Consider the following 144179-nt stretch of genomic DNA (forward strand, 5'->3'; position numbering starts at 1 on the left):
TATCACCCTCTACTTACTACAAGAATTGTTAAAAATTACTGATGATGCATGACTAGTAATAGTACAAAGAAGAGTTTTACTCAAGAAGTTTTATTAGAAATGCACTTACACTGAGAGAGAATTCACAATGGTCCAATAAGTGCACAAAACTACCTAAGATTTTTAACACTGACAAAAATGTCGTGTCAGGCTACATCACTTTAAAAGACACTTTACAGCATTCTTGTAGCATTAGAAATAGGCAAAAAAAAAAAAAAAAAGAAAGAAAAGGAAAGAAAAGAAAAAAGAAAAGAACAGAAAAGAAAAGAAGAAAAAAGTAAAGAAACAAAAAAGAATCCCAGCAAATTTGGTCCAATAATACTGACTTTTCTTACATAAGGTTTTTTGTTTTGTTTTTGGTACAGGTAATTCTTTCAAATTAAGATGACTTACCTTTCTGATAACAATTTCCTATCAAAATAAAGGATCAAATATATTACTATACTTTCAAATAATATCTTTAGTGGTCTTTCACCTTACTTCAATGTAATACAGGAAAACCAATATGTGTAGGAAAGCTAGAAGCCAAGCTATAACATTTATGGAAGTCTCATTTAATATATCTTTTACAGTTCAGACAGGTGCAATCCATTTAAATATTGAAAGCAGGTAAAAAGACATCTGACTCCTATTGTCACTGTATTTTTGATATATTACTTTCATAAATGTAGCTAAGCAGTAATTTCTTACATCATCACATGAACAGCTCCAATTTAGCATAACCATCATTGAATTAAAGAGAGATCATTCTGTAAAAAACTATGGATAACTATATCACTAAATTAACAATCGTTATATACCATAACTCTTTAACAGGTAGCCGTGGTATTGAATTCCTTCAAAAGGCAAGTGGCCATGCATTGTTAGCACCACGGTCTGCATGCTCACAATACAAACAGGAATTATCACCCATGGAACTTGGAACAAGAGAATATTCTTTAAAAACATCAATAATAATACAATGTTAACAAAGATAAGAAGCACTTTTTTTCCTTTTTTTAGTTTTTTTTAACTTTTTTTCTCTTTTTTTTTTCCTTTTTTCTTTACCCACTACAAATTTAGAAATTGCACCCTTGATTGTTTAAAACGTTAGTAGGACCTTCATTCAACTGGATCAGGGTCCATCTAGCAAGTTTTCCAAATATAAAGCAAAGTCATCAGAATGTTTTCTTACTGTATTGTACATCAGGTACAATGGTCCCTTTGAAGTATACCTGTAGTTAAAGTAGTTACTGAACTCAAAACTAAAAAGTATAAAAAGCTACCTTTTTTTTTCAAAAACATATAATAAACAATGCAAAAGGTGTTATGCATAACACATACAAAGTGATTAAAAAAATCAAACACATATTTGCATTTGACAATAGTTTAATATCCTTGATCTAGCAGAACTAATTAGCTTAAGAGAATTCAGGAAAGGCTATTTAGGAGCTTTGTGGTAGAGAATGGTCACACAAAGTAAGAACTAATTAAGAAACCAAGTGCTAGACAACCAAGAATTGTACATGGGTGATATGTAAGTCACCCAAACAATCTTTTGTGAGAAGCACTTTCAATTGTTTTTAAAATGGTTGGATGGCCTTTAGTTAAACAGCAAAGCATTCTCATGGTAAAAAGTAAGACAAGATTTCTTTTATGTGTAAGCGTTAAGCCGCTCTTTAGAGCGAGTAGAATGAATATCATGAAGCTCTTGTTCCTCCTTTGATTTAATATCCTCATATTTTTGCATTCTGCAAGCGTCTTTCACATAGGCCCAGTTGGCAGACAAGACCATGAGATAATGAACCTATAAGAGAAGTCACAGAAAGTTAGGAACCAAGAGAACTAATCATAGTAGAGCAACTTCAAACTTGAAAACTATATGATAGAGATTGATGATAGCTCTTTTATCAAAAGGAGCTAGGCGTGGTTAAGTCAAGAAGTAGAACAGCAACCTGACACAAAGTTCAAGTTTGAACTGAACTGAAAAAAACAGCAAAACATCCCTGCTTTACTATTTCAACTACTCCACACATCCTCATGGAAAAATTAGTTTCAAATAGAAGAATATAATTTGAACCTTGAACAGATTGTAGACATGAGAATCCTAGAAGTGGGGAGCCTCTGAGCAGTGTACTCGTGTCTTCCTGGCCTTTTAAAACACGTGTACCAGAAAACCTTTCAACTGAAGAATACATGATGAAAACGGGACCACACAGGCACATTTCTTATCCTCACAAAAGTTATGATAACAACCCAGTAAAAGCCAAATTTAAACCTAATGCATTGCAGTTTCACTTGGCATTTTTCTTCTACTAAAAAAAAAAAAAAGAAAAACTATTCTGAAGGTACATTGGCCACAGTCTTACCTTCATTCAACTCCCATTCTTTGCCCATCTCTTCCTTAAAATTTTACAAACCCAAACTTCTGGAACTCTTGGAGTTCACACTCACTATAGGTAGGATGACTTGCCTGGAAATAACTACTTTAGTTTATATAATGTCAAATAAACATCCATGTTATATAATGACATATATGTTTAATAGTCCCACCACCTTCGTTTTTTGTTTAACACAAAGTTCCTAGATAACATTGTCACACTAAGGAGGTCATCTCTAACTATCTGTCTAATTGAATTTCACACTTCCGTGACCTGAATAGCCTGAAGCCAGTGGGGCTCCGTCAAGGCTTATTCAATTTGAAGCAGGGCAGCTTCTATAGTCTGCCTCAGGATGTTTTAATTACAGACATATACAAGACAGCACATGGTTTTTGCATATTGAAACATTCTGTCCTGGTTTTGGTTGGGATAGAGTTCATTTTCTTCCTAATAGATGGTGCAGTGCTGTGATTTGGCATTCATCTGTTTCAGTTGTTCCTAAGTGGTGTTTACCCTGATCAAGGACTTTTCAATCCCCCATACTCTGCCAGTGAGGAGGTGCATAAGAAGCCTGGAGGAAGCACAGCCAGGACACCTTACCCAAACTAGCCACGGGGGTATTCCATATCACAGAACATCATGCTTGGTATACAAAGTGGTGGGAGTTAGCCAAAAGTGTCTGATTACTGCCTGGGACAGGCTGAGCATTGGTCAGGAATTGTGCTGTATACCACTTATATTTGTTTTTCTTTTTTTTTTTTTAGTTTTAGATCTCTCTGTTATCTCCTTTTTCATTAATATTATCAGTAGTAGTATACTTTACTCTGTTAAACTGTTTTATTTCAACCCATTGTTTTTAATTTTTTCCAATTCTCCTCCTCATCCTATCAGGGTGGTTGCCAGCTGCACATTGCTGCTTATATTTCTTTATATGGTGAAAGTATGCTTCAACCTTTCAGAACTGTAGAATTGCATCTAGTCTAGGGAGGGTTTGGGTTTACTTTGTCTTTCCTTTCCTTTTGGGACCTGTCGTTATACCAGGAGGGCAGAAGACTAAATAACTTTTTCTTCCCGTTATATGCATCCAATATTCTGCAGAAAAGCACAGTCATACTGGGAGACAGGGACCAGACCACTTATACATTCCTCTTGTTTCAGGAGAATTGATTGCACCTCCATCTTGCAGGACAAAACCTCTGGGGAAGTTGAAGAGCACTTCTTACACGGTAACTTTTGAGAGGGGAAACTGTCTCATAATTCAGTTTTGCTGTAGTGGTTTTAGGAAAACATCACAGGCAGAATGCTTGCCAGCTTTAGAATCAACCCTTTGGGATGGTAGAATTTACATTTAAACAACTTCATGTCTTCTGTTTCTATCTGACACAACATCAACAACAGTAAAATATATATTACATCAACAATAATTTCTGTATTTGTTTATTACCTATACAGACATGAGAAAGAATAGCAATGTTTAGAATCATACATAGTCCAAATGAATTATAATTCAAAATTCAATTTTTTTTCTGTGCATTTGGATGGTGCAGAAATTACTAGCACTTAGTCCTCAATTTACATTTCTGTTGAAACAGTCAGTGCTGTCATGCTTCCTCTATGCAGTCACAGAATCCAATAAAAAGCATACTTGTGTGTGGGTAACCCTTCAAAAATAGGTGTGAGCCATCAAAGTGAATTCCTAGTGGATTAGTGCCGGGTGTAACACATCTATGGCATCTTTGATATGGTACTGTGACCTATAAAGGGTTTTTTTAAACCTCGTTGAAAGTATCATGTATTTAAGCTGTGTGGCTCAATGTGCCTATGTAATTGGCTTCCACTGAAGATGTGCTTCTTTTTACTAAAAATCTTTCAATGGCTATTCCTATTCAAAACTCTTCTTTGAAATGCAGAATTGTCATCTGAACAAATTAGCATTTGCTAACTACTACTGAATATACTTTAAAACAATAATGCACTGGAGAACTAATGGTTTCTTGGATGTAGTTTCCTGACACTAATATACCTATATATTATTATTTGGTTACCATTTTTCAAACTGGAAGCATAAAAATCTAATTTTGGAAAATCAAATAAATTATTAATATAAGTTATATTCTACTATTATTATTTGTGGTCTTGAAACAAAAATTACATTGAAAATACATTTCTTCCCTTTGGCTATCTCTGCTAAGTGATGCCCTCTTGGCAGGGTGTCACATAATACCAAAAAAAATGGCACAGAAGAATAAAAACAAATCACTAATGCAACAGGAATGCTAGGTTAATTGAATGTTCTCTGATTGTCTTTTTTTATGAATGCAATTCTAAGGAGAATGAAATATTTATGAACTTAGGATTCAATCAAAAATTACCAGTAGCAGTTATAATGGTAATAAACATCACTAACGCTTTTCTTATGGAATGTGTAAATATTGAGTACCAGCCATTTTTCATTTCTCATTTCAGTGTGTATTATGCAAACCTACACTGGAACAGAATCCCTATTCTAACATTATTGTTATGTTTAAGCACATACAAGACACAAAAGCCAAAGAACAAGGAACTAGCTCATGCACTTTTTTCTCAGTGGAACATTTCCTTTGTCAAAATGGGATCAAATTCAAAATAATCTTCATTATTTAAAAAAAAACAAAAATTTGTCCTGGCAGAAAAACTGATGTATTCACATACATACACAGAACTGACAAAAAGAAGCTGCTCCTAAAATAGCAGCATGGCAAACCTGTGAATACCCAGAAAGTCATAAATCATAAAAGTATATTACTACGGTCATGAAACAGACATGGGAGTTCACACACTTGCCTGAAGAGAGCAAGTGAACAGTAAAAATTCTAAGCATGTACTTAAAGGTGAAGTTTTATTCAAAAAAAGCAATCACGATGTTCTACTTTAAAAGGAATCCACCAACATATTTTAAATGGAGATGAGAGTACTGAATTACAGACTTATACTTTAGTAACAGCATTGAATGATAGTATGAAAATTGAATAACTGATACTAAGTAACAACCAGAATGAATTAGCAATTCAGATGATGAAGGAAGTACAGAATGCTGGGTAGCTTACCATAGCAATGACTGCTGCTCCAGCTCCAGCAAGAGCCACAATGAACAAGTGGAATGTCATGTTTAGCTGCAAAAAGGGACAAAGAAAGTGACTTTCATGGTGGCACACTAAACAGAAACTGAACAAAAAGTAAGAATAACATAGAGCAAATAATCACCTTCCTGGTGATACCATTCTACCAAGTAATGATTACTGATACTTTTTCTAAAAGACTGAGATCCCTACATGACATTATGCTTGTACTTGTTTTGTCACAATACTCATAGCAGGGATAAAGCATAATTCTATTTTAAAATATTATATTTAAACCATAAAATATTAAGCAAACTTATTATTTGAAAATAAACAGCCCTGCACTTTTTTTTTTTCCAATTACAATAATACCTTACGAGATCTATAAATGTTTGTGGTGGTTTCAATAGTGGCAGAGACAGCCTAAAGAAACCCTATTTTCCTTAGGTGTAGCTTTCCATCCTCATATACTGATTTACTTCCCTTCCAAATTTCTCAATAAAGTTTAACCAAAGTCATATAATATAAAACAGGTTTCTTAAACAATCCAAGTTAACTACCTTCCTTTCCCCACTCCAAACAAAATGACTACATTTGTTTTAATTTCAGTGTTCTGGTTTGCCAGCACACTGAGTGTTGACCGCATAGCAAGGGTTGCATTTTCTTAGATGGTTTTGTTACAAAGGCAGATCGTGTACCTTCATTCTAAGAAGATTTATTCAAACACAGTAAGACCCAGTGAAGCATTTATCAAAGCATTCTCTGACTTCAGAGGGATCAAGATTTTAGCCTCTCTTTTTATGTGAATAGATGTAATTTTGTTTATCCTTCATTCCTGATCATTTAAAAATGCAGAAACCTCAGCCAGACTGAAATAGGTGGCCTTTGCCTAAGGGAAAAACCGCAAGGAAAAATGTACTAGGTGTTATTATCCTAACACACTGCAAGATTTGGTCAAATCCATTTGAAATCTTTACTTTCCTGTCACAACAGTAATCATAAGATCTTCAAACAGTGATTCATTGTATAGACCTATTCATTGTGCAGCAGATGCATTAGCTTTCAAAAACATCTCAGTAGAAATATACATGACAATGGGATTCATAAAAAAGAAATAAAAAAATACAAGCATATTTTAGAAAACAAAAAGCTGTAGAAATTGTACTGTCTAAATCTGATATGTGATAAAAGACTAGGGAAAGTACTTGCTGACTGTATTTTCCACTGGGATTTTATTGCATCACCATAGCTATTAGAATTAGAACATTAAGAGCAAGAAAACACACATCAGTTATTTTCTACTATAACATATATTATGATTTGCCAAAAATATCACATTATTCACCTCATTAGAGTCACACATCTTGACGAAACTTTCTGAAGAGGTGCAAACCTTCTTTTCCTCTCCAATAGTTACAATACCTGGAAGCAGAATAAATATTCACAATATTTAATATTCTTATCATATAGAATCTTACTTCATATGAGCTAAGATATACAAATTCTTGACTGCCTTGTAGAACTTTAACAAAAGTCAGTTTTTTGTTGATCGGGGCTGAAAAACCTCCCCTATTACGAAAGGCTGAGAGAGTTGGGGTTGTTCAGCATGGAGAAGACTTAGGGGAGACCTTATATTGGAAGGTGAGGCCTTCCAATACTTAAAAGGGCCTACAAGAAATCTGGAGAGGGACTTTTTACAAGGGCATGTAGTGACAGGAAAGGGGGAATGACTTTAAACTGGAAGAGAGGAGATTTAAATTAGATATAAGGAAGAAATTCTCTACTGTGAAGTGGTGAGACACTGAAACATGTTGCCCAGAAAAGCTGTGGCTGCCTCATCTCTGGCAGTGTTAAAAGCCAGGTTGGATAGAGCCTTGGGCAACCTTGTCTAGTGGAAGGTCTCCCTGCCCATGGTAGGGTAGGATGGAACTAAATGATTTTTAAGGCCCCTTCCAACCCAAACCACACTGTGATCTATGATACTAGTTAATTTCAGCCATTAAAAAACTAACACAGAATGTATTTAGTGAAAGCCCTATTAGGAAACATGCAGATAATAATTTTTCAGCCATTTCTGAAAGCATCTTCATCCCTGGTTTTGATCAACACACTAATCAAAACAACAGAAATTTATTTGCAACTACTACATATACTCACCATGTTGTTCACAAACATTCTCTATACTCATGTGAAGAAAGGAGCTGCATATTGTTTTCAAATGTGTAGATCTGCTACAAAGCTTCATTCAGTAGTTACAAAAAAGCATTACCCAAATACACTTTATTGTAATAACAGTTTATCAACAAAAATAACTAGAATCTGATACATTGTTTCCTTTAGATAATGTCTAGATGGTAAATAAAAGACTAGCTTGAAGAGAACTGTTATAACTTGGTTATCATGAAAAATGGTACTGTTCTTTCTATCAGTAATCAGTGTTTTTTACACTGAATTTACAGGAACCAGGTTTGTTCACAGAATATACATTTTGTATGTTAATGTTACACACACATTTTAAATAGAATTAATGATAAAAAGTAGCCATGAGCATTAGCAAAATAAAAAGTCATAGAAAGAATTAATACTCTTGAGATCTTTATGGATAATTACTTTCTCAACTCACTTCTCAAGCTGGGGGGGAATCAATAAATTAAAAAAGTTTTTTTTCCCCATGTGAAAACACTAATGTGAAATATTTCATTGAAATATCACCACCAACACAAGAATTCTCAGACTTTTTAGAGTTCCAAATCCCCTTTCGTCCAGATTTATCATCCCATCAGAACACAGGTATGTGCATATCCCAACTTTATTTTAACCTTCACAGTTTAGGCTTTAGCCCTACTCTTTCTTCACCAGCCTCTTCGAGTGTTACTGTTTATATTATCACTCCTCATCAACATTTTTGCAAGCAATCAATCTTGTCCTGTCCCAGTTCACTTCTGCAGATAGAAATGATCGCCTAGGATCCACATCTGCAAATCAGTGTCCTACCACAAGATTAAAGAGTCATTCTTCAGATAAATGACTAATTAAGCATTTCAGACAAGTTCCAGCAATTTCAAAAGAAGAGACTAAACAGAAACCTCAAGCCAAATTTTCAGTACTCTGGGAAGATCAACAATGCTGATTAAATTTTGTCAGGCCCAGAAATGCAGTGCATTTTTAATATACTGCCTTGACTAGTGTGCAAAAGGAGAGAAAGAGATGCTTAACAATGGTTTCAGAAACACTGAAGCAGTTCATTTGAGATACAATATGATGTTTTCTTTTATGAAATCTTGGTTTATATTTAGTGCTGTTCATTCACATACCATACTGGCGAAGATCCAAGCAGAGATTAGCTCCATCCACTATGGTGGCATTTCGGCAAATGGTCCACAGATTGAAGTACATGTAAACAGGCAGAGATGTAAAAGCTGTAACTCCAAGCCAGGCCAACATAAAGATGTATGTCAGCATAATAAACTGCAGAAAAAGAGGAAAAAAAACAAAACTGGCGGTATGTCAGAATTTAACTGATACTCCATTGCAAAAAAGGGAACAGAAACGTGACACACGCATTTCTGACTGTATTTGTCTGTATCTGCCCTTATTTAAATGATGGTTTTGGTCTGATGATCAATTAACAATCTGGTCAAAATGACTTATGGAGCACTAAGATGATGTTTCTGAAGAAACAGCAGTTATGCTTCCAGAAGTACAAGCTTATTCTGCATTCTTGTCACTCTTGGGCCTACAATTGATGCAAAGCACCACATCTGAAGTACAGACAGCTGCATGCTTTGTGAAGCTTGTCTCTCCCTCTCTCTCATCACCAGTACTCCATAGTTAAGACAAGAGGCCACATGGTTGGATTTTTTCCACTATCAATCATGATGCAAAATATTAGAATGAAATACCATATCTTTTGCTTGCTTTTGCTTTTAAAATTTGACTTTTAATAAAACCAATACATTATCCATGGCAGTGTCAGAATCTCATTGGCAAATCCATTCTGTATTGAACCAATGAGACAACATATTTGTCATTTTATTACCACATTTGAACATGTTTGGGGTCTACATAAAGGAAATTCATCATTCAGAACAAATTAGGGTGCTTACTTCTGTTAAGAAGTGTATTAAATTATGTGCTCTGCAACATGTGTTCTCCAAAGGCTACACATTTTCTTTTTTTAGCAAAGATTATAGCAATCTGCTTGCAGGAGGCATTGAACTCGCCTTCAGGGCCAGTAGTTACATTAACACACCCAGCTTCTGTACATAGCTAAGCATGCTACATTACTACTCTCTGTTAACCTGAGACAACTAGTAGACACATTCACCAATAACGATTACCTTTTGATTTTATGCTGTGGAAAAGATATGAAGATGCTATATAATTAAATGTGGAAGTAAATCAGCCCCAAGATTTGATGGCTTCAGAAATGCTGACAAATATAAACACATTCCTGAATCAAAAAACTTTCAGCACACTAGTACTTCTTTAGTTGCTTACTATAGAAAAACACTGACTCTGAGAATAAGAACTGGTTTTGTAAACTGAGTAAGAGGGTCCATAATCTGCTTAAAATTAAAACTTAACAACTACGTAAGGGGAAAATAGACGATATCTTCTAATTCTTTTTTAATGTAAGTTCTCTCACATCAGGTGATAAAGGCAAAAGCTTATTTATAAACACAGGTTTTATCTGTGGAAATCAAACAAGGCCAGACTCAAAAAGGTTGTAAATAGTAGTAAGAATTGTTAGAGGGGTGGCTTGTCCATGTGGACCTGATCAGGAAAGCAATTCAAAACAACAAACAGATTGAATTTTAGGTATGGCAGTTTTATTACTTTGAAGTTATGGGATGGACATTCTCAAGCAACATTAAAGAAGCCTTAATTTCATTTAATTTAACTCACTTCCAAAGATTATTAAATAAAAGCCATTTAAATTCTGAGGAAGTGTATTTACATAGGGATCTAATGTAGTTTAATTAATCCAGTTTAAAATTCAATTCAGATTAATTTTCCTGATTGTCCCTAGATAGATGAGTCTTTTGCCAGTAGTTTGAAAAGCTAGAGTATTTACAGCACTAAAAATAATTAGCAGAAGGGTGCAGGAATGTTAAAGTAGAACTAATAGAAGTATTCCATATACTTGGTATCTTCTTTCTATCCTTTATTTAGGACTCAACACTTTAGCTTTACCTGCCAGTTGGTAAGTAAGGAGCCATTTTAACTTTAGCATCAAAACAGTTTAAAGATTTTTAAAATGTGTTCATAAAGATAATGGAGGTTTTCCTTTCCAACTTTTCCCAAAACCATACTTACTAGAAAATCAATTGATAAAGTGAAAGCAAAGTCTATAAAAAAAAGTATATGATAAATCTACTACTTGAATGTTACAGAAGAGTTTTCTGCCTGTCAGTTGCTTTATATAATGGAAATACTATTCTAAATACTGAAGAGAAAATCATCAATGCAAGTAAATAGTGTTCTGTACACACTTGTATTTATTTATTTTTCATTACTGCTCCTTTATTTTTTTCTCTCCATACTACTGTGGTAAGGCTAATGAGACAACATCTGGTTCAACCCCAGGCACTCATTTACAAATAATTACTTGGAAAATTACTTAGAAACGTAGATTCACTTCAGGTCTATGAATTCCCAACTAAAATGCTATGTCTGATCTTAATTTATTATCAAGCTAAATAGTTGTACTCAATTTTTCTAAAGTGGGAGGGAGACATAAGAAAGAAGGCTTTCCCTTCTCAGAATTGCCTTTAAATTCTCAGTTTACTATATTCTAGAAATAATTTAAAAGTAAAATCAGCCTTCTATTCTATGACTTAGGTAAAACTAGGTAAATCTGAGACCTTATTTTTGAACCTTCTAGAATTTCTAAACTACGTAATAGTTCATAAATTTAGTACATCTTTCAAAGTAGTACATGTATAATAATTTAATGGACAACTAAATATTTGATATTAGTTACATTACTGAGATATGGTAACTATTTTTAAGATTAGGTTCCGCACAGATTCAGAAATCTTCCTTCTCTGTGATTACTACAGAACGGAGAAAAAATGTCAGCCTTATTATGAGCATTTCTATCCCCTCTTAATATCATTTTATTTCCTGAGCTGCAATATGGATGAAATTCTTTGTAGTCATGCTTGCTTAAGAAGCTTGCTTAAATATCTGCGCTGAGATAATACAAAGCATTGGTGTAGCAAAGAGGGAAAAAACAGAGCTTATTATCCCCTAAAAAAACAAAATCTGCCTTGGGCATAGAATAAGAGCAGCAGAAATCTGTCAGATGATAGCTGCTGGGAGTCACATGAACTGCTTTCTTAGAGAGAATTCCATTCTTGTTTGTGGAAGAGATTCTCTTTTAAAAACATGAGCCTGTTTAGTTGTGTGTCTTAGAAGAGTGAATCAAATGCTGATTTAATTTTAAAAAGCATATTTTAGAAAACGAAGAACTTCATTTTTCCTCTGTCAGTCATTTTTAACTGAATAGCCAATGGCCAATAATATGCCCAAATTCATGTCATAACACCAAAACAAATAGAGGGAAAAATTTAGAGAAATTTCTTCTGTTTCACGTAAGCATAACTAAAATTTCACATTAAATCACTTGGTAGTTATGAGTTATCCTTGGAAGCTGCTATAACTGATGTCAGTGAAGCAAAACACAAAAATGTGATCTGGGTAATACTACAATTTGTGCTTCAGGGGGAGTAAGAAACAAAAGGTTAACCTTGTACAAGAAGTTAGCAGTTTCTAGAAATTGAAGGTGCTAGTTTGTAATTTCATTATAATGAGTGAAACTCTGAATTTTATTTTTTCCTTAAACTACAGGTGAAAAATTAGAGGTTTTTTTTAGGTAATTTTCTCTGTTATTAGAATCTTCCCTCTTCACTCTTGAGACTTTACAAAAAATTCTTAAGGAGCCTGTTCACTCCAGGTACTAAATTCAGAACTGTTCTCCTAAGAGTCAAAGGGATCTTTCCCCTTTGAAGCAGCATTCATGATATGCGAAAAGCCAAAGATTTATGAAATAGCAGTACAGCATCTTAAAGAGGTATCACAGAGGTTCTTTAGTGTGCTATGTACTGCATTGGTAGTGAAAATTGTTTTCTCTGGTCTGTAAGAAGCCAAACACATAAACGCAAAACAAACTATAAATGATAGTAAAATTCATCTACCAAATCATGAAGATAAAAGTTCACTAATCTATACTCAGTTCACACTGGGAAAGAAAAGCTAAAGTAAATAATTATTTGAACAAAACAATTCTGTAACCTTTTTAGAGGTTAATGTTTCATACCAAACACCATGGCTGGTAAAACCCTCTTGTCGGATTTAATAAGATTTTTGTTGGCAGTAATGGCTTTCCTGAATCACAGATTATCAAAGCCAGCAAATCATCAACCCTTCTGGAAAGATTTTTTTCTTATAAAATCTGTTGCACAATCAATTTCAGGAAGTAGAAATTTCAGAGCACGATCTGAAATGGTATGTATACAGCACGACAGCTTTCCTGGTGGTCATAGCTGGTTGAAATCTTGTTTCCACTGAAAACATTACCTAAATCTTATCTGTTTTAATAAGATCTAGATTTCAGTTACCACTTTCTTTTAAAAATTTATGGTTGCTTGTCCCTTGAAAAGTACGTTCATTGAATTTCAAATACTGTTCTTGTTTTAGTTTGTTATACATATTTTAAGACCTGAAGAAATATTAGATGATTGCTTCAGTGACCCAAGGGACAGTCTGTGACATATCTAAAAGGTACTATTACTACAGAGAGATGAATTGAAATGGAAACACAGTAAACTCCAGTCACTTTATTGCATAAGAACACTACTGCTTATTATAAAAAATAAAATACAAAAAACATAACAACATAGCAACAAATTCAGAAGTGCCTGAATAAAATTTAACTTCAGAAACCTCATGTCACTATGTAATTTTCTCTTCGTTCTAACCCACTCAGCTCATGTATGTTCACTTCCTCTCAATTTAGTCATATACTTTTTCTGAACTCTCTGACATGAGCTTTCAACACAGAGAGCTGTAAGATGCACATCTTAGAATCATAAAATACTTAGGGTTGGAAAGGACCTTAAGACCATCTAGTTTCAACCCCCCTGCCATGGGCAGCGACACCTCACACTAAACCATCTCAACCAAGGCTCTGTCCAACCTGGCCTTGAACACTGCCAGGGATGGAGTATTCACAACCTCCCTGAGCAACCCATTCCAGTGCCTCACCACCCTCACAGGAAAGAATTTCCTCCTTATATCCAATCTAAACTTCCCCTGTTTAAGTTTTAACCCATTATCCCTTGTCCTGTCACTACATTCCCTAATGAAGAGGCCCTCCCCAGGATCCTTATAACCCCCCCTTCAGAAACTGGAAGGCTGCTATGCGGTCTCCACGCAGCCTTCTTTTCTCCAGGCAGAACAGCCCCAACTTCCTCAACCTGTCTTCATACAGGAGGTGCTCCAGTCCCCTGATCATCCTCATGGCCCTCCTCTGGATTTGTTCCAACAGTTCCATGTCCTCATGTTGAGGACACCAGAACTGCACACAATACTCCAGGTGAGGTCTCACAAGAGCAGAGTAGAGGGGCAGGATCACCTCCTTCAACCTGTTGGTCACGCTCCTTTTGATACAGCCCAGGATACGGTTGGCTTTCTGTGCTGCGAGCACACACTGAGTCCAGCTCATGTCCATTTTCTCATAGACCAACACCCCCAAGTCCTTCTCCGCAGGGCTGCTCTGAATCTCTTCTCTGCCCAACCTGTAGCTGTGCCTGGGATTACTCTGACCAAGGTGTAGGACCTTGCACTTGGCATGGTTAAACTTCATGATGTTGGCATCAGCCCACCTCACAAGTGTGTCAAGGTCTCTCTGGATGGCATTGCTTCCCTCCAGAGTATCAACCAAACCACACAGCTTGGTATCATCGGCAACAAGACCGATGAACAAGACCAATCACAGCACAGATCCCTGAAGGGACACTATTCGTTACTGGTCTCCAGCTGGACATTGAGCCATTGACCACAACTCTTTTGCGTGTGGCCATCCAGCCCGTTCATTATCCACTGAGTGGTCCATCCATCAAGTTGTTCTCTCCAATTTAGAGACAAGGATGTCGTGTGGGACAGTTGCGAACACTTTGCACAAGTACCTTGCTGTGTCTATATCCATTTAGAATTTTTATCCTATGACACCCACACAAAAATTCATTTACTTTCAGCTTTATGATCTAAGAAGTTCTTTCCAAGCCTTCACAGGCTTAGAAATTGTCTTTAACAGCTTTTTCCAGAAATCAAAACAGTACCTACAGAGATCATGCACCTCCATCCTGCCAAAAGCCTATTATGCTTTGGTGTGTAACCCTGTCTGTGCAGGACATCACCTGAAGATAAGCCCAGGGTGACTCTGGCTGTTTCTAACTGGAACAATGGGAGGCATCTGACCTCTGCAGTGCATTGTGTCGTCCTGATTCTGGTACAGGTTCTACATTGCACATCAGAACAAGGCCCTCTGTGCCATTTGATGGCAACTCAGAAGCATGAACAGGAATATCTTTTCAATTTCTTCCTGAACTACCATCTCTCTAACACCACATTCATTTTCATTCATCTATAAATTTAATTTCAATACTAATAAAAACTTACTTAGCTTTAGCACTTTGCCCAGCCTTAAATTCATAAACTATTTTTGGCTTGCAGGCATTTTGTTTCAGTTTTGTCCATTTTTCTTATGAGAAATTCCTCTTAGTTAATACTACTGTTCCCTTACTCTATGCACATTCTACATAAATATATTTACATACTCTTTTTTAAATTAGGTATTACAGTTGCCAAGTATTTTCTCAAATGCTGAACTTCATCTTAATTTGTACTGCTAGAGTGCACATTTCTTCCTGCAGTTTATAAGTCAGAATTTGAAGTACTACATGTGTTCCTACCTCAGATTTATTGTTTACTTGTATTCAATTTTCTATAATGCAGGGTTCTGCCTACTACCTTACATCTACAGTACCAAATCAGTACCTCTTTTGATCAATAGACTTTTATCAAAGGTTAGTGTAAATATTAGATGTTTTGTTCTTGTTGACAATCTGTATTTTTACCTTATAGGTGTTTAGTTCTTTTTAATTTTGGGAGGTTCAGAATACATTCAAACAGAATTTTGCAATTTTTGCACTTTTAAATAAGAATCTCTACATAAATGCTTCAACTTCTTCCCAAAGTTTTTTACAACAGCATCTTAAATGTATTGTTCTCCATGTGGAAATACAAGAGAGAGTAAGGGAAAATCTTGATTAGTTCCTTTGGAAAGGACTTTAACATTGCCAAAGCTAAAACAGCATTTGCTGCTTAAATAAGAGTGTCAGGTTGTCTAGAACTAGCAATACTGCTTTTATTTATTTAAATCTAAATAAATCACAAATTAAAAAATTATACAGATGCCTTTAAACTTACTGATATATCAGTGCTTATAAAGATACAGATCATTCTTTGCCACCCTAGACAACATCTCTTGGCATTCATTCACCCTCTTCTTACACACAGTATGAAATCTAAATATGTTTAAGGACTGTTAAGTATCTCATAACCAAACAGCCTCCTCTAACATTCCCATTTCTGCACTCGCTAGTATCTCCTAAATTCATCCCTCATTTCTCAAAAGAAGTAAAAGATGAAGCAAAAGTATTTCAGCTTATATAATTTTACACGTAATGCTGCTGGAATACAGATACTAATGGTGTGATCTTACCACTAAATGTGCTATAAATCAAAGAAAATACACACAAAATCTTTTCTGCTTGGTCTAAATTATCATTCTCATCACTAACAATCACTTGTTGGACACGTATTATTTCCAGTACAAAACATGTTCCTTCTATCTCTCTCTCTCTGACATGTTATATTCCCAGGCACAGATCCAAGAGTCTTGTTGAAACATGGATACATTTCATGCTATGCTATTACTGTCATGTGGTTGATTCTTCTTGGCTTACATTCAAATCAACTGCTTCAACACCAAAAGAAAAAAAAAAAAAAAGTCAATGTTGGTCCAAATTTATTTTCACAGTGGGACAGACTTTAAGCATTCATTTTATGGATGTGTTCTGTTTAAGGTCTGCATGATGTCTATTGCTTTGCAACTATTAAGATGCTTATATAAAGCCGGTTTACTTTCTGATTTACTCTGAATTTATTTACTGGTAGCAATGGGGGAGGAGATTTCCACAGCTGCATCAGTAATACAAAAAGAAGATACTTTAACAAACTGATTAATTTTTTGAAACCTTGCTTAGTAAATAAATCCACTAAGAGAGCATATAAAGAAGAAATCCTCATGATGCAAGAGATTTATCTTTTCTGTACTTCCTTATAAAACAATTATACTAATTTTAATTGTTGTTTTTTTTTTTAATTTATGAATCTTCTTTAGTATATTGATGGTTTTGTAGCATTGTGCTGCTTAAAGTTGTTTGCATTACTTATTTTATATGTACTTCAGGCAAGATAATAATTTTTTCATTCCAACAGGCTTCTGATGTCCTGCAGAGAACATTGGATCTTATCTGCTATTTAACAGTGTTGAATTTCCGATTTAATTTTGCAGTCTTCCAGATAGGAATTACTTTTTCTCAAAATGTATATGCTTATATTTTCACATTCTCAAAGTTTTCCTCCTCCTCTTGTTTTTCTTTTTGGTGGTGTTTCTAACACTTTGGGCACTCTTCAAGAAAACTATTGCTTTTGTGTTTAAATGTAGTTACAGATAAATAAACCAGTTTTAAAACTACTTTAGAAAAATAATAATAGTGGAGTAGGGATCTTATTAAATTCTGCTTCTTCATGGGTCCTTCAGGCTGTGTTCATACCACATAACCAATTCAAAGGCATTGAATAAGAAAAAAAAATCTGTTCCATCATGACCCACTCCCTACCAATACAGGCAGGTACCTGTAGAAAATTTTCCAGGTATTTTCTTCCAGGTTGCTGATAAACCTATTTATCAGTCTCTGATACATACTCTAATGGTTTTCAGTGATGCCAAGTTTCTTTACACAGAATAAGATAACATGCAGCTGGGAAAAGACCGCACTATACAGATTGTTTACCTTTTTCACACTGCCAAGACTGCAATTTTTGTTCAGGAAGTTTGCATGGTCTATACTTGGGAACAAGACAGTGAAGCTTAAACTAGAAAGTAAAAATTACACTCTTGCAACTTCTTTAAACAGATGTGTGACAAAGTGAATGCTTGGCTGTCAAAAATAGGAACATGTATTCTTTCCTGATTTGTTCTTAGTGGGGCTTCAGGAGCCTCTGAGAGAATCAAGGGGTACAGATCTTAATTTCCCATTCGCTGTTTTACCAAGAAATGAAAGTTAATAACATGACTTTTAATCAGCCAGGGGATTCTGAAAATGTGACCCTAAACCTTAAAGCTCTTTAGCTGAAAGAAATATTGATAAAAATACTCTGGTTTGCTAAGACTAACCAGGTAATGCAAATGCTAATCATCATATGTAATAAAGGCATACAAGCAACAAGGGGATAAATTTACAAGTTCTCCTCCTTCTTCCTTGGCAAGCAATACCAAAAAAAAAAACCCACTTAGAATGGTTACTATGAATTTATAAGACATCAATAGGAAGATGCAGTTGATCTGAAGGAAAAAAGCTGCATATGGTTTCTGTGGATTTTGGAGATAATAACTTTGAGTGGGAGAATTGAAAAACAAGCAGGCTAGAAACCATTGGGAGTATATAAGGAACGCATCTTTGACCATAAATTTGTGATGACACAGCTGACATTCACAAGTTTGAATAACTACAAAAAGGGTAAGATATCTAGAAGCAGTGAAAAAGAACGAGACAACCAGGGTAGAACAAAGTTCAGGAAAAACTGATCATCTGATGAAGTGTTTCAGTTAAAACTGAGAAGGAGTATCTAAACCAAAGGGAAATAAAGCTATCATTTTGAATAATTTATGATGGTTCATAACAGAAAAGTAAAGCCCATGGAGAAAGCGTAACAGCTCCCAGAGTCGAGCACACCTTGGGAATGTATAACAGGACTTTCTCAGAAAACTGTTCAACTAAAGAAACTACTTATTGACTGAGCTTACATGGCAAAGAAAAATTCTGTCCTCGATGTGAAAGACACACTTACAGCACAATCTGAAGCAAAAAATGTTTTGTCCGGTTTGTCAAGAACAAAATTTCTGTCAGTGGGCAGCCAGACCAAGAGAAGCTACTGGCAAGGCATATCACAATGTCTGGCACACTCTATTAAGGGAAGCAAAGATCCCTGTAGTCAACAAAAAGGCTGTGTATAAAACACAAACTAAGTTATGTGAGAAAAGGAATGATTAGATGAAAGAGTTACTTCATAAGTGTGATATCCCTGAGTGAGAAAAATCTCAGTATAAAATAAAAATAACGTAACAAAGCAACCTGGCCGATTACAGGAATAAGACAGACTGAAAATACAGTCAGCATCTAAAAATATATATATAAAAAAATCTCTGAGCTCAGCGCAGAAGACTTCTTAAAGTATAACAAGTAGAGAAATCAAGAAAAACTAATAACTTGCATTATTCTTTAAGAAACTGTATGTATATTAATAGTGTATTTGGGGGTATTGGCATAAAGATGAGATTCTTTTAACCACTCATCTGAGTTCTGAAGTATTGCTGGTGCTTATCATTCCTACTTCAAGAACAAGAACAGATTACAAGGAATCTAGCCCTCTAAAGAAATTCCAACACTAGTCTAGTATCCAGAGATCTGATGAATCTCAGAAACCTATAAAATTGTTAATAAGTTTTATTTTATTTACTAATTCCAGCAGTGTTTATATAGCAAATGTTATTCACCTAAACTCCAGTTAAAGGGGGAAAGCATCCTACCAAACTTAGGTAGTTGTCTGAAATGCTTAATGAAAAAGATCAACTTGAAAGACTTGAGGGTTATTTTTTTGCAGAAAATAGGACAGTCTTAGAAAAATTCATCTCATCTGAGAAGTCTCTCTAACCCTCTTATCTCTCCTTTAACTACTGAAGGAGCGTAGGCCCTTCTTTTGGCAACCTTAGCAACATTACTAGTTAGGTGAGATACATCTGTGTCACAACACATTCCCTCTGAAACTAACTTCTCCATTAGCTTCTGGGTTATTGTGGCAATAATACACAATTCTGGTTTTTAACTATGCAGTGTGAAAGGTCAGACCACCATATGAATCTCAACTGCCCCGTTTCCCATGTCAGTGCCTGAAACTACTTATGGCATTTGTCGCTTACCATGTATGGGGACAAAAGTTTTGTTAGACTTTCCATATTTCAGATTGTATTAAAGGATTCTAGACTCATAAGTACATCTGATGTCTCAGAGAGAAGGTACTTCTCATATATGAAGAAGCAGTGGTATGAAGCATTCTGCATTCTTCAGATAAAGCAGTATTCAATCAGAAGGAAGGCCTCTCTGTCTGTCAGCTCAGCATTTTGCCACCAGGATATGCAGATACAGTATCTGATTTTCAGAAATGAGAGCTTCATTTCTAGCATTCAGAACTGATGCATCTGTTCTGGGTGGGAAAGACAGCTGAGCCTGCACTGAACTCTGCTCCTTCTGTTACTCAGAGAATCAAATGTCAACATGATGAAGTTTCGCTGCTTCTAGAATAACTGGTCTGGTAACGGCAAAATGAAATGACAATTTCACATCACTTACACAGGTTTTTTTCAAAACATTTGTGAAGCTTCTATAACTTTTCTTGAAAGATAAATTCTGGAAACGTTTTGGAAAGTTCAGGTTTTATTTTAAGCACTCAAGCAGCATGGGTCAAATAGTATATAGTATTGAGATAGCCAAAATAATTTTCAAAGGCAGAAAAATCCCTTACACTCATTGAAATAAAATGTTCCTAAATACTAAATATAATGAAGATATATCAGTCAGTGCAACTTCAAATATAAAACAGACTTCTCTAGAGCCTTAACAAGTTTCTTTTAAAAGGTGATATACAAAGAAATAGAAATACAATTGCCAGGATGAAATCTTTATCCACTGTTTTCTGATCAGATAAAAAGATCTGCTTCCCCATTTCTTAGCATAGAATGAAGAAAAAAGCCTAATCTGTGTTGCTTTCTTCACTTTTTAATTGACTGTAAGCAGGCATTCTAAAATAACGTGTAAATGAGTCTTTCCATGATCACGCTAGCTTAATATAAATGGGAAGGGTATTAAATCACAAATATACAGTGACACAGTTGGCTTCAGGCCCGTCTCCCATTCTTCACTAATCATTCTGCAGCACAATTATATATAGCTGTTTATTTAATTCTCTAAAAGCATGCTCAGACATAGAAAAATGAAGACTAAACCACAGCTTTCCCATCTCAAATGTGACTGGCATTGTTACACTACTTTTATTTTACTTGTCATAGTAAATGAATTCTGAAAACGCTGCCAATGAGGCTCTTCACTGTCACATTTACAGGCCCTCTCTCAGATCTGAGACGACACACTCCACAGCAGCACTGGCATGACTTGGATGCTAACACTCTGAATACTCTTATTAATCAACTATATAATCCCTGGAAATGTTAGGTTGAGCTATTTGTTTTTCCATTACTTCAGGCAAAAATAAAATCCTTTTGCTATGCAGAACTTGAAAGTGAGATATTCACAGTGAAGGAGAGTCAGAAAGGGCACATGAAAAGTTTTGTAGATGTTGGCTTTCAGTTTTCTTAAAAGCCTGCTGTTCAAAAACTATTTTGGTAAAGAAGAAAAAGGATGTTACCCTTCAGATTTCCTGTGAGAAATATAGCTTTTCCATACAAAGATAAAACAAGCTTTACCTCCTTGGAATTTGTTTATTTTTGTCCTCCATTTTCCTAGTAGATTTGGTCACAAGCATAAGAAACATGGTCATTAATATTTTGCATAATAGATTGCAAAATATTGAGAAGTGATTGGTGACAATGGTAAAGCAAAAGGACATAATTTTCAGACTTTAAAATGTTAATTTATTATTTAGAAATACATCAACAAATTTGATGGGAAATCATAGAATCGTAGTCACAACTGGATTTTTAAAAAGGTGGTTTTGATGTGGAGCCATTTTATCATTTTAATTCTTCAAAACAACAAGTATTCTGTGTGCACATTCCTGTGAGCATTAGGGTATTGACAAACTCTTTAGTCTTTGGCAGTTTATATTTTTATATTTATAAAATTACTATCTCAATATTTTATCCAAGGAAGCTTTCTTGCAACATGCAGTATCTGCCAATCCTCTTCAATAACATTAGCTTATTCTGGCAACTGTACGTAATAAAATTTATTACAGCAAATTTGCACAGCAATACACCAGTCTATGCTTGACACACAAGAGTACTGATTAGGTTCGATTTACATCTCCAGTCATCGTTTTGTTGTTTTTAGAACTTATCTCTTCATATCATTGAATGATTTAAGGAACTGAATAAATTACAAGCATATCACTGCCAGAATGAAGTATTTTCTAATTCCAAGTGTTTTTTAAAATGTAATCTGTTATTTGCCCCTTTAGAATTTTAAATACGAGATAATCAAAATAGACCTAGTAAAAAACAGTATCAAGTTTTAATTGACAAAAATGCTGTACATAGTTTTACTCCCTAACCTCTAGAGCACAGAAGCAAAAGCCAGAATAATAACCTAAAATAGCTCCAGCATTTGCATAGCAATCTTACTGATAGCATCATCAGAGTAAGACAAGCAATCAAACTGCAGATTTTATTTTTTTTCTTTTCCAGGGAAAATAAAGAACTTCCAACCACTGCAGGAATAATAACAACAGCGTATTTAATGCAAAATAATTGATGTCTTATTTTAATTGCAGTCATAAACAGCATACAGCTTTAGCCTTAACTACCTAATATATATCAACCCAAGGTTTCTGAAAGTAAAACAAAAACATTACAAATTACTGATGAGGCAAGTAAAATTCTGAAGGAACCAATTTAATGAATCATTAATGATAACAGTGATATTAACTATAGAATAGATGTTTAACTGCTAATTCCTTTAGACATGCGCTACAGAATTAGAGCTTATCCTGTGAGGGAAAAAAACCTGTGAGAGCATCATTGTTCTGCTGCAATACTGAGGACAGTCATTTTGGGAGCTGTGAAGAAAAAATAATGCTCTGAAAAATTTGCTACTCTGCACAGAATATGAGCTAGCTTAGTAGGCTCTCACTGAATATAAATTAGAGACTTCTTTCCAGGAGATAAAAGCAGTGTTGGTATAAGCAATGATTGCTCTTTATTTAAAATGGTCCCAGTCTTTGTATATTTATTTAAAGGTTTTTCTTATTCAGTGTTAAAATCATACCATAACATTGGGCAGGTAAAAAAATAAAAAAAAAAAAGATGAAATAGCAGCTTTACTGTGGAGCATGTTACATCTATGTAGGCATGCCATACATGCCCTATTTTCCAATTTCCAATGTCTAGATTACCTGTGTTCACCTTAACTTAAAACGTCAGGATATCCAAAATAATAGTTTTGATAGTCTTTAATGTGGCTATAAGATATTCTCTATTGCCTATATTAGATCTTAGTGTGTGTTCCAATTTAATAAGCTTTGAGATTTGAACCCTAACCCTCTTCTGGCTATTATTTTATATATCAGTTGTAAATACAGTACAACATTAAGTGTACCTTAACACCCAGATATACTTGTCAATATTTAATCATTTATCTTTCATCAGAAAATATGATTTAAATATGATTTATTGACACTGATGGTGTCTGTAGATTTATCCAACTCCAACAGTTACCAAGTGTCCAGGCCTCTTACCTTAGATGCAGAAGAGTCAAATACCAGCAACGTTGGTTGGTTACCTGATATTGAACGGAGCTCTTAAAATAATCCTAGTTCAAACAGCAATTTCAGTATGACAAACCTCCATTAAAGTCCCAAAACAAACCAGAATTTTTTGAATCTAGGTTTTCCAGGGTCATAAGTGAATGGTCTCTCCAAACCAGTGATAAAATAGGAGCAAATAATGGACTGTTTCCCATTTAAAATCAAAACAAAACCTGATGACAGGTCTCAACTTGTCCCAAATCAGAACAGGCAAGATTTCTTAAAAAAACAGTGAAAATATAAGTAAGAGAAATATTTCTTGGCTAGTAGACCTGAAGGTATAACATGCTTTTAGTCCTGTCCCAAATGGCTTATGTCTCCAAGAGAACGAGGTTTCCCATGTCCTCTACCTGGACTTGGGTAAAGTGTTTGACCCAGTCCCACACGACATCCTTGTCTCTAAATTGGAGAGATCAATTTGATGGATAGACCACTCGGTGGATAATGAACTGGCTGGATGGCCGCACGCAAAAGAGTTGTGGTCAATGGCTCAATGTCCAGCTGGAGACCAGTAACGAGTGGTGTCCCTCAGGGATCTGTGTTGGGACCGGTCTTGTTTAACATCTTTGTCGCTGACATGGACAGTGGGATTGACTGCGCCCTCAGCAAGTTGGCCAATAACACCAAGCTGTGTGGTTCGGTTGATACGCTGGAGGGAAGGAATGCCATCCAGAGGGACCTTGACACGCTTGTGAGGTTGGTTGATGCCAACCTCAAGAAGTTTAACTATGCCAAGTGCAAGGTCCTACACCCGGGTCAGAGCAATCCCAGGCACAGCTACAGGTTGGGCAGAGAAGAGATTCAGAGCAGCCCTGCGGAGAAGGACTTGGGGGTGTTGGTCAATGAGAAAATGAACATGAGCCGGCTTCAGTGTGCGCTTGCAGCTCAGAAAGCCAACTGTATCCTGGGCTGCATCAAAAGGACCGTGACCAGCAGGTTGAAGGAAGTGATCCTGCCCCTCTACTCTGCTGTTGTGAGACCTCACCTGGGGTATTGTGTACAGTTCTGGTGTCCTCAACATAAGAAGGACATGGAACTGTTGGAACAAGTCCAGAGAAGGGCCATGAGGATGATCAGGGGACTGGAGCACCTCCCATATGAAGATAGGCTGAGAAAGTTGGGGCTGTTCAGCCTGGAGAAGAGAAGGCTGCATGGAGACCTCATAGCAGCCTTCCAGTATCTGAAGGGGGCTATAGGGATGCTGGGGCGGGACTCTTCATTAGGGACTGTACTGACAGGACAAGGGGTAACGGGTTAAAACTTAAACAGGGGAAGTTTAGATTGGATATAAGGAGGAAATTCTTTCCTGTGAGGGTGGTGAGGCACTGGAATGGGTTGCCCAGGGAGGTTGTGAATACTCCATCCCTGGCAGTGTTCAAGGCCAGGTTGGACAGAGCCTTGAGCATCATGGTTTAGTGTGAGGTGTCCCTGCCCATGGCATGGGGGTTGAAACTAGATGGTCTTAAGGTCCTTTCCAACCCTAACTATTCTATGATTCTATGATTCGACTAGTGGAATTAACTGTTCCTAAGTAGCAAGAGTTACTTAATGACTAACCAATATAGAGAACATTTCTAACACTCTATTTTCCTTTGTTTTGATTTTTTTCCTAAACAAGAAAAATTAAAGAAATGAAAAAATAAACAACCAAAAAATAAACGTCACAAGGCACGCAAAACAGTGAAATTATCATAAGTACAAAAGTTTTCATAGCCACTTACCCAGGCACTGACACATCTGCCGCAAGTGGTGATTTTGAAATCCCCATAGAGATCCTTGATGGCACCAGTTGTAAAGAATCCCTCCACCATCAGCAAAATGCCATATACAAAGAATGCAGCTGCTACACCGTATATCACATACTTGAAGATGTCAATCCTGTATAGAAACAGCAAAAATTATTGAGCTGCATAAATATTTAAAGATGACTGAAATTTCAGGGTGAGATAATAGGACCAACTGAGCCTCAAAGTTTCTATGCTGGAGACATCTGAAGTGCTGATGTGCTATAATGATTTCTGAAGCTGAGGACAAGAGTGAACTCTGGAATAAAATAGCATTGATACAGGAAACAATGGGTCATTTAATTTAATGATATGTAAAAATGGATCTGTGTAGGTAAGACAGCATAATTTTTCAGAATAAGTAAAATTCAGTTAATTTTTATTTTATTTGCTCTCTAAAGTTGCAAAGAAAAAAAAAAGGGAAACAATCATCTGATACATCTCCTGAGTAACACGATGTAGGCAGCACTGCATCCAGCACATCATTTCCTGTTATAGAAAAGATATTTTGTCACAAACTTCAATAAACCTTTCTACATACACAAGTAGTTATCAAGCTGCAATGCCAGTCTTCTCCTCATCATTATTTTTCCACTTATATTCCAATGAAAAAAAGTGTCTGACGCAGGATAATAGTCATCAAGAGATATCCCTAACTTTAAACCAGAAACATGTTATTCCAAAAGTCATAAGGTCAGATCATGTGGCATTATTTTATAATCAAACTTCAAAAGCATCATTTCACAGACCCAAAGCTCAAGAAATAGAAGGATGACTTACAGTGCAACATGTGGAGCCCTACAAGGTTCCACTTATTACATAGAAGATTAACTGGGATATGTGGCTGTCCTGTGTGGCTACGTGGCCTATGTCGACTGTCCAGAAGCCCAATAGTGGCGTAAGGAGTGTCTGCCCCCCAGATGTTATCTCATAACCAGGGTTTATGAAAAGACATTTGAAAGAACCTCTCTGCTCTAAATGTTTTGTCTAAACATAGAAACATTCCTAGTGAACATTGCCTGGGGTCAGCAGGTTTCAATGTTTCTTTCTTGGATTTCCCTTAAAAACTAGCCACAATAAACTTCGAGTTTATCAATATGGCACTGCAGAAGTCATGCAGCTCCTTAGAAAATGGTAAATAATTTGCAGGTCTAAGATGTTAGTAAGTTCCAGTCACACTGTTCAGGTCAAGACAGCGACAGCTCCTAACAACGTAGGACAAAAACATAAGCCAGAGACCCATTAGTATCTACAAGAAGAATTTTGACATGCACCAAACAACTACCCAAACTGGATATTATTCAAGAAAAAAAAATTGTTATGAAAAGAAATATCTAATGATAATATTTATTTAGCATTACCTTTTTCATCACCACCCAAAAGGCAGCTCTCAATACATTTTATATATACAATCCAGTAACAAAGCTCAAAACCCCACTAAAATATCTTTGAGTTTGGATGGTTTTCAAGCATTTCAGATTAGAATTTACAGCTGATATTTCAGATGTATGACAGTGTCTACATCTTAACTGAATGTATTTTAAGATTCCTTTAGTCTCTTAAAAACACAGTTAAACTTATGACCTGATTGGGAGTGGAAGAATCATTATAAAGTAATGCTTTGGGCACCTATTGTATCATTATTTTTTTCACAAGGGTGTAACTGAATAGTTCTGGGAATGAGACAGGATATAATTTTTCACAGCATTCCATTGACAAAGTCCTCTCAGCTTTTCCCTACATCACTTTTTATTTCATATTCAAGTGAAAATGAGGGTAAGTTGGTATCTGTGTAGAATAGATGCGTGAATATTCAAAGTGATGAAGCAAATTTAACACTGTAGCAATACTAGATGATGCAAAGATGATATTTATTTTAATGCATAAGACTGCTGATTACATTTTAAAAATCCTATTTCTCTAATTTTATAGTAATTCAGCCAGTGTAACACTGTTTTAATAGGAAAATGGTGGTCTGAGCCTATCTTGTAGTTACTGAAGAAAAAATAAATTTACAATAAACAGTCAGCAACTTTGTGACTATTCCATAAGATCTCTTCCAATTCCTACATTATATATCTTATAAAATTGTGACCTTCACCAGCACTGAAGGGTGGGGGTTCTGCCAGCAGCAGCTTCTCACAGACCTCTGTGTGCTCAGTGCTGTAGAAATTGCAAGCTATCATTGCCCTAAAGAGATTAAGACTTTGGGAAAATCCAGAGACTATTTCAGCCCTTGCAACAGCCCTTTAAACCATCTGTCCTGAGCCTCCCACTGAGCTGCTTGTATCAAAAAGTGTACTGAAAGATGTCTGCTTTTTCTTCCGCCTTATGTGTAACCAAAGGCATACCTTTTCCTTAAACCTTCCTTTCAAAAAGAAAAATATATATAGCTACACACTCGTCAAATATAGAAATCATTTTCTTCTTCACACACACTCTACAGAGAAAAGTGGTAAAATCTCTGCTGATCAGACTACATGAGATGAAATAGTCAGACTTACTCCAAGGAGAAATAATATTGTATAATGCAAAGAGTAAAAATAAAAATTGTGAAACATCATTCAACTGCCTCTTTACAAGTCAGATAGAATTTTATTGAAATATAACTACTTTTAGTGTGTGCTAAACAACATTACTACTACAATAACAGTACTACAACAGTAATATTTTTATATATGTATATAGTTTTGAAGATAGCGGTGGTATAAAATTATTCTGCAGCATCTCATAAATTTCACATAACCTTTGACTTTCCAATAAAATTATAACAAATTATAGGTCTTGTAAATTGGAAATTGCCTTTCTTTAAAATAAGGTTTGATTCCTCCTGGATGAACCCAGGGCAATTAATTGCCATCTGTGTTTCAGCAAATTCTCAAATGCTGCAGACAATGTATGAGAACATGAGACTGAAGGGAAAGACAGAAGGGATGATGAACATGAGCCAATAGATGAGATGGGTAAGGACAAAGAAAAAGGACAAGCAAGGCTTACACATGTGTAGGCTGGAATGGAAGGAAAAGGGTGGGCAAGAAGCAAAGGAAAAAGAGACAAAATTATAAAGATAAATTTTGTACTGTTGACAGGATTGGAAAGAGATCTAGTAGATGAAGATTAAAGTTACACTAAATGAGAAGAACAAAAAGAAATCTTGAATGCTTATTCAGTAAATGTAGTACTCCTATTAATATTATATGATACATACAATGATATAATTAAAGCCATGGAACATTTCTATTAAAAGGCAATCAATGAAGGTTGTGAAGATCTCAACAAATTTGCGTTGATCATGCAATTTTCACATAAATTGCTGAGTAGCATAAGCTGAATGATTATCTAATTCCCAATTTAATTGGGAAAATCACATCTTGAAATTAGTAAAACACTTTTTTCTTTTTTTTTTAATAGAATAATCTCAAACATAATTTCCATACTGTCTTAATCTTGTAGATGCTCCCCGGGTTCCAGATTTACTTTTTCTCACTACACTGTGTTCAGAAATGTTAGAAAAATAAACATCACTGTTTTCAATTTGCGACTTAAATCAAGCTGATCTTTCAATTTTTAGTCTTTTTCTGCTGCTGCGTCTTTAATTATTCCATATTAAGCAGACTTCCTAATTCATTCATCAGAATCTGGATTCTATCCAACAAGATGAATATTAAAATAGCCCTAAAGAAAACACTTCTACTGGCAGAAGTTACTGATGGAAGCTGTCAATGCTAGCATCTCAATGAACAGGTTGTAGTTGAGCACTGAGTAGACCATTCCAGCAGAGACAGCTTAGAGGTGAATAAAAACATTCTCAGTGAGTCAGGTCGATGTTGCAGACTTCCTACTGTGTATTTTATTAGGTTAAATGGTTTAGTGTGAGGTGTCCCTTCCCATGGCAGGGGGGTGGAACTAGATGATCTTAAGGTCCTTTCCAACCCTAACTATTCTATGGTTCTATGATTCTATGATTTTCACTGTGCTTTGGCAAATGCAAGGATTAAAAAGTAAAATAAATCAGAAAGCAATAAGATTAATTGCGGAATGATCAGGTCGATATGTAGCAGGCTTTTGTCAAAAATGTGTTATAACAAATTAAGTTATTTTGCTGTTATTGAGACTCCTTCAACCATCTGAGATCATAATTATTACAGCCTGTTTTGAAATTATTTCAATATTCATAATTAGTTCCTGTTAACTGCATCTAGAAGTAATAATGTTTTAGTCTTGTGGAAAAAATAACTTCACTGGAATAAATCTTTACTGTTCCAGCATAATAAATGGATCTACTACCCCAACATAGAAGCCAAGAAGAACTGTTAACATTGGCCCATTATATTCTACTGTGTCCTAAAAGGACATGCAAACTGTAAGAACCTTGAAGCATTACACTAATCAATCTAATCATGGTACACTTTCTACCCTGAAGTTTGAAGGTTGGTACTCAGATAATATACAATGACATATTTTTTGATCAAAACTACTTGATATTTCTCTGGAGCAACCTACATACTAGCTAGGGATATTTTTAATTTGGTTAACATAAGAATGCATTGCAGACCTTTGTTGGCAGTTAACAGCAAGAAAACACACCACATTAGTTTGCCTTGTGACAGGTGATTCCCATGCTGTCCAGAAAACCTTTTTATACAATTAGAGTATGCGTAGGCTTCAGCCTGAACAAGTAATATAATCCTAATTTTACAGAGACTTTGTTTGGCCTAGCCAGAGTAATACTTATTACTGCGGAACTAGTTTTCCAGCATTTATAATCCTGCCTCACATTTATTTTCCTAAATTTATAACTTCTCCAATATAGACATAGACATTCAGAAACTACAGTTGCTGAATAGCAGATAATTGCCAGTAAGTGTACCTACACTCTCTGGACGCAAGTAGATTTAGGCAATTATATATATTTTCAAACAAAAAAAAAAAACACAAAACCCAAACAAAAAATCACACATAAAATAAGGAAAATAAAATACTAATCTATCAAAGTGCTAAAAAAAGTTTGTGATATTATCATAGTACAATTCCTAATTAAGAATTGCCTTTTTTTACAGCTGGCATAGACAATTTAGAAACATGACAATTTCACATAATTACTACCATTGGGGTAGATCAGTTTTTTCCAGTTTGGGAGGTTTGTTTTTGTTGGGTTTTATTATTTCTTTAAATAATGCTGTTCACATCTAGAGTGCACAATAATCTCTGTTACTCTGTAAAACAGCAGTGCTGGCCTTCATGCTGATCCTCTTGCCCCCTGAAGGACTGATCCTGAGAGGCTGCTAAGAGGCTGAGATAGCAGCCTGCTCCCTCAAGCTATCTCAACCTTGTAGAAGCAGTTCTGCAAGTATGTCTTTTGAGGAGAGACAGGATATAAGGGGACGTTTGCAAATAAGAAGGTTTGTTTAGGATACGCAGAACCCATGCCCCATGGAAGCATTTAGCAACAAACCACATAGGAACAATTTCTTGGTGTAAGTTCATGACACATCCACTTAAACAGCTTGAGCAAAGATGGTAGTTGGTACCATGAAGCATAGAGGAATTGTTAACAAAGGGAGGAGACAGGCAAGGACAAACCTTAGAAGGCAAACACACAGCCAGCAAGGAGAAAGAAGGATTTATTAATAATTGCCTGCTACTTGCAAAGTAAGTCCAAAAAAACTCTAGGTAACAACATAAAGGAGGTAAAACAAACTGAAATATCCTCACTATGGAGAAAGGGGAAATGAAACCAATAACAAAATGTAAGCATTCTGTCCATGAGGGATTTCTCTGAGATTAAGTTAATACAGAGTCTAAACTTCTGAATTTCAGGTGGAGAGGAAAACAAAACTGAAGTACAGAATGCTCAATTAAAGTTTGTCAGGAAATGCTAACAGGAGAAACAACTAACAGTAGACAAAGGATAAGAGCAACAAAGACCTAAAAGTAGAAATAAAACATTATAAAAAGGAAACAGAAACTTCTCATTCTGTATTTCTGAAAGAAATTTTGTATGTAATGGTATGTATAATTCATTCAAAACTAAAGCCAGATTAGGATAGTATAAATAAAAGATTATCATACTAAAATATGGAAAATACACTCACATTCTGCAAGGGCCAGATTTAGCTATTCTATTCAAAACAGAATATGATATCATTGATTTTAACATTGATTTGTGATGTACAACTCTCTACAGGCAAGCAGAATACAACCCTAAATCATCATTCTGTAAAAGTTTGATGGTTGCTTCCTTCCTAGGAATGGGACAGTTGAACCAAGATGCCGTGGAGCAGCTCTAAAAGCAGTAAAGAATTAACAAGCTAAAGGAAAAGCAGCAATACCAGTGTAAATGACATTTTTGCCTGATGAATCTTGTTACTTTCTTGGAACAGGAAAGGATCCAGTTTAAGAATTTAAATAATCATGAAAAATTTTAGTCCAAACCACAAAATTCTGACTATGACATATGGAGGAGGCTCTTCTCAAAGTTATTTCTGAAAACCCAGGTTTGTTCTGTCTGTTCACCTCTAGCAAGACTTTCTTAGAAACATTTTTAAAGATGCTAATTACAGAAGAAATATGGAGCCCTCTTTGCCTGAAGAAGGACAAAAAAGATTTAAATTAGTGCACAGTAATATGCAGATTTATGGCAGAATTACATGATGTTGTACACTATAGGTACTCAATTCCCAGGCACCTTCCTGCAGCAGCAGTGTAAAAAGATGTGGCAAAAGCATATCACAAGTTTTCTGAGTATTTTGTTATAACTAATGTAAACTTGAAGTCATACTCGGTACGTACTGATAGCTTCAGATTAAGAACTTTATGTTAAAACTCCAGATTGTGATGGTAATACTTAATTTTACCAATTTCAGATCTCCTGTGGAAAGGCCAGTTATTTTAGTTTTGCATGGCTCATGAAGCAAGACTTAGCAAAATGTATAATTCATAGGAATTTATGCTTTCTATTTTACATGTTTATAAAGTAAACTAAGTCTAAAAGGAAATTAAGGCATCTAAAAGAGAAGATATTTTCTATGAAGATGACCCACCTGCTGAGAAAGACCTATTGCAAATGCTTTGAGTCACAGGCACACAGTGGTTATAGCCAATCTAAAATTCCAGCCAACCAAGAAAGAGAGCTGCTTAAGACAGTATTAAATTATACAGCTGTTTGGCTAAAAGCAGTGGATTGTATTTGCACAGATGAAGGGAAGAAGGTCAAATACGTCTTTATATAATATTATTCTGCTGTTATTGAAATGCTCTCCTATGAATTTCCTTCTTCAATCATTTAATAAAATTAGGATTACACTTTTGCAGGTATGTCCCACATCCTAAATTTTACTTACATAATTTCTTGCTGGTTTTACTTTTAACAGAACACAGAACACCAGGCTACATACTACAGCTGAGTAGGCAGTAAATGTGACTTTTCAGCACTGTATCATCTTGAAAAGGTCATATTCTCAGGTACTGGCATTTTTTTCCAGATTTAATGCATCTAACAACTGATACAAGATCTAAAATGCCATGTTCTGAATTGAATCTTTAATATGCTGCATTTGTCCATTGATACTTTTTGCGTGTGACTGAACCATTCCCATGAACTAGAAACTATTCTCCTTAAGTAAACTGCATTTTTTTGTATATAAAAAATGCATCCTTTGATGACATTGTACTCTCTCTGGTTGTTCCTGTCAAATTATTATACATGAACAAGACATATGGGCCAAAGTTAGGCCTTCCTTGAAGAGATAACTTCATTCTTCTACACATAATCAGAATCCAGGTACAAGAACTCAGAGTGCTACTAGTGGGAACTCTCATTAGTCAAGTTACAAGTCTTTTTGTCATTAAGCTCAGTGAATAAACCTTTAACTTCACAGCAGTAGAGATTGTGGGTGAATCACCATTAGCACTTTGGCTCAAGAATATACTATGGGGGAGGGGGTTAAGTAAGTCTTGCAGCTGTCCCTGATTATTGAAATATGGTTTGCATCATGTTTTTCAGAGAGCACAACATGAATTCCTTTCCATGTAAAGCTAAATGGTAAGTATGCTTCAGGAGTGCTCCTACTGCACTCAGGCCGCTCATGAATATTCAGTCTATTTTATCAGCCAAGACTGAGCTCAGAATAAGCCCCTGAAATACATACTGTATGAACAGCAAGTTATTAGAACCAAGTATTTAGGTCTACCAATAGTTTCTATCGTGTTAACACTGCTTTCTAATATATATGTAGCCATATGAATTCTCCACTTAACTTTGGAGCACATCTTTAGAGATTACATCTTCAAAATACCAAAAAGCGAGATGCTGCATAGTCATCAAAAGAGGGTTTGAGTACCACAATTCTCAGCCCACTGTTGTCCATTTTTCATAGTGCAAGATTGTCTGCCTGTGCAGCAAATACAGTAGGCACACAGTATTACATATCGAGTAGGATTTCTACAATACTTCAGTGAAATGAGATTAATTAAAAATTATTTGCTGTCACAGAAGAAACTACACTTCACATGCATTAATAAAGTAATATTCAGGGATTTTAAGAATAGTTTCCAAGTATTGCATTTGCAAAATACTTGGTAATAAAGAATCTTTGCTGATATTTGCAACTTTTTTTCAGATAATTTAGAGATATTGAGTTGACCTAATGGAACAATAAAATCTATTATCTAAAACCAAACATACTTCTAAGAAGGCATACCTATTTTTTATATAAAACTAATTTTATAAGAACCTTTTAATGCTAATTTTACACATGTGAAGCTAGAAACTTCAGATCATACTCCCTACATAATATATTTTTATATACAGGAAAAGTAAGCTACCGTTTAAAAAACTGCTTGGATACTATTACATATTGAGAAATGTGAAAATAATCCCTACCAAAAGGGAGTATACACGTCCAAAAAAAAACCAATATGCATCTCAGATAAATAACGGTACATTCATCCTACTAGTTTGGCAACGCTCCAATACATATCCACTTCTTTCCTGTCTCTTCCTCTTCATAGGCTCAGATGACTGAATTGGTGCCCAGATGGATACTCTTACAGAACCAGAAAGGTCATCTATAGGGACTCTTTTGGGTGGTTGCTGTTTCCAAACATACTATGACATGGCCACGCGTAAACCAGTGATTGCTTGTCCTGATACAGATCCTTAGATGTTTTCCTTCCCATAATACAAATAGTGTTTAAAACATAATTTATGTTCAAGTACAGAACACTTAACTTTTGTAATAGAATGACATGTATAGGGAAAAACAGATCACTACTATTGTGTACTAAGTAGATGACTAAACCAGAACCACCACATGGTCTAATGCAAATGCATTATAAATCTCATACTTCATATCAGCTAACCTTTATTACAGGTCTCAGTATTCCATTAATATTAGTATAATAATGTTGACAACAACAATATTTTCAGTGGTACAAATATTTAACTTGTGATGATTGCAAAGCCAATGAAATGAAAGAACAGCAGAAGATCAGAATATCATCCGTCTATCTACCTCTCAAAACACTGGTTTCAAAAACTAAGAGGGGGCATATAAAAGCTTCTACATATGCTCTTTTGTTTTTTCCTTCAAAAGAAAACAGTTTCACATCCATATGTATATTATCAAATAATATCCTTTTCATAAGCAATGACTATTCACTGATAGAAAGGTTACCAGCAAGCATCAAACTTGGACACAACAGCACCTGAAACAGAGGCTTTCATATTTTGAAAGGAAAGAAACTTTCAGCTGTAAGAGCATGCTTTCATTAGTGTCTGTGGCACTTCCAGTAGAGAAGATAGTAACAACAGGTTTATAGACTGTAACTTCATTTTGTTTACTATTTGGTTTCACACCTTTAAAGGGAAGCAAATAACAACCTGAATTATCTCTGAAGTAGGAAAATGTTAATGTTTCTATCAGGAAGATTTCTTTATTTTGCACTCTAAGAGCGTGATTCCCTTGTTTCATGGCCTATATATCACAAACGTGACAGATGGCACTATCTGGCCTTGCATACTAAAAAGAAAGAACTGTGAAAAGATGCTGTTGGGAAATAACACCAAACATACCTTGTGCTGCTGATTTCTTACAAGATATCTTCTGGAATTTGTTCAAAACACCAGAAAAATATAAAAATCCAGATTGTAAAATACACATTTGATAATCATACATCTATTCCTGTTGACTTCGGAATCTTGTCAAAATCAGTGATTAAGGGAATATAGTTATACCCAGTACTTTGCAGATATACACTACAATTTATCAAGTTATTAGAAGAATGACTGTATATCACATCCTCCTTAAGCATATTACTCAGTTTCAGTGGTCTACAGAGCTGTTAAACTGACAAAGCAGGCAACATAAACCTTTTACCTCTTACATTTAAAATATCATAAAGGCAGTTTTTAGAATAATTTAAACCACCATATTTATTTTCTTAGGATCTCTTTGAATCACAAGGAACTAAAATAAGTACTCTACACATACTGAAGTAATCCACATCCCAAACAACAGCTTATAACAGCAATTTCCATTTCAATATGTATAGTTTTAAGTAGGGACTGCACTGTTTGTTTCTACTTATTTTTTCATTCTGCTTTTTTAACCTTTCAAAGCAATACAATTACCACAAAGCTTTTGTACCACTAACTGTTAATTACTAGTTGTGACAAAATATGAAATATTTCTTGTCCTACAAAATTATTTTTAAAAGCAGAGTAACATATACTTAAACAGGTAGAAAATTAACTGCAAGTTTCTCGAGAATTATACAGTTTACCCAGTTAAAAGCAATGGCTCATCTCCTTCTAGTCAAAATACTTCCTCCTCCTCTTTCCTTTAAGACATAACTTTAGAGACATATTTCACAACTGAATAAACTAAAATTTTTATTCTATTACGTCTGCCAAGTAAAGAACTGGGTTTAGTATAACTTTAAGTAATCAGAAACCCCAAATCTGTCATAAAGCTACCAGTTAAGCTTTACAATTAAATGCCAAAAAAAAAAAAAAAAAAAAAAAAAAAAAAAACAGACCAAAAAAGCACAGTTTTTTACAGTTCCTTAGTTATTTCCAATGAATTGGAAGCATTTGATTTCACACCCAGTTTTATATGCATTTGAACTATGTCTCCAGATTGATATTTTCATTTAAGCATTTGACAGAGGGAAGCTGGAAAACTTGCTATGAAGAGAAAGCATCGATTTGCGGCTGTTCTGCACTAATGGCTTCCCAGGGACCAATAAAATAAGTTAGAGCTAATAAAATGATGGATTTTTCACTCAGGTTAACAATGAACCTTAGCCACCAAGTCAAGTCAGACCCATTATTCCAAATGCTACGCCAAAAAGGCAATTCAGAAGTCACATACTTCCTATCTACCCCATATATTATTATACAAGAACATCTAAATTCCTCAGTCCTAAGAAGAAATCTGGATATGACATGGCAGTGACATCCTTACTTGGTACATTGTCCCCTCTACTGATTCCTCAGACAATACAGCTAAACATTCACAGAGGAGCTGTCCTGGGTTCAGCAGTAGCAGTCATGTTTCTCCTTCTTAGCAGCTGGTACAGTGCTGTGTTTTTGACTTTAGCTTGACAACAGTGCTGATAACATCAATGTTTTCAGTTGTTGCTAAGCAATGCTTACTCTGATCAACTACTTTTCAGTCTCATGCTCTTCCAGGGAGGAGGGGAAGCTGGTAAGAAGCAGAGACAGGACACCTGACCCAAACTAGCCAAAGAGGTATTCCATACCACAGCACATCATGCCCAGTATATAAACTGGGGGGAGGTATCCGGAAGGGCTACATCACTGCTTGGGTCAGGCTGGGTATTGGTCAGAAGGCAGCGAGTGGTTGTATTCTCTCCCCTTGTTATTTCCCTTATCATTATCATTATTAGTGGTAGCAGTAGTAGTTTTGTATTACACCTTAGTTACTGGACTGTTCTTATCTCAACCCATTTTAGTTACACTCTTCCAGTTCTCCTCCCCATCCCTCCAGAAGTGGGGGGGATGAAAAAAGGAGGACGAACGAGCAAGTGGCTGCATGGTTCTGTGTTACCCGCTGGGCTTAAACCGCAACAGAAACTTTGGGACGCATGTTGATAATATCGCTCTAAGCAAGCTGAGATTTAAGATTCGGTCTCCAGCTATCATGAAAACATGATACCAAGTCAGATCAAATACATATCTTGTCCATTTTCCTATCTCAAGCAATGAATATAAAAAAGTAAAATCAGGCAAGTTGACAGAATAGCACCCAGTGATATTATAGCCTTTGAAACTTCCTGAGCTGGGTGAATCCGTATATCATTAGAAACCATCACGTGGTTTCCAAGATTATCTGGGGTTTTACCCAGAATATTTTAGCATCTATAGTATGCAAATAGCTTCACAGGTCTGCAACACAACAACTGAAGAAACATCACTTGTACCTTCTGAGCTTCATGACTACTATTTTCCTCCAAAACCTCAAATTTCTTGTACTGGAAGAGAAAGACAATCTAACCTTGCACACCTTAATCAGAAAGTTGTGCATTTACAGACCTCTAGCCCAACATCTCTTAATCATCCTCTTTCTAGCTTAAACAGTTCTACTATATTCAATTTTTAACCACATAGCTTCTAATCATCCTTTTATTTTAGTTTATTTGGGGCACCAATGTTGTACACAATATTAATGATATGGATGAAAGATGGATTTATACAATGTCATAAGTATGTTATCTGTTTCTCTAAGATTTTCCTATTAGTTCCTGGTACTTGGATTGTTTTTTGACCACTGCCAAGCACTGAGCTGCCATTACCATGGAACTAGACAACATAACAGGTAGTTGTTTTGATGGATGATCAAATAACTTCTCAAAAAAATATTAATGAAAGAAAAGGTTTAAGAAATTGGGGATAATATTCAGCTTTAGTTACAATCATTAGCAGCCAAATAAGGATTTGAATTTCAAATATCTAAGAAGATCAGGTTTTAAAGAGACAGTATTTAAGAGATTAGCAAATACATAATTTAATTTCAGATTACAATAAATTACTTTATTAAATGAAATTAATTTGCCAAAATGAAGGAGATACTCAACAAATAGGTTTCAGGAGTAGCAAAACATGAAAACTTCAAAACAGATGAAATCTAGGAAAACCAGAGGTAATAGAACTCATTTATTGTATTTTTCCTGGAACTAATCTGTTATTTGTTACAAACTCCTGCTTTATCTATGTAGATGTTTTAATTTTTTACACTTTTCAGCAAAGAATAGTCCAGGATAAAAAGGTTAAAAACAAGAATGAATGGAACAGATTCATCAGTATTACATGAAGTAATGTTTAGTAATAAATTAAATTATAGCTATGGGAACTTAAATAGTGTTGCAAATTTCTTTTAAATAGCAAAAATATCAGCTCTGTCAGAAATCCATCACCTGAGCTCATTCAAATCATTCTTTCTATGATTTTCACTGCAATACGTTTTCTTGAGTCAAATTTATATCCCCTGTGGAAAACTGCAGTAGCTTTAAAAAGAAATAATTAGAAGAAACTAGTAACTTACATGGTAAAGACATCAATAACATCTCCTGCAGCTCTTGTCATCTCAAAGTAGGTTTGCAGAATGTTGACGGTTCCTGAAAGTGCTTCATGTCCACAACCACAGAATAGTGCAACTCCAGCATAGAGCAGGATAGTAGCAATCAGAGATGCATAGGGAATACCTCCCAGGCATTTAATGCAGCACTCAAAGCACCCTACAAGAAAATAAAATTGTCTGTTACTGTATTATATGAAGAAAGCAGAAAGAAGGTTTTTACTCTAGAGAAATGCTTTTGAAAATTAAAGCCTTCAGGCCAAAGAGAGATGACGTCAAGTATAAGAACCCATAATGTCAGAAAATCTGTGAAACAGCACAGGTCAATTCAACTTCAGAGTCTTCTCAGTTACTACTTGACCTATTAAATGTAGACATGCCATCTGATTATCATGAAACATTAAGCAGTTAATTCCTCATGCATCTTCCTGGTTTTATTCAGAGCCGGTTACAATGTCAATCCTAGGTTATACCTCTATTCAGAATTCCTGTTGCTAACCTACTGGATTACTGAGGAGAATCCTCAACAACAGGAAAAACACAGAAAGAGCATATCCAGTTCAATTCCTTCCATCATCATAGCTTTATTCATTTTTCTCATCTATACAGTGCTGACAAAAGAATTGTTCCCGCCTACAGCATCATTTCTTTGCACATCACTCAAATACCTCACAAGCATAAATGAAGACATCCACTAAAAGATACAGAATTAGAAACAGTTATAGAAGTTGAATTTTCTCTCAATATATTTTACTCTTTGTAATGTTTCTTAAGTGAGGACAATTGATCCTGTGTTATACAAGGCCAACATTTTGTCCAGCCATCAGTTTCTAAACAGTGCTCTGTACCACAGCAAACCCTTTCCCCAGCAAGGGTGCTTAACTTTCAAAAACTACCTTGCCTAGTTTGTCAAGTAGTTTCATGAATGCAACATCTCTGACTCTTCCAAATCTCATCATTCCCATATGGACTTTAATGTCCTGTAGAGCCCTTCCTATTGCCTTGTGGAAGGACAGGGAAGGCATGAAACACTGACTGAGGGAAGGCAAACATCCACGTGCCAGAAGTTTTATTTTTGACTAAGCATTACCAGCTAATGCCAAAAAGGATTTGAGATAGAAATCAAGGTGAGGCCCATAATGCTTATACACACAATAGCCAGTTAAAAGTTACTTATAAAACATTCAACAGGTGTGAGTCACTATATTTCAATGTGCTCCAAAAACTTTACACTGTGCAAAACCACAGGCATACAAGAGACATATTAAAAGAAAAAAAGACAACAATAACCGCCTCCCCCCCAAAAAAAACCAAACAAAACCCCTAAAACAACACAAAAAATATAAACTTTTCTCAAAGTAGATGTAGCCTCTACATGTAATTTTGTATTTTGTCCTTTAAGTTAATAAGTTCTTATTTCCTCTAGCTTGGACAACCAAAGAAGTAATTTCCTCTATCTGTTCGGACATTCATTTTCTGCTTTTAATGAACAAATAACAGTCTATCTCATATATATATATGTGTGTGTGTACATGTTTAGCAGCTACTTATACACAAGATTCCCTGGACAGAGCAATTTAAGCAATTTTCAAATATACATGCAGTGTAGAAACCTGTATTGATATTTTGTAAATAAAGGTACTACAAAAGGCATTATTAAAATTGCTGGATAATTCCTGTAAGAAAAATTGAAATGAATATACTAAGTATGTACAAGGAAAGAGACTTCAGAAGTTGGGGTAATTCCCAACTATGTGTTCTCGCTGTATAAAAATAAAAGGATGTATCTTGAGACTACTTCTGCTTAAGGACAAATCACTATATCACAGCCAACTGTAAAATACCCAAATGCAAAATGTACTAATTCAGGTATTTAAATTGCTTTGAAAGTCTTATTAAGGAACAAATTGTACAAATCACATGCCTGCATGGTTGTAATAGATGCTTTTGGAGTAACTAATTCTTCATGCAAACAAATACAGGAAATTTCCTAAAATTCCTTCAGCCCTGTTTTCTAAGATTTTTGTTAACAATAACTAGAGTTAATTCCCCAGTGTTTAAAAGGCTACACAAATACTAGAAAAGGATCCTTCACTGGATATTCTACTGTCTAAAGGCATAAAACCTAGAAATATGTATTGAAAATAATACATTGAACAAATAATGCAGGGAAAGACATAGTTGTGTGATATCAGAGTTCATCACAAAATGCCCATCACCATTTTTCAGTACAGCATAACAGCAGAAAGCCTCTGGAAACTAGTAACACTCTTGACCTGTCAGCATTATATGGAAAAGTAAAAAGAGAGGAAGAGATGACAGGAGAGTGATGAAGGATTGATGTATGAGGGCCTGTAAAGTCAAAGATAAAAAAATAAGGTAGACCTAAATATTTACAGGGACACATGGACTGTAGGAGAGTGTTTCTTGATATTGCAATAGCTTGGGGCAGGGAGGTGAAAGAGAGACTTTTCTAAAGACATCTTTTTCACTTTCTGAGACAGGTAAAGGGGAAGAGAGTTAAAGAAATAATAACATAGGAACAAAAATAACTACTAGTCTGAACTAGAATAAATTTCATTAAGGTCAAACTCACACACAACTGCTGTATTTAATAGTCTGAGTATCAGTATCTGGAAACATCTGGCTGTGCACTACCTCCTGAAGCTCCTCTACAATGAGAGATGAGCACGCACTCAGACATTACCAACCTAAATAAACATCCAGGGTCAGTAATATTACTTTAGCTTTATTATAGTGAAATAGCGTAATACAGTAAAACAGCGTAACCATAAAAACAGTACAATAAAGTGATAACAGATAAAATTAGATGCAACCACTGGAACATTTCACCAGGAACAAATCCCTTTTTTTCCCCAATTATTTCCAAATTTGAAAAATAACTGAAACATATTTATAATTTGTGAAGAAAAAGTGCTTCTGTTCCCCTCTCACAATAAAAATGTTCATGCCTACAAGGCTTTGAGGGAAAATTTCAATAGTAGTATATTTTAGCAGTTGAACACTTTCATTAGTACAAAAAGTTACTGAAAAAATTTCTCCAACCACACAAAATTTTCAAATAATCAGGTATTCTTGACGAAGGTCTTGCTCATTTATTCAGCTTTTCCATAGGCTTACTGCCTTTCTCGCTACTTACTTCATGAGTAACTCTAGAGTTATCAGTACTGTCAAATCAACTCAAAACTAAAGAAAATCAGTGAATCAGGGCTAAGATTTTAAACTGGTAACACACATCATTCATACACCACAGAAGATAATGCAGCGCACATAGCATTTACTCCAATTCTTTTCTTTCAGCTGTTTATAATGTGAAAATAGCTGTGTAATAACAGAACAATAGAAATTCAATTTTAACTTGCACAATAACATTGAACTACCAGTACAGAATTTGACTCAGCTGTGCAATCTGTGAGAGACAAGCAGTCATTCACAACTCTGGGCACCATCTTCACAAGACAGTTAAATACACAGCCACAGAAATAATTACTAGGAAAGATAAAAAAGATTGCATGCTCCTTTGATGTTTGTTTTCATCTGCAAATACAGGTTTCATTACTTTTCAAACAGTTCACTCTGCACAATAAGCCTGCATAATAACCATATGCAATAGAATTCAGCATTTATTGTTCTTATTTTGCTTAGGTTTACCAATATTTTCCCTTAGATAAAAATCTAGATCTGCTGGGAAGGTGTATTTTTGTATAAACCATAGGAAGTAACCCAAACCATTATACTTTTTTGTAGCTTTCAACATGAAGAATTCTATTATCATTTTCTATTTTATCATAAATCATTTCACAGAGAAAACATAATAATGAAATACATAGAAGATGACAAGACAAGGAATGTTCTTTTACATGGATAAAATATAACTCAAAATACTGACTATATTCAATTATCTAAATAGTGCACATGAATGATGCACTACACATGTTCACTTTCAGTCAGCAAAGGTCTGATAGACACAGAAATATCTCTGCTCCTCTAGTATAATTATTACTGTTTTTATTAGAAATAGTCTTGATATAGATATATGAACTTTCTGTTTTGAAAGACGTATGAAGTGTTCCTTATACAGGCTACCTGCACACACCTCTCCTAGTTCATGCTGCTATTTTGGTGCGAGATTGCTAATATATCTCCAAGTGCACCAGCCAAACATAACTTAACCTTTTTTTTTCATGTGATTTCTCCTCTGCATCAAGAAGCCAAAAGACTTATACTTTGAGCAGAGGCAGAAATTGTCCTTGTGATTTACATGCTAATTATGCACACAAATTGCACCACCACAGTTATGTGAGCACTTTCTCCTCAGTGCAGATCAAGGCATATAAATGACAAATAAAACACCCCATCCATTTCAGGTCAGTGCATTTAGAAAAAATGAATCTACATCTCTTGCCACATATGTCTTTGAAAGTAAAGTTTTAGCTTAGGGTAGTCAAATATGAATTCAAATGTTGCATGTAATTCAAGGTGGGTTGGTTGTTTTTTTTAAGTCATCAAATGCTCCTTGGAACAACACTAATATTCCTTACAATAGAAAATCATGCAGTGAATCGGAATGGGAAAACTATTATGATCCTTAAAGACCTGCTTTCCAAATTAATTTACAAATACCTATTTATTCTTAGTGCATAAATAAATTGTAAAGTTCTTTCTCTCCATGATAATTATAATTCAAAATACAGGTATACCTATTACATGGCACTGTAATATATGGCACGTATGCAAATACAATACATGACACAATATCCCTTCCTCTTTCTTATATTGATACTCTCCTCTTCTGAATAATGGATAACAGTAATATTTAAACCTGGACAAGGGCAACAGAATTTTTAGGTTTTGTACACTGCTTAAAATTGTGTATAATTTCATCCAGAACTGTCCCTGGTTTTTACTAAGCACTTAAAACTCCAGTTCAGATTGTAATGTTTAAAAGAATTACATTTACAGAAATAAAACTTAATTCAGCAGGTTCACTAATAATCCATCATGGTACTTTCTATATCAGAAATATAATTTAGATATACATTTTCATCATATAGAATAGACTTTTTCAGTTATATTCAAGGCAATTAAATCTCAATTGAAATGCCTAAATATGTTTCAAATAATTAACAGGTTTAGTGCACAGAGGTAGTAATATGAAATATGCTAGTCAGTCAATAAGAAGAAATAGATTTCAAGAAACCTGCAACAGAATAACACTGAGCTATTAAAAAACTATTTAGGAAATTCACTTGGCAGAGATATCTACAATTTCTATGTTACCATGACCTAGTATAACAAAATTTTTATACCTGAGCTAAATTACATTAAAACTTTGTAATTCTATTTATTTATATATTTATTATTATAAAACTTTATAACAATATTTATAATTTAAAATTATAAACTCAGTTTTCAACTAAGCTTAAAGATACGTCTAAAATAAATAAACATGGTTTTAATTATCATCAAAAGACAGAATGGCAACTTAAACAGCAAGTGAGGAGGTCCTCTCTTTCTGCTAGATTTGGAGTCACAAGTCTATACTTACTTATCCCACAGATAACAAAGATGCTTCTGTTTTGTTCCATCCTTCTTAACTGCACTGAAATCTAGAGGATTAAAAAAAGGGCTACCTACTGCTTCTATTCCTGTGTAACTGAAACACAGCTGGATATAGACAAATACACATATTTATCTATACTGGAAATATACTAGAAATGTGTGTATACAAGCATTTCTGTTATAACATCCAGCATGGTACAGAATGAAATAAAAAATATATGCGTTGAGTGTATGTAAAAAGGCAAATCTGAATTAATTAGCACATGCAATAATTTCCTCCTGTCTTTCATTTGTCATACTTCAGCAATACTCAATGGTGGGAGTGCAAAAATTAATCTTCGATCATACTGGATCAATGATCAAATAGTTTACTGACTTCCTCTGTTGCAAAAGCAGAAGTGCAAAAGTATTAGGAGACTTGCTAGATATCATATATTAGTAAGAGGGCAGCATGAAGCAATCCACCTGAATAGTACCTTTTGGCAGAATGCAAATCTAAGCTATTGTGGCAGCAGAGAATCAGTGGCTTGGCATTGAAGGTTCGTCACAAATCATGATCAAAGGTCTAAATTTCATGCAATGAAGGCACATTCCAAGCTTTGGCAGAGGCTGCACATCATCCCAAATAGTTACTCTGTATCCCCTTTCTACTCCAGAACTCTGAACAGCCCAGGAGAGATAACTTTGATTGATCAAACCTACCTTATTTTAGGAAAAAATGTCTCATTCTCTTTGCCAATCAGACAGGAAGCTAGCGTTTTCATTATTTTAGGTTTTTTTTCCTTCTTCCTTGATGGACAGGTAGATGATCGTCATACATGCTACATGCGTCCTTTAAGGTATCACTGTCACCTTTCCCAGGCCTGCCAATTGCAATTCAAGAACTCTTGGCTACACATATCACAGCTTATCAAAGAAATTGGGTTAGTTACTACACAAGTCTTCATTTAGTAAGGTATTGAGCATGTGCTTGTCTCATCATTTTAAATCAAATTAAAATTGTAACTTCAATAATATATACAGAATATGAGGCGGATAGCCAGAAATAGGTGACATCACACCACAATTATTTCCTAAGAGTGCAGCCTCACCTTACACCTGAATTCATTATTTTCTTAGGTAAACATGTATGAAAACTTTTAATTTTCACTAATGAAAATGAGAGGAAGCTTTAGCAGTTTAGGGATGGGTTTAGGTCAATATCTTTTTTTTTAACTAGGTCTAGCAAGCATGTTATAAAACACTTTTCAACCTCTTGCCTTTTTGTCTCTAACAGCCACCATGCTTGCTGCTGTTCCTGAGGCCTGCTCATAGTTTGACAGTTGTATTTTAGAAGTAGATGGAAAATCTAGTAAGATCAGACCGTAGATGGCTAAAACAATTATAAAAATTAACACAATATGGCTTAGACTTTTCTTACCAAATTTGAGACACAGTACATGACACTGTTGCACATCTGTATAACAAACTTTACATATGTGATATTTATAAATGTCCATGCTGGTTTTGTTTATTTGTGTTCAAATAGGTAATGCTGCCAGCAAGAGATGGACCAATTATTAAATGAAAACATTGGAAGGGGGATCTGTACACGTTTGAGAAGAGTCTCTCTTTTTATAGGTACCGTCGTAGCTTGCAATGTAAACTACTGCAAATTTTCCAGAGAAAGTAGTAATTAAAATATTTTACATACATACGTGCAAAAACTTATACAGTCACACCTTTGAAAGACATATGAACACAAACGAATACTCCTATTTGTAAGACACTCTTGATTATGACAATGTGCACAAAACTGTGTTCTCGCTAGCTGTTATAGACTCTTCAGAACATTGGGTTTATTGCTGTTTAATGAGACAAATCTTAATCTAGCAGCTAATAAGTATTAAAGTTACTGACACAGAGCAGTCAGCTCCTGAAATACTAATCAGTCAGGCATAACACAGTCAATCTTGTAATCTTAAAAAAAAACTGATGGCTGATTTAACACAGACAACTAAAGGAACAGGAATGAAACAAACTAGCTACAGAAATGTGATAGAAATAAAAGAATTTGGTCAATGGTTTGCCCATTACATGCATTTTATGTACATGTATCTAAGATTTGTTCATAAAATAAATTAGCAATTCATTATAGCTAATAAATAGGTTATAAAAATGTGATATTTATCGATAATGCATGGAACTATTGTATTCATATCAATAATGATTTAAACTATTATAGATTTTTATAATAATGTTTTTGATCTGCTGGAAGGAATAACAGTTTATAAGAACACTAATTATATGCAATATTTAGTACTCTCATTATAAAGCAAATTACAATGCCAAGGACCATAAAACTAGAAAATAAGTATCCTTTTCATCTCATTCACCTAGAGTTCATAGTGTCAATCACTCAATCCTTCTCTTCAGACTTGAACTGAACTATTTCTCCCAAATGGAAAACTACTATGAAGCATGTATTGAAGCATAATTCAGCAGTAATTTTTCCTCATTCACAAGTAGACTGAGTTACACTGGGCTTTAAGATACATCTTTTTTCTTTATATAGTGCATTATCCAGAGGACATTCCTCCATGATTTTTCTGTGTACTTACTTGTTTAATTGCAATGATCTACAATCCTTCTACATGCTTAAAAGGTATTTTTTGTTTTAAACATCCAAAAATGCTATATTGTTTACCAATCAAACATTTTGATTGATAATTAAATCAATCAAAAATTGATTTTAGGGAAGGTAGCATCCTCCTTTTTTTTTTTTTGTGGTGGAATAGAGGAACATGCAGGGTATTTGGCAAGTGCCTTCAGTTTGGTACTCAGAACAGCATTAATATGCTTTCTCAGAATACTTACATTTATATAGCTCTTTATGTACTCAAAATACTTACTGTGGTAATTTCCAGTTGTGTGTGCTTAACAGTCAGAAATAAAAAAATACGGTTAGAGGTAAGTTGTGAATACTTGGTTCTCAGGAAATTTTCCAGCAGCTGTGCAGGACATAGAGGCAAGAAGTATATGAATAAAATGACAAATATTCAGCTGTCTTAAATGATCTCTTTTGCTTTACAAACCTTTCCACTACTGAAGCAGATAAGGTGTGTAAGTTGTACAGCTGTTAGCTGGTGGAAGTGGAATTTTAGAACTCAAATATCCTGGGCTCTTGGATACCGTACCAATTAAAACTTTCTTTTACTTGGCATTACATAGACCTCGCACTTTATTCCGTATCATATGCGACTTCTGATCCTTTTATCTCAAAAGCCTTTCTTTGGCTTCATCTCCTCCCTTTACCCTCAGGCTCTTTTCATCCTGGCCATTCTTACTCCTTTGAACACCTACTTTCCTGAGAAACAACCAAAGCAGGTAATCTTGCTCATTCTCTCTCTTCAAAGCTGGGAGAGATCAAGCTCATGTGCTTTGGGGGATAAGCAGTAGGAACACAGCTTTGTCTCCGTCTTCTCCCCATCCTTGTTCTAGGCATCTAAGTCCACCAACCCTCTCCAAGGCACTGAAAATACTCCATAATGAAAGAAGTTGTCATATGTATTTATCACACAAATGGGCAGAATAACTCCAACTAAAGCAAAAAAAACCTCCAAAACCAATTATAGAAAACTTCAGTCTGAAGCTTTAAATATCATGAATATTTCTGTCTGGAAATAAAACCATAATTTTTTAGATAACACTGTACATATGACTGTCACTTCAACACCTCAGAGAGAAGAATAGATGAAGCAACAGATGATGATGGGGCAGATATTTGTCATCCTTCTGAATGATCTGAATAAACCAGTCACAATTTGACTACTTATGAGGAAGACTGTTCCATGAAACTAACTAATGTCATCTTGTACATTTTTCAAAACACATATATGTTAATATGTACAACACTTTAAAATGCACTGTTTAGACTCCTACATATAGTAATTAACCCCTTAATCCTATTTAAAAACACAAAGTGATGGAATTATCAATAAGCAGCTTTGCAGACATAAATAAAACTGTTACTGAACTTAGAATAAACAATTTAAAGGTATCATTTACAGTCACTGTAAATTTACACATTCACTTTTTTCTTTAGTAACAGCTTTAAAGATACAGGTCATAAGCTAAGTCTCTTTGCTAAACATACTCTGTTAAGCCTACAACTAATAATGATATCATACTGAAAATTTTCCACTGGAACTGAGTCACTGACTTTCATTCTACCAAGATCTCAAGTTAAGTTATGTACTCCTTTTGAACCGAAACATCTGCAGTAGCCAACTTCTATGGGCTTCAAAAACACCACGTATTTAAAACCTAAGCCATCTCCCACTAAACAGCATTTCTTACTGACTCCAGCAGGAACAGAAATATCAGCAAGTATTCAGTGAAGTGACAATTTTTAAAGTAAAGGAATGAATAACTGCATCAAGGAAAACAGCTCTCAACTAGACAGATTAGAATGTAGTGAAAGATCAATCTGCATTAAGCATGCATTTAATTTTCACTCTCTACATAAACTGGAAAAAACATTTATTCTTGTATATTAAACAACTAAAAACCACTCACAACTAATATATGAAAGGCAGACAAAAAATTCCATTTCAAGAACACTCTGAAGTCATGTTTCATATTACTTTTATTCAACTGCTTCTTTGCCATGACACTCTTTTCTGTCTAGTTTCAGAAAGGTTCATCTGCAAGATAATTAGATATAATTATATCCATTAAATTTGATAGTTTAGTCAAAACTCAATCTAGATAGAATGCTGAAAGTCACTAAGAAATCTTAATATCTTTTCTATTTAGATACTCTTCTAGGTATCAAATAACTATGCAATGAAATAAAAAACTAAGATCAGAGAACATTCTTTAAAAAAAAAGAAAAAGGTATTTTTTTAGTGGGGTGGGAAAGAGAGAATGAAATAAGCCTTCTGTTGTGCTTGTAAAAGGTGTTTCTGGACAACGCAGAGGCTGGCTGTTGTCTTCACCTTGATGGTGTGTGAGTGAAATTTCTGCTGTTCTCAGGTTTGACGTTGGAACGACAAACTTGATTTCCTTAATTTGGTCTGAGTGGATACCTGTACTCATTAATTTTGCCTGCCTTACATCAGTGTCTGTGATGAAGCCACAGGCAAGTGTTACCTGGATCACAGAACTGAGAGTGCCTGATACCAAAGATGCTCTTAGTATGTCATTGAATAGATGAGATAAGGGCATATGAGGAAATGTCTTTAGTTTAAATATGGCCACAGCTGACAAATGTAGTTCAAAACAATATCATATTTAGGCTCTTTAGAAAAGACAGGCCTGGCAGGCTGGGAGGAGGAGTTGCTATTTATCTTAGAGACAGGCTGGAGAATATGGAACTCGGGGGACAGGTGAGCAGCTGACAAAGAGTTTGTGTGTCAGGGTTAAAGGGAGAACAGCAATGGGAGACATTACTGTGCAGATCTGTTACATACTGCCTGATTAAGAGAAACCTGTGGATGAAGCACTCTATGGACAGATAGGAACAGCATCACACTTCCAGGCCATTGTTCTCTTGGGAGACTTCAATCACCCTGATATCTGTTGGGAAGGACGGTACGGCCTGGCACAAACAATATAGGAGGTTCCTCGATTGTGTGGAAGACAACTTCCTTCTGCAAGTAATAGAGGAGCCGACAAGGAGAGGTGCCATGCTTGACCTTGTGCTCACCAACAGGGAAGGGCTTGTTGGAAATGTGACTCTGCAGGGCAGCCTTGGATGCAGCAGATGGGTGAATTTGAGATCCTCAGGACAATGAGAAGAGCGTGCAGCAAGCTCACTGCCCTGGATTTCAAGAGAGCAGACTTTGGCCTCTTCAGGAACCTGCTTAGTAAGGTTCCATGGGATACAGCCCTAGAGGGCAGGGGGGGCCAAGACTGTTGGATGATATTCAAGGATCATCTACTACAGGCTCAGGAGTGTTGCATCGAACTAGAAGGAAGTGCAGCAGGAGGGGCAGGAGACCTCCTTGGAAGGATAAGGAGCTCCTGAGGAAAATTCGAGGGAAAAAACAGGCTTATAAAATGTGGAAGCAGGGTGAGGCAGCCTGGGAAGAATAGAGGGATGTTGTCCGGGAAGGTAAGGACCAGGTTAGGAAAGCTAAGGCCCAGTTAGAATTAAACTTGGCTAGGGATGTTAAGGATAATAGGAAGGGAATCTGTAGGTACATAGCAAATAAAAAAACAGACGAGGGACAACATAGGCCCCCCCTGGAATCTATCAGGAGAACTGGCTACACAGGATTTGGAGAAGGCTGAGGTTCTGAATGACTTCTTTGCCTCAGTCGTCACTGAAAGGCTCTGACCTCGCCACCCAAGTCCTGGAAGGCAGATGCAGGGACTGTGAGAATGAAGACCTTGCGCCCACTGTGGGAGAGGAGCTGGTTCGAGACCATCTTAAAAATCTGAATGTGCACAAGTCCATGGGACCTGATGAGATCCATCTGCGGGTCCTGAAGGAGCTGGCAAATGAAGTTGCTAAGCTGCTGGCCATCATATTTGAGAAATCATGGCAGTCAGGTGAAGTTCCCGATGATTGGGAAAAGGGAAATATAACCCCCATTTTCAAGATGGGGAAAAAATGGATGACCTGGGGAATTACATACCAGTCAGTCTCACCTCTGTGCCTGGCAAAATCTTGGAGCAGATTCTCCTGGATGGCATGCTACGCCACATGAAAAACAAGGTGCTTGGTGACAGCCAGCATGGCTTCACTAAGGGGAAATCCTGCCTGACCTATTTGGTGGCCTTCTATGATGGGGCTACAGAACTGATGGACAGGGGTAGAGCAGTTGGCATCATCTACCTGGACTTGTATAAAGTGTTCGACCCTGTCCCACATGACATCCTTGTCTCTAAATTGGAGAGACATCAATTTGATGGATGGACCACTCGGTGGATAAAGAACTGGCTGGATGGCCTCACACAGAGAGTTGTGGTCAATGGCTCAATGTCCATCTGGAGACCAGTAACGAGTGGTGTCTCTCAGGGATGGGTGTTAGGACCGGTCTTGTTCAACATCTCTGTTGGTGACATGGACAGTGGGATTGAGTGCACCCTCAGCAAGTCTGCTGATGGCACCAAGCTGTGTGGGCTGATGCCAGCCTCATGAAGTTTAACCATGCCAAGTGCAAGGTCCTACACCTGGGTCAGAGCAATCCCAGGCACAGCTACAGGTTGGGCAGAGAAGAGATTCAGAGCAGCCCTGCAGAGAAGGACCTGGGGGTGTTGGTCGAGGAGAATATGAACATGAGCCAGCTTCAGTGTGCGCTTGCAGCTGAGGAAGCCAACTGTATCCTGGGCTGCATCAAAAGGAGTGTGACCAGCAGGTCGAAGGAGGTGATCCTGCCCCTCTACTCTGCTCTCGTGAGACCTCACCTGGAGTATTGTGTGCAGTTCTGGTGTCCTCAACATAAAAAGGACATGGAACTGTTGGAACAAGTCCAGAGAAGGGCCACGAGGATGATCAGGGGACTGGAGCACCTCCCATATGAAGATAGGCTGAGAAAGTTGGGGCTGTTCTGCCTGGAGAAGAGAAGGCTGCGTGGAGACCTCATAGCAGCCTTCCAGTATCTGAACGGGGCCTATAGGGGAGCTGGGGAGGGACTCTTCATTAGGGACTGTAGTGATAGGACAAGGGGTAACGGGTTAAAACTTAAACAGAGGCTGTTTAGATTGGACATAAGGAAGAAGTTCTTTCTTGTGAGGGTGGTGAGGCACTGGAATGGGTTGCCCAGAGAGGCTGTGAATGCTCCATCCCTGGCAGTGTTCAAGGCCAGGTTGGACGAAGCCTTGATTGAGATGGTTTAGTGTGAGGTGTCCCTGACCATGGCAGGGGGGTTGGAACTAGATGATCTTTTAAGGTCCTTTCCAACCGTAAGTATTCTATGATTCTATGATACTCTGCCCCCTTCCCTTTTGTAGGTGCTTTATTCAATGGAAAAAGAAATAATTTTGGAAAGATGATGGCTGCACAAAATTAGAATGTTCTACTAATTCTGTGCTTTCTTGAACTTTTTGAGCTAAAAGCAAAGCATGTTTTCTTAGCTAAGGTTAATTGAAGGTCAGGAAGGTAATAGATAACACTGTAAAGAGTTCTTCAAGAACACAGAACATGAAACATGATTAATATGCATCACATCCTTTTCTTAATCCTAGAAATCCAAGGTTAGGGCACTATTTTTAAAACAGGCACATGGAAAAGCAAGAAAACATCTCTGAAAGAGCCAAGGCAATAAAAGGTGAGAAACTTGCTGAGAAGTAAAAATAAAGCTGCTATTTAACACTTTTATCCAAATAGTGACAGAAACTTACAAATAATATTTTTTTAAATCATTTATTATGACGCCAAGCTGCAAGCCAATATACCTCCCATACAATCTAACCTTTACCTAAAAGTACACTATACTGTAACTTACAACTGAATTGCTTTTTATAAAGAAATAAAGTATTAACTTATGGATTTCAAATGACACGGAATGAAACATGGAGTACACTGATCTCTTGGAGTGAGTCCAGAGGAGGGCCACAAACACAATCAGAAGGCTGGAGCAACTCTCTTAGGAAGACAGGCTGTGAGAGAGTTGTGCTTCTTCTATGGCAGGAGAGCTCTCTAGTTCTCCACAGCCACACCACTGTGATGGGATGCTCTTTAATCTCACATTTCACAGCCAGAAATATCCACCTTCCTGTAAATTATTTCACTGAAGCAGTTCCAGAAAAAGAAAACAAACAACACACCAAATATCAAGAAGCCAATATATCATATTTAGAAAGAAACCATAGATACAATAGAAACAGTTCAAAAGAAACTTTCACAAAAGTATAAGGACCTCTTCAGTAATAATAGTCTTTAAAATTCATTTTTAATATGTAAAACTTCTATTGGATTTCCTCTATTTAAAATATTTGTAGTTACTTTATTATGGTTAAACAAAGAAAATTTCCAGGTAGTGCTGAAGTCTGACTTTGAGACACAGATGATTTCTCATATTCTCAAAAGGTTTAAGCATATAAACATTCTAATGTAATATATTATCAAATATACTGGTTATTTAAAGCATGGTCACTACAGAAAGTGTACAGCAGCTGCTTTAGGAACACATGATGTTATTACCATTAAATAACAGACATATTTTTTTTTTTACAGCAATGATTTTTACCTAACATTGCTGTTATAAGTCCCTTGATGACTATGGCCAAATACTACTTAGTGAATGTTAAATTTGTTTTCATGTTAATATCTCAGTTTATAACTCTGGTTCTGGTTTCAGCTGGGATAATTTTCTTCCTAGTAGCCACTGCAGTATTGTGTTTGGCTTTAGTCTGTGAATAATGCTGATAACACACCAATGTTTTAGTTATTGCTAAATAGTAAACATGAACTAAACAGCAATAACTCCTATTTGATAAAGCAGTTAACATTATGTATAATTATATTAACAAAAACCTTTTCTTTTTTTTTAAGAAAATGAAAATATGTGATTTTTTTTCACTAAAATTAAAGTAACAACAGCTGCAAACTACTATTTTTTTAAATTTGAAGCTGTCAGAATTAATCCATTGCAGCGACTGTGCACTAATTTAAATAGGTTAGCACAGTTATCTGCAGAAGGTACCTATTCATATTTAGAAAATATCATAGTCTGGAAGTCTTACGGAGCTCCTGTATAGTCTCCTCATTGTACCACTGAGCTAAGAATGATACCTTTTATGCCTGGGAAATAAAAAGAAAATACAAAAGTGAAAAGGTCAACAGACAAAGTTTTGAGACAAAATATCAAAACAAAGACAAACACATTAGAAGAAGAAAAAAAATTTAAAAGGTATATGTCTGTAAGTATCTGTACCATACTTATTCATAAGTATTTATATAAATTAATTTAGGTTAAACTCTGGTTAGGGTTTTTTTATTATTATTTTTCTACTTTATCGATTTTTATGTCTAGGGCAGTTATGTCTAGGTTTGGGAATGCAAAGATGAGTCTTTCCATCTGGGATCTCATGTACGCCTTTACAATATCATTACTCCCAGCACACACCATCACCCACATTTACATGGGAAACTCCTCTCTTACTTACATATGAGCAGAAAGCTGTGTTGCACTCAACAGCTGCTGTAGTGTGATAAGAGGCTGTGGTCAGGATACTCACAATTGCAATATAGATAAAATTTTGAAAATTGAAGAATCAACCACTCTTGTGACCTAATGTCACCCATATGAACTGCAAATAGAGAAACCATTTATTTTTACTATCACTAGACTACTTTTCGAGATAGTGGTAGCACTGCACAGAGCTACACAGTCTGGCAAGAAGGAATTATGACTATCTTCAGAGGTATTCTAAGCAATGCTTTCACCCCGCCTGCCCCAATCATTTCAGAAAGTGTTGCTCATTGAAAACAATCTATTGGAAAGAAAACAATTTCAACAGATTTGTTTATTTTTCATGTTGCCTGAATTTCAGTACTTTTCTTTAAAAAATATTCTTATAGGAGATTTAAATAAAAAATTAAAATAAAATAAACACAGAGAAGTTTTTGATAAAGCCAAGTGATTTTTATGAATTAACAATTCACAAATGAGACTGAGATTTCAGTACTTCAGCTCTTTCAGGATAGAAGTGTTGAATACAGAATGTCCGACTTATGCTCCTTATACTTTAAGACACTGAGAAAAGAAGATAGGGACATACTTTGGTTCATTATGTAACTATCTATTGCTTGTTTCTCTAAGAACTTCTAAATAAAGTATCAAGATTAAGATACCCTTGCTACCTTATGGGCATACTCAAAGAGCACTAACCTTTTCATTTATAATTACTTGTATTAGCTGGATCCCAGACAAGCTTATTCTGATTCACTTGACAAGTATGTGGACTACCTCTTCTCTAAATGAGAAGAAACTGAGAATCCTAAACATCATATAGGGAGGTACTCAAGGATTTGGAAGACAGCTGTTTTGCTGACCAAATACTCAGTGTATTTGAAATTAAATAGACTAAAATACTGAATTTTCAGTGAATTCTAGCTATTTTAATTTATGTCAACAATACTGAAAGCATACCAACAAGCTGAAGATTAACTGATTAACTGTGTGCAACAAAAAAATGCAAGCTAATGGGATTCACATTTTGATGGCAGTTTGCAACCAGATGTCATAGAAGGCAACAGAAACCAGAACACAAATCTTCCATTTAATTTTTTGAAATGATGCTGATTTGAGAATTTCCATGATATTATCCAACATGGAAGTTACAAATTTCTCTGTTTGGTAAGACATTGAGTAAATTGTAAACAACACATGTATAAAACATTATGCTAAAAATATTTGGATTATACATCCATTGCTGGTCACATTGCAGCAGTGTTGGTACGGATTTATAATGCTGTTTCCCTAGTTTACAAACATTTTAGTCTTATTAATTACACGTAGCCAAATCTAACAGTGCTTGATGAAGAAGAATGCATGAAAGTTCTTTCCAAAGCCACTGATCTCCTCCCTATGTGAAGATATCAGAGCTGTGTATGCTGCAGCAAACATAATCAGGGAGCACTACGAAAAACACTCTATTGTAACAACTGTTATTGTAACAACTACAATTTAGTCTACTTCCACATGCTGTAGATAAATATCATGGGATATTTCCAAAATTATGCTCAGATCACTGTTAATCATTCCAGTGCATTCTTATAAAAATATTGAAGCTGATATTCTATTTCATTTTAATTCAGGAAACATATCAGTATGTTACATGCAATCTCAGAAAGATTTTTTCCAGTTGCTTTTCAATCATGTATTAATTGTAACCAGGCTGGGTTACAGCCACTAGTACAGGGAACAAAAATTCAGCTGCCTCCAGGGGTTTCATCTGCTTGGCATTGCAGAATTCATCGAAAGAGATGATGGGGGGGTGGGGGGGGGGGGTGGGGAAACCAGTTTGCAATAAATTATTTCCTTGTCCATCTCACAAAACTCACTGAACACAAATAAGTAGAGTAGCTTACCAGTTTATGATGGGGAAATCTCAGTCTGGCTGCAAGCACACATGGTCTGTGTCAATATGCTGCGCACTTATTGGGTGTATTAAGGGGTAAATATTTAGCGTACCAGCAAAGCTACAAGATTACCTTAGATATAACACCCAAAGACTCCAAACAGACATTACCAACTAACTCCCATATTAAGCACACAAAACCAGATAGAACTAGAGGCAACATCTTTCTTTTATGATCTTTCTTTCATAATGTTTCCTTCATAATCTTTCTTTCATAATCTTTCTTTCATGCTCTTTTACAGTTTAGATTCTCACATACCTTTGTTTATCCTTATTTCAACATCATACACCAAAAATTTATGTAACCAAAAATACATATTAAGAAAATAAATAAAAAAGGAAGGAACTATTCTTATTTGCTTTTCTGTACAGGAAACACTAATGGACATTACTTTTTTCCTCTTAAGGCATCATCTGCTATTTATTTTTGAGACTACAAATATTTCTCCTGCAACATAATAGACTTACTTGATAAACACTTTAAAGATATAAAATCAGAATATAAAAATAACTTTGTTGATTATTGTTTGTAAAAAGAGATTCAGAAGAAGGATGATGTGTGCAAAAGGAGAAAAAAACACTTTCCAGAAATCAGAAAATTACATTCCCACAGTCCAACGAGATACTGAAGGAAAGTAGCCAATGGCCTTCTGAATAAACTAAAGCAGACATTACCTACAGTCATACAAAGTGGCCTCTAGAAGCTCAGTATTAGAATCAGTAGACTCACAACTGGATTTTTTGGAAGCTGGCCTATATTTGGATTCTGAGCCCTGGAAAAATGGCATATATGTAGTAAAAAGCAATTTGCATGATATGAGTAATTGTATAGCTTCACAAGAACGAATTAAAGAGCAGTTCTCAGAGAGATAAGCAAAGAAAAAAAGGTTCCAGTTTCCAGGAATTGCCAAAAATAATGTACAGAGACTTATACAGTACAGAAGATTTCCACTTTTTTCCAAACACTTAGTTCTAATATAACAGACAGGTTGCTCTGCTTACATCCACAAAAAAAAAAATAAATTTCATATGCCTGAAATGCTGACAAGAGAAGGCCAGCAAAACAGGATCAAATCAGCATGATTTTCATCAGATCCTCAAACCAAAGAAACTTTTCTGCAGCTTAGGAAAACACAAAAACGTTTTGCCAGCAAGCTGTAGTAAGCTAGGCAAAAAAAAAAAAAAATCCTAATGAATCTGCAACCAAACCTCCTCTAAAGAGAAAACTGGTCATGTTCGCAAGCACAAATGACAACAACATTTATATGAGCTCATCCGAATGACCTTAAAAGACTTTCTTCTGTTTTCTTGAATAGCATCTTTTGAGAAAAATCACACAAATTTTAGATGATGATAACAAGGAACTTACGGGTCCTTCTAGATCTTAGGCATACCTTCAGATAGCTAGTATACCTTTCAGATCCACTCAAACATGTAAGAGTAAGTTAGAGACTTCAGAAAGTATTTAATGTGGTAGTGCAAGTACAACAGAGGAAAACTGTAAAACACGCAGCAGGGTGCATCTTCAGCCAAACATGCTGCATTCTAGTAAAAATCCATTTTTTTGGAGAGCAGATGGTATTTCAGTATGGAACAATTTGCAGCTTTGCTGATGGAAGGGTTTTGTGTTTTTTTTTTGTTGTTTTGGTGGGCTTTTTTATTTTAAACCTTACTGCAGCTTCACAGACTCCTACCAACAGGCCTCTGAAGAACTGTGCTGGCTCAGTGGGCTTGAAAATTACGCTAAAAAAAGAAGACAGCTCATTTTCTAGATGACGCCCACTCCCACACACCTAAAGTTAGGATAGTTAAGTATCACCAAAACATTTGTTCACATTCTGCTCATATATGCAGTTTTTGTCAGAGTAAACAGAGTAAGCCTGGAGTCTGGTACAATATTTATGTGTGTATGACAGCATCAAGGTGTGCTGTCACACATATGGACTCTCAGCCTGAAAGGCTTCTCATAGCCATTATACTGATGTTCAATGCCAGATGGGCCTCAAAAACCACTAAATGTGTCCCAGTTAAATATTTCTGAAATAAAAATTTATTCACTTTTTTTTTTTGCAAATAAGAGGAGGATTATAGTTCCTCATAAAAAAATATATGTATATAGGTTTTATTCTTCTGGTCACACAAAAAAAAGGCTAATAAATATTTCTGGGTTCTGTTCTGGAGACACCTAGGTATGTTTTGTGAGAGGTAAAGAAAATCTTCAGCTGACTACTATCCATCAGAGACTGTATATTTTAAAGGTCATCAACAACACATTACAGGTCCTTATGAGAAGACTACTATTTCTGCAGTCATCAGTGCATTAGTGTTACAAGGACAAGCCAAATGCAAATTCAGAAGTTACATAAAAAGAAGATCAGTAAAACAATGACACCAGCTGAAACAAACACAAAACTAACTTGTCTTAAGTCATAGCTAGGAGTAGAACAGTGATGAAATTACAGAACCACTATTATTATTGATATTTAAAACGGTGTTTAAAAATAAATTATGTTTTTATGCATTTCCAAATATTAATCAAAGCAATTAAGAAAAGCTAATGTGCTGTGACCACTTTTGGGTAGAATATAAAAAGTTTAGAGATTCTTCTAGCAAATGAAGACACACAACGTCATTGTCTCGGTACATGAAAACCAAAATTTCAGCAGTGTTGGCCACAAAATTTGAACTTACCACTTCTCAAAATAATTTAAAATGTTAGAACCTATTTCTATTCTGCAGTTTGCATTTCCAAATCTATACTTTTGTTTTTCACTGTGCTGTATTTTAGCCATAGGCATTTGTGTGACAACTTTAGGTAAAAAAAAGAGATGCACAGTACTGAAAGTCTCAAGAAGACTCATAATCTAAATAGGTTTTGTCTCCAGTAATACTCAGTCTTATTGTGAAACTCTAGTACTTCATACAGCTGTAGGAACACATTTGCAGATAAGATTACCTTAAAAAAGATCCTAAAAGAGAAACACAAGCTAGATAGGTCACAATCACTTTCACTATTAAAATGTAAATACATGTTTTACTGACTTATGCTATGAAAAAAAAAGAAAAAATTATCACCAAAAGCAGGATTACTTGTTAGTTCTTCTATCTATCTGTGGTAGGATAAAGATAGTAATAGCGCACTTTGATCACAGAGAGCTGTCAGATACTCTTCTCTTTACCTCCTCCTAACCCCAGATGTTTTTCAGTCAGGATCCCCTGCTTTCCTCTTGAGATCCCTCATAACTAAATTTGCAGTGTCCAGCTTCTCCAGTATCCCTTGTTATTGTCCCTAGATATACAAGAGTTTTCTATGGATTATGCATATCTGGAAACAACGTCCTATGGAAGGAAAGTAAAAGGGCTGTGAAGAAAGTAAGAGGTAGCCAGGGATGCAGGGAAAACCGACTGCACTTACATGAGAGGGATGTGTAATGGACAAAACCAAGACAATATAAGTTAAACTCCTTAGGCCACTTCTGTTTAATTAAACTCTGTGCTTAAAACCTCATGAGGTTGTATATCTTGCTTTAAACTGAGGAAGAAAAAAAGTTTTAACAAGAAAACAAAACACAGGAAAAATCATGGAAAGGAAGACTCAGAAGATATTTGCAATACCAAAGAATGCATATGCTTTTAATATGCATTGCACAAAACTTGGGTAGAGTATCTCACACATAATTCCAAATTCTTCCCTGAAAAAATTTTGTGCCAAGGCCACTAACTAAATTCAGATGGGTTAAAGATCCAATTGAGATTCTTTAGTCCTCTTTTATTGCAAAATATAATTTTCATATTTGAGTACTTAACATGTTTTTTTTTTCCATAATATTCCATTCCCTGCATCGCACATACCTTAAATTGTGATATACAGGTGTTTTAGAAATTATTTTTTTTAATTATGCCATTTTAACCTACAGCATGATAGGGCAAATTAAGTCAATCCAAAATATGTAATAACCTAGCATCTTTTCCTGCTGTTTTGCAGATCAAGCAGAAAAAAGAGTCCAGAATGTAGGAGAAAAAGTATGGCACTGTCATGTCAGTGTTAGTGTGATGCTGACAAATATAACTACACATTCTTTTCCTGAAGCATTAAAGAGAAGCTTACAGGATTGCTGAAAATCTAAAAATAATTGGTTTTTTTTTCTTCAGTAAATGTTAGGCTGATCAGTAATACTTTGCTTCAAAAAAATTATTCTAAAGAGACTAGTTCAATGGGAATAAAAAATTTTTAGGAATTTATCTGTTTTGATTAAATTTTCTTTATAAATTTTTATTCTGTCATTTCTAGATGAATGAATGTCTACTCAAAAATATGGCAGAAATGCAGAGAACTGGTGTGGTTACATTCAAATTAGAGATATAAATCTGTTCCAGAAGATACATGTTTACTTCTCACAAACTATACTAATTTTTCCTGGTTTTGTGAACCTGACTTTGACTAAAAAGAATTCTGGAGACCCAAATCCTAACGAGTAGAAAGCCTGTTTTCTGCTCAGATATTCTAAAAAAGTGACTATTCAATATGTGCCAAATAGTAAGACTAATGAAGTATTTGCAGCTCAAGTTCATAGTTGGAAATTACTGTAATAGAGTAATTCCTGGAATCCTAAATCATACAGGTATACACTGCAGCAAGTTCAGGTATGGTCAGCAAAGCAGTTGTGTAATGACATGGCAACACCAGCTCCATAATCCACCTGAAGATTGCTGGCCTACGTTATTTTAGGTGTACACTGATGAGAATACCTAAGGATTTTTTTATTCATGAAACAAGATCAGAGATGTCTCCAGGAGTTACAGTCATATTTTAACTTCTTAGTTCTTCCTGTCTTTAAAAGTACCATCAGTTTATAATGGGTCCTCTGGCCACATCTAGTTAGCTCTTGTGTCATTGTGACAAGAAGATTCTGAATCATTGGAGAGTCTTCAGTCCACAGAGCAGGTGGATAAGATAGACGGTTTAAATTTTATGTTATACATGTACACTTTAGCTTTTACAGTAAGCTTATTTTCTCTCTCAGCAGTCTTAATAATTTGCAATTATTTCTTTTTCTCACATAAGCTTGATAAACAGTTTTTAAATATTTACACTGGCCAAGGGATAAATTAAGCAATACATAAGAAAAAATGTTTGTTGCAGTTGGTTTAATATGTGATGGCCTATGCAAATGTGAATGAATACTTTAAAGATTAAACACATCTACTATTTTGAAAGCAAGGGAACAGTGATGATGTAAAAGTATATAGAAAGTAGAGCTTACTACAGTGTGAAAGTCACCAAATGTTTACCTCCCTCAAGTGCACAATATCCATGCAAATGCACAGGCTGACAATATTTTTCCTTCTGGACGTAGGATTTTTGTACACATTAGGTTCTCAAGCTGGGTTTTGCTATCAGATTTTATGCATGTAAGCTGTGCTTTGCACTAATAACAAATGTTGATGGTTTACATTATATGTAATTAAAACAATGTTGATAAAGTCAAGATATTCAAAGTAGAGACACAATAAGATTTATTTTAAAAAATAAGAAAACTATTGTAATCAAATGGCAACTATAAATCCTCAGTATTCCTAAGGATAGAAGAATGGGTGTAAAGTGATATTTGTTAATACTTTAAGATTCCTGTCCAGATAAATCCAACCAGTATGTGAATTACTTAGAAAATAAATAATTGTGTAGGCAAAGTATTATCATACTCCTTGAAAAAGAGCAGGATCCAGACAAGTTAGTGACATGTTCAGGTATATTTCACCACCCTTCCCTACTTCCAACCAGCTACATGGCAATTTCATACACTTCTTCCTCTTTCTGAATTTTCTACTTCAGGCTCCAAGCTTTAGAATTTATTTTCTATGGAGCTTGATCAACAAGCTCTTTTTTTCACTAGCTCTGAATTTTATCTCATCTGCCAAGGTTGCAGAATGATGTGGAATAAATGAACACCTGCTCTTGAAAAGGAAGCTATCTGAAATGCCAGGCTTTGGCAAGATCAATATAGAATATGCATGTCACCCAGAAAATCTGTTACAATGGACATTTGCCAAGGCATTTGTTCCTAGTGAAGCACAGGTTAAAATTGCTGTCAATAATATTGCATTAGAAGACAAAGAAACAAGTAGAATCCAGACAAAGTAGGACAACTTCCACCCCTCAACATTCATAAACCATACATTTGAAAAAATTTTGCAAAGAAAAAGGTTTGAGGTCCTTCATTCCTACTACTTCTAAACAGCTAGAAATAGCTCACATTCATTGATTCATTGAATAATGATTCAGTTATAACTGAGTCATCAGTTCATTATTCCCCTTGCGGAGGAAAAATTGGTCAACATACTTGTAACAAACTGATTTCGATGGCAATAATCTGGTACAAAACTTCCCTTAAATTCCTGTATTTCGTAGTGAAGTTAAAAATATTCATATATGTACCCAAAGAAGTTTTGACTAATTTACTGTGTTCTGATCATAAGATATACAGGATTCCTTGTCTATTCTGATAGATTTACTGTATGTTAAGCCACCAATCAATCAAGTAGCACAGGACTGGAAATTAATAAGATAAGTTGTAAGGAAGCTTTGAAAATCTTAATTCAGAAAAAAAATCACTAGATAATCATATATTTTAAGCTGTGAAATTCTCAAAAAATCCAAAATCATTCTTTAGGCAAGAAAGTATTTTGAGAATCAACAGCAGAATGTGATGATACCCGTTTTGATGTGTGTTAACCTTCCACAAGTTCTAGATGATCCATAAATACCAAGGATTTGAAAACTGAATAAAAACGTCCAGAAATCGTACGAGAATTTACTATTCATTCTTACATATACTCTCATTTGCTTATGCCCCTACACAAGCCTGGCGTTCCCCCTTTAATAAGGAATTAATGATCTGACCCAGTAGGACAAAAAATCCTAGAGAGGAAGGAGATAAAAAAAAAAGTGAAACTCTGTATCAGAAAAAAATAGAGATGAACTTCAGAAGCAGTAACCTTCAATTACATTTCGATTCTCCAAATGATTTAAAAATACCCCAACTTCCTTGGGAGTAATTTACTTATGATGACACACATATAACTCACACATAGACCATTACAAAATCATTATAAATACATCCACATAGCTGTATTTCATCCTTTTGAGGAGCTGTAAGTTATAAATAATATAAAGGAAGTTAAACATTTTTGCTTAATCTGAATGTCAGCACACAAAGACTTGAATAATCCTAAATAACTGTATGTTTGATGACTGCAAAGTCAGATCATTGCAGATTTTAAAGGGACCACAAAGTTTTGTACAAGTTAGTAAAAGAATGTGAATGAGAGGCTATCTCCATAATTTTAGTTTGGTGAGGTTTTTTGTCCTCCTAAATATAACAACATTTACTAAATTGTTATTCTTCATAAGATTTGTTTGCCTTATTGACTGACTTATTTTATTTGCTTTTCTGCATGTCAAGTGTCCAAGTCCTAAGGTGAAGCTAAAAGTAGGATTGTGGGACTGACTATCCAGCCAAGAAGAAAATTCTAGGAAACAACTGGGGTGCTTTACAGACTATCCTGCTCCAACTTCAAAATATATAGTGCTCTTAGATAAAAGCACAGGGCTTGAGAGAGATTTAATTATATTCTTAATAACTTTGGGAAGGAAATGCCAGAGGGTTTGTTGTTTTTAAGTAAAGGCTTCCCCTAGTCTTCTTAACATACTATTTGCTTTTGGCCAATTAATTACACATGTCCTCCACTACAGAAAATAGAAAACTAAATTTCTCAGTAACCATGAGTGGTCAATAGGATAGATGTCAATTTCAAAGATAATGGCCTAAAGACATTGCAGGGTTTATAACTAGTCAATTAGCTCAAATTTCAGCTTGTATGGATTTCTAATTATAGCAACCTTGCCCCTGACTTGTAGCTGTTACGGTACCATTTTATCAAACTGTACATTTGAAGAATTGTTTTGTGTTTTTTTTCCAACGGACTTAACAGCCTAGTGCTCAAACCAGTTCTATTGGTCATAACATGGCCTACACAGCTGTAGACATATATTTTTTTGCTTTCCCAGGCATAGCAACTATAAAAAGCAAAGAGGCTTCTGGCACTTCACAAACTGAAGAGCAGACTTTGTGGTAAATTCTTCCTTCTTTTCATGCAAATAAAAGAATCACAGTGACCTACCAAGGTAGCACAGCATATGGGTTATTTCCAGCACTAACCTACCAGTGACACTGAGTTGTAATGTTCTACCAGATGTCATGAGCCAAGTATAGAAGAGGTAATGGATACTGAATCTTCCCCGTCTCTGTCTTTATTCTTTTGCTTGTTTTTTAACCCAGAAGAGAACAGCAAAGCTGTCTGGAACACCTATACTGAGTATAGCATATTTGAGATGTGAAGATTTTAATTTCTATCATTTGATGTAATACGAGAAAGAAAAGGCCTTCAAGAGCCATCTAGGCCATTTCCTCCCATCACAGAGAAACCAGTCATACCCAATGCACTTATATCAACTTTCTGGTAAGTTGACCTTGAAACCACTTTCTAATGAATGTTCTGCTACTTCTTTTAAAAACAATTGATTTGGATTAGCTTTTCCGTATACCTAACAGCCAACAAAGTTATATCCTCTCTTCTTATTTCCAATTCAAGACAATAAAAGAAGAGAAAAGTCTCGAAAGATGGAGAAGCTTCTGGAAATAAACCAGGAATGCTTACTTATTATAATTCTTCATTTCCTGTTAAATAGGAAAACTACTTTAAAGCCCTGGTTAAGTTCTCTGTCCTACCTCTTTACTGCTGAAAAAAATCAGAAGTGATATAATGTCACGAGTTATATGAAATTTAAGACATATCCAACATACTATGTAGTAATAAATTTAAATATGAAATACTTTTGTAGCATGAAAAACTCATCAGAAAGATAAAAGCAAAGCTAGGGAGACAATGTACAGTTTGTTCTCCCACTTCATACACCATCATTTCATAACTAGCTATTTACTAAGAGTAAATGAGTCACTAAGGGTTTTAGGTTTAAAACGTTTCTGTAAATAAGTAAATATTTACAGTTACCAGCATTTCTATATCCACTGGTTGAGGATGTTACTGGCATGAAAAACTGCATGTCCAAGGTCTTACAAATCAACAATAAACCACAATGTTCAGGGTAACTAATCTAATCAAAACCATACTCCTTGAAATTCTAGAAAAAAAATCTTATTAATGATTTCATCATGGATTCAAACTTAAACAAGAGAAATTTAGGTTAGATATAAGGAAGAAGTTCTTTACTGTAAGGGTGGTGAGGCACTGGAATGGGTTGCACAGGGAAGTTGTGAATGCTCCATCCCTGGCAGTGTTCAAGGCCGGGTGGGACAGAGCCTTGGGTGACATGGTTTAGTGTGAGGTGTCCCTGCCTATTGCAAGGGGGGTTTGAACTGGATGATCTTAAGGTCCTTTCCACCCTAACTATTCTATGATTCTATGATTTTATATTTTGATGGACAAGTATAGACACACAGACAAAGCAGTTAAGTAGCTGATTCTACAGCACAGTTGAACATAACATGAACATAACAGCTGTGCTGTAGAATAATATAGTAATAGACCTTCCCTGATATTAAAATGCTAAATAATGTTCTGCAGGAATAAAATTTCTTCTCAGTTAAGCAAGAATTATAATGCTTGAGAGGTCTTTGTTCTTCTGTCATTCTTTAATTTTAAGACATTTCTGCAATAAAACAAGGAAAAAAGAAAAGAAACAAAACCAGAAAAATTCTATTCCTCATAATTTTTCTTACAATTACAACAGAATGCTATTTGAGGTATCAGATATTCCTCCACATGGATGGTGCAAATATCTGAAAGCCTTGAAAGTCCTTTGAAAAGGACTGGAAAGTGGAAAGCTCTTGAGTTTTCCATAGCTGAAGTGTCATAAATAAACAACTTCCTGACACCTGATTCTTCATGTGTCAAAGCTCTCTTTCTGAATCAGCTGCCCCATAAGACAGGATTAGAGGTGTAAACTGAAAGAGGAAAGAAAGCATCCATCTTCACTTCCAAATGATCTGCCACTAATTTCTGTAGTCATTAATACCAGCATTAATCTATTGCATTCAGTGATGTAACACAGATAAAAGCAAGATGGTTTTCTGATCTTATTGGTAAACTTAGTTTACTCTAATATCCAAATCTTAGCAACATCCTGGCTATCAGAACTGAAAGAGGTCCTCACAATGGCCTGCTAAGTGTACAGACCTGGTGTAAAGAAAATAATTAAGAAAAAATAGATTAAAAAAAATAAACATGACTTTATTGTCCCAAGGTAAGCATATTTTAATAGAGAAGATCAAACGTGGTATAAGCCTCTAATGTTTCCTGAAAGACCCATGATGTGTCAACTGAAACTTTAGCAACAATTTTGTTTTGCAAAAAATACAAATTAAATGCAAGGCAAGATCTGAAAACTATAATCATTTCCAGAGGAATTTTTCAGGTCACAGGTTGCAGAAAATTTCAGTTGCACAGTCCAAGGAAACGGTCCAATGGAAGAGCTTCTTTATTAAGCTCTCTCTACAGCTGCAACCTAGAAAAAGGCTTCAATACAAAGGAGAATTCTTTTCCAGCTGTAATCTCATTCTTACTGGGAAATCTGCTGGCAGAAAAGTGCAAAAAAGTGTTGAAAAATGCTGAATGAGGAGAAAACCTAAGCATCTATTGTTTTAATAGAAGAGGAAAAACCACAGTCCTTCAAGAGGAAGGAAAAACATGGGCGGGGTTTTTGTACGTTGCTAATAACTGAGGAATGAACTGATCTTTCTATGAGGTTTAGAACTCTGTCAAAACCATGATAGTATGTAACCAGTATGGATTTGTACAGGCTGATTTATACTCCAGGGTATTAAACAAAGTTCTTTAACAAGACGAATACATGCTAGAAGAAAGTTAGCATATGTATATTCCTTGAGGCTGAAGACTTCAGGCTTCACTCTGTAAAATATAATAAACCACACTACCTTCCTTATAGCAAATACACAGCGGGACTTAAGATAACAGCTCCTGAATAGTCAGAAAAAAAATCTCTGTGTATTTCATCATCTGGAGAAATAAAGTAATACTTCGGAGCATTTTAGCCTGAGGATTTTGAGACACTTCTTTTGCTCCAAAAGCCATCCAATTAACATCAAACCCCTTCATTTACTTCCCCATTCATATCTACATAAATTCACATGCTGTAGACTGGAGTTACAACAGCCAATTTTACATGAATAGTTTTACCATAAAATGCCTGGTGAACGATGAAATGGTCTTTCCCTTAACTGAAAATCGTAGCTATGGGAAAGAACCCCATATTGCACACTCATAAATCAGTTCCATTTTCTTTCAGAAATGTTGAAAAGAAACCTCAGGGCAACAATGGGATTAAGCTCTCTCTAAATGTTGAGAAACAGAGTCCAGTGAAACCAGGAAATTTTGCTATTTCAATTCTACATGTATTTGGCTTCATTGCACTTCTGTAACAAATGTTTTTAATGGAAATAGAGCTTTAAAGGAGCTTCAGAGAATATCAGGTAATAATTCCAGATCAAAAGAAGAGAGACCAGCAGGTCGAAGGAGGTGATCCTGCCCCTCTACTCTGCTCTTGTGAGACCTCACCTGGGGAGTATTGTGTGCAGTTCTGGTGTCCTCAACAGAAAAAGGACATGGAACTGTTGGAACAAGTCCAGAGAAGGGCCACGAGGATGATCAGGGGACTGGAGCACCTCCCGTATGAAGACAGGCTGAGAAAGTTGTGGCTGTTCAGCCTGGGGAAGAGAAGGCTGCATGGAGACCTCATAGCAGCCTTCCAGTATCTGAAGGGGGCCTATAGGGATGCTGGGGAGGGACTCTTCATTAGGGACTGTAGTGATAGGACAAGGGGTAACAGGTTAAAATTTAAACAGGGGAAGTTTAGATTGTCTATAAGGAAGAAGTTCTTTCCTGTGAGGGTGGTGAGGCACTGGAATGAGTTGCACAGGGAAGCTGTGAATGCTCCATCCCTGGCGGTGTTCAAGGCCAGGTCGGACAGAGCCTTGGCTGAGATGGTTTAGTGTGAGTTGTCCCTGCCCATGGCAGGGAGATTGGAACTAGATGATCTTAAGGTCCTTTCCAACCCTAACTATTCTATGATTCTGTACCGTCAACACAATTTCTCCTGAATATGCTTGTTTCCTGCTTATGTCTTACTGACGTGGCATATCATGCAATGAAATCTGTAGGAAAGCAAAATGAAACAAAATCTTTCACACCAAAACAAACCTTCCAAAGAGTTTGTAAATATTTCTGTTCACCAGGGACTACCAAAAACAGTGGCACTGAGGAAGAACAAAACTGCCATCAGTAAACTTGGGGATTATTTTGGGATTTATTTTGGATTCAGGAATTTGCCTAGTAATGGTTTATTATAGCATATAAATAGATATGAACAGTCATGATTTTTACAGAAATTACTCAAAATCATATTTATTTAACTACCTTTGCAATACCAAGTTATGATGGAAACTGAAAATATAGAATGCCTTTTATATCTAGCATTAAAAGAAACATTAGAAACATATTTCTGTACTATATCGAAATAGTAATTGATTTATGAAATAGAAATTCAATTGAAAAACATTTAAGTTCTTTTACTCATATTAATAAAGATAGAAAACAGTGCAAGTTGAACAGCAGTCTTTCAGTCAGTGAACACCAACCTAACATATAACAAATTCTGGATCATTGTTAAAATGTGTAAATTTTTATTCATTTTTGATGCTCATTTATTCAAATACATCCTCCAATGCTTGACTGCTTGATATATAAAAATTCAGAAGCAGTAGTTACTACCCTTTATGTACAATTTCTTAATGACTAAATTCATAGACAACCTGCAACTACCACAGCTTTGTGCCTGAAATCATTTGCCTGGGTTCACTTCAGCTGTTACTGGGGATATGACCAGAATACTATTTCTCTTTAACACAACCTACTTGTACTAGCTCTTCCTGCAAGAGTATCTTCTCTTGAAATTTAGAATTCAGGAGTGTGTGATAGTACAGTAGCAAAAAAACCCAACCAACCAACCAAAAAGAAAACAAACAAAACAAGCAACCAAAATCTGCTTATGAATAAACAGGAAATTCCTAATGAAATACCGACTGCCAAAAATACTGGCAAAGATCTTACACACTTGATGTCAGTGGGCTCTTCTGTATAATTCTTTGGACATAAGCTATCTTTGTAATGCACCAAAGCATCTATAAATGCACATTATAAACGCTCATTGTCAAACACACAAGCATGTGCAGTTATAAAAGTCACAAAGGATGTCTGTACCCATATAAAGACTTCATCTGAAAGAAATGAAGATTGCTTGCTCTAAGTCAACAAAACCCATTAACATAAACTCAGCTTTTTATTAAATATTTCTCACATAATATGAAAAAAAGAAATCCCAATATTTTACTTACAAGAATATTTTTACATCTAAAACAAACCAGAAGAAAAGAGGTTTGGGTTTGATTATGCTTACAAAATATGTAAGTTTCCTTGCTTCATCAACTATGGCTTAACATGGTGAAAGAAGGAAAAAAAAGAAAATTATAGTTTGATAATACTGTGAGCTATCTTATTTGTACTTTCTAGGCCAAACGTGAATGCTTGCATTTCTTCACTGAAGTTCTTCAGAGCCTCAAGAGAAGAGAAGTTACGTGACATGTTATCAATGAGATTTCTGACGGGAATCAATTTCTGAACAGTCCTCTAGCAAGGACCAAAAATTTTCTTCATCTTTCACATGCAGTTATTGAAAGTTTGATATCATCACCTGCTTTTAAAACACATTTCACATTTAGGGCAAAGCTCAAAGGAGCTTAAAGAGGTCTTTTCCTCTCTACTGACCCTACCCACACCATCCAGCTCTAGGGAAGGGCAGAGCTGCAGCAAACAGTTCAGGACTGGGTCAGTCTGCAGGCGGTACAACTGCAGATTATCTTAGGTATCAGCACCTGTGATAGGCAAGAAAACCCTTCCAACTTAAACTGAGATCACTAACAGGTGGCAGATAATTGGGTGTATGTGTGTAGGAAGGTTGAATATCAGTAACTGAATTGTTGAATAATCAAGCAGAAGTTTTCTATTTGCCAGCTGCAATAAGTACTGTCTGCTCTTAAATTTTTGTAACAGCTGCCTTAAAAAGGGCTCATCCCAAATCTCCCAATTTTTAGAGACATAGAACTACAAATTAGGATGCTGATCACACACCATGATTGTGTACGCTGGCTGCTTAAATTAGGAAGTCTGGGACCTTGGGGTTGTGAAAAAGGACAAAAAGAAGGGAGCCTGGAGCAAAGGTGGTGAAGATCTTGGCTGGACAAAAGATCCTGGAAGTGGGAGAAGATGCAACAGATCAGCCAACTGGATGGAGACAAATGTTATGGTCGCCCAGTGTCCTCAGCTAACAATGTCCAATATGGGTAAGTACAAGCAGCGCAAGGACTAGTACAACTTTCTGCCCAGCTACCCTGGGCCAGCAGGAATCTCTGTGCAGGGAAATTGTGAACTACTGCACATTGAGTAGAAGACAGAGACACAAATGGAACAATGTGAGTGAAATGTGAGATAATAAAGGAAAAGCTCTAGTAGGGTTGTCTCTTAAACAAACCCTGGTCTAAAGTCAACTATGGGTTGTTTACAGTGTCTCACTTGCGAGAACAGCTGAAAAATTAGGCACCATATGTATTCTAATTATCATATCATAGTATATCTGTATATCACTTTCAAGTAAAATGAATGTGATTTTTAAAAATGTGAGTGATTTTAACCCCACAAAGCATATATTTTGATGTGAATTACAAATGTACACAACTAGAATTTTTAAATCCCTGAAAAAAAGTCCCGTGGTTCTTCTGCCTTAAAAACAAGAGAATTTTCCTGAAGTAAATATTGAGCTGTATTTTAGTCCTATGGTGCACTACTAAATTTCTCCTTACCAGTTTTACCTTTATGTACACATTTCAACATGAAACAAGAAAGCAAGACTTTGGGGGAAAATTCTCATTAGGGTTCTGCTGAAGTACAATGAATGTTGCTCTGACCTCCTGCTCCTGATTTTCAGATTTTCCCAGCTGTGGGAGCTTAGAAGAGCAGAGCAATCTGCAATGTACTGCCAGAATATATTGAGCCTTCTGAAAAGAACTGGCATGGGCTTCCTGAGATCATGGTCAAGTAAGATGCTTTTGTTTCCACTGATTCTGGCAACTGGAAGTGTAGGACTGTCCACTTTCTGCTACAACAATCAATAGTCATCACTTTCAAGGCTGCTGATTGTGGGCATTCAAAAATCCCTGCCTGAATGGCTTCTGCAAAATCTTCAGACAGTAACATCTACATCTCAGATGGCCATTTCTCTTGCTACTGCATCCCTGTAGGTGCTCCAAAAACTTTCTAAGCAGAAGTAACACAGAAACTCATACTATTTCCTTTGGGGAATACTATTAATGTATAAGCCAGGGGATAAAAATGAAAGCCAGCTAAGAGATCTGGTAGATATCAGTCTGTTCATTTCAACTTTTATTCTGATCAGTCACCAGCAGCAAATTTAATGCAGAGCTATGACCACAGATTATAGGTGGCTGACAAAACCAATAGGTTTTGTTCAGACACATATGCAAAATACTCTCTGTCCACCTGTAGATACTTGCATAACTGACCTTTTAAATTGTTTCTTGAAAGCCATAACAAATACGCATCCAAAACCTCAGAGAGAGACAGGTATTGCTCAAATACAGAACTTAAAGAGCAAAGATGCAAGATTTGCATAAAGTTCTGAAGTTGCATCATGGATAATACTATATAAACTTTTAGAGACAAGAATCTCATTTCAGTCCTTAAAAAGGACTTCACTTTCAATACTGTCCTGGGTTCAGCAGTAGCAGTCAATTTTTCTCCTTCGTGGTAGCTGGTGCAGCGCTGTGTTTTGTGTTTTCCAGCCTGGGAACAGTGCTGATAACACCAATGTTTTCAGTTGTTGCTGAGTGATGTTTACCCTGACCAAGGACTTTGTGAGGCTCATGCTCTGCCAGGGAGGAGGGGAAGCCGGTAGGAAGCAAAGACAGGACACCTGACCCAAACTGACCAAAGAGGTATTCCATACCACAGCACGTCATGGCCAGGATGTAACTGGGAGTTACCCGGAAGGACATGGGGTCTTCCGGCTGGGACTCGTTTCTTGGCCGGTGGTATTGTATTCTCTTCCCTTGTTATTTTCTCTTATCATTGTTGTCGTTGGTGGTAGCAGTGGTGATTTGTGTTGTACATTGGTTGCTGGACTGTTCTTGTCTCAACCCATGGGAGTTGCATTCTCTTGATTCTCCTCCCCATCCCTTCGGGAGTGGGGAAGGGGAGAGCCCTGGGGGGGAAGGGGGGGGGGAGGGTGGGCCTCGATTGCTTCCAGCCGGACACCTCTCACTGAGAGTGAGTGAACAAGCTGTCTGGCTAGGGTTTAAACCACGACAAATACAAATCACAATTTGTGAAATCCAGGATATACTAGGTTTTTAATATAATTTGGGTGATGCTTGCTCTGCTGCAATTGAAAGAATTTTCTCATAGCTTTTAGAAATTAGCTGAATTATCTTTTAAATTTAGATTTAGATGGGGCAAACATCCCATTTAAGATTACAAAAGACTATGAACATCATCTAAACATGCACACAGGGTGTAGGTAAATATCCAGTTTATAAACTCTGACCTTAAATCCTGGGCCAGCATTAAATTTGCTTAGATTTGCCTGCATGCACAAAACCCAAAGCTTTTGGTAAACTCTTCCATGCTGTGAGCCTCTACCAAAATATACAAACTAGTTCCTTTGCTCATTTGGAATGAATTCACCTCAGAAAACGGAGAGACAAATTTTCAGAGACAAAGGTTTTATTTCTGGGACTCACACTGCGGTTCTGTCTAATCAATAAGGTGATATAGGAAATCATATTTTGCAGAATTTTTCAAGAATCCCGTTTTGTTCTGTGCGCACCCCTGAGCCTGGCACTTGGTTTCCATCTCATTCTGAGTAAGCCCTGACTGCCTACAAATCTGCTGGCAGACATCCCAAATATTTTGGGAAGGGTCCAGGGCACCCCTTTGTCAATGTCAACCTTGTGAGGCTGGTGGCATAGATTTCCCAGATGTATCTGCATGGTGGAGAATGTATCCAGTCCATTAAAATGAGACCTGTTTTGGAGAGAAGCTTCAATCAAGTTAGCAGAGAGCCAATTCAGCATGAACTTTTAAGGACAGACATCACGGAAAGACAACTATTTTGTCCTTGAGGCTTTCCTGATGGCTTCCCTGCATACCAGCAGTGTATGCCAGCCAAGGGAGAGTGTCAATGCATTCAGAAGAAATCACACTATGCTGTGACTCCATGTTCTCGAAAGATGGCAGCCATGTAATCAAGAGTCAATAATGATGTATCATGTGGTTGAAATAAACTGGAAATTCATTCTGCCTTACATGAATCTTATATAAATGTAAGTTGCAAGATTTATTTTTTTTTTCTAGAAGACCACCTGCAACCGTTAGTAGTCTGAAGTAGCACTTCGGCATGTTGGAACTTTTAGCTATCAGGCATACACATGACAAAACCCACCTAAGGTTTCCTGCATCATCCATATATAGCTATCTTAGGCCTGGGTTTGTTCCTATCAAGTTACTCCATGAGAAGTCATTGGAATCTGGTGGAAATTCAGCTCATCTTTAAGGCCTGCAGTATGTAACACACAAAACATTAGTGGAGTGTCAGGAATATATAGGTATCTTTGACTCTCCCGTACAGTGACTGATCTCTCTCAGAGATAAATTGTTTTCTATAAACGGCCAAGTAAATTTACAACAGATGGAAAAAAGGAACAAATACTCATACAGTATCTTATGATCCTTGTAGAGTTACAAGGCAAACAAGAAAGTCAGGTAAAGACCCTTTCCTGAGATATCTTTTAATACTTCTAAAACAAAAGTAATGAGCATCAATTATAAACATTTTTTAGGCCAAGTATCTCTGACTAGTGAGCAACCCAGAAAATAACAGCAGGGATTTGTGACATTTTTAGTTCCCAAAATTCTTCTGCTGACACTTCTAATCAACACACTTAGCAATCTATCATGTAAACAAAATGACTACTTCTTTACTTATCTGGGGGGCAATAGTTAGTCTTGTGAAAGCAACATGATTATTATGACTATATTTTTTACCTGAGTAGCACTACCTACAGATGTGTATGCTTCCAGAAACTAAAAGACATACCAGAGAGGAATTTACAAAAACTATGTTTTTGTAACTATTATATATTACTATTATATATTATATATATTATATTATATATAACTATATATAATATATAAATATATTAAAATATATTTGTATTATATATTATATATTATACAAATATCTAGTATTATATAGTATATATTATTTTATATCATATATATAATTTATAATATATTTGTAGTTTATAATACATTATATAATTAAGAAATATAAATTTATTATATACATTGATTACTATTATATATAGAAAAATATATAAAAGAATATATATTTATACATTAGATTATATATAATATATAATAGTATACATGGTAACTATTATATATTACTGGTTAACCAGAAGGATGAGGCTGTTGTGTACTACTAGAAAATCTGGCCCGTTAAGGGAAGGAAAGAGAAAACACATACCTGAGGCAGTGGTGTAAAGTCTGTCAGAACATGTCTTAGCAAGTGCTAATAACCTTTCTTTAGTATGTTTAACTCACTGCATATCATGTTTTATTTTAATTCACACATTTAAAAATTATTATTAATATTAAAATATAAAATGCATGTGTTCATACTATCCATCTGTGTGTAAAGTCTTACCTACCACATAATGCAATGTACAGCCATATGTTTAGGCACCAGGAATTTCTCTTAGTCAGCAAGGCCACAGACCAATGACTGGGCATCCAGCCAGCTATGCACAACATTCACACATGACTTGTATGCCCATAGCAGTCTAAAGACTGCTGGTGCTTTGTGGGGACATACCAAAACAGGGAGGGTATACAGCATACAGAAATGAGTATGAGGGACTTTGGAAATCTTCTACTATGACAATACTACTGGCAGTAAGGTTTTCACTAAAGGTGGGTGGTTTTCACCATTCAAACTCGTTGTCATGCCAAACGACAACTGTCTCCTGCTGAAGGAAACAAATGAAGGAATTTCAGGAAAAAGATTAAATTAGTCAAGGTCCCTGAGAAGACTTGAAACAGCAGATTGACAATAAAATATAAATACAAAATAAAAAGTCATGAAAAAAAATGCTGAGATGATTGCTACCATGAAAAGGAAACAGTAAGATGAAGAAAGAAGCAGAGAAGTCTTATCATACTACAGCTGTATTAATATACTAAGAGCCATTCTTGTTAGAATTCTAAATATTTTATAATAATTTATAACCATACTGACTGATTTAAGTAATATAAAAAAATGCTTATGCTTGCATTATTCATTAGTTTGGTTCAAGTTAAATATGACTTCAGGGAATAGATAATAACAAGGAAATCCTCACAAGAAAAGCATGGAGAATTTATAATTTTTAAGTCCTTGGGAAGCCTGAACAATATCAGCAGCACATCCTCTACTGGCACAGCCTTCCACCTGGCACAGCACAGGCCAGATGAAAGCAGGAGGCAAGAGAAGCTGAAGTGATTTGAGTAAGGCTTGAGATACTCTCTGACATTCAGTAAAATATTGGGATATTTCCTTCAGTCCAAGTGCCATAGAGACAATGCAGGTAATGGAAGAGTAAGGGCTCCACACCACGAATCACCACGGTGAGTTGAACCCATAAGGTGACTATGACAGATCATTCAGCAGGGAATTTAGAGAACATATGCTTAGCCTTCAGAAAGCCTGTATGCCTTATTCAGTTCAAGAGAAAGCACACTGTAAAATAATTATGAACCCACCACCACCAAACAAACTTTTTGCAAGTTGTTTCTGCAACACTTTCCTCTCCTCTGTTTCTAGTGTTTTCCAGTGGTTTGGAACTGGAAAGGTGAATACTAGCATAACAAAAGAGAAATCATGGCAATTTCCCACATCCACTCTTGGAAAATAAATAAATAATTAGAGAAATAAATGAGTAAGTAAGTAAACCTACCATATAAAGCTGAGGTAAGTGTTAAGAAAAGCTGATCCCAAACATGCATGGTAACAAACTTTTAGAGCCATTTGCCCAAACAACATCTCAGGAAACAAGCTCTGGTCAATGAAACCCCATTGTTTCCATAAAGCCCACACACCCCAGTTTTTTTCACTTTTTTAAACTTTTATGAGATATCATCCCTTTGGGAGTTAGTGGAGAAAAGGGAAACTTGAAAATCAAGACTCAATTTTGTTTCAATTTTCAAAAAGAAAGAAATAATTAAAAAAATATTTAAACCTTAGGATTTGGCATTTGGCCTTTCTTAAAAAAAAAAAAAAAAGGAAAAAGAAAACCCTCTTACCTTTCTTAATATTGGTTCTACTTTTTCTTTATTCCTTCCTACTTTTCCAAAAGCGTTTCATATGCCCCCTTACCTTTTTACTAAAATGAATAGATTTTCCTTTTGTGTTCTCCTTATTCTTTTTTTCATTTGCAGTTTAACTAATGCTGACATTATTTTTATTGTTACTTGGTTGTTTCCCTTTTCTTTTGGGAGTTATTCTTTTTTTCTCAGCCTTACATCTTTAACTGTGTCATGAAGGCACATGGCTTTTTTCCTGTTTCTTTCATTCTGTTCACTTGGAAATGTGATCAGTCATGCCTTAACCAGCGTGCTTTTTAAGACTGCTTGACTGTGTTTCATTTTGGCAGAATTTTCTTTCTCATTTTTCACTTTCCTAACTACATTTCTCAACGCCTTGCAAATTTGTTTTTCCACATTCTAAAATTCCTGTGTGGCTATATGCTATCAGAACTATTGCTTCTACGTTAAATTCAGTGAGGCTGCAAACACAGATATTAGACGTCCTAATTTCATACAATTTCAAATAACTCATAACAGGGTGGTGTTTCTGATAATTTTCAATAATAACCTTCCTATTATTTACAGTTTTATCTTAATCAAATTTTTCTGTGGCATTTAAATCCCCCAAAGTATTGTACCTTAGGAAAAACAAATGCTCTGTTATACTACAGATACTCAATTATACTGCATATCTTGAAAACATGATATAAACTAATACTTCAATGTAAATATGTTTTAACAAAAATAACCATTAAGAAAGTATGCAAATAAAGGAAAGTATAACTTATGTATACACACTTTTAAAAATATAAGCAAAGAAGGAATTAGATTTCTATTGTTTCACTAGATATTTTTACAGAGTTTACATAGTTACAGAGTTATTATACAGATAGTACCATTGTTATGCTTGGCACTCCACAGATGTCTTTGAAAATGAGGTCACTGCCTTGAAGAGCTTATAATTAAAACCCTGTGAATTATATACAAAGTGAGGATAGTACATCTATCTGCCTGTGAGCCATACAGACAACATTATTCAGTGTTACATATTACATATTTATATTACTTTGTATTCCAGTTTGTATGTTATCTGACATGAAAATGAAAACAAGTAATGGTGGAAGATTAAAGAAACAATTCTAGCCAGATTACTGTTTTCTCATCTGCTTTTTCATAGATATAAGCAAAGTGAATGGGTTACCAAGACAACCATTTCATAAAATCAGATTGTCAAAACCTGTTAGGAAACAAGTAGTCTATAAAATGAGCTTTTTGCTAAATGAAGTCAGCTGATAAAATTACCTCAGAATTTCAATTAAAGCAAGTTGCACCCATCTGATCTGTGAATGTTGACCATTATCACAGTCCACAATTATCATTCCCCAAATTATTAGCACTGAAAATAAATAAAGTCTAGGAAACCAAAGCAGTTCCACTGTGCCTTTCCCTTTCCCTGTTGTTCAATACTCATTTTTATTGTGCTGATCACCACAAGTGAAAAAATGCTTTCGTAGAGCTAGCAAAAAGAGAGGTTAAAATTTTCCCAGCAAGAAAGCTGAACTGGAGATTGTTTAGTATTCATAATATCACTTCTTCTTTGCTCTGCCTAGGCAACTAGGGAGTTAGATCCTGTGTATATAAACCAAAGAGAATAATGTGAGAATAAAGGGTTTGAAATTTCCATTTTTACCACTCCATCTTTGCTTCTCTTTTTCAAATTCTCATGTCTAAAATCAGCATAAAGTTTTCAGTTGCCAATACTATGAACTTGCTATTGCTATTACTATAAAATGAATTATGTGCAGGACAAACAATTTCCCAGGGAGCATATACCACTTTTGTGACACTAGTCCTGAACCTGACCACTTTATGACTCAGGGGAGGGGGAGAGGGAGGGGGAAAGTAATATATATTCATTTTACATGCATATATATATAAAAATGTATATATGTCAGACCACAAAAATACACACACACATCATAAAAATGATGTGCTGCTTATTTCACAATACTCAAAGGAACCTTTCCTTTAGAAAATATTTAAGCTTAACTATAGCTTCTGGAACATTCTGAAATTTCTTTCAGTAGAATTTACGGAATCTCTGGAAAACACTATGAGCTCCAGATGGAAGAATTTTTTTAAAAGCTTGATTCAAAAGACTTCTGAATTTTGGCAGATAAATGCTGCATATGTTGTGTGGAGGTGATCTCCTGTGGGGGACAGGAAGATGATCTCTTAATGCACATTCACCAACTGTCATAAGGCTGAGAAGAATATGCACCTATTGTATAAAGATACTTATCAAAATTTCTAACCCCTGTTTTTCAGTGCAAAAGCTGAAGGAAATCTTAAAAGTGAACTGTCATGTTCTTCAGGGGATGAATTAAACATGCTCTCAAGGGTATACACCATTGGGAAAAAATGTGGTCCTTTTTAAATGCTATATTTATGTAATTCTCTTTAAAAAATACACTTCCAACAGCATGCTTTATTGGGGGTGGGGGGTGGGGGGGAGGAACCAACCCTGAAGCTAAGCATGCTAGCATTATATGCAACAATGCAACTGATATTTTCAGCCTGAGGGTAGAATTCTAAACAAAAATTAAAATAACCAGACAAAACTAAATAATGAGCTAGGACAAAATTTAATTCTGTTTAAACAGTGGCAGTAGGTTTATTTAAGCTCCACTTCAAAGATTTATTGATTCAGATATCTGCAATGCTCTAAAAAGATCTATAGACCTGTGTCCTAAATATGCAAGAAAATACAGAAAGAAAATGAATTTGTCATTTCCTGCGGGACTTTTCCATGGCAAAGGAACACAGAGCTCCCAATGGGACAAAAAAAGGTTTCAGATTCATTCAGTTGTCCCACTTGTTGATGATGATGCATGTAAAGTTCCCTCTTCACTTGCTAGTTCAAACCTCTATACCAGGATGCAGTGGCGTAGTGCATAAGTCTTTTTCAGAGATTATGAATAATAGTGGTTTTCCTTAGAAGCCAATGAATGCTCCTACTGAATAGGGGAGAAATAGGACGCCTATGGCAAATAGGGATCTCAGTGCTCACAAGGAATTATCATTAGTCCCTAGATGGCCACCTAAGAACTATTAGAGGTTATAAAACTTATGTTCTATAACCTCTTTCAGTACAGTCATCAAGTCTTTCCCTGTCCTTCAGAGCCCGACATAAGATTGGCAAGCAGCTTGAAACACTAAAAGCATTCTATGATTCTATGATTAACGTTCAACAAAGAAAACCCCACCATAAAAATGGCCTTGATGAAATGGCTGATATCCCTCAGAAAGACTAAACACTGACACCTCCCTCAGGCTATTAAGTGATGCTTATACCATACTATTCTTTCTTAGCAAGATGACTTACACTCACAACACAGAATCAAACCATACAAAAGAGAGTTTTTATACAACAACCAAGGTCCCATGAACTAATTTCCAGAGAAATACAGAAACTAATTAAGGCAAACAGGCTCAGTGTCTTCTTTGCATATCACTGCTTTACAGAATGGGAAACAGGCAACAAAAGCAGCTTTCACAATCAATCATTCATCTAAAAGAATGTATTCAGAACTTTTAGATTACAAATAATATAAATTATTGATAAACTGACATGATTCATGCATACACTGTATCTCCTACAAATGTGAAGAGAGCAGAAAATTTAATAAAGGGTACCTGTCACTAAAACTGCCCTTGAGTTTCTGTGAAGTTAATGTAAGGAAAGAAATCTCATGGGGGAGGGTCCTTACTGTACAAATTGAAAATTAATTATTCAAGTTTTAGGTGATGTCTTAGATTATTTTTCACAGATCACAAAGTAAATGTTATTGTTGCAATAATAAATGGAATCATTCTTAGAAAAATTCCCCAAATTCAGAATAAGCATTTTTTTTCAGAAATTAATTTTATGTTGAGATACATCAGGAAAAAGAATTATCAGCAAAAAAAACCCAAGAGAACATAACAAATCATAAAACGTGAACATAGGAATAAGACAAGGATAAAAGGCTTTAAACAAACAAACAAAAAAGGTAGATTTAGATTAGTTATTAGGAAGAAAATCTTCACTATGAGGGTGGTGAGGCATTGGCACAAGTTGCCAGAGAACTTCTGGATACCCCATCCCTGGAAGTGTCCGAGACCAGGCTGGATGGGGTTTTGAGAAACCTGGTCTAGTGGAAGGTGTCCCTGCCTATGGCAGGGGGGTTGGAACTAGATGGTCTTTAAGGTCCCTTCCAACACAAACCATTCTGTGATACTATGAAGATCAAGATCATTCGACAATTAGGTATATGACAACTTAAGTAAATATAGAATAGGCATTTTTCCCTGAATCTTAGTTCTGTTACATACATGAATAGTAAGGCATACCCTATTTATTTTTTGAGTGATAATCACGTACTTTAAAAATTATTTGAAGAAAATCAAGATAATTTCCTTAAAGGAAAACACAAAGATTATTTTTCAAAGGGCAAAAGCCTTTCATTAAATCATTTAGTAATAAAATTTTGTTTATATGCAGTTTGGTCTTTTTATATATTTTTTATTATAAATATGAATTGTATCTCAATTATAGATGATTTTAAAATTCATTAGGCAATTCTCACAGCCTTGGGCTCTTTACATATTGTCTAGCAATGGCCTTTTTTTTTTTGTTAACTTAGAAGGTGATGGTTTTCTAACAGATACAGACATACATCCAAAAAAAAAGAAACTGCAGCAGTAACGAAACCATGAAGTAGGCAAGATAGAATTGAATTATATTGTTACCCAAGTCACAAGGAAAGAAAAAAACACAAAGAATTACAAGTGTTCGATAAGGTAAGACCATAATGGAAAGGTGAACATTTCTCAGAGAACATGTATGTCATGTAGTCTCAACAGCATTGTCAAAATAACTATTACAGGAAAATTGTGCACAGGAGCTCAGTTTATCAAGAAATCTTGCTTGACACTTCTAAAGACATTTTACCTTGGTTGCTTTAAAAGCTTAGAAAGCTTTTTTGAAGTTATACCCACTGATCAGTATTACTTGCAGGAGGAAGAGACAACTAAAGAAAATACTCCAAAAATAATCTTCAAATTAAAAAGAAAATTTCAAAATGGAAAAAAAAACCTGGCAAACCTGTTCAACAGCATTTTTTCACCATAACCACAGGGTACAAAACATCCACCAAAGCAAAAATTAAGTATGGACAACACCATAACACATTCAAAATTTAAAGATAAATAAACGAGGATACGCAAGAAAAAAAAACCTCAAACAAAACCTAAACCAAAACTACATGTAGACCATGAACAAAGGCACACTAAAACTTACAAGAGTCAATTAAAAAAATAAATCATAATCAAAGTACACATTAATAACTATCAGATGGTTCTGAAGCATTTCCAAAAGTTGGATTTATTTGCCAAGGTATTTGCATTTATGGTAATGAATTGGGGTTGACCATATGAAGTAGTCAGAGGAGCACGGTTCATTGTATCTTTGTACATGAATGCTTAGATACACATAGCTTAGATTTGTGTGTCTAGATTATTTAATCATTCAGAACAAATTTCATTTCAAATTCAGTTAAGCAGAAACACAGAAGGAATTATAGTTTTCAGTCAAAACAAATTTTGATGTTGATATCATGAAGCTGGTTATCTCTGGCCTCTTTGAAGATGGACAAAATATGAGCAAGTTTTTCTATTTGTACTCCCTAAAAAGAATCCAGAAAGAGGTACAGACGTGTTGCCTCCTGGTGCCTCACCAAGCAGTGAAATTCCATATCACCTATTGCTGTTTATTTTAGGAAAATCTTACATCCTCATAAAACCAAATATTTTCTCATTTAAGAGAGGGTACTTAAGTTACAATAAAACACTGAATAGATTTACTTGAAAAATGAAAAAAAAAACAAAACTAACCTTGAAGCAACAAAAAACATAAATCTGGCTATCCTTTGTGTATTTTAATGCATTCATGCTACACCATACTCTGCAAGTTAATATGGAAAAGAAGTGATAAAATCATGTCACACCTTTTCCATGCAACTCATGCAAACTAGGTATTTATCATGACACTTGGCACACAAACTGACTCAGATAGTTAGGAACACAAAGGGGGTGAATCCAGATGGGGCAGAAAATACCATGATTGAACTAATCAGAGTTCAGAAAATTAAAATATGGACTGGTTCCAAAAAAAGTCAGATGTGCAAAATATTTATGCAGCGATTTGTTTTAGTCTGTGTGTAACTTATTCAGATACTGATGCTGGAAACATTACAAGAATAAGCTTTTAAAAAAACAAAACACAAACCAATAAAAAAGCAAACAAACAATCAACTAACAAATCAAACAGTCCTCCCCCCCTCCAAAAAAAAAAAACAAACAAGAAAACAACACAAACAAAAAACCTGCCAACCAACCAACCAACAAACAAACAAAACCAAAACCAAAAACATCCGTGTCCTTTGATAAATTACCCACTTTCTTATACTACAGACAGAGACTCCTCCAAGGGTGAAAGATGAATAAGCTAACTATTCTTCCTGTTGCTTTTCACCCTAAAATCTGCAAAATGGACATCGGAGTATTATTACTATAAGATACTGCTAGAAGATTAGTACTACTATTCAGATATTCACATGCAATTTGGTGTTTTCCTATGTAGATAAGAGCTATATACATCATTTAACATCTGAAGCTTTAGTATGGCAGCTGAGTTAGTTGCTGAAATACACAGCTCTCATCTGGGAAGTTATATGTAGGCTTTTATCCCCCTCACAATATATTTAGACCCATGGTTTGCACATACTGATAATTAATGTTGAGGGACTTTACCATACTCTTTATTATGGTCACTCAGTTACCAGTGCCACACTATCCCATCAGAACAGAACTGTGCTTTGTTAACATAATATTTATAAAATCATAGAATCAATAAAAGCTGCATCTAGTACATAACTGGCAGTGAGTACAGTATTTTTAAAAAGTAGCTCCCTACTGATCAGAAATGTTAAAAGCTAAAACTTTATGCACACAAACTTAAATAGCCAAGACTGGATTTATATAGCATCAAATGGTAGTATTGGCAGAGACAAGTAATCTTTATGGGTCTCAGAAGTATCGCTGCAAGGATTATTGACATGAAGAGAATGTGAGAAGGTAGCTTTTAAAGAAGAAGCCATAAATGCAAATTGGTTTTCTCTTGAATGAGCTGCTGTCCATATGAAGCTGAAATATATGCAAAATAGTAGCTTTACCATATGCTAATACAGGTAGAATATCTGACATACTAACGCAGGAGAAGACCAGACTAGTACTTAACTTTACAGTTCAAATTAAATAGACAGGATTTAAGATAATTAGATCACAAGTAGTTTGCACATATAGAATGCCTTCAAAACCTTCATAGTGTGAAGCCACTTTCATGTAAGAAATACTCCATTTTACTAGTAAGCCCTGAAAAGTTGATACAGATAAATATGCCAGGCATGTCAAATATCAACAAATTTAGCATGCATGCATTGAGCAGCTTTGTGTTACTTCTGAAGTTTTTAATAAGAGCAAAGCCACATACCTACAAATTCAATATGAAGCATTTTGAAAGGGTTAAGTACATTACTGTGTACTCTAAAAAACTTAAATATATACTAAACCACAATTCATGTAAATACAAGATTTGATTATGAGATTGATCAATGTCCACAAAACAGCAGTACTTGATCAATAGAATGAATGACTGGCTGTCTCCCAGTCAGAAGCTGCAATACATATTTAACAATAGAATGTATACATTGAATGTCTGTTTAATAGCGATTAAGAGGGCAGGCTGATAGGCTCATCACTTAATGTTTCACAACACTCTGCTACCTAGAAGATATCTAGGAGGAAGTCAGTGTATAAACAGAAGGCAATCGTGAAAGTATTAGGTACCTGTAACATTAGTGTGTATGTTTTCATACACACTATTTTGCACCTTCTCTTCTGCGTCATATCCAGCATGTGTGTGTTCTTTGCCTTCATCATCAGATTATTTCCTCTGACTGATTTGTAGGACATACATGCATCTTTTTCTGTGATCGTAACGCTTGATACTCCTGCTAAGCAGAGGAGTACCACCTGTCTTAGGAAACAGATGACCAGCTACGCACACCAGACCGTGGAACAGCCAAGGCTACCACAGTCTGACATACAACTCTGTGTCTGGTTAGACAGCTTGCTAGCACCTCAAGGCTCAGAGACCTATATTCTTCCTCAGTATATGCAAATTGCTAAACAAAAACAAGGCTGAGAGATTTTTCAAGTCTTACTTGCCCAGACTGATTACCTTATTTTTCACATTTAAAACTATGGCAGACTGTAGCTGTGCAAGTAGAAGGGATGCCTAGAAGCATGTGCAGGAGTCTCAGATGACTGCATTCACTGACTGAGAGCACTGGAGTCTTCCCTAGCCATCACGAGAGAACAGAGAGAAGAGTCATTAACCACATCATGCAATTACTGCATATACACCTTAAAGATACACCAGAAAAACTTCTTTTTACATATTACTGATGCATTTAAAACTATTTTTACAGAGTTACATGAGTTTTGAATTTCCACTGAATTCAGCAAATGATATTGGCATTGGCTGAAAAGGAGAGTAATGGCCTTTTAAACTGCCTAATATTTGCACGTGAAAGTGTCAGCTATGTATTTTATCTTCATATTTCATTTACAATAATAACTGTGCTTTAATAATATCTGAAAAATATACCCATTGAGATACAGAATTCAGTGTCCAACGTATAATAAGGGTATAGAAAAGACTGAAAAAAAGTGTGAGGGCTAAATTGAAACACTCTTTGAAGATTTTAAAGGACCAACAGCCACAGAAGTTGGGCATCAAAGTATTAGCTGTACTTTTAGAGGACTTTGCATTTATTATATTCCATTTGCAAAAACAGCCAATAATCAGGACATGTTTCTTATGATACATACTAGTTGCTATTCCTACAACCTTGGTATCACACTGGTATTGCAGTGTACAAAAATTCTTTGTAAGATGCGAAGTTTCCCTACCCAGCACAAAGACAATAACTACATGCATCAGAAATGAAATTGGGATAGCTGAGCATGATAAGTAAACTTTCAAATTCTCATTTCAATAATTTCATTAGTAACAGCTTATTTAAAATATGTATGCAAACACTAGGCTTTGTCATCATGGTCTCTTTACTGTTCCCATTTTTTTTCCCTTCCTTCCTCTCTGTATTCTACTCAATACATAAATATTTTCAGTAAAATCCAACAGTTTCAGCAGAGAGGGAATGGCCTCCATTTCAACCTGACCTAGAGCTTGGTTGTTAGAATATACTCAGAGACACATGAAACGTGAGGAAGGAATCAATCCCAAGCATGTTCTGTAACAATTAACTTAGCACTGTCCATCTCTGATGTATTTTTAGATCACACTTGACAAGATGAAACCTGCAAGTGAACACAGGAGAGGCAACACTCTGCACGTATTTGAACTGCACAAAGATGTGAATGCCAGTAAGCCAGTCATTGGCAGCTCCACTTCCAGGATGCCTCTAATATAACTTACATATTATTGTACATACACATCTTAGAAGCCACCAGGATTACGCATAACCTTATGAGGTTTAGTGAGGATCAGATTAAAATGTGCATACCTAACCTCTAACTCCCTTTTGGATGGGTCCTAAGGATTCCACACCTTTCATATGGACAACTGCAAGGGATTCAGGCTGGTAACCTGAAAATACAGTGCTACAGCCCATCACAGCCCACATGGAACTACTGCCATGGACTTCAGGAAGCCCTCCTATCAGTTTAGACCAAAAGTTGCTCTGTGGGGACAAGCACCTAGACATCTCTAGGGGAGGGTAGGAAGGAAACTACAGAACCAAACAGTATGATGAGATTCTTTTAGATCTTGTTGGTATTACGTATTCCCACACTTGCTTTTCTGAGAAGTAGAGTTAGCTTTTCTTTATTTTAAAACACAGATATGCTTTAAAATAAGCCTCTTTGGAAATTCATGATGTAACACTTGATGCAAAAATCTGATAAGGATTGTTGACTCTTCTGGCAGAAACATCAAAATGCATAGCTAACATAACTGTGATTTAAGGTTCCATACATGCTGAAATAGAGTAAATGTAACAAACTCTAACAAAATTATGGTCAGGTCCCAACATTTCTACTCAGAAGGATATCACAGTAAGAAAAACTGCTTTTCCTCCCATTCCCTTCATATTTTTCAGCTGCGGCTTTTATTCTTTCCCGGTACACGTAACAAAACTCAAATAAAAGACAACCACGGGTTGCATTACAATAGCACTCCTGACTATGCAAATAAGAAATGTGGAGAGAGATGCTTTAGTGGCATTCCATTAACTCTGCAAGATCTTAAAATACAGAAAAATGTAAATGGCCTCTATGATGCTTCAATCTTTTAGGCTATGCGCTATTTCCCCAAGAATGCAGCTGAAGTTATATCTGGCAATTTCAAAACCACCAAAGAAACATAATTGGAAAAGACTCTGCAGGAAGTCTAGCCTTGCCACATCTCAGGCAAAAGAAAGATCTTTCCCACATCTCTCTGCAGTATTTTAAATATCTCTGGTTTACCTTTCACATCTAGTAGGCTATTCAAAATGACATGACAACCAGACCAAGAAAAAGGTGTACCAGTCATCTTGACTTATCAGTAAAATATTTAATTGAATTCATTTCAATGTGAAAATGCATTTCTGCTCTTTCTGGGAAAAAAAAAAAAAACCAAAACGAACAACCCTATGTAATTTTGTTTCATTATGCAGTCAATTACTTGCAAAAAATGAAAGTGGTAGGATTTTTAGGCTTATTTGGTTTGGGCGACCTTGGCATTTTTGGTGTTGGAGAAAGTTATTTTTCTTTAACCTCTTAAAGATATCCTTAGGCGTGACACACTTTGCTGACTGTGAGTTGGCACCAGTTTCATGTATGCTCACTGCAGTCCATCTGTTAAAACAGATATCCAGTGAGTATTTAAGATATGCTTTCTACAGGTACTAGCTATCTCCAAATGTACTGTCTAAAGGAGAAAAAGTAGCTGAATAAAATCAAATTCCCAATTCTTCTGACAATCAAAAGTTCAGTCTGGAAAATGTGCATCACACAGTGAAAATTAAAGTGCTACAAACAGGAAATAAAAGCAAGGGATGCTGAAGGATTTAAGACTGTGCCATATGTCCTCCATTGTCTTGTGCATCCACTTGAAAATAAACTCCTTAAACACAGCTTCTAGTCACTCCTGCAAATGACTGAAGTTGTAGAAGATTTTATTTACTGTTCCTGGTTTTTCTATAGCTTTGTTGCTCACGTCCTTTAACATGTTCCCATGAAATAGGATGTATTTATTCCTGGACCTGAAGAAATTTAAAGCACTTCAGAATCAGAAAATTTAAGATCTGACTATACAGCAGTGAAATCTGTGCAGTTTTATCATTAATTTCCATAAAAGGAGCACTGAGCCCTTAGCCACAAGGACAAAAGAGTTAGAATCACAGGGCTATGTGAGTCAAACTGAACAGCAGTATGTCTAGCTACTTCCAAACTGTATTTTTTGTGCTACTTTTGAAACATCTGTGGGCCCAAAACAAAGTGTGAAGTGTTTACCACGCAGTGTCAGTTTATCCTTCAGCAGAAGCAATTGCTGTTGATCAGCTGATGAGGATGGGAAGCATAGAAGTTGTGAAGGAGACAAGAGTTACATGCTGTATGAGGTTCAGGTGTCCAACACTAAGACACTGGCATTCCTAGTTTGTTTGTTTTTTTAATAACTGAGACCTATGTGAAAGATACAAGGAAATCTGGCTACCCCCCTAGGTTAGCATGGATGGTAAAACAGAACTGGCTGCTGCTACTGTAATCAGCTCCATGGCAGCTGCCTTGAGAAAATAATTGCGGGAATTCCTACCTGAATACATTTTTTAGCTGCAGAACACAGTATGAACCTCAACTCTGTAGAGTACTTTTATTTTACAAAAAAAGAGAGGGTTTTACCAAGGAATTATTTTACTATGAACTTGTGGATGTTCAAGTTTCCCCTGTGCATGGACTACTTTTCAGAAACTGGTGAGAATGTTAACTATTACTGACGTCTTTTGAATGTTGGGTGTCCAGTTTAAAATAACCTATGGTAAAAATCAAGATAAAATGGCAGTTCTTTCTACTCCAGATTTTTCTGTCTAAACCAAAATATTTAACTTCTAGTAACAATATAAATGCTAATAACTATTGAACTAAAACAAGGAAATAGAAAGTGATAGCAGTTTATTTTACCTTTTTTTGGAAGTTTGGAAAATTCTAGCCATTTGAAAAACTTACTAAAACAACCATGAAGAACTCTGCTAACTTCCATCTCCTTTACTTGCAAATGAAGTTTCCTAACTTATCTCTCCATAAGCATCTGTAGTATGCAGCATTTCCCTTAAATTTCTACTTATTTAGATCAGAACAATATTGCTTCAAGAGATTCTGACAATAATGAAAATTCTGTACTTTAAAAGAATGGAATCTATTTTACCAACTATATGTCTGAAGCCTTCAACTAATTTCACATAACTTTTCCCCCCACACTTTCAAATATCTTGATTGGACAGAGCAGAATTCCTTTTCAAGAAGACAGAATGGATTTTCTCTCTCCCTGTTTGAAATTTTTGTGTAGGCACAAAATCCAAGTTTATTTCATTTGAGTAAAAAATCACGTAGCTCCTCTTGCTTTTAAGTTTCATTGTTATTAATTATACAGACATGTAGAAGCCATTTTGTGGGAACTGTAAATCAAGATGGTTTTGCACAAGTGGTTTTTACTTAACTGGAGTTTTAACTGCTGTCTGTAAGGGTAGCAAGAATATGCCACTGAAGAAGAGACTTTAATCCTAGCTGTATGACTCATTTCAGCTTCACTTTAAAATACTATTATAATATCTGCATATATTGAAGCAAGCAAAATTTTCAAAATACCTACAGGAGACACATCTACATCATGCCTTCTTGGGAAGATACTTTCATGTTACTGTATCCTACTATATCTACTACATATTACTGTGATATTACTAATAGTGCTACTGCTATAATATTACTTGCACTAATTACTATTACCATACTCCAGTACAGAATAGTATCCTATGTTAACACCTTCGTCCAGACACACACAAAAAAAAATAAACTATTAGACTAATTTATTTTCAGTTTCTTATTTTCTCATCATTTACAAACTCTAGGTTTGAAAAGACTTTTAAGCCAATGAGGAGGTGATATAATCTACGAAAACCAATGTCTATGAGAACGGCACCCCTGGAAATTAAAAAATATGTGCTTGCACAAGAGTTTGTTTGCATTTTCTTATGCCATCGTGTGATTTGTCACAGTCTAGATCAGACTGAACAAAAAGCAGAAGAATTTGTAGAGGTTTTTTAGCTTGGCATGCTTCTAGATAAAACTATCACCAAACTGCTTCTTTCAAACAGCCCAAGGAAACAGAACAAAAAAAGAATACACAATGGACAGTGAAACTGAGTCTCTATGGATTTTATCTCCTTTTTTGTGCCCCTCCCAAATACACCCTCCCCCCAAAAAAAACTGTCAGTGAAGAGTGTCAACTAGTACCATAAATAAGAATTCCAACATGTGTGGAATTATAGTTATAGATTCATGGAATACAGCACTTTATCAGTGTTGTATATATCTATATCAGTTGCTTCTCCGTAGGGAGTTGGGGGAAAGGAAAACCAGAGCAAGATCTAAAGGAGTTATGAAATATTTATCTTTCTTCTGTCATACATTAGAACAACTAGATCAGACTGACGTATAATGTATTCAATCCCTGCACACTAAAATAATATCCAAAGACTTAAGAACAAAGCCATAATCTATAGGTTCAGTTTCTGCACACGGCTTCATTTTATTCGTAAGTCTGAATGTCTATCCCCATGCTCCCACCAAGGAAAGACAATGCACAAATTAAAAAAATTGGGAAGAATTCACTGCCTGTTCCAGCATCCAAGAGGTTTTCCTTCCCTGCCCTCCAGTGACACCTTTTGAGAGGCAGGCCGAGAGCCTACTCTGCGCATGTTTCCTGGACCACTGTGGTTGCCTTGCCAACGAGCAGAGAGAACTCAGAGCTTACAACGGGCATCTCAATGCAGTGACCCAATTACTGTCTGTCAACAAATTCACTGGGACAATAGCAAGTGTAACACATTAGAGAGATTAAATCCCAGAGACTGAAGTACAAAGATGTCTGGAACAAAATCTTAGTTTGAAAGGCCAGAACACCATAAACAGAGTTAGCTGTGATATGTTTTAATCCTCCAATGTATTTGTTGCTTTAAAGGAGACATTTCTACCATAATAATCTGCATCTATTATTTGTGTATTTGTTTTTTTAGCTGTGCTCACAAACCTATGCCAATACTGCTGTAAGAGCAATGGGAATTAAATATCTTTCGTATATTGCATCCTTGACAAGAACTGGTCAGAATTAAAACCTAAATATGTTCTTCCAATCTTTGAAAAAAGTAATCTAAAATGTATTTGTACATGTGGATACCATAGGAGCAAATAATAATAACAAAAAAACAACCCACAGTGATTTCTGAAAGATAGCTACATCATGGATTTGTATTTTTAAATGAACTATATGCAGGTTAGTTACAGGTTTCCCATGCCGTTCTGCCACTTCACATAATATCACAGCCATGCTCAAAAAGGTTCTCGCCCTTCTATTCCCTGCAAATAGGTTATTCCAATATAAATAATTTGCCAGAAGAGAATAGCAACTATCAGGAGAACTAAATATATATTATGGCATATTGCCAAATGCAAAAATATATATTTAATGTACATCCTGTAGTTTCTTAGCAATATTACCCTGTCACTTTAAATGAAAGTCAACAATTTTTTTAAAGGCATGTGTCACCAGTTACCAAATGGCATTATCTGAGGAGCCATGCAGGGAGCAAAAAATAGCTGCAGCCTTCTGCAGTATCTGTAGAACAGGCTAGTTTTTAAACCATGGAGGGTTTATTTATCTGTTTACTCCTAATATTTTCTATATGCTTATTAGTTACTGGGCTATAAGAATCCATACTGCAGCTAGCTGATATTCTGAAAATCCTGGGACTGCTTCTCCACTTCCTACCTCCATCAGAAATATCTTTCTGATTAATACCTAAGACTGGGTATCACTTCACAGCTTAAAACTGATGTTTCCAAACCTGACATGGCTTACAGACACCCATAGTGTCCATATAACATAATTTTTTTACTTTTTAAAAAATTATGGGAAGTGGTGTGAGGGGAAATGAAAATGTTCCTTATGCTTGCCTGAGATCATGGACACCACTCAAACTTAAAGAGAACATTAATGTAGGAAATTCAGCATCAGTAAGTGGTAAAAACTGCAATTCTATATTATAGATAATATCTCTGCAGTATTGTCTAATAGTTCAGAGAGCTTACAGAGACGGTGAATGACAAACAGCCCTTTCCCATGCACATTCTTTATATCCATACTAATGAGCCCTCAGTCCTTCCCATGGGCACTTCTAGCTTTTTTTTCCCCCAAAATTAAATCCTGAATCTGTCATATCTTTGAAGTGCTCCCTAGGCCACTGTGCTACTATGCCACACAGAAGTAACATAGGGGCTCTCCTTTCTATCTCCCAGGAGGATTATATTTACTTATTCTCTTGCCATGTTCCCTACACATCAAATTCATCTTTATATTTGCCATTAAAAATACAAGAATATTATAAAACTAAATGCATTATTAATACTTCACATAATACACTTTTTATCAAAGCCATAATCACTCATTCTTCACAGATACTACACACGAGTAATACAATTATATACCTGTGCTAATTTGCTGTTTTCACTCTTTTCCCCTCTTCCTTACGATCAGCTTCCTTCAGAGGTAGGGGTTCCCATCGTTATGTCAATATTTTCCAACATAAAACACTGGGTTTATTTTCTATTTTTTCAAAATCAATTATTAAGCATGACATTGGCTATGCATGGTTTCCCTCTAGGCTGTAATCTTAAAAGTTACAGCCAAAAACTCTCCCACTATTGCAAAGAGTGAAGTCAAAGTAAGATACATTAATTTGCCCTCAGGGTTGGGAAACCTAGCAAGCTTTTCTTTGAACCACTTTAGGATGTCTTAGGCTTCACAGGAGGGACTTGAAAATGGCAACTAGATGTGTGTAGTCTCAGAGATGTGTTACTTGAAGTATTTCCCAAAATTCCCTCAGATTTGGTCCAGCAAATCTGTGGCACACGCACACACACACACACACACTGTGGAGATTTGTTGTGTCTGTGAAACAAATGCCGTCAGGAGTTCAGTCCATGTCAGTTGGAGCACAGGACAGCTTCTCCTGCACTTCTGCAAAATGGGATATCAGAAGAATTATCCTGTACTCACTGCGTCATGTGCAAAGCCTATGGTGCTCTGTTGAGGAGGGAGTATCTGCTGGTTTACCAAATCCTCACCATGATTTCAAATTCTTGGTAATTCTCTAAGAATTTGCACAGCTCTGTCTGCTGTCCTTGACTGCAGGACACAAAAAGCTTCCAGTTTTCCCTCCCCAGGATCATCTGTTTTGCATCTGCCACTGACTACAGGATGCAGTCTTCCAGTACCTAAACGGGGACTGCAGGAAAGCTGGAGAGGGACTTTTTACAAGGGCATGCAGGGATATGACAAGGGGGATAATGGCTTTAAGCTGAAAGAGCGTAGATTTAGATTAGACATGAAAAAGAAATTCTTTACTAAGAATGGCAAAACATTGGAAAAGGTTGCCTAGAGAAAATGTGAATGACCCATCCCTGGAAGTGTTCACTGTCAGGGTGGATGGGGCCTTGAACAACCTGTTCTAGTGGAGGGTGTCTCTGCCCATGGAAGGGGGACCAGAATTAAATGGTCTTTAAGGTCCCTTCCAACCCAAACCTTTCTGTGATTCTATGATTCTCAACACATCCTTAAATACAAATCAGCGGGAGATAATGATTTCACAATTTTTGTCTCCATGGAAGTTTTCCAAATAAAATTTAGCATCTATGTCCACAGGAGCACTTTAGAAGGGAAAAAAGCACTATTTCAGCTTTCGCTCCACTTCTCAAACTACATCTGAAAGGGAAAAATCAGACTTTACTCTATGCTCTCACTGTTAGGCAGTCAGGTATCCCTTGCCTCCCCTACACAAGCCTGAACTCTCTTCATAGTTACCAGGAAAACTCGCAGCAGATCCCAGTCCAGTGCCAGTTATTTCCATGAGAAATAGTGCAAAATACTTTCAACAGTACAAATGCTTCCTAACACTGTGCTGCATTTCTCAAAGCCAAAGACTGAGGGCAGTAAATATGAAAGAATTCACTGTAGTACAAAAAAGGAACATTTTAGGATTGATTGCACATGCTGCACTCAGCTTTTGGCAAGTATCACCAAAGGGCAGCTTTAGCACTGGACTATGCTTAAGTTACTGCTCAAAGCAAAGCAATGCTTTTATAAAAATTAATGTGACCATCCTACGCAGAACTGTCAGGTAGCTAGTGATAGAGGGCTAAGAGTTCATGGGAACTTTTCTCCCAGAAGCAGACACAGCATTTTCTGTCTCTCTTCTGTTGTTGCCCTGGGGAAATGCTGAAGTCCTCAAGGCTTCCACTCTGGCTATAAACTCAGTGCCAAGGCCGCCCCCAACAGCTTTGCAGATCCAGCGTGACTGTTACAGAAACGCCTTCTAGCTGAAAAGTGCTTCTCTTTTTTTCTGTGCTCAGCCTCTTGCTTTGATAGCAAATAGTAGAAGTACCATGCAGATACCATACCACATCCCGGCTAAGATGGAGACCATCCTGTCTTAACAACTCCCTTTCTACACTCCCAATCCACCTATTTACCTCATTTGCCAGCCACTGGCAATTCCAACAGCTATTCACCCTCCCACTCCATGTAAATCCATACAGCCCTGACAGTCTCTGACACATCAGACGTACCTCACTATCCAGCTGCTGCAAATGCAGGTCTTCACTGAGCAGATATAATGACCTAACATTATACACTTTGCCTCTACCAACCCACTGCATTTTACATCACCTCTAGACACAAAGCCTCCAACTACATATTCTGAACAGACCAGTTATTACCTGCTCTAGAAGCCAGAAAACACAGGATTCATGTGAAAGGAACAGCTAAAGGACAGTTCTCACCCAAGCAGCAGCTGCAGTGGGGTCACAAGCCTGTTATAGCAAAATAATTAACTCTATAAGACTACATTAACTGCTATGAGCTATAAAACAGGAAAAACAGGCCCATATGCCTCTTAGAATAGTCTGGGGTCTTTTTGTTTGGTTGTTGGGGTGGGGGGGGAGGGGGGGGGGGGGGGGGGGGGGGAAGAAAGCAAGGTGGTGTTAAAGGTTTTTCTATTCTTTCACCTGTTTTTTGATTCCTGAACCTATAGAATACATCCACTTCACATTTTCAACGTTTCATTAATTTCTGACATTAAGATTGATATTTTCATTGAATCCCTATTACTCAGTCCTCAGAAATTTTGAAAATGTGAGCAGACTTGAGATACATTTCCAGGCAGCAGACACCCTATATACTGCATAGCTGCTCTAAATTCCCTCATGGTTAAAATCCTCTTCACTCTTCTGTTGTTCTTTTGTTCTCCAGTGGTAATGAATAACGGTAATCACTTATTTCTTCCAGACTAGTTCACCCCCAGATCTACTTGGCTTTCCTGAACAGTGAAGCATGAGAAAGCTGCAATCACTTTCCATTTTCTTCTCTCCTAATTTCACTTGGCAAGGAATACCAACATACAACTGCACTCTACCCATGCTGCTAGCACAGGAAGCCTTATTGGTCTGTTTTATATCATGACTCCGAAATGCTGTGGCCGAATGCTTGTTCCAAAACAAAGGCAGATATTCAACAAAATGCATTTTTTCCTCAAATTATTTTCTTGAAGCTCTATTCTCCATCATTTATAGCACTCAGTTTTTCCACAGTACTGAGAAAACTGTTCTGTGAAATGGTATACACACTGCTTTTATGCAACTACAATACAGTTATATTCAGAAAGTACAATAGTTATTGCACAGCTAGTACAACCTGCCACATGCAGTACCCCAAGAGTGCAAGCTCACGTTACATTCATCTTCTGAGTACCTTTTACTCCTACTTCACCTGCCTCTACTCAAGACTCAGAAAAGCATTTTTCATGACTAAACCAATCTGTGCATTATACACTGCCACTTCCAGAAATATATCTGTCTCCCAGGAATAGCAGTCATAGCCAAACAGTTTTCTATGCATGTGAAAATATAAAGAAAGCACTACACTTATGTATTTTAAAAAAATAAATAAATAAACCCAGGACAAACCTTCCCAAGAAAATGTCAGGAGATCAGATAGAATTTTGAAAAGAATAAACTTTTCCATTTTTTTTTAATTAATAAATGCAATTTCCCAGGCTTGTATCAAATTTGAAAAAAATTAATTCAAAGTTTTCTTTTGATTACTACTTGCCTGAAAAAGTTGAAATAATTTCAAATATGTGACTTTCACTTTCCTTCTTGTCCCATACCCTTCACAAACACTCACCCCATTCCTAGCAGAATCAAGTACTCAGTTGTACAACATATCAGAATACTGACCTAAAAAAGCCATTGTAACCTGTGGTATGAAAACTCTTTTGGCTGCTTTAAAGAAACTTTTACATTGTCTCTATCTTCTTAAGATGTTAAATATATAGCCATAAATTGTATTGGTTTGAGGGTTTTTTTTTTAAAGATTGCTGACTTCGTAGAGCTAAAACTTGTTTTACAGGAAAACAGTCGCAATAAAGAAAAAAATCACCCCAAATACCAGTAAAATATTCCTTTTTGAATGTTGAATGCAACATATGAAATATAACTGGTTGCTGAATAACATGTCATTCCTGAAAGTCATCTAGCGTGACCTGATAACTTACATGTGGTTCCACTGTTTGTGAGCAATGAACCATTCCAAGTTCCACTTAAATGAACCAAAGCAATGACACCTTTTTGCTTGCTGTCGGTAATCTATCTTTGAGTCACAGGAACTTCTTAGCTTTTTCTGAGTACATACAGGATGTAAACAAGCCTGATCCTTCTGCAGTCACCATGGTACTAATTCAAAGAGTTCATCAAAAAGTGATCGGATCAAATGTCAGATAATCAGTCCAAGCAGTGACTAATGCACTGACATAGTATGCAGTGTAGTATAATATAGTATAAATACTCTACATTTGATATTAGATTGTAATAAAAACTGAGCCATTCAGGGTTTTGGGGCGATGTTTTTGGTTTTTTTTTCTGCTTGTCATGCAAGGAAACAAATGATTATGGTCTAAATAAAAAAAAAATAAAATAAGAATTAAAAAGCAAAGAAAATTTGCACTCTTAACACTGCAGTAGGAGAGAAATTCCAATTCCTTTGCTGAAGGTCTGGGGAATTCACTTCCCACAGATACTCTTTGAGACAAATAACAGCCTCAGAAACAAAGCCATACAGCTGCTGTGTACAGCTATACATTGCCCCTGAGATGCACCTTTTAAAAGTATTTTTTTTCTCCAAAGCATGGTGGAATAATAAGAGTTGTGACAGGACTCACATATACAATATGAAAACCACATTTCTTCAGCAATGTAACACATGGGTCAGTGTTTCAATGGACTGACTTCTTAGCATTTTCATTAATCCCCAGCAAGCTTACACCGCTATTATAATTCTTGACTTGAAGCTGAAGACAAAGTTCCACCCACATTTCCTCGACCAATGTACTAGACAGCCTAACTTCAGATACCTTCATGTCTTACACTTTGTCTGTCTCAGTTGTAATAAATCCTTTTTTACTTTTATATTTAGGGAAGTTTTTAATAGTTGACATTGCTTTCGGTCATTCTAATCTTGACATTTGTTGTCTGCAGTCAGACCCCAAGGAAGGCAGAACTACTCTTCATTGTTATTTTCACATTAGTGGCAAAAGCTCAGTACATCATGTTCTTTGACACAAAACCTAAAATATCAAAAGCTTAGGGCTACTCTTTTTACCACAGAAAAAGGAAAAAAACAAAACCAAATCACAACCACCAAACACAAAACAAAACAAAAACAAAAACCCCTCAGCATTTCAAGTTATTTGGAAGCATGCAAGGGAATATGAGGATAGGACATATGCATGCTGAAAGTCTCACCAGCACTGCCAGAGCCTTCACATAACCCATATCCTACTGATAGAACACATTATATATGTAATTTGAAGAATAACTTTATCACTGAATTCATGAAGACCAGAAATTTGCTTTTGTAATTCAGCTACTGAGATTTTGTTCCTACCACGTTATTTCAGGAGCTGCTATCTTAGAGGACTTCAAACTTGCAAGGAAATGAGGGGTATTCAGAAGGCTGCCTATTTCAACAATTAATCTAAGCATACATCTTGTTAGCAAAGAGTGTGAAAGAAAGATCTATAAACAACATTCAAACAAGATAGCTTAAGTAGCAAAAATAAATCTACCTGTGTGTGCAGAACTCAACACAGTATACTCTTTCCACTAAGACAAATTAGTTTGCAGTGGTCCTTACAGTTCTGGGTAGAGGCTGGGTACAGTGTGACATGATGGGACTACTTCCCATGCACTATTGGGAAAGACACTGAGAGCCTCTTTTTGGGTGGACAGTACACCAAATGTATTCAGGGAGGGCAGATACGTATAAGAAACAGTCTTATGAGTATATTTCTATTAAGAGTTAGGTTTTCTAATCTTATTCTATTCCTCAACTTTAAATTTTCTTTGTATTTGGGTTCCATTCCATCATGTGTTGTTAGTAGAAAGTCCATGTTTTCTGCTACCAAAGACAGAACAAATTTTTTCATCATTTCATTACAGTCACCTTCCCAAAATAAAATGTCCAATCATCTGAAGAAAATGCTTTTTTTAAAAAAAAAAACAAACAAGCAAGCAAACGCAGGCCAATTTATCACTGTTGTGTATCACTTCTGTAAAATGAGTAAAATAAGACAGTGATCCCTAGTAGAATCATATCTGTCCTGAACTTTGCATGTCACAGTTCTATTATTACTAAGAAATCCAGTTCTTTTGAAGGGGCTGAATTTAACAACTGTCTGAACTGTTCCTTCCTTTGGCATACTGCACAGACATCCACCATATGTATATCACAGCATTCCGCCTTAGATTATGTCACTGCTAAAAATCAAAGGTCTGTCACTCTTCATTTTAACAACACATATGCCGTATGCATAATGATTTCAACTCCTTTAGTTTTGCTCATTTAAATAAAATATTTGGTTAGAAACTAAAATGGGACAGACAAGATACTTCAATCACCTTGCATTCCATCTTTAATAGCAAAAAACACTTACTGGCTGCAATTAATTTTTCTATTTATTTACTTATTCCCAAACCAGTAAGTATTCCCTTAGTATCCCTCTTTCTTTAGTATCTAGAGGCCTCAATTATGATGAGATTTCCACTGGAGAAATGTAAAGACTAGAAACTTACTAAAGCAATAAAGATGGGTGGAAGACATGAAAGCTTATGCATGTCCTGTATGGATTTTCACAGATGGGAAATAAAGACACAGTGACTAAATGATACAGATAATCAATTTCAGATCTTTGGTATCTCAGTCCAGAATCTTAAATGATGTCCTAATAATTTTCACAAAACATTATTTCTAAGCCAGTATCTTATAAATTACTGGTTAAAAGAAAAGCTTTTTTTTTTTAAATCCAACAATACAACTTCTGAACCTTCATTATTTCATAATAATTTCATTCATTAGAATTACCAAGCATGATGTAAATTATTGCTATGACACATTTCCTTTTTTAGCTGTGTACTCTTACAGAAAATACATATATTAGGCAAAGGTCCAACATTTGTACCTACTGAAGCTTCTTGTTTCTGGAACTACTTGGGAAGGTCTTTGATGGGATCTTTGATTTGTTGGGTTTATTTGTTGAAAGGCAATTCTTGATATTTGGTAAAGTTATTACAGTAAAGCAGTTGCATTTATAATCATCGGTTTATCCAAGAAAGTGTACTGCCTCATGAAGCCAGGGAATGGTATATGTTCATTAATAAAATTATTCCGTATCTCCCACAGGTTTGCTTCACTCAAATGAACATTTTTATGCTTCTGTTTCATGAGTTTCATGAGTTTCACAAACTAAAAACTGTACTGCTTTCTTTAACTGGTAAAACAGATTAAGATGAGCTGGGAGAGCTCACTAAAATGAATATAATCTCATGAATTTTGGCTGTTTATTCCAGCTCTCATTTACAAGAAGTGAGAAGGTCTCTCAAGTATATACTGGACACTAATGATCCAACTGCTTACTTTCATTACACATTACAGTTACAGCTGCAAATATTCTTGCTATCTACCCACCTTATTACCTCATATATAACAAACAACTAAATAAAAGCACATTGTTCTCTCAGGAATGCAGCAGAATGTTTACTTTTCTTCTTTTTTTTTCCATATCCTTTTGATATTTTCTTGAAAATCCCTATAATTGTATGATTTTTGAAGTTTGTTTTCTCTCATATCTAAATAGAAACCTCTGAAATATCACAGTATTGTTGCTTACCTAACACCAACATCAGATGTAAAGTTGTAAGACAGCAATTGGAAAACTTTGCCAGAGCTTAGCTGTATAAAAGATACTACAAAGATTGTAAACTTAATACAAAATCATTAAAATATACAGCATTCCAAATCTTCTCTGTCTTGATAACATATTATGTCTTTGAATTGGACAAAATTAGACTCATCATTTAGCTTTCTGATTGCAAAGAAATATTCAGATAAACTAAATCTGCTGTGGTCCTCAGTGCACTAACTATGAAAAAGGTGGCCCCATCAGGAAGAAAAGTTTACTATAAACTAGGGAGAAGGAAAATAAAGAGCAATTAAGCAGAATGATGCTCTGGGGTAAAACTGAGCTGATAAACTTTGAACCAATGTCAGGAGCAGAGAGCCTATTAGGGTATGTCGTTGGTATTCTGGCCCACAGGATGCTTTCTCTTTCTGCAGAGAAACAGGGTGGATTTCATTCATTTTGAAGCTGTGCAGTTCACCAACATGGAAATACAAGAGTGGAAGGGAACTAATAAGCCAAAAGGCAGTATTTCACTAGCTGATAGCTCGGAAGAAATGAAAGCAGAGCTGAGAGCGACAAAATAAACAAGGGCTCCCTGATACTGAGAAACTGATGCCGTTGCATTTAAAGTTCTTTTTCTTTTATATTTGTCCTTAAATAAGAATAGAAAGAGAATAAATAATATTTTCAAATTTAAAGAAACTGTGCCAAGTTGTTATATTTTTCCAGTATGAAAAACCGCTCCAGAGCTACAGATCGTTAAGAGTTATGGTTATTACTACTTTGAATATTCATACTTATTTTTTAAATTCTCTGCACTGCTAATAAAGACGACCTGCTGAATGCAGATGGAAACTGTGTAACTGAGATACGTAGCACTTATTACAACATTGCCATTGAGGATGTAAAGACTTAACTGATGCCAGCTCTAGATACATATTAGATAAACAGCTTGATGAGATGCCTTTAAAAAATTTCTAAAACATCAGAGATAGAGCAGATATTTATCCCCTACATACACATAAAAGCCCAATTCTACCTTGAATACCTCAGATTTACAATAGCATTGTTGGAATGTACAAGAAACATGGGACTGAATAACAAAAATGTGGGTACTTTATTAGCTATAGGTATAAAATTGTACACTGACATATTTGTCAAGTATTATGTCATAGAGAAACCTAGTTTCAGTTTTAAAGCAAACGATTGCATATTCTGCAATAAGAGCAGCATGAATTAGTCATTTCCATTAAAACTATGAAGCAGAATTGCCTAGCAACCAAGAAATTAATTCAGAGATTAAAATAAACACTGTGACAATGACAGAGCAACTCCTGTTCTATCCCAGCAACCATAAAGACACTTAGAAAAGAGGATAGTATTTCCTTAATATTTCTTAACAAAGGAAAAACAAACAATTTCATAAAATGAGTCATAATGGACAAAGAATAAAAACAGTCAAAGCAATTGCATAAAGCAAACACAAATAATTGCCCTCTTTTTTCATAGCATGATTAAAATGAAAAACATCAGAAGTTTTTTCATATTCTGACAATAGTGAACAAATTGTTGTGGAAGTTTCTACCATGTGTACCCACTCACAAAGAGCAAATTTGTTTCATTGCATTTATTCCATGCAATCATTCCATATTAGCAGCTTGATTTCTTACAGAATTTATGATCTTGCTTACCTGAAAAAATTCTGCAGTGCTATTACGCAGTTCTACCCCAGTCAAATTACCCCTAATCACACTTCTGTGGGGAAGCTTTTCATTTATACAGTTTATCACACTGAGATTGTTATGGGATAAAAACACTACAGATTAAGGACAGTAAGTATGACTGCAGTAATTTAGTTTAATGACTGATACTCTTATATTGCTTGTTACATCTGGGCCATTGTGTAATTCATTGTCCCTGAAGGACTATGAAAATCTTAGTAAAATCATCCCTTTAGAAATAAAACAACCACATTCTGTAACATTGAAGTCTACTGACTTGTCAGGATGTTAGAGGAATGCTTACAGACCAGTGATTCCTGAGTAGTGGTACTTTCAGACTTCTAGTAACAGACAGTTCATGTTTCCAGCTTGAGGTACAGAGCTTGTATGCACTCAAAAAAAGATCAGGAATTATGAGAGGATGAACCACCAAAGGAGAAAAGCGAGATCCCAGAGGCTATCACAAGATTTAGCAACTGCAGCAGCTGCATAAAATCTGGTTGAGTCTCCATTAAAAGATAATAATAAAAATAAAACAATATGAGAAATAAATCAAGACAGACAAGTAGGAATAACTGTTCTTTAGAAGGTAATTCCTCTGGCATGGACATAACTGTACTGTTCAATCAGCAAACAAAAGTGTATCTCAGCTCTGGTTGAGTATAACATTCACAAAACACACCCACCCTAGCTATAGGCATTTTAAAGTCTTGAAATCTGCACATTCCAATGACATTTAAGAAAGGCAGAGGAGCGTGAACTAGGTTTTAGAAGTTAATGCTGTCAATAAATTTGTAATAAAGTCCATGTTTTCATCTTCCAGAAGGGGATGAGACAGGTAATAATAGAGAGTATCTGATGGAAGCACAGACAATACAGATGGTATGGACATGCGTAACAGATCACAATGAAGAAATTGTTAACATTAAAGTCCCCCATGTGCAAACACATCCATAAAGCCGAAAAAAGACCCCAGATGCCCATAACAGGTTCCCTTGCGTCTTAAATATTTGATGACTGTACCAGATGGAGAGGGGTAAAAAAAAAAAAGCCTTGTGTGACCCATTACAATAAACACAGCTGACGTAAAAGACTTACTGACCACTAGGTAATAATTACTCCTACGTTTTCACTAGTGAACAGTCTTCATAAATCTAGAATAATTTTGAAAGATGACATATTTGGAAAATAGTAGACTCCATAAGCTGTTGAACAGCTGAAATAAATTTATATTTTATGGCCTTTGTGCCACATGCTTTGGATGTTTTGTAGTATTCATTTCTTAGTAAACTCAGGATAGTCACAGTGATAATCACCTTTTTTGATTAATTTCGTCTGCATGATAGAATGGCATTATAAAACTAGAAGATAGTCCTGCCAACTCTACAGATAGCTGACAACACTATCTTTTTTCCCCTTTAGGATTTTAAAGAGCACCATTTATAGGGCAAAAATCTCAGAAAGAAACACCCATTTTCTATGTTCACACTAGATACTGTCAGAGTCCAGAACCTTGTAATAACAGAAAGTCTTGTAATAGAACCCCAGTTCCAGAAGATTTATCAAATATCTACTCCATCCCACAAAGCACAGGCAACTAACACACTGCTTCAGACTTACATTAAAAGACCAAAAGTCTCAAATATAGTTCATTACAAAAGGACAAGGAGAAGGATAAGTCCAGTGTTAGCCCTTGCACTTGCAGCACAAATTTAACAAAATCAGACTCCCAGAGAACCTTAGAAAGCAGACCATGACCATGTTGCAGAGAAAAGGTAACAAGGTCACTAGTAGCCAACCTTGGGGAAAATTCCATCTGCACAGCAAATTTTATGGTCAGCTTGGCTAAAGAGTTTGAAAAAGACACACTAACAAAATATTTCAATACCCCTAGAAGGTCCAGTATAACCTGCCCAAGAGTGAATCCAAATTCTAGTAATTCAAAGTAACAATACAAACAAAAACCCTTAAAAAATAAAACACCTAGAAAAGAATAATAATTTCTTGGAACCTGTTAACAGCCACAAGATACCTGAAAGCATATTAATATACCGTAATACCATGCAAAACAAAACAAAACCAACCAAAGAAGAAACAAAATAAAACCCCAAACAACAAAATCACCAAAACAAACAGCTGATTAAAAAAGAACTCCATTCAACTTTCCTTCCAGTCTCCTCTCAGTTCCTATTGAATTGCATTGAATTGCATTGTCATATCCCCTCACAGATTTCCTGCCAAAACCTGACAGCTACATGCAAATTACTCTATGGCATTGTTAGGTCTTAATCTAAAAAAATGTGCATGTGCTTACTTTTTGCTTATGTGAATACCTGGTGTAAAACCAGTGGGATTGCTCACAGTGCATAACATCAAAGATGTTATGAGTCTTTGCAGGATGAGAGCCTTGGCCACTGTTTTTTTTCAGATTCTGAAGTTACTTACATGTACAGTTTTGAAGCATTACATTCCCCTAAAATCAAGGGCAACCTATGCATTTACAAGCAAATCCTGCTCATTTCTACAGCACTGGTGTGAATAAGAGTGGTCCTTACTTTACTAGGACTGTGAATTTTCCAGCAAAAGGGAAGTATTATGTAGCTAAAACAGTTAAAACTAAACAGAAGAAGTTTTATGGCTCAGAGAAGTAGATCTCAAGTTAATTATGAAACCTTGGAAAACAAGGTACTGTTTAGTTTTGATCTTGTTCAGCCATCTAGTTAACTAACATGGTAATCAGATGCTTTTGAATAGCATGAGAACCACAAAGAGAATTTATGGATGTTCATAAAGAACTGCAACCTAGTACTAGGAGGAAAGGCAAGGGGGAAAGCACGGTTATGCTTATTTATAATGTTAAAAGTGTATGTTGATCAGAAGGAGTGGTCAGCTTCTCAGTAAGAAATTAGAAGGCTGAGAAAGTCTCTGAAGACAACTGTACTGCTAATTAAAGGATCACAAAAAATAGTAAAAGCATTTTATACAGCTAACAGACTATTTCATGAGAAAGTAAATCACTGTATTTGTGTCTTTCAGCTGCAAATGTAGGTTGCTTTTCTAGAAAGGAGTGGTTTAACAACAAGTTATGAACAAAGGCAAACCATGTTAAGTGGGAAGCATTTCATGCTAAAGTTACTCAGTTCAAAAGTCAATAATACAACATTCAATAATATAATTGAATATGTTTATGAACAACACAGTGGCCAGTAGTCAATGGTCCCTTTCTCAAGGCAATTTCAGATGTTTACTTTCACACTCATTTATGCATATTGAGTTACTATTTACAATGACTTAGCAACCTACAACCCCCATAAGTTCATGTATTGATATACAACCTTTATGAAAAACAGTATCTTTTGAAAGTTTATAAGTTCTTTTGTGCCATATGCAAAATTCAAAATTTTATTGGTTTTACCATTATTATTGTCAGTAAAAATAAAAATCTCATCATAGACATCTGCTCAATTAGGGTTTTTCAGAATGGACTAATCCAACAGCCAGAGAGGTTGAATCCGGGCTCACTGCACCCAGTAGAAGCTACTACATCTCCTTTCTTCTAATGCAGCTACCTGACCTGTTTAACGTTGTACTCAGATAGGGCACAGAAACATTTGTCTGCTTCAAGTGGCAGCAGCACCTTCTGCTCAGTTGTTACCTTCCTCCTCCTCCATTGAAAAGGGAATATTTCAAATGTAAGCTTCCCAGAGACCAGATCCAGCCTCCAAATTGTGCCATGAGCATGGTAAATAAATGATGCAGAAAAACATAGTTGGAAAGAAGGATCTTGAGAGGCTGGAGAGATAGAGGGACAGAGAGGAACCTTTTGAAATTCAACAAAGGCAAGTGTAGGGTCCTACACCTGGAGAGGAACAACCCCAGGCACCAGTACAGGCTAAGGACTGACCTGCTGGAAAGTAGCTCTGCAGGGAAGGACCTGGGGGTCCTGGTGAACAATAAAAGTTGTCCAAGAACTAACAGTGTACCCTTCTGGCCAAGAAGTCAAATGGTATCCTGGGCTGTTTTAGGTAGAATATTGCCAGCAAGTCAAGGGAGGCAATGCCCCCTCTCTACTTAGCCCTGGTGAGGCCTCATTTGAAGGGCTGTGTCCGTTCTGGCCTCCCCAGTACAAGAGAGACATGGAGCAAGTCCAGCCTTTTTGGCCTTATGGGTCAAAATGTACACCTTTGTTTTTCCTAAAAGTCCAAGAACATGACTAGGTAAAACCCAAAATATAAGAGCAACAAAGAGACTGTCTGCAAGTTTCTTTGGGGCTTTATATAAACCACCACAATATCTAGAATCCGGACTTTTTCTTTTTTTTTTCCCCCTCAAAACATATCAGAAAGAAAGCCACCCAAACTGCAACTGTTTACTAATGTGAAAGCTTAAAGAATAGTCTTAAGATGCTGGATTTATTTACTGATACAACAGGAAAAAAAGAACTAGCAGCAGTGCTAACTTTGACATGCCTTCCACCTCTAGTGCAGACTTGGAGAGTTCACTCTTGGCACCTGTACGGTATTTTGTGCATCACAGTCCATATTCTTCTTGTCATACTAGAAAAACTTAACACAGCATCAACTTCTGCATACAGGTTCTAACTTGTAAGTCCCAAAGTATTCAAGATACTACTACTAGTAACTTGCACTTTGTCAGAGCAGAAGGTTTTGAAAGGTTGAGAGTTGTTTGGGGTGAGACATGTAATAGGAGAGTAAAAGATGGGGAACAAACAGTTTGGAAGATGGAAGCAAAGCACAATGAGATGTATGTCTCGGCTTTCTTCTGAAGAGGTAAGTGTCAGACCTCTGTGCTATCCAAGTGTAGAGATGAGTACCTGGCTTAGATAGGTTTCCTCACCTACCCCTGAGATACCGATCAAAACCATGACACCAGAAGCTCAGGACGTACTTCTATATAAAAATATACAATCTAAACACTTACTATGGATGAATGTGTCCTCACTTGAGAGCTGCAAAGAGACACCCCAAGATTTTCCTGTGGTTGTTTTCTGAAGGCTTTTAAACTGATTCAAAATTATGCCAGCTGCTCACTGTTGCATACAGTTTAATAGACAAGATTTGGTGGGAAATTGGGGGTTGGCAGGCTTTGATGACTTACATAAAGAAAGCTAAGATGATTCAGCAATAGTAGAGGGTGCCACTACACTGTGGAGCCTCCCATGCTGGCTACATCACCTTGCTAAGCAAAGGTACGCAGTACCAGCTTCCTTCACCAGAGAAAGTAGGCCAATGGGTCAACCATGATAATTCTTTCCCATAAGTGATACGCTTTCCTTTTCCAAGAGAATTTTTTCTATCTCTCATTACTTTAAGATAAAACCAGACTTGCTCTCCCTCTTTCTAGCATCTATGCATAACTTCAAAATAGTTAGAAACTGCCCACAGTTACAATATTCCCATGCTAATATTACGATAGTACCACAGTAGCCACAAACATAGAATGGCTGCTGTTTTATTTGGGGGGGGAGGAACATGTTTAACTTCCATGCTCACTACTTTGAAAAAATAATCTGAAGTTATGCTCCTCCTGTAAAGATTTTCAAATGTTTATTTACTAACATTAATCTCCAAATATCAATTCAGTACTATTCTGTTCAGATTACATGTGCTTTGTTTGGGTTTTATTTTAAGTTTAAAGTTATTGAAATTTGTATCATTATATCAATACCATAAGAGCCTTTTGTTTTTTTGTGTTTTTTTGTTTTTTTTTGGGGGGGGGAGGGGGCTGCTGGTGTTTCTTTTTTTTTTTTCTTGAAAGACTAAAATGTAAAGATTTGGAAGCAATTTAAAAACATTCCACCTTAAAACACACTTTATATTTAAAGACATTCCTAAAATTTTCATCAAGGCACTCTATAGGCCTTTAGTACCTCTCAGTCTTTTAACTCTAATATTGTCTTCCTCTATTTCCATATCAATTTCAAACTTCTGAACACTGCCAAATGTATTTCAAATTATAGCTCTTGTTCTTTTCTTCTTTTTATCATATTGCTTTTCTTCAACCTCTATCAACACAATCATCTCTACTTTTTTCCCCACTGTGTCTTAATGCAAAGCAATCCATGCTTAAGCACTTCAGTATGCTTCAAAGCTCTCTTCAAATTCCTCCTCAATGTCCACTTTTACCTATACGAAACAATCCTACTGCAGTTTGAGAAGCAGAATATGATCATGTATGACTTAATTAATAAATATGCAGCACTCGTCATCTTATATTACAGAAGAAATTTAAAAATGTTGCAGAATTTCATTTCCATGTCTTCCAGGTGCCTGTCCTGGGTTCAGCAGTAGCAGTCATTTTTCTCCTTCTTGGTAGCTGGTGCAGTGCAGTGTTTTGACTTTCAGCCTGGGAACAGAGCTGATAACACTGATGCTTACTCTGACCAAGGACTTTGTGAGTGTCATGCTCTGCCAGGGAGGAGGGGAAGCCGGGAGGAAGCAGGGACAGGACACCTGACCCAAACTGACCAAAGAGGTATTCCATACTACAGCACGTCATGCCCAGGATGTAACTGGGAGTTAGCCGGAAGGGCTGGGGGACTGCGGGGTTGGAGGAGGTATGGGTCGGTGCTTGGCCGGGCTGGGGGGGGGGGGTGAGTTATCGGTCGGCTGGTGGTGAGGTGTTGTATTCTCTTCCCTTGTTATTTCCTTTATCATTATTGTTATTGGTGGTAGCAGTAGTGATTTGTGTTATACCTTAGTTACTAAACTGTTCTTATCTCAACCTGTGGGAGTTGCATTCTTTTCGATTCTCCTCTCTGTCCCTCCGGGAGTAGGGGGAGGGCAGGAAGGGGGAGAGTGAGCGAACGAATTACCTGACTGGGTTTAAACCACGACAGTGCCAAAAAAAGTGCTTCCCCAGAAAACTGAAAAGCAGGACAGAAGTCATAATGAGCTACATTTTTTAAAACACACACTTAGGGTACGAATGGCAAGATACTGACAAGCAAGGAATGCTCACTGGAACTCCAAATACTATATTTTACTTGAACTTTATTTTTAGTAGCACCTGCCTGCAAAGCTTATATGTCAAATGTACAGCAAATTCACCTTTTGATGAAATTTAGTTTTATACAAGAACTGCAGCAAATCCACTGCTTCCTCACACCACATTAAAAAGATAGATTTTTATTTTAAATCGATACTAAACTTATTGTGATATCTATTTGCTGTACAAAGTTATATTGGTGTCATTACTTGGGAAAAAAACTTTCAATATGTGAACCAAATAATTATTCAGAAACTGTGAAAGTGTCCACTATCAGGGATATTATAAATGTAAAGAGAAGAGTAATCCTTACAATCAGTAGTAGTTGGTGATATTTTAGCAACAGTTATTTGGAACAATGTTATTCCAGATGGTTGTAATATAAGTTTTGGGAGGACTACTGAAGTCCTACGTGACAACTAGTAAGAAGGAGATAAAAATATTAGGGAAAGGGGGAGAAGAGAGAAGATTTAGCCTTCTTGATACTAGTGTATTGTAGAATTAGTTGGCATTGACAAGCTAACAGAATACTTAAGCCATTTTTTGTGTCAGTGCCCTTGCTTCACAAGGCCTTAGAGCATATGTGTACAAAAATTCACACTTCTGATAGTCAATCCCTATTTGATATTTATCTTTGACTCTCACAATTTTGATGCTCTCAGTCTGATCTCTCTGCAGCTGAGAAAATGACAAGACTGATTTCACATTACTTCCACACTGGAGCTGAAAACTCTGTAATTCCCCGCCTCTCCCCCGCGAGCAAAAGACTTGTGACAACACATCAATGTGGACTTGCTGGCCTGTGTCAGGAATCAATCATGTGGTAAGATATCAGCAGCAATTATGCATTTTAGTTGCATGAATTCGCTGAAAATTCTCAAAGAGTTTAGGCAGTAGAATATTAACTGAAAAAAAATTTTATATAAGAGCAATATTACACCTTTGCTTTTTTTACATTCAGATTTTCAATGGCCATCAGGTGATTATGTGCTTTATGGTTTTACAAAACCATACACAGCATCTATAACCTCAAGTAGAACAGCCAAAAAATGTGGTTTTGTTTTAGTTTTGTCTCATTTTCTACTTAACTCTCCATATAGAACTATTAGGAGGAAAAAACCCAAACATATTCTCATCTGTTTATATAGGAAGAATTGCCAGTTCAGAACTACTGTTTCAAGAAAGCAAATGTCCATTCTTCCATCTTGAATTTTAGTGCAATGGTAATCAATTCAAACAGGTTAGAAATTGCATTTACAAAATTGTTTAAGGCGCTTATCTAAAACAAATGCATATTCATGATATAAAATGAATACATTTTTAGATATTAATCAATCCATCAATCTTTGTCCACAAGGAACCTAAGCACTAAGCTGAATCAAATTTATTTTTGCTATATCTCTAGTACTGTTTTGTCATTACCAAATGCTTATTTTTTCAGAGTAATTAGAAACTGCAAAATACTCCTTTTCCCCCTAAAGTGAGCTATTACATTCACAAACTGTAGCAAAAGCTTTTCATAAATTTATATTGTTGTTTTCATATAGTATTTTTTCAAGAATTAGTATAAATTAATCATTTAAAATATATTCAACACTTTTTTTTAAGCATTTACATCTCTTATTTAGTATCTTACTTCTAAAATAGTTTATTTATGAAACTGACATACAAGTGTCAAAATACCATGAAGATTTAAATTCTTACACATTAAATTGAGTATTCCATCTGCCTTAGGGGAGCAGTAATACTTTTTACCCTGTGAGAATGTATATAAAAGTATAACTAGGTCTTATTAATCCTGGATTTTCATGCCTCTGACTAGTATGATATTAAGCCTGTAAGAAACACAAAGTTCTCTGCTCTTCCCAGAGACATTTTAATGTTAAAGATTAAATAAGCAAGAAAGACTGAATTTATTTACATCACTATCTGTGATTAAAAGCCTAATGTATTGAATAATAACATATGTTCAAATTACAGCTCTGGAACTCACTGCTCCTAATATAAACATACTAAATAAGGTAGTCTAATGTTACTACATAAAGGAGAATATCTCTTATAATACTGGAACAATTAACTTCAATTTTAGATTTAATGTTATTACATTTTTCTTTAATAAACCTTATTGATTAACTACTAAGGAGCATTAAATAGGAAATATAGTGATATATTTTGCCAGATGCTAAAATTTTCTTCCATATTTGACATTGATCAAGAAGACAAATTATTTACTTTGATAGTGACTTTTTGGTTGTCAAGTGAGTATTTTATCTGACACACACTTTTAAGAACAGGCAACATTAAACATGATGAAAGTTAAGAGCATCCTACTCTGAAGGAACCTGTAAAAATCCAATCTCAACAAAGAAATCCAATCTGGGGAACTAAAACTGGAATTGAAAATACATTTCTAAAGCAAATAGAGATTGACCTCTGACCACCATGTTTTCAAGAATCAAATGTTGTAAATCCAGGTTTTGTATGAAGAACATCAGCCAGCAGAAGTTTGCTACTTCCTACTTATAAGGCTAAATTTAAAAACAGCTTCCAAATTACTCACCAAACTGATTGTAGTTCAGGGGTCCTATGAGACTAGGCAGAATACTGACAATGTAAAAAAAAAAACAATCTAACTGGAGATACAAGCATAGTTCACAGTATGGCATTTACATTAAAGAAGAAAATAACATCTTGGGTTTATTTACAAGTATAGTCACCCAAGAAAGTTCAAAATATTAAGACTTGCTCTTTTTTATTTTAACCAACTTTCTAAAAATAGTCAATAAGAAACTGGACAACTCTTCTCTAATCTTAGAGGTAAATAAAAAGATTTAGAAGACTAACTTGCAAAAGATGCCAGCAGTGCTTTGACTACTGGCTGATGACCTATATCTTAATATAAATAAAAATCTTCCCTTTCATCTAGTCTCTAGTACCCTACTAATTCAGAGTCTGCCATTTTCCAAAAAGCACTGACACAAGAGGAAGCAATTCAAGCAGAGACTCTGTGTACATATTACTGATAGCATCCTAGACTCCTTATGAATTTCTTCTAAAACTCTGCTTAAAGTTCTCCTTTGCTGGCATGCTGTGGAACAAACAAAAAAACTTTGATAATAGGCCACAAAACCACTTAATTCATTAGTGCAGATCAAATACACACTCATTATTTATTTTCTAGTAGACAAACATTTCTTTTCACAATATTTTTTTTTCTTTTTTGCTATCCTACCAGTGGAACTTTATCTTTTTTTGTTAGGTTTACTATAGACAAGAGAGCATTGGAAAATTTAGATTTTCCTCATGTTTGCTAGTGTACAAACACAGACGCTCCATCCACTCCAGCGAGTTTATTTCATAAAGGAATTCAGAACACAAAATGAAGTTATGGATGAACCATAAACCCACGCATTTATCTTCAATTTAGTGCAAATGGTATGTCTTGCTGTGCTACAGAATGCTTCTTTTTTCTGAAATAGGTATGTAGTCAGAATGAATAATCCCAAACTCCACTGTATAAAGTCCCACACAATGCAAAAATTACAGTGCCTGCCCTCTGAGAAGTTTTCTGTTGGAATGAAGGACTGGTGTTGGGGATATCATTACAACCTGCTCTGCAGGAACTGCACTGATACCTTTCTCCACATAGCAGTTTGACGTCACTGTCTTTCAAATACTAGCAGCTGAGACCGACCACTGACACATGCAAATTTATACATGAGGTTTTTCAAAATTAGTATGCACCCCTAAAGACATCAGTGAAACTTCTGCTTTTAAATGGAGCTGATAATTTTTTGAAAAATAAACCAAATAAATCACAAGCTTGAGTTATCCTGGGTTTTCCAGCCAGCAAATTTGCAATCAAAGCTCTTCGTATGTTACAGTTCTAGGCATGTAACATAATGCTAGTAGTATGGAAATTGTGAACTGGTTGATATTTCTAGGATGTTATGACTTTTTGCTTTCTTACAATATATTCTAGTTTTCACACATAGCTTAATTTCAGCCAGACTTTCTATACACTTTCAGTTCTTGGACAGCTACAGTCAGCTATATAGCAAATACCTTTGAAACCTCCTCCCCAACCTCTACTGGCTTGCAAGTGAAGGTAATGTGGTATCAAGTTAAAAAAAAGGAAGATAACAAGTCTTCTAATACTTTAAAACAGAAAATTAATGAATAAATTTATTTTTGGTTAAATTTTTTACACCTTTATATATGAAAACTGCTGGACAGCAGCATTATCTCAGTTTACCATATTAAGGATACTGATCCTAAGAAGAAACAACAATTTCCAAGACCAATAGGAAGAAAAGGGGAAGGGGAATGGAATGTCCATTTCTGTTTCCCAATCATTACCACAAATTATACAGTTTCTAGTAAATCGGTATTTTCAGGAAACAAATATATTTCCCTACTGACAATTTTCCAAGGTACAGCCATTAACAAATCATAAGTGTTAAACACTAGAACATACAGAGATTGTGTGGGGCAGAAGATCGTTATTTGGAGCCACTATGGAAAGAATTATGTCTGCATTTATTGGTATCTTACTGCATAAAATTATCTAAAATAACAGGATTTCCAAATCTGCAACCCTCTTATTAGAGCTATCTTTATGGTACTTATGAAATGCATCAATATGAAACTATTCACTTCCATCATGGCTGATAAGAAGACGTAATGCTGTTCAGTGGGAGGTTCAAAGCATCTGCTGTGAAGAGCATAGGAGTTGATAAGCAGTGACAATTTATACTCCCATTGATTTTGTAGAAAGCAGAGGAGAAAGAAACAGCTCCACTCAATATGGCAGGAAGACAAAAATTGGAATATATGAATTACAATTAAACTTGCTGGGATGCTACAGTTAGAAAAGCTAGTCCAGATGACCTCGAACTATACTATGGATATTGAGTAAACACATACTGTATAGATCATGCTAAATTAAAGCAAAAAATCCCCAGAAACTAAAAAATGTAAGTATGAAGTCATACTAATAGCAGTCAATATTTTTCAAGTGCAAAGTGCAAACCTTGAAGAAATCCATGATTTCATAATCATCTCTATACGTCACTATAATTCAAAACGCTACATTCAAGCAACCCCCAAAATTCAAAAACTAAAATATTTTTTAATTTTCTTCCTTAGTTGTGAATAATTTTATTCAAACTCTAAATACATTTTAAAAGTTGGCATAATCTGAACATGATATGTTGACATGACCAGTTGTCAAGTATGGTCATAGCAACTAAGCAGCATCCCCTTCCACACCAATAAGGAAAAATATACATAATTTCTGAGCTCTTAACATTCTCCTGTCACTGTCTGTGATGACAGCTGGGTACCACTAAAGGGAAAAAAGGCTGAACACACAGCATTGTAAATGGGAGGTGGGGTATAAGTAGTGTTAGCTGTTGTAATCACACTATCAATCACACCATTTTGAGAGCCTATTGGTCATTCAGATGCTTATCATATGAACAATGATGATACAGTTTATCAATAACATATTCTTTTAATACACAGAACTATTCACATTTTCTCTGCTTTTTTTTTTCTCTTTAACAAAAAATTAAGGATTTTGAATTTCACACTTTTTTTTTCAGTACCATTCAGTAACAATAAAAGTATTTTGATTCAGTGGTCAAACAATTCAATTCACCCTCCTTAAGAGGGGAAAAAATACATTCAAACTTTAAAAACAAAAAGCATGTCTTCAATTCAGAAATGTAAAGCACAATAGATAATTTGAAACATACAAGATTATTGATTTTACCTTCAGAAACAAACAAAACCAAAATAAAACCCCACTGAACTGCCTTGTACTTTCCCTTATTTCTGCCACTTGCAAGTAATAAAATTCAACCAGAGAAACTGCTGAAATCACCAACCAGATACTAATCTATTAATTTCTAAATATAAGTATGCCCCACACAGAGAAGGGGCACATATATCCTCCTTCGGTCATATTATGACTAATGTGCATCTCTATCAAGTCAAGACCATAAACAATTCAAAGCTGCATTCTGTCTAAATGGGTCACTTATAATGAGAAAGCATGACATTTACATATAAAAAGCAGATTGATCAGGGAGCAGAAAAACGGAATATGGCATCAGTGCAGAAAAATATGCCTTTACAGGCAATTTATATCAAATGAATGTGAGTTCCTAAATCCTCCTTAAAAATAGAAGTGAATTAAAAATAAATGGAAAAATGAAAAGTATACATGATTTAATGTAGCCAATAATCACCAAGATTGCCTTTTGTGATTGCAGTAAACTAAAATAAAAAAAACCAAACCCTTGCTTCCTTTCAGTACTGTAATGTGACTTGTATAAGGGAAAAGACTAAACCCTTTATATTTCTCAGAGATTCACAAATTAATAAAAAGTCTGCAACAATTTTAAATTGCACTTTTAAGTGTTAACACTTCCAATAATGTTAAACTATTTTCAAGTTAACCAGAAACAGTGGAACAGAAATGCTCTGAACATGCTGCTTACATCTGTCTAGAGCAATTTCAATTGCAACATGCAAAATGGATTTCAGCAAAAATGCAAATATATACCATGCAAATATTAGAACTATAGCAAGGCTGCTTCAACACACCACAAAACGTCAGTGGAAAAAAAGCTGAAGGAAATTTCAGTACTGCCTAAATATATTCAAAATATACCCCATGTCTTTGTTCAGTCTGGACTCTCATTCAAGGTGTAAATACTGGTTACATTGTTAGATATCAACTGCAACTGGCTCCAAATATTGTGTGAGTAGCTCTCTCATAGTTCACACTAGTCTCCCTTGACCCAGCTAGACAAGCGTGAAAACATGAAATAAATGAAGGTTAACAAAGACTGGTCTGGGAAGCAGGTTGCTTTAAATGCTTTCTGCGATTCTGTGAATATTATTAGCATAGATGTAAAATCCACTATTTAGATTGCTTAATACTAAATATCACATAACGATCACCATATTAATGCTAAGTGCTATTGCAGAGAGGCAAATGAATTAAATGGTATGAAAAAAAAGGAAAAGAATAAATAAAAAATCTTTCCCTATCTGCCACAAAGATATTCACAAACCTTACATCATGCTGCAAAAGCAAATAAGAAACTGCAAAATAATCATCTCCTTGCAAAGAGAAAACAATTTTAGCACAATACCTTTCTGTGTTTGTCCCTCTTCCATATTCTCTTCCATGGCTACCTTTCTTCACTAGAAACAGCTACAGAGAATTAATCAAAAGCTTCAGTCAGATGTAGGAAAGTGTGGATTTTTTTTCCCTGGGAAGCTCCAACAGCAGAGGCTTAGGCAAGTCCTCAGAGCTTAGCTAAGGCTCCCTCACTCTCCTTGTTTGCTTGGAGACAGGCTGTCAAGTGTAATTTCATTCAAATTATTCTTCCGTGAAGATTATCAATTTTTCTTCTCAAAGCTGCCCATTGTGTACCACTGTAAGCAGGTATTCAAATGAACAGCCCCTGAATTTTGGGGGAAATTTGGTCTGAGCCCTTATGGCAGCAACACCGATTCATAAGCTTCACTTAGCATATAAAATGGAGAAAAGAAATTGAGGTTTGCATTGAAATCTGTGTTTTAAATTGGAAGCTGGCTGGTCTGAAAACAGATGGAGGGGTGTCCTCCTAACGGGAAGCAGACCACCAACCCATAATTCCCCCTATTTGCCACTGAAGTGGGAAAGCCCAGATGCCTGTGGGTTCTTTATGCTGTATTACTTCACTCTCTCTCTCTCTCCCACCCACCCACACCCCCCCCCCCCCCCCAGCTCCTCCTTCTGTATCAGCACATTTAAGAATAATATGACTCTTCATTTCCCTCCATCTCATATATCTGTATCATCTGGAACTAACAACAAATATACGCTATTACCTCATAATATTCTAGCAAACATCTTTATAACTACCATTTTGTATGCAACTGTGTTCATACACACATACAAGCACAATTTAATGCATACCACTAACCACTGCAAATTATATACACCCTACACATTATTTGTCAGTGTCACAGTAAACAGGAATTTAGGGGCAGTTCAGAGATTTAAAACAGTCCTTGCATCAATTTTTTTCCTGATTGCTAATATCCAAAATGAGCTGCATACTTCAAATCACTATTAAAAAACCTGGACCTTCTTAAAATGGTGCAGCACCCAATGTGGGTATGTATGTGAGGAAGCACATACAAACACACTGTTATGAATTTACTCAGGAAAAGCATAGGTTAAATACACTGTGAGGGCACCTACTAATTTGGGGAGCTCTGCAGTCTCATTTGGAATGCAAATTGGACGCTGCAGTCTAGTAATAAATTAGCATTTTTGTACCTAAGTCTACAGAGTAATGTAACATCATTTCAAGACTTTCATTATTTCACCAAGACTGCAATTAGAACACAAGTCCAATTTTTCTTTCCAGTTTTTACTTCTCATCTTCCGGGAAAAAAACTGACTAAAACTTACCCCCCAGAAAACCTACTAAGGTAGAAAATTCATATTTACATATAAATGATAAATAGCTCACCCATTACTTTATTCTATCTAAACAGATTGACTTAGTGTTATCTTCCAAGTCACACAAAAACAAAACAAAACAAAAACACAACAACAAAACACCCCAAAAGAAACACAAAGTTTTTTTGGTTGTTTGGTTAAGATTTTTTGCTTATTGGTTTGTTGTTTTTTTTTTTCCTGTACATAACTCTGTTCAAATTTCGTTCATAATAGAATATATGTTTTATAGATAAATTTAAATTTTTGTGTATATATAATTAAATAGCAGAATGCATATTTGTTTTGCTACCCTATGCATTTCCTTCTCCTTTTTTTCCTCTTTAGTTCACCTTCCTAGGGTTCTGTTTTCTAACTGAAGAACAATGATTAGTTGCCTTAGTCCTCAGATCATAGAACCATAGAATAGTTAGGGCTGAAAGGGACCTTAAGATTATCTAGTTTCAACCCCCCTACCATGGGCAGGGACACCTCACACTAGACCGTGTTACCCAAGGCTCTGTTCAATCTGGCCTTCAACACTGCCAGGATCCAACTGATCATTTCAAAATCAACACATTGTGACTGCCACTACAAATGGAAGTGCAGCAACATCACAGCATTAAAGTATCTTCCATCTTTCTAGGAATTATTCTTTCATTTAGATTTAAAAGAAAAAAAAAGGCGTATTTCCTCTAAATCTAAAGATCTCCTGTGTAAGTCTCCCCTGATATATTTTCTTTTCAAAGTATTTTCCTACATATATGTTAATATATCTTCATATTTTAAAAAGTGTTTGGCAAATATTTCACTTAGGGTGGCAATCACTTCTAAGCTTTGTTTCTTGATAATACCAAATAATTAAGCAACATCTTTAACAGTGATGTTTGCAACAGAGGAATCTGCACATTGCTTATGAAACCAAATGACCTTTTTCCTTCAAACAATCATACAAGCTTTGTTTTGAATATAAAAAGTATTTTTAAAAATTGCTGTAAAAGGATAACTGGCATAGGATACAATAAGTACTGTACGACATGAGTGCCTTAGAATAAAATAAGAAACAACTTAATAAAAAGAGAGAGAACTGCAAAGAAAGTAGGATCAGAAGAAAACCAAGACATTGTACACAACATGTAGTTAAACTGTAGAACTTGCATAGTAGGGAACTTTTCGTTAAGCAGGGTCTTGAACAGGGGAAAAAAAGCAAAAGAAAGGAGAATCTGAATCACAAAGATTGATGGATATGAAGATGCACCTCTGGACCCTGAGCTGCAAATTATTGGAGAGTAGAAGACTATTTTATGGAAAAGTTTTATCTTTTTCTTATACTACTTCTTAGACAGTCTGCTTTTGGACACAAACATATCAGAACTTGGGCTGAGTAAGTGCTTGGTCTAGTCCCCACTATGGTCATTTTCAAATCAGGTTCATACAAACCTTAATTTTTATGATAGGGTTTTTAACTTCCTAAAAAGCCTACACTCATATGCCAGAGGTTAAGATAAAATCACAGTAACTGGTGAAGCAAAGTATAGCATTGCCAAACAGCTTTGAGCTTTCCCCCCCACTCCTTGCAATAATCTATTTTTCTGTGTGGATATTATTGCCATAAAGGTACTAATAGCTCCTCCTGTTAAACATCAACTCCTCCAAACTACATAAGTGTCAAAGCTCCTTCTTAAGAGGACTCTCTTGATTAGTTTGAGAGAGAGAGAACCTGCATTTTGTTAAGATATTCATGTTAAAACAGAAAACTGCCTCCTAGATATTTCTTTAAAAAGTGTCCCCAGGACCTTACAAAACAAAATGATGAATAGGTGTTAATCTTAAAAATCAAAAAGAAAAGAAAAGAAAAGAAAAGAAAAGAAAAGAAAAGAAAAGAAAAGAAAAGAAAAGAAAAGAAAAGAAAAGAAAAGAAAAGAAAAGAAAAGAAAAGAAAAGAAAAGAAAAGAAAAGAAAAAAGAAAAAAGAAAGAAAAAAGAAAAGAAAAAGCTCTGGAACTGTTAAGAGTAACAAAGTAAACCAGAAAATGTAAACTTCATGTGATTTTCTAATCAGCAGCCACAGAAGCTTTTTTCTTCAGCACCCTGTGAAACATGTTTTCCACCAGCGATATACAAACTACTTTAAAAGCATACCCAGAAACTACCTAAGCTGCTAATCTTCTTTTTCTCACAATTCTGCGCAGAAGGAAACTATTCTAGTAGTACCTACATACTTTATTACATTTAGACAGAACTCTAAAATTCCTTCTTAATGTGAGCTGAGGTAGTTGGTGGAAGTGATCATTGGACAACCATGCCAATTGTAAATGGCAAGACAAGACAGAACATCCAACTGTATAATGAGACTAAACAGCTAATCAAGAGAATAACTGGAAGCTGATGACATTAACAGATCCCCTGGTATCCCTACGATATTATCAATTATAGTTGAGCACTTGCAGTTTTGAACAGCATAAGACACCTGACTTTACTCCCAGTTTTGTATGTTCTTCAAATCAGTTTATCAGTTTACAATGTTATTTATGTTGCCAAAACTACTACATCTGTAACTGAGCAAGAAAAATCAAGAGCCAGATCAAATTACCTCAGCTATGTTGCCATTTGCTTAGGACTGTACGAACAAGTTGTGATAGATCTGTAGAGTGAAGCAATACCCATTCTTTGTGTTTTAGGGGGATTCATTTCAGACTAATGACAGTCAGGTCCCACAGACTGGCTGCACTTTAGCAGCAGGGGTGGCATAAAGTAAAATCATGGAAGTATGTTCTGGTTTCATTATATGAAAAATAACTTACATTCTTAGAGAACATTCTGTGATGCAACCAAAATGCAGCAGGTGAGAAAAATTGGGACATTCACTTCAAAAGCTCACTCCTAAACTCACCAAAGCAGTAACATTGATGTACAGGTAGCAATTAGCTTACAAAAATTAGGCAGCAGACTATGAAAATCTGCGAATGGCTCACAAAAAAAAAATTAAAATGGGATGATAAAATTTGATATTTAGAGCTCTCCATAATTAATATCTATCTTTTATATTCAAAACAGAAGTATAACTATAAAATTATGTCAAAAGAAATTTAAGCTTTGGAATATCCCAACAGACTAAGGTTAAAGGAAGCATTGAGAAGTTTTAAGACTTCCAAGATGTGTCTAATGGCCTGTTCTAAGATGTGTATTTCTCATTTACAGCTTCACAAAATATTTATCAAAATAAACAAAGGGCACTTGGTCCATCCTAGAGTTTAACTCATGCCAGACACTCACACAAGTGTCCAGGGAAGGGAGAAATGCTTAATGACTTGAAAAATTATCAGAATTAATGGAGAAATGGAACGTTAAGAGAGGAAGGAAGGAAGCCAAAGGTAAAATGTAACACTGGTAGACTATTGATGTTTAACCAAATGATGGGGTTGTGTGTAGTTCTACTAATTCCCCACAGTTATTTTTCTGAGGAAATTGCATTCATGTAGAGGAACAAAGTACCTGTTTAAAAGAGGCAGTTATCAAAGAAATAGCAGGATAATCATAGAATGTGAAGACATTTCAGAACAGGCCTTCACCTGACAGAAGTCTTATTAATTAGAAGAAATAATTGCATTTTTACTAATAATATCAATCATTATTTGCTAAACCATTGAGAAAAAAAGTTCTATACAAACACAGAATACTAAAACAGATGTTTGAGAGGTTATTACAATCCTACTTGTGTTCAAGTCCAGATGTTATATTTGACAGAGGTGTGATAGACATCCTGTCTTTAACAACCTTAATTTATTCTCATTCCTTCTACAATCTAACACTTCTAGCAACAGGGATTTTATTGAACAGGAGACTGTGAAGGGGACCTCTGCAGGCAGCTTCATTATATTCTACGCTAATAACCACTAACATCATTATCATGTTCAGGAAATTAACCCCTTTGCAGAATTCTCATCGGGTTGAAAAAAATTCTTCACTGAGAAAATCTTTCACCGCTGAATATATCCAGCCTTAAAACACAAGAAATAAGAATTTGTTACTCTCAGTACTCAAATATGTATTTAATATATGCTGTATCAATCAAGAGGAGAAAAATAACAAAAACTTGATTAATAGGACCTCTGATTCAGAATAGCAGTATGCTTCCAGACTATTATCTGTAGCCATTTTAAGTATTATCAGCAAGTTAAAACTTTCAGTTTGACTGGATGTGTTTCATGATTATTATCAGTAAAGTTTCACTTCTGAAAATAAATTATATTTTCCAGATTTAAGAGAGTTAACACTACCAATACTCTCCTAAAACTCTGAAGAAATGAAATCATTTTTGTAGCACATACACACACACACACACAATTCTACTTGACTCTGTTTTTACCAGGGGACTTGGAGTACACTATCTCCAGGGTTCTTCTCCAACCTCAAACACCTGTGACTGTATTCTAAGATTCCCTACTGGTATAACTAATACTGAAATATTCTATACATTTTCTGGTGCCATCAATGCAAAGATGCAGCTGAAAACTGGAGGTACTTTGAAAAATAGGCATGATTATTTGACATGGTATCAGACATGGTAATGAAAAACCATAAGATGCTTATGAAAAACATCCTTTCAATTTAAAAACCTCAAAGTAATTATTCTGATAAATTTAACAAAAAGGTTAAGAAGCATCTACGTCACAAAGTACATACAACAAAAGAGATCCAATTCAGAGGCTGTTCAAGTCAAGTCAATATTGTTGGAATTTGAAACTATTCCAGTTTGGAACAAAATATTTTCTTTTTTCTTTTTTTCAAAACACTATAGAAGGTAGTCAAGATTGGATCTTGAAAACACACACAAAAATCAAAATCATGATCTGATATTTTCCTAGTTATGCTTTAATTAGGTCATAGGAATTCTCTGATTAATTCCTATATCATGCAGGAGTTTGGACTACATGAACACATTAGTCCCTTCTGTTTTTTTAATCACTTAATTAAAACTGTAATTATGTTTACTGAGTGGTTTCATATCTTAATGTGCTCTGATTCCCTTGACTCCTGTGGTCTCTGTACACCAAAGTGTTCATGCAAATAGCTTCAGAATTTAGAGGCCTAGTATATGTGAAAATTAGGTACAGATAACACCACTGGTTTTTCTTCCCTCCCCATTGTCTTTTGGAGTAAGTTGCCGACACACTGCTATTAAAGACATTATTTGCCCTACATGCAACACCACTATGTGTATCTCCCTGTGTGCCTCTGTTCCAGTAGTGGTATCAGTCTATTCAAGTTTCTCTTTGTCTCTGTAAAGTCTCTCTCTTGTGTTCAGAGTTTGAGAAATTTCTGAAAGCACCACCTGATGATTTCAAAAGGCCATACTTGGTCTAACCCTTTGTCTTGAAGAGGACTACATTTAGCTCCCTGTTAGGAACCAAGAAGGCAGCTAGACACAGAAGAGTATGCAACGCATGCACAACATACAGTTAAAGCAACAAGAAAAATAAACATAACTGTATGGGAGGTATATAAAAAGGCACAGACAAAAATGACCTGCTTTTCCACATGGTTCCCACTACTGTCGTATCTTGTTTCTCCTTATCAGAGAGAGAGTTTTGACTGTTCCCACTGGGAAACAGTAGCTTCCCATACAAGATACTGCTTCACAGGGAAAGCAAGCATCATATTTCTGTAACTGAACTCACATTCCCTCACTTCCATCACAGTTCAGTGTTTGCAAGTGTGACAAAATTCAAGGCAGCATTAAAACAGAGTTATCCTTTAAATCTTATCTCAAGGCTCAGTATTTGTTACCTACACTCTGCCTACAAGATTCAAACGGAGGAGTTGATTTACACTTAGAGATAGGGAATCTCTATAAACTCATCCATTAGTTCTGCTTTCCACTTCAGGGTCTACAATTGCTCCACATGAATCACAACACAGAAGAAATAATCAAGTTACTGTGCATGCACAGCACACAAACCACAGAATCGTAGAATCATAGAATAGTTAGGGTTGGAAAGAACCTTAAGATCATCTAGTTTCAACCCCCCTGCCATGGGCAGGGACACCTCACACTAAACCATGACACTCAAGGCTCTGTCCAACCTGGCCTTGAACGCTGCCAGGGATGGAGCATTCACAACTTCTCTGGGCAACCCATTCCAGTGCCTCACCACCCTCACAGGAAAGAACTTCTTCCTTATAGTCAATCTAAACTTCCCCTGTTTTAAGTTTGAACCCATTACCCCTTGTCCTATCACTACAGTCTCTAATGAAGAGTCTCTCCCCAGCATCCCTACAGGCCCCCTTCAGATACTGGAAGGCTGCTATGAGGTCTCCATGCAGTCTTCTCTTCTCCAAGCTGAACAGCCCCAATTTTCTCAGCCTATCATCATACGGGAGGTGCTCCAGTCCCCTGATCATCCTCGTGGCCCTCCTCTGGACTTGTTCCAACAGTTCCATGTCCTTCTTATGTTGAGGACACCAGAACTGCACACAATACTCCAAGCGAGGTCTTACGAGAGCAGAGTAGAGGGGCAGGATCACCTCCTTCGACCTGCTGGTCACGCTCCTTTTGATGCAGCCCAGGATACAGTTGGCTTTCTGGGCTGCAAGTGCACACTGACTACTCATGTTCGTTTTCTCATCAACTAACACCCCCAAGTCCTTCTCTGCAGGGCTGCTCTGAATCTCTTCTTTGCCCAACCTGTAGCTGTGCCTGGCATTGCTCCGACCCAGGTGTAGGACCTTGCACTTGCCATGGTTAAACTTCATGAGATTGGCATCAGCCCACCTCACAAGCGTGTCAAGGTCCCTCTGGATGGTATTCCTTCCCTCCAGTGTACCAACCGAACCACACAGCTTGGTGTCATTGGCAAACTTGCTGAGGGCTCACTCAATCCCACTGTCCATGTCACCAACAAAGATGTTAAACAAGACCAGTCCCAACACCGAGCCCTCAGGGACACCACTCGTTATTGGTCTCCAGCAGGACATTGAGCCATTGACCACAGCTCTTTGTGTGAGGCCATCCAGCCAGTTCTTTATCCACCGAGTGGTCCATCCATCAAATTGATGTCTCTCCAATTTAGAGACAAGGATGTTGTGTGGGACAGTGTCGAACGCTTTGCACAAGTCCAGGTAGATGACATCAACTGCTCTATCCCTGTCCATCAGTTCCGTAGCCCCATCATAGAAGGCCACCAAATTGGTCAGGCAGGATTTCCCCTTAGTGAAGCCATGCTGGCTGTCACCAAGCACCTTGTTGTTTTTCATGTGCCTTAGCATGCCTTCCAGGAGAATCTGCTCCAAGATTTTACCAGGCACAGAGGTGAGACTGACTGGTCTGTAATTCCACAGGTCATCCATTTTCCCCTTCTTGAAAATGGGGGTTATATTTCCCTTTTTCCAGTCATCAGGAACTTCACCTGACTGCCATGGTTTTTCAAATATGATGGCCAGCAGCTTAGCAACTTTATTTGCCACCTCCTTCAGGACCTGCAGATGGATTTCATCAGGTCCCATTGACCTGTGCACATTCAGGTACTTAAGATGGTCTCAAACCAGATCCTCTCCTACAGTGGGTCTTCATTCCCACAGTCCCTGCATCTGCCTTCCAAGACTTGGGTGGAGTGGTCAGAGCATTTGCCAGTGGAGACTGAGGCAAAGAAGTCATTAAGAACCTCAGCTCAGACCAGCTCTACCAGCACCCAGTAGACCTGACCTACTAAATTGAATCCCATTTTCTAGATATCCAAACCCCTGACTATGGCACCATGCTTCTAACCATTTATTAACCTGGCCAATCCTCCTAGCCTTTTCAAGGTCCTCCTCTTTACCCTGGAGAGTTGATGAAAAGACCATCTGAGTTCCAGAACCCCTAACCACCTCTCCCAGGGCTCTGTAGTCTTTCTTCATATACTCCAGGCTACTGCTATCTATATCCCTAGCACCCACATGTATCACCAGAAGTGGGTTATAGTCAGAGGGACTTACTAAAGCAGGCAGCCTCTCTGCAGCATCCCTGATCCGTGCCCCTGCCCCTTGAGACTGGGTCAGGCCGACAGATGAGTGCTTCTGTCCCATTCAAAGTAGAGTCCCCTGCTACTACGACCCACCACTTTTTCCTGGCAGCACAAGTAGAGATCTTCTTTACATCACCTGGTTGTTCATGATGTGAATGTGTTTCCTCATCAGCCCCTGCATGACAGCAATGTGGTTCTGGGTGGGGACAACAGATTCAGGAGGAAGTCCCTTGCTTTTAATTGTCCTTTTCCTCCTTTTTTTGTTGGTTTTTTTTTTTCTGTTACTATTTCCCAGCTTCCCGGGTTAACAGCCTCTTTCCTCCATGAACTACAGTGGACGCTTGAGGCCCCTGCACAGTTTGGGCCTGGAGCAAGCAGTCCTGCTTCCTCTCAGCTTCCCTGACATCCTTCAGCCTATTGACAGAGTACCACAGCTCAGCCACCTGCTGCAGGAGGAAACATCATGTCAGCAAGATACTCAATAGACTATCTGCAATACCCTTCTCTCTCCATTATCCTACGAGTTATATTTAGATATTGTCTTTGCTCACACACTATTTGACACAGAATAGTCTTTGCAGTTAAGACTCTTGCACATCACAAGACATACGAATAATAATCAGGAATTACTAATGCTTGGCTTTCCACACTGTGGAGTCAAAAGTCATGTGAAATAAAATGAATGAAAAAATAACTGTATGAATGATACACATAAACTTTTTTTTTTTTAAGTCCATAGCAAAAATTCTAATGAATTTACATAGAGCTGAAGGTGTTATTTACTCTCAAAAGCAACTCAGAAAACACAGACATGAAAAGTGTCCTGATTTTTTTACTGTTGCTTTTTAGAACTGTAAAATTGATATATTAATATACACATTTGAAAAGAAAGAATACAATTGATTATGAGACTGTCCAATTTATAGTAATGATTTTCTCATGAGAAAAGCAGCACATTGTGGTTTCTCTTTAACTTCATGGAAGCATCAATGAAAATTATGCATCTAAGACCATCAGAAAGTGCATGAGAGAAACATGCAGGACACTGAGGAGGTCATTATGCTTCAGAGACTTTTCATGTCAGCTCAGAATGTTACGGAAGATTCAGCTGAGCTTTATGGAATATAAGATAGAAAATAAAATAAATAAAAAAAAAGGAACAAACAATGTCCTTGCAATGGCAGTAAGCATTTGGTTGCTAATGAGTTCAGAAGCCCCACTGCAGAGTCTTTTCTTCAAGGCCTGGTTAAGGAGCAGCTACAGTAGATTCTTTGTGTACATGCCAGGTATGTTTTTGCTACCACTGGACTCTTCTCCAACTGCATCCATTTCATCAAAGCTCTGAAGGGAATAAGGAAAAACAAGCCAAAATAGGGAGATTAGCAGTAGAGTAAAAAAAAGACAAATAAAAAAAGGCTGCTGGGTGGGTCCTCTGCTCTGCTAAGAGAGAGTTCTAGAAATTAACTGTACCTGTACATATATATACGTGTGTGTGTGTGCTTTATATAAGTATATATGTGCGTGCGTGTATATTCACATGTAGATGCATTCATATAACAGACACACATACTCCTATGCAATTCTATTCAGTTGCAAAATATTCAACAAATGAGACCTTTCCACAGTATGCATTCCCAGCAACAGGCATGTAAATCATGCCTTAAAAAAACATACACTAAGTGCTGTACTGCATCCCTCACCCCACCCCTTTATCATCCCTCACCCCATCCCTTTATCCTTCCTAGAAAACCAAAGTTTACCTGTGTATGAAAAAGCAAGTGCTAACAATATCTATGTTTGGTCCAATGCAGTTTTTAACCTTATTAATACATTCTTCCTTACAACAATGCCTCATTTTTTCTGCCAGACTGCGGCCAACTGTTTCCATATGAAGTACATGCCTGCTGTCTTCATATCTGCCAATATTTGTTCCTTCCTCAGCCTTTTAGCCATCAAATTCTAACAGACATAAAAGAGAAATAAAAGGATGATAAAGGAAGTATGGCTGTTCTTTCATGAAGCATAACACTGCCAGTAAAAGATTGAACTTACGAAGGGAGGACTATAAAAGGCAAAAGTAGAACAAATAAACCTTCTTAAAGAAAACCCCTCAATTCCATGACTACGGAAACACATCATTAAGGGCCAGTATAATTCAGAAGAACATTTTTCTCTAACTGTACACTAACTGCATTTTTACAATACTTTTTTTTAAACAGAAAAACCTCTTTCTCCGGAGTCTTCCCATAAACAAACTGAGAACACAAGACAAATGGTTTTCTTTGATATGTAAGCAAGAAAACCTCACTGCACACACTTAAAGAAACATAGTTCTTGTGAGCAATACTGAACTCATTAATCTCTCAGAAGTAAGCCATGGAGTATTTATGAAACCAGAGAAATGCTAGAAAATTCTCACACATTCTATGTGGTTTTAAGAAGTTCATGTGAAAAAAAAAAATCATACATTTTTGCTATTAAGAGCCTGTTCTACATTTTTATTTATAGATATGCATTCCCTTCCTTTTTGTTCATCATACATAAGCAGCCACCATCTTTTCATGGCAGCTCTAATGTTGTACACATTTAAGGGTAGTATACCAGCCTAGTCTTCTTATATCATTATAACCGTATCTATACCATTCTTTTATTGAGATCCCTCTTGCGAATAAAAAAATATCATTTTAGCTTTAGCTATTGAAACACATAATGCATTTCTTTACGCTGTTGAAAAACAAAGCAAACACCCCCCCCCACACACACACACACAAAAAAAAAATAACACAAAACCCCCCACCTTCTTGCTAATCCTATTTCCACCTTGCTATTCCACCCAGTTTCTTCCAACCTAACAAGATTCCAGAATTTCACCTATATATCAGGTTCATTAGCTGGACAACATCATTTGCTGGTATCAAGCTTTCTGCTGTATCTTGCTAGCACCACAACTTCAGGACCTAATTCAAATTCATCATTGTCAGTACCTCTTTTCATCTTATCAATGCCACCCACCAAAAAATCTCACCTCACTTCATAGCTTTTTTTATTTCTTGCCCTACCATTTTCTAGCATATCAGTATTGCTGGAACTAATTTCTATCTCTGCTGTATGAGCACTTTAAATTTTCCCCCTTTCTTTGATTTTGTCCCATTTTCAAAAATAAAATTTACTACTTCAACTACTCTAAAATACTGATATATAGTTATGAAGTGCAGGTGTTTTAAAAACATGGTGGGTAAGTATGCTGCTAAACTTGAAAAACAATTTAGTCTAGGTCAGAGTTACTGTCCTCCATTTGAACAGGTGATCAACTAGAAACATGACAACTTTCAGAAACAAAACATCTAATTGCTACATTCTTAAAATATATTATGTCATTAGATTAAAAATGCTGTATTCTGAAATATCTGTGACCATCAGCAGTTAGATTACCTACCTCCGCTGTTTGTCACTACTTACAGTACAAACGAAGTAGCAATAGTGCTTCTGCTATGTTCAGTACCATGGGAAACATCAGTGATTAAACAAATAGAAATAAACTGACCGACACACATATGCATAATTTTGAAACTATCCACTTTAAAACTGCAGACGTTTCTAAACCCTGAATGGTACCCTTGCAACATATGATGATATATATATTTCATTGATTGTGTTAACTATAACGATGGAGAAGAATTACCATCTATTAAGGCATATATTTAAACTTATCTGGAGTATGAGAAGGGCATGAACTACATCTCTGGACCACAGAAACCGCTTCAGCAATAACAAGAAATGCTGAGATCGGACATAGCTGGAAAAAAAAACAGGACTTGAGAGTTATTCAAACCTTATTTAAATGAAATAATTAGGTGTGTAACTTCGGATGACTAGCAGTTGCTACATTCTGTCCATTCATTAGTGAGATTTTCAAACTTTTGAGTGTACACATCTTTCTGAGACTGTACAAACTATGTTATGAAGACAGGCTGAGAGGCCTGAGATTGTTCAGCCTAGAGAAGAAAAGGCTCAGGGGAGACCTTAGAGCAGTCTTCCAGTATTTAAAGGGGGCCTGCAAGAAATCTGGACAGGGACTTTTTACAAGGTCATGTAGTGACAGGACACGGAGGATGGCTTTAACCTGAAAGAGAGGAGATTACATATTAGGAGAAAATTCTTCACTGTGAGGGTGGTGAGGCACTGGAACAGGTTGCCCAGAGGAGGTGTGAATGCCCCATCCCTGGAAGTGCTCAAGGCCAGGTTGGATGGGGCTTTGAGCAACCAAGAGTATAGTGGAAGGCATCCCTGCCCATGGCAGAAGGTTCTGGCCCCTTCCAACTCAAACTATTCTATGATTCTATAATTCCATGAAGGGTTGCTCCAGAATTGTATCATCAACCAGAAAAGCCGAGCATCTCGTAACAGCTAGAATTTACTGTACGAAAATTATTTCTACAGCTAATCTAACACACAGATAGATAAAAGCTTTTATAACTATTTAGATGTTGTGATAAACTTTGCAGAGTTCTATTTAGATTTTTTTAATCAGTGATTTTACTAATTCTACATTTTACCACATTCTGTTATTGTACGTATACGTGTTTTATTTTTTTTTACAAGTATGCAAACAGACAATTTAAAAACCAAGCCTAAAGAAAATACAAACCTCCTTCTTTATTCTCCCTTATTTAAAGTTTTTGTGTGAGTGAATTATGAGAGTATCTTCAGGCTATTTTTTATTCTTCACATTTGTATGGACAGTCCAACGTCTGCTTCCCTTTATATATTTCCCTCCAAAATACAGTCCCAATTTCCTTGACTGACTAGCACAGCGCCCACAGCTATCTTCACTGAACAATTGTCAAAACAAGCTATAATCTGGTGACTCTGAAAAGCCTTTTTCTAATGTAGTACTTTGTGAAATGTTCACAGCAGTATGATTTCAGGGGCAAACTTGAACACTGGTACCCAGCAAAGCAGGCCTCTCCTTCCATGCCCAACATCCAGAGCTCTGCTGTTTCTAAGCACTTGTTCATTCCAAATAATATGCTATTGGATAGCACCAACTTCGTTTATCTGTTCACCACTTACTTACTATCTGTAAACTGTATTTGTGAGTATGGCTGAGCTGCAGAGGAAGTGCTGTTTGCTTTGTGTTTGCTGCTGCTAACAGGGACAAATGCAGGCCTTGTGACGTCCACCTGCAGGAAGTGGGGAAGGCAATGAGGCAGCTTAAGGATAAGGGGGAAAATGGGACCAAAAACCCCACACAACTATAGAAGAAATATTTTCAAGACAAATATTTCTGTTTGGTTTTATTAGCAAGTGTCAAAAGAAGAAAAGATTTCAAACACACTGTATAAGAATTGTTTCAGTTCTTAAATTATAATGCTTTACCATATTTGGGGACAATTCTACTACTAATAGCTTAATACTATACATTTTCTTTGACGCTGACGTTAAAGGGAATAGCACAAAAAAAAACAAACAAAAAAAAAAAAAAGGAAGTTTTGGCTCCATTGATAGACAACCAAATAGAATAAAAAAGGACTGCCAGGGTGGATGACCATCTCCCACAGTCCTGCCATTGCCTTGGAATTTCATTTCAGTAATATCTTACAGTAGTATAGTCACATTTTCCGCCATACTTCCGCCATGAAGGGAAAAATGTCATTAAATACTGTATAACCTCTTGAAAATACCCTGAAAGGTAATAGCTGAAGTTCTGACTATTGTTACTTTAAAAAGAAATGTGACCCTTAAGACCTGTGTTTGGGAGCATTGCTGTGAGAAATTAATAAACATCCTTTCACTTCCTCCCTCTGACATAAAGCAGAAATAAGAAAGAGAAGTTGACAGGTCACACACTAACGTGAAGAGTTCTGTAGAAACAACTCTAGATTTTAATCTGGACTGACAGCTACCCTATTCTTCACCAGTGTTACATATAATGGACACATAACTCTTGCTTCAAAGTCAGAATAACCTGCTATCTAACTCTGAAAGACAGAATTACCAGGGTTCATTCCAGCATTCGGAACCAAACTACATATGAATCAACTATTTATTCAGGCATATAGTACTCCAAGAAAACATGCTTTAAAAAAAATAATAATAAAAATGTCCCCAAAGTACATTGTTTTTTTAAGCCACTCCTAAGAGAATTAGAAGTTCTATTATGTGTATGACCTTAAAGAAATGATGAATGTTAACCTTACTGTATAAATTCAAGTAGTTGAGACATTGTAATATATGGATCACAAAGAAAAGGAATGCAACCTTCCACTAAGTGGAAAAATTGTTTTCTACAGATGTTTCATTGCCTTGGATATATAATTTAACTGTATTTAATACAATCACCGATTTACTTCCACAGTATCAATGACATGTTTATCTGCTTCTAAATCTTTTTTTTCACTGTCTTTTCATTTGTAAAATTGCATAGATATTAATTGTATTTATCCACACCGCTCCCCAGTTTAGCATACATGTCAGATCTCAAGGTTAATTCCTCTAATAGAAATTTACACCTAATTTTTTATCTAAGTAACATTCACACGATGCTGCAGAGCCTTTACAATGAATAGAAAAAACATTGTGTTCTCTTGGGTCTCAGAACAAGACAGCTTCTGAGACCCTACCCTCACTACAGCTGATGAAATTGGTGACAAAAATGGTCCTTCTGGAGGAAAAACAAAGGCATCAATAGAAAAGGGACAATGCACATCTGAGGAGTATTTTTGACAGGTTTTGAATTTCCATAGAGTCTCTTTTCAACAGCTACTGAAGATTTGCAGAATAATGCATCAAAGGACAGTACTATTCTTGTCAACACTCTGCTGGTATTGTAGACAAAGCTATCAAAAGAAAAAACGCATTGCTCAGAGACAACAGTGTTGCAGAAGCTGGACAGTTTATGCCTTAAAGCCCCACAGAGTTTACATTTTGAGTTTTCAGATTTTCAGCCATATATGCGAAGGACTCTCCATCTCATGCAACTCACCTATGTAATGTATAGCTTGCATTCCTAGTCTAGATATCTCCCTAGCCATGGTAACATCCCCAAAACTCTCAGAGAAGATCAGATCTCAGATTCAAATTTTTCAAAATTAGCTACTTAAGGCACAACACAGTGGATATTCTTGAACTGTATCTCACTCAGTGTTTGCTTTCCGGTAATATGAGACAAACTGTCAAGGAAAACAAAACAGAACAAAGAAAATCAACAAACCACCACTACCAACAACAACCTAAAGACAGCCAACTTACTCTCTAAAGCTTCTGTATGACACATTTGTCTCAGCTCCCATATATGTTTCCTGACAATTTTTTCTTCTGCTAATTTTTAATCTCTCTAGTGGAGATGAAGTGATTTAAAGCAAATGTAGAGAATACACTGTCCTATTCAAAGACTGAAAAGAATAAAACTCACTTCCTTGAGTAGCAGGACTCACCATAATTAAATACTGGTAGTGCTTCTAAAGTAATATGACAATAACGAGAGAGTAATAACCCCATCCTGCAGGATTTCAATTTTCCTAGTTCTGAGTTTCATCAAACATGGATAATCTGACTAGCTACATGATACAGATGTAATCTATTTAACAGTATTTTACAGAATTAGAATGTAGGTTTTTCATTACATGGCACTGAAAAAGACAAAACAATTTAGGTAAGTGCATTCATGTACCTATTAGAAATGTGGTTAGAGAAGCAGAAGACTTTTCCCTTCTTCTATCTACTTATAAATAAGAAATAACTTAGACTTTCATGGACTGAATTGCTATAGAACTGTTAGGGGTTCAGACTCAAAACTGCTGCTGCAAATCAGTATTAAGTGAAGAAAAGAGGATTGTCTAGGAGCAAAATTAGTGTCTTAAATCAGAACAAATCTGCACACGTTAAAGTGAATCTACAACAAACTTGTTCACCTTGCTCTTATAACCCATCTCTTTATCATAATGGTTTGCCATAAAATGAAGTCTTTGATTCCTTCAATGAGAAAATTTTGCCAGAAATTTAACCTAGGCAGCCTACAAAATTGACTAGATTAACTAGATTAACCTTAAAGTATTTGGTATATCAAAGTTGATAAACTATTTGGGAAAAACATATTCAGAATTCAGCAAGCATTGTCACTGCTGCTATGGGTTACTTGAAAATTTACATTCATAGACGCTTTGATACTTTGGTCTTAGAAAGTTACTAGCTCCAATGAATGGCTAGAAAATTGAATAAAATGGTAATAATACTCCAAATGATAAAGACTCCTAGAACTTTCCTTTTCATTTCTCAGAGTTTTCAGTTTTAGAATAAAGGTGTAAAAGAGTTACATTTAGAAAATAAAAGAACATTATAATAGAGGAAGAGGGAGGAGAGTGTAAGAAAAGTAGTTCTTTTCTTTGCAAGTATTTTATGCCAGAATAGACATAGTAAGAGAAAGTGAATCATGGTTCTTACAGAATCCTGAAAGATTTTGTGACAGAATTAATAATGCAATAAATTATGTTCTTGCTAATCCTATTTTTTTTTAAAAATCACATACCTCCAGTATTATCTGTAACAGTAAACTCTAAATAACACAGTCTTTGAAAGAAATTAATTTTATAAATCATTGCTCTTATAAACCTGGGGGGATTGAATTAAATTTCAAAAGCAGATACACACTATCTCATATTTCCACAATCAAAATTACATACTAAACTACAGAATAACAGAAAGTCTTCTTTTTGAAGGCAGTCTGACAAAATTATTTACCTGACACTGCCTCAAAGAAGAGAGGCTGAAATAGTAACATGAAGAAAATAAAATTCCCATCACTGAGCACTGAAGCCACATATTAACTCAGCAAAAATGATGGGTGATGATATCTGCTGAAAATTAAGATATTATGAATAGAAACACTATGAAGTTTCATTTCTTTGTGTTATAGTGTTATTTTAACCTAATATATTAGCATGCTATTTTAATAACATGCTAAGAAGCCCTGTGATTAATATGCAAGTGTTCTGCTAACTGAGCTCTTAATTAGGCTAACAATTTAGAAGACACAGGAAATAAGGGAGTTAATTTAGGCAGTTTGTACATGAAAAGAATTAAAATTTAAAGCTAATCATGCACAGAATAAAAGTGAAGCCAGAACCTGTGAAAAGAGGAGACTCAAAATTTTCATTTTCTTGAAACTGTAATGTGAGCAGCATCTTGCCTACTAATTAGCAGAACTTGATGATCCCACTTTCAGTATATGTAACATATGTACTTGAGCATATGTACAACTTTCCATAATAAATATTGATAGAGATACCATACTATTTATTTGATCTTTTTCCTGAAAGTCCTTATACAGCATTTGAAGTATATATATATATATATATGAATGTTAAATTTCTATTCAACCAAGAATGTTAATTGCATGGAAAGCAGAAGAGAACCATGTTTTTCTAGTAATACTGTGGTACTGCGTAGAAATTCAGTGAAGTTACACAGACCAGTAGTGCCATGCATTGTGAAGAGAAAATCAGAGACAATGGCCATGCCCCAAAAAGCTTTTATTTCAACTATCACAAAAAGGAGCAAAACAGCAAGCCATTTACGTTTCCTCAGTTCTAAAAATAAAAGACTAAGTGGGAGAGGGTGTGGGCTCCAGTGCAAGAGACGGATAAGAAGGGCAGAAGGATTAGACTAGAATGTCGGAGGATCAGGAGCAGAGGTTTGATATTCATAATTTTAATGTGATACTTAACTACTTAGTGAGCTCTTAGACTTCAAAACACGCTGGCACTATAGCACAAAACTTGGTGCAAGACCAAACCTCAGTCATTTGCATCTCTGTTTTCAAGATAAATTACTGCACCTAATCACTTTAGAATTACTGCTGTCTAAATCCTCATTTCTCATCTTCCACACCTTCTGTAAGCATGAAGTAAATTATCTGGACTTAAACACCTGCTGTGGTGTTAATTGGAGTTGTTACATCTCCAGCTACACTCATTTGTGACTTGGTGACTAGCTAGGTTAGCTAATGCAAAAATAACACTGAAATTACAGGCTCACAATCCATGTCTCCTTAAATCTCTATGCTAAATAGAATTATCTGATGAATTTTCTCATTATAAATTATGGCAAGAATTACATGTCACCTGAATAGATTTTTGTCATTCTATTGCCTCTCCTAAGAGATATGTCCATAATACTGATTGTTTACGTTGATGGACAATAATTTACAATAACAAGTTGCAGCCAAAAAATTTCAGTTGGAATCAAAAATCACACACCAGTGATGTAGATGGTTGGACTGCATCTGCAGTAAGGAAAGGTACTAGTTATAACTTTTTTGTGTTAATTTGTGATGAACACAAGCCCTTAGTGCTATTACAGAAAATCTACAGATACAAGCATTTGAACATTCTTTCACAGTTCTACCCCTAAAATTTCTGTTAGCTGTACCATAAGACAAGTTCGCAAAAAAAAAAAAAAAGAAATTTTCTTCAAAATGTATATGATTAGGTTTCAACTTCACTATTTCTAAAAATCACAACCACTATGCAACAAGTATCTTCATGCACTGAACCCTCTCCTTCAGCAACTACAAGTTTTCCCATTTCTCAAACCTTAAAAAAGACTTGATTTACAACATTACAAAAGCTGAAGAACCAAACAAATCAAGATCTAGAGATTTAATTAGTGACACCAAACTTCAGTCCAAAAATAAATCCTCATGTTAAAGGTACATGTCAGCGAACCACAGCATAGGAGGCAGATTAATCCACATCATCTTTGTAATGAGGATATCTGATTTATTCTCTCTATAGAATCCTGCAAATTCAGACCTAAAGAGACAATAAGCCAATGAATCAAGATAAATTATGTCTGCAATGTGAATTGTAGCTTTTTGCAGTTTTCTAATTCCTCTGTCATTTCATCCCTTTGGTAAGTTTAAGAACAAAAAACAAAACAAACCAAAATGATCAAAACACAACCAAAAAAAAAAAAAACCACCACCAAAAATACCCCAAACCAATCAACCAACCTTTTACAAGAGTCAAAGAAAACAACTGTAAAACAAAAAAATATGATCATGCTCCTAATAACCAATCTGAACCCTAAGTAGCCACATCTTTACTTATTCTTGAAGAAATTACCCCTACCAATATAGCATGGATTATTGTGTTAGCTTTGAAGACAAAGTGTCACTGAATGTGTATATGTTAGTTGGCACAGAAAAGCTGATTTATTTCCATTTGTTTTGTGACATTAGTTGATTTTATATTAATTGTTACTTTAATTCACCTATTATTTAGACAGTATATTAGACTATTAGTGTAGTAATGCTTGTTTTGGTGAATATCTGAAAACAGCATTTTACTGTTAATCTCCAAGTTAGATGCTTTAATTTAAGTGTCTATCTACCGGAACCACTTCCATCCCTCTTTATCAGTACTGAGAAAAGCAATTAGTTCACATTCCAGTCTCAATTATATCTATTATATCTCAATATTCTGGAAGCCAAACGAAGGCAAAAGCCTTTAATCTACAGTAAATCTTGCTATGTTTTAAGACAACATCATTACTAGCTGTCATTTGCCAATCCAGAAGTTAACAGGTAAACTTTTCTGGCAAAATTATGGCAACTCCCAGGATCTTAAGGTACACTCATTTCTGCAACACTCAGTGATTTTAAGATGTTTAAGATAATTAGTTATATGGGACAGAGATATTAAATTATGATGTCAGACTGAACTGCTACCTGGAATTATGACATATACCATTTGTATATGCATCTTGATGCATCTTCAAGTATTCATTCTAGATTTCTCCTGAAAGTGATTAGCAGTTAACAAACCTCTCAATTCAATAGTACTGAGATCTTATTAACTTTGCTAAATACAAAACAAAATCTAACTTAGCATCTACCAAGTTATCAGATAAAAAGATAATAGTGAAAAGCTATAACGGTTATGTCTTTACTCATATTATTTACTAAGATTTTCAACAAACATCAGTACTTCAAGGAAAACAACCTCAAGGGCCTAAACCAATTAATTGTATTGCTGTAATTACCCATAAAATAGAACACAGTAACTGGAAAAGAGAAATGGAGGTAATAAATGAAAAACCAGAAGCAGAATTGTAAAGATGAGACGTAGCAAGCAAAATTGCACATTTTAAAATCTTGAAAAAATAGATAATTATTTTATTCAAATGCATGTATTTAGTTTTATATATATCTTTATCATACAGATACAGACACTCGTGTGTATGTATCCTTCAGATAGGTGTGCATACAGCCAATGTCAGTTCTTTTATATACCACTTATAAATAACTCTATAAATAATTGAGAGCAAACAGTAAAGCAGTCCTTGGAACCACAAACACAGCTTTCAGAAAGCACTAAAGGAACTGAATAAGAACAGAAGCATACCCTTTATGATTTTAATTTTCATTAAGACATTCTCTGCCACAGAAAACAGCTGAATGGTTCCAGAAGGCAGAAATATTTTCAAGGTCTATTAATAACTAGATGGATGTTATTCATCTAACTAATGTTATTCAACTAATGTTCATTCAACCTGTCACCTAAAGTGTAAAAAAGAAAAGTACAAGCCAAAACGGCATGCAATAATTAGTCAGATGCATTCATCTTTGGCAAAGTATCTTATCTTACACAACAGGGCATGCCTGAAATATTGATAATGCAGCTAGTATCTATCAATTTTGTGAAAGTGGATTATAGTGCATTTCAGGATGCTCCATGTAATAACATAAGGTGTTATATTTGTGTAAGATTTCTGTGATTTTTCTATTTGTGTTAGTGTTGAACTAAGCCACATATAATGCTACCAGATTACACATCCAGTGACACTTGAAAAATTAAGTATAGCAGATCACTTCAGATAGGGACAGCATTAGAAAGACACGGTATTTTATTTCTTCAGCTGTACAACAGTTGCTTTCTGGATTCAACTTCTATGACATTACAAGAAGTTATATCTAGGTTTTAAGTCAGAGTGTAGGTACATATTCTTAGCATGCCAGATTCAAACTTGCAATAAAAATAAAGCTATTCTGAGGTCTTTAGAGATCACTTAGTTTGCCCTTATGTAATATGGCTGGGTGAACATACCTAGATGTTTATCACAGCACCTTATCTTCTCAGCAGCACAGATCTTCCAAGGAGCAGCAGCTCATGTTTTCTCCAGCTACAGTACCTACCTATGGCAATCCAGACTGACTCTACTGTCCTCCACCCCAGTCTTCTGCCCAAACTGGATATGTAGCAAAAGAAATCTGTTATACAGGGGAATCTCACATTTGCAGAAGTTGGATTTAGAAAAGATCCATGTAAAAGCACTGGAACACAAAAGAGGGCTTCTTGCTGTCTTTTGGGGATCATCCTCTGTATCTAGAAAGTTATCACCAGCACTTACACACAAAGAAAATGTAATGAAATCCAAAGGCGGGGGGGAAGCACCAAAAATAAAAAAGAAAGCGTTAAATATTAACCAGGTAAGTGCAGAGCACCTTTGAAACTCTTGGTTTCATTAAATCTTTAAAATGCAAATCTCATCTCTTTCATGGAAAGACTGGACTGGCTTTAGCCCCAACTGTCATGCAAGGATTAAGGTCTAATCCTTATTCCACAGTTTAGCTAAGTAACAGCTGCTTTGACTGCCTCTTTAGCTGAAGTGGACAGAATCAACTGCAGACTAAGTTGGCAGGTATATGATAAAAAGACACTAGGAAAGAAAAAAACACTTTCTGCACAACCCAGATTAGCTGAGAAAGTGAATAACATGAGGAGTAGAAAACCCCCAACATAAATCAAACATCCACCTGAAAGAGCTTCTGCTACTGTAATCTCTTCAGCCTGTTCTGTAATGCCTCCTTCTATAAAACAGGAACTCAAAGGCAAGGGTAACAAAAATAATCAGAGAAACAAATGAGAAAAGAACAACTGTCTTGAAAGGAAACTCAGCAAAGACAGCTTTTATAAATAAAAATTCCCCACTCATATTACCCTTCAAATATACTAGGGGGAAATAAGTCTGATCTATTGCTTTTACTAGCATACTAGCAGATGCAGGTAGATTATTTCAATTTGCAATATTGATTGATCCAGATTATTTCAATTTAAGATCAGTTTACTTCATAATTTTTTTAAAAAAATATTTAAGTTTCTTTATATCTAAAAGGGTTTTCATGTTACTTGTTTTACTATGCTACAAGCAAAGTCCCTAAGGAACTGGAGCAGAAGACTGATATTCTACTTACTGACATGATACATATAATGGTTTTAAAAAGAAATTAAAAGAATGTGCATATATGTGACATAGGGAATTATTGGTTTTGTTCTTCATTTATGGTATGTGCCTTTACTAGACCATTTAGCTCAGGTTAGTATCCCTTGGGAAAAAAAAATGGGAATGGATGGCAGGGGAAGACCTCTTTCCACAGGGAGCAGCTGAACATGCTCATGGCAGAGATGCTTTGAAGGGGGTAGCTGGCAAAGGAGTAAAAGAGTCACACCAATGAACTTCAAGAGACAGTTTAAGCAAAGACAATATCACTGCTGAGCAGCATGTGAAGCAAACAACCAAGTCTCAGAGCAAAAACATGCCACACACCAGGAAGGAGTCCACAGAATTTCCTGTAGGTCAGAAAGTCACTGAAATAAGACCTCACATGCCAGGGCATAGTAGGCAGATGTTTATAAGTCCCCTTTTTCCTTTCTGCTCTCCATGACATAATCACTTTGAGTTTTCTATATTTAAGAAGGTAATTATTCTAGCTTTAGTCTTATAACTCCTGTATTTTGCAGGTTAGAAAGAATAAAACCCCCAGAACAAAACAAAACAACCAATAACAAACACAAAAAAATACCAAAAAACAAAAAAATCAACACCCCCCCCCAAACCCACAAGACTTTTTCTTCTCTAGAGACTCACAATAGAAGAATATTTAGACAAATTCAGGTTCCTGTTACAATATCCAGTACTGTCACAATCTCATATCCAATATCATGGCACCACATCTACATAGTATTAAACAAGTATTATAGGTAAGATCTGAAATAAGTTCTTAAACAAGAAACTGATGGCCAGTTGAAAACTTATGGGTACTCCATCAATAGCAGATATTCAAACTTTCTTGACTAGACATTGCCATGCAGAATTAATCTGAATCCATATTTAAAACAATTTAGGTAGTAAAATTGTCTATTCTCACAGTTGGTGTTGCACTTCTTATTCAAGTCTTCTTCCCACAGAATACAAAAGAAGTTTATTTAAATAACATAAGTCGCACCCTTTCTGTCAACCATAAAGTGTCTGAATTTTCCAATCATTAATAAAAATATGGATTTTTTATCATAACATAGGTGTCAAATTATTAAATACTATTCTATTAATAATTAGAATAAATTCCTATATTTCACTAGTTTCTTTTGTTATTAGAAGCCTAATGTAACATCATGTCTACTGAAAAGAAAAATTCGCACTGAAAACATTCTATCAATCTCAATTATACTTGAAGCAGAACAGACAAATTCAGTTAGAGAAATGAATAGATATATATAATGCCCGGTCCCTGGAAAAGTTCAAGGCCAGGTGGGACAGGGCTTTGAGCAACCTGATCTAGTAGAAGGTGTCCCTACCTATGGGAGGGGGGTTGGAACTAGTTGATCTTTAGGGTCCCTTCCAACCCAAACTATATGATTCTCTTACTTCTGTGCAAGATACTTGCCCTAGATTCTGAAATCACGAATTTTTCTACCTGATTTTATCTAACCTTGCACTGATCATCCTCAGCCAATATACAAATATAGTTTTAAGTTAAATCCATTTTATAATGGAAACAGTATTTTAAATAATCACATTAAATGATAAAATTTCAGAGGATAGATCATTATAGAAATTTGAACAAAAAAATGTAGCAAGTCTTTTTGATGCAAAAATCACAGTACAGTTGAGGTAAAATACGTACAACTTTACTTTGACTCTTTACACGACTCTTTTCATGTAGATGTTTTTCTAATTCTATAATTCATGACATCTTTTGCAGATTGTTCTTGCCTCCTGAGACTTAATGTTTATAACATTGTGAGAGGGAGGTGATTTGGAGAAAACCTTATTACAATAATTGCTTTAATAAAATGTACTTTATTTCTCCATTACTCTCCTTTTTCTCTCTTTTGAAAGGACTGAAGGAACAAGTTTTCCAAGTCTTTCTATCCAAACCTCTTATTATTAATTTCCCCTTCCTTTTAAGCCTCACCATTTTGCACAAATCACTTCATCACAGTAATGGCCAAAACTTGACAAATACCATCTAATACAATATCTGGAACTTTAAAGAGAAATAACATTCAGGATCTTCATGCGATGCTTTCTTCAATATCTCCCAGTCTTAGATTTGTCTATTCTGTGACAGCTTCACCTATTCTGCTATTCTTATTTGCATTCCTCTCTCAAGTGCAAAACCTCGTACATATTGATCCTGCATTTCAGCTGTTGATTTTAGGTATCTTCTCCAATTTATCAGAGCATTTTGTATAATAATTCTACCTATTTTGAATAATTGAATATTTGTGCACTGATCTTATAGATAGATGAATCTTTCCTCAGTTCCTCTCTCTCCATTGCTAATATGAGACAGTGTTAATAAATATTTTCAGTGCACTGCTTCCTTTGTGTGCAATAGCCAAATCACCCTGACAAATAAAATAAAGTCTGTTCCATACAGAAAGAATTAGACTGGCACACCTGACATTTCAAAATTGCATACTTTGTTTTTCCTCCTGTGGACTTCAACCATCCTTCTCAAACTGTCCATTTGTTTGGAGAGTGCATCTGTTTGCACAGCAATTATGCTATTGCCTTGCAGACTTGAATGTCTTCAATCTCAAGCTTCGTACACCAGACTTTTTTGCCAGTTGCTTTTTAAAAATAAGCAACCAAGAAATAATCTTGTTTGAGAAGGCTGAATCTTTAAATGCCTTCTCCATACTAGCCAGATATTTTTTTTTTTCTGTTATAAGATTATTTTATATATATTTTTAAAGTCCTTACCTGTTTCTCAGTTGTAATTAATTTGGTACCTTGACCTTTTCAGCCTTATCCTTTTCATGTTTTTCCTGTAGCTTCAAACTCTCTGTCTGTTCCACAAGATCTTTTGGGGATTCTTGTGCAGTCTTTCTGATCTATCATTATTTTCCTGTCATTTCAGGAGTTTCAGTTAACATTTACTTTAACATCAGCAAGAACTTCTGCATTATTGTTTTCTTGCAAATGGCCTTCCCATAAGCTCAAGTTTGCTTAATTCTACTTTTTGACATGCATTCGTCCCTTTTTTATTTTACGAATAATGAATTTGACTTATGTTCATTTCAACCTAAATTCTTGCTCAGTTTTTCAATTCAAGAAAGTCCTCCTTTCTACTAGTCAGAGTCAAATCTAAGCTATTTCTATAAGTAGTTTTCCAATTCATAGGATCATAGAATCAAAAAACAGTTAGGGTTGGAAAGGACCTTAAGATCATCAAGCTCCAACCCCCCTGCTATGGGCAGGGACACCTCACAGTAAACCATGACACTCAAGGCTCTGTCCAACCTGGCCTTGAACGCTGCCAGGGATGGAGTATTCACAGCTTCCTTGGGCAACGAGTGCCTCACCACCCTAACAGGAAAGAATTTTTATAGCCAATGTAAACTTCCCCTGTTTAAGTTTTAACCCGTTATCCCTTGTCCTATCACTAAAGCCCCTAATGAAGAGTCCCTCCTCAGCATCCCTATAGGCCCCCTTCAGATACTGGAAGGCTGCTATGAGGTCTCCACGCAGCCTTCTCTTCTCCAGGCTCAACAGCCCCAACTTTCTCAGCCTATCTTCATACGGGAGGTGTTCCAGTCCCCTGATCATCCTCATGGCCCTCCTCTGGACTTGTTCCAACAGTTCCATGTCATTTTTATGTTGAGGACACCAGAATACTCCAAGCGAGGTCTTACGAGAGCAGAGTAGAGGGGCAGGATCACCTCCTTCGACCTGCTGGTCACGCTCCTTTTGATGCAGCACATATGGTTGGCTTTCTGGGCTGCAAGTGCACACTGAAGCTGGCTCATGTTCATTTTCTCATCAACCAACACCCCCAAGTCCTTCTCTGCAGGGCTTCTC

General features: G+C 35.9%; 1 protein-coding gene across 1 annotated transcript; it reads right to left on the reverse strand.

The window, feature by feature from the left end:
- Nucleotides 1-481: 481 nt before the first annotated feature.
- On the reverse strand, nt 482-117261 carry GPM6A (glycoprotein M6A). The gene is made up of 7 exons (XM_057419126.1): nt 116688-117261; nt 38802-38994; nt 25171-25327; nt 8812-8965; nt 6843-6919; nt 5486-5551; nt 482-1825 (listed from the first exon to the last, which is right to left on the reverse strand). The coding sequence occupies exons 1-7, from the start codon at nt 116722-116724 to the stop codon at nt 1673-1675; spliced, it is 837 nt and encodes a 278-aa protein (XP_057275109.1). The 5' UTR covers nt 116725-117261; the 3' UTR covers nt 482-1672.
- Between the last annotated feature and the right edge of the window lie 26918 nt (nt 117262-144179).

The sequence above is a fragment of the Pezoporus wallicus genome, unplaced genomic scaffold (assembly GCF_028554395.1).
Source record: "Pezoporus wallicus isolate ANWC-B61680 ecotype Strahan unplaced genomic scaffold, APGP_CSIRO_Pwel_v1 contig_2384, whole genome shotgun sequence".
NCBI classification, from domain to species: Eukaryota; Metazoa; Chordata; class Aves; order Psittaciformes; family Psittacidae; genus Pezoporus; species Pezoporus wallicus.

Coding starts and splice junctions, on each gene's coding strand:
- GPM6A (XM_057419126.1), bottom strand. CDS start 116,724: ATGGAAGAGAATATGGAAGAGGGACAAACACAGAAAG. Junction 6,920..8,811: donor CTTGGATCTTCGCCAGTATG/GTATGTGAATGA, acceptor TTCTGCTTCCAG/GTATTGTAACTATTGGAGAG. Junction 1,826..5,485: donor GAGCAGCAGTCATTGCTATG/GTAAGCTACCCA, acceptor CTTCTCTTATAG/GTTCATTATCTCATGGTCTT.